General features: G+C 44.9%; 4 protein-coding genes across 7 annotated transcripts; 2 read left to right on the top strand and 2 right to left on the bottom strand.

Annotated features, from left to right (window-relative positions):
- Window positions 1–54,099: 54,099 nt before the first annotated feature.
- On the top strand, window positions 54,100–58,303 carry LOC124666402 (beta-glucosidase 5-like). The gene is made up of 13 exons (XM_047203736.1): window positions 54,100–54,234; window positions 54,387–54,450; window positions 54,774–54,832; window positions 54,912–54,987; window positions 55,309–55,380; window positions 55,524–55,611; window positions 55,716–55,974; window positions 56,381–56,496; window positions 56,752–56,966; window positions 57,392–57,420; window positions 57,675–57,777; window positions 57,845–57,932; window positions 58,066–58,303. The coding sequence occupies exons 1-13, from the start codon at window positions 54,100–54,102 to the stop codon at window positions 58,301–58,303; spliced, it is 1,542 nt and encodes a 513-aa protein (XP_047059692.1).
- A 3,770-nt stretch (window positions 58,304–62,073) lies between these two features.
- On the top strand, window positions 62,074–65,397 carry LOC124666401 (vacuolar protein sorting-associated protein 36-like). Its single transcript, XM_047203734.1, has 8 exons — window positions 62,074–62,736; window positions 62,896–63,087; window positions 63,891–63,984; window positions 64,072–64,129; window positions 64,304–64,373; window positions 64,678–64,813; window positions 64,896–64,980; window positions 65,097–65,397. Exons 1-8 carry the CDS (start codon window positions 62,101–62,103, stop codon window positions 65,152–65,154), a joined length of 1,329 nt encoding a protein of 442 aa, XP_047059690.1. The 5' UTR covers window positions 62,074–62,100; the 3' UTR covers window positions 65,155–65,397.
- A 441-nt stretch (window positions 65,398–65,838) lies between these two features.
- LOC124666403 (ADP-ribosylation factor 1-like) lies at window positions 65,839–68,733 on the bottom strand. Of its 2 annotated transcripts, XM_047203738.1 has the most exons (7): window positions 68,607–68,733; window positions 68,006–68,161; window positions 67,572–67,642; window positions 67,271–67,390; window positions 66,926–67,044; window positions 66,445–66,526; window positions 65,839–66,132 (listed from the first exon to the last, which is right to left on the bottom strand). In XM_047203738.1, exons 2-7 carry the CDS (start codon window positions 68,151–68,153, stop codon window positions 66,127–66,129), a joined length of 546 nt encoding a protein of 181 aa, XP_047059694.1. In that variant the 5' UTR covers window positions 68,154–68,161; window positions 68,607–68,733; the 3' UTR covers window positions 65,839–66,126. The 2 variants fall into 2 exon arrangements, with proteins under 2 accessions (XP_047059694.1, XP_047059693.1); XM_047203737.1 differs by lacking the exon at window positions 65,839–66,132 and having other exon boundaries at window positions 66,436–66,526.
- LOC124666404 (ADP-ribosylation factor 1-like) lies at window positions 65,839–108,963 on the bottom strand. 3 transcript variants are annotated; one of them, XM_047203741.1, is made up of 7 exons: window positions 108,912–108,963; window positions 108,291–108,446; window positions 107,913–107,983; window positions 107,611–107,730; window positions 107,344–107,462; window positions 106,931–107,012; window positions 65,839–66,132 (listed from the first exon to the last, which is right to left on the bottom strand). In XM_047203741.1, the coding sequence occupies exons 2-7, from the start codon at window positions 108,436–108,438 to the stop codon at window positions 66,127–66,129; spliced, it is 546 nt and encodes a 181-aa protein (XP_047059697.1). In that variant the 5' UTR covers window positions 108,439–108,446; window positions 108,912–108,963; the 3' UTR covers window positions 65,839–66,126. The 3 variants fall into 3 exon arrangements, with proteins under 3 accessions (XP_047059697.1, XP_047059696.1, XP_047059695.1); XM_047203740.1 differs by lacking the exon at window positions 65,839–66,132 and adding an exon at window positions 106,122–106,521; XM_047203739.1 differs by lacking the exon at window positions 65,839–66,132 and having other exon boundaries at window positions 106,922–107,012.
- Window positions 108,964–144,179: the final 35,216 nt, after the last annotated feature.

The following is a 144,179-nucleotide window of genomic DNA, read 5'->3' as shown; positions in this document are numbered from 1 at the left end:
CATATGGATCTCAATCATGTAAGACAGCTCATGAGATCATTGTATTGAAGCACATGGGAGAGAGTACCATCTAGCTACAGCCAAGAACCCATAGTCCCTGCGGGAACTACTCACAGACCATCATGGAGTCGAAGTGGAGGCGGTGGAGTCGATGGCGATGGCTCCGGGGGCACTTCCCCGTCCCGGCAGGGTACCGGAACAGAGACTTCTATCCCCGGAAACTTGGTTTCGGCGATGACGGCGGCTACGGAACTTTTCGTGGACAGAGGGTGATATGTAGCGGAGTTTTTAGGTCAGAGGGGTCTTATAGGCGAAGAGGCGACGCGAGGGGGTGCACGAGGCCACCATACCACCCCCAGGCGTGGGCCAGGGCTGGCCGCGCCTGGGCCTGGTATGGGCGGCCTGTAGCCCCCCTCCGGCTCTCCTTCTGGTTCCCGGGGTCTTCTAGTATATTAGAACTTCTGTGATTTTTCCAGAATTTTTCGAGCACTTTCATTTTTGGACATTTTCTGCAATAAACAGACATAATAAACAGGAACTGGCACTGTGGCACTTGTTAATAGGTTAGTCCAATAAATGTCATAAAATGATGCAAAGTGTACATAAAACACAGAGAAATTGGTGTAGAACAAGCATGGAGCATCAAAAATTATAGATACTTTTGCAACGTATCAACATCCTCAAGCTTAACTCATGCTCGTCCTCGAGTAGGTAAGTGATAACAAACGAATAATTTTTGAAGTGACATGCACCTTCAAAGTTCAAAGGATGACTAGATACAAATAATTTAAGCTCAAGTAATAACAGATTCATGATTCAATCAATAATAATTTTGTAACCATGCACATAAAACTAAGAATGACAACTATGCTCTCTTAATGGTGCATGAACTTAGAAGATGAAGACTCAACATAAAAGTAAAAGAAAGGCCCTTCGCAGAGGAAAGCAGGGATTACTCATGTGCTAGAGCTTTTTATTTTGAAAGCATGGAAACAATTGTGTCAACGGTAGTAATAATTCATATGTGTTATGTATAAAACTTCCTATAAGTTGCAAGCCTCATGCATCGAATACTAATAGTGCCCGCACCTTGTCCTAATTAGCTCGGATTTCCATGGATTATCATCGCATTACATATGTTTCAACCAAGTGTCACAAAGGAGTACCTCTATGCCACCTGTACAATGGTCCAAGGAGATAAATCGCATTTGATTTCTCGATTTTGATAGATCTCAACTTAAGGACATCCATATCGGGACAACATAGAAAACACATAATGGGCTCCACTTTTTAATGCTTTAAGCATTCAACAATAATAATACTCTCATAAGAGATTTTGAGGATTTGAGTGTCCAAGCTGAAACTTCCACCATGATACATGGCTTTGGTTGGCGGCCAAATGTTCTTCTCTAACAATATGCATACTCAAACCATTTCAACTCATGGTAAATCTCCCTTACTTCAGACAAGACAAACATGCATAGCAACTCACATGATATTCAACAAAGGTGTGATAGGTTGATGGCGTCCCCGGATAACATGGTTACCGCTCAACAAGCAACTTATAAGAACTAAGATACATAAGTGACATATTCCTTACCACAATAGTTTTTAGGCTACTTTCCCATGAGCTATATATTGCAAAAACAAGGAATAAATGTTTGAAAGGTTTAAAGGTAGCACACAAGCAATTTACTTTGGAGTGGCGATAAAATACCACATATATGTAGATATGGTGGACACGATTAGCATTTTGGTTTTTGGGAGTTGGATGCACGAGTAGAGCTCATACTCAGTACAAATGAAGGCTAGCAAAAGAAAGGGGGCGACCGACTAAGGGAGCAATAATGGCCATAATCATGCATAGCGATAAAACTTATTAATCAAAGCATATGGTGATATTAAAAGTCAAAAACTATATGATCATAAAGTCAACTCAATTGAAACATCAAAGGAGATCTTTCATTTGCATCACTATTAATATGAGACTTTTTACTCGTATCCAACACCAATCAACTTATTTGAAACAACTCTCATAGATAATAAACATAAAGACCAGAGAGCTATTCATAAGGAAACTAACAAGCTCTGAACATAATATGAATGAAAAATAGCTTAAACACAATACTCGCAAAAATAGAACGCTCGTTGAACATATGAGTGAAAACTAGAGCGTTCATGCAATTAAAACGGAGCGTATCTCTCTCCAAAACAAATATGATGGGGTCCAACCACTTGTTACAGCAAACAAAACAAAACAACAGAAAACAAAAATAAAGACGCTCCAAGAAAAGCACATAATGCATGAAGCAATAAAAATATAGCGCATTGAAAAATGACCTGGTGCTTTTTACTGATAAAGAGGGGGTGCCTCGGGCATCCCCAAGCTTGAGGTTTTGTCCATTCTGCATCTTATTTTATCATTCTTCTCTCCCTACACTTGAAAACTTCCTTCACACAAAACTCAGCACAATTGATTAGCAACATTAGTGCAAATAAAAATATATCAAACCAGCAAGGCTTCAGTAATGGCACATATCAAACAGTCATTTTAACATATCCTATTGTAGCTACTTCTTCCCAAAGCTCCTTTTCACAAAAGAACTCAAAAAGACGAAGCATAAGACGCAAATGCAAAACATGGCAGAAATCTGTCAAAACAGACGCAAATGTATCTCAGGTACTGCCTTTACCGGAATCGTATGCAATGTGTTTATTTTTTCCGTATACCGGTTTGTTTGTTGGAGATTCTCCTTTCCGGTTTAGTAATGTGTTTAAACCTAAAGGTAAATCTTCGACTTAGCTGTTGTCCGCAACCCGGCTTCATGGAAAGCAAGACAAACCGGAAGGATTTGAGCACATGAAAAACAAGAAAGAAACCGAAAACAAACAATCCGAAAAAAGTTTAACTAACCCCGGCAATACCGGTTTTCTGTGGAAAATTCGAGTTTTTTCTCTAAGTTCGAGAAAGTGCTTGCTTGGCCAAAGAACTTTGGGCCTCATACGTCAAACAGCCAAAAGAGGTAGACAGAGCCAAAGTAAAAGAACCAAGTGTGCATTACATTGAACTCGGGAATAAATCCGGAGTGTTCACCATGCAAGATAAAAAGCAAAACAAACCGAAAGGTTTCGGTTAAACCAAATTTACCGGTTTAGCATAATAAGCTTAAAGGTTCAACCATGCAAACCTATTTAACTACTGCAGTTCAAAACCACCAAAAGTACTTAAACTGTATATTACATCTTACCACCCGGCATACCGGGGGATTTCACGAATTGTTTATCATAAGACAGGAACCAGGGTTTTCACTTGTAAAGCGGAGATGAGCTCTCCGGGGCTTGTTTGGTGGCGACGGGTTCTTTAGGAGCATGTTTGTTGTTACCGGTAGCGGGTTCTTCAGGAGCATTGATCTCAACCTCTTCCTCTTCTTCGCCTTCTTCGGCTTCTTCGTCATCATCAGTGAATTCTTCTTCAAAATCGGCTGGATGAGGAATGAATGTGTTGGTAGAGGCATAGCTGGCAATGCGGTAGGCACGGACGCGGCACGCGGTAGTCTTCGGCAGATCGGTGTCTGTTGGAGCATCGGCACGCATGTTGTGCAAGCTCTCCAGATCCAGAGATTCGTACCAGGAGCACACGAATCGCAGCGCTGTGTCAGCCTCAGCACGTGCAGCATAGTGCCGCCACTCGCTCAACCGCTTGCCGGCATCCAGAAGCCAGATGGAAAGGGCGCTGAGGTTGTCCGGAACCAGCTCCCCAGGCCAGAGACACTTGAAGATCTTGAGCGTGGCCTCCGGCAGCTGGCCAATGTGCCGGTCGACAACCTTCATGTGTGTGATGCGGGAGTAGAGAGCGGCAAGATAGTCCTCTGCGGTCCAGGGGCACTGGCGTGAGGAGCCGAATTCTTAGTCCGGAGCTTGGAAACGGTCGCCTCCGCGCGTACGTGAGAATCCGGAAACAATTCTGAGGAAAAATCAAAAGAAGCTGGTGTGAGAATACACCGGTAAGAAAAGAAATCCTGTAAGAAAAGGGCAAGAACACCTACTCAGGGCTTTATCATCAGTGTCCTTGATCATCTGGCCAAGCGAGACATTCCGCTCCTACTCCAGCTTCAGCAGCTTCCTCTCCTGCTCAAGCTCCTGGCGCAGCTGCTCTTGGGCATCAGCAGACTGTTTCTTGGCCTCCTCAACCTTGGCCTCACCAGCGGCAGTGGCCTCCTTCAGCGCTTGGGCATGCTGGATCCCGACCTAAAGCAGTTGCGCGTTCATGTTGGTGGTTTCGTCTCGCTGAGCCTGCGGGTCTCGCCGGTGCTGGGCGGACAGCTCTTCCTTTTCAGCTGGAAATACGGCATGAATTGGGTTAGTGAGATAAAACAAAAAAGGAAAAAGAAACCGGCGGAAACGGCTTACCTTTGAGGGCAGCAACTTGGCTGGTCAGCTCGTCGAGGGAAGTTTCCGGAAGCGCAGCTGCGCGAAACAAACAGTTTAGTAAAAACATGCAGAAGCAGAACTGGTACAAAAGAAGCCGGTGAGCTCAAACAAACCTTGGCATTGGTTGTGGGTAAGCTGGAGCGCGGCAAAGGCCTGGGTAAGGTCGCGGTGCTCCCACAACAGCTCCTCAAAGAGTTGTTTGCGTGAGTCCAACACGCCCTGCAAAATTAACCGTGAGAGATGCCGGTTTTGCAACAGTTTCGCGCTAAGTACTGCGTGCTTAACCCGAAACTCTGGGACTATGAGGATATATATCTATAAAATCTAAGTTGGAAACAATTCGGTATGAAGAAAAAGTTACCATCACGTTCTTGTCCACATCGTGCCAGGCGTTGTCGAACTCCCGCACAGCATGCTTGAGCCGCGCCAGGTGCTGCACCATATTCCGGGGGCCGCGGGTGTAAACCACCACCTTCTTGTCCTTGTCAACGCCAAGGGTAGCTTCGGTCATGTCGGAATTATTCCATTTATCGACATACCGTTGCAGCGCGCCCGACGTGCAGAGTAAGAGCCTAGGTGATGGTGGGATGGACCACAACAGCTTTAACAGCGCTAGAGAGCTGCTCCGCGGTAACATTGGCAACCTTCCGGGAGAACTTCTTGCTGGAAGGGCCAGAGGGAGGATTGACGGAGGAGGCCGGCGGCGGAGGCCGGTGGCGGAGCAGCAGTGCCTTCGGCTGGAGAGGATGGCTTCTTTTGCGAGGAGGAAGAAGTCTTGGCAGGCGAGGCCGTTGGTGCTTCTGTTCTTTTTTCCAGGGCGGGCGAAAACCAAAGGTTCCAACCGCCCGATTTGATATGAACCGGTGCCCGTGTTGCTGGCACCGGTATCTTCTAATTCTGGAGGGGAAGAAGTTTCCTCCTCCGCGCGGTGATGTTCCTTGTTAGGGTCCGCGTTCCCCGAACTTGTTGTATCTCCCTGAGGGGAGGAAGGAGCTTTGCCGGCACCAGAGTGTGCTGGACTTTTGTGAGGAGGGTCCTGAGGCTTGCTGGTGTCTTGGGGAGCTGCAGGCCTCATGTCGGACGCGCTCCTGGTAAGCTCAAGAGCGGGTCTGAAGAATGAAAGAAGGAAAAGTTAACCACGAGAGCTGCAGAAAGAGAACATGTAAACCAGAAAGGTGCTTTAAGAAAATTTACCCGGAGGAGGTGGGAATGGAGTTCTTTTTATTCTTCGGGGGCTTGGAGCTTAGGACCTTTCGGTGTTTGGGAGGAGATACCCCGCTTGAACCGGCATCGAAGGCGGGAGCTGACATAGGCATCCCCAATGGGCCTGCCGAAGGTGGTACCCGGGGTTTGCTTAAGGCCCACGACTCGATGAATAAGAAGATTCGGAAGCCCAAGTTGTAATCAAGGAAAGCTAGAGCTGTATTAGGAATACTACTTGTAATCTTGCGGGACGGGTTGGAAACCCTCCCGGACTCTGTAAACTTGTATGTTACGAACCCCTTGGCTCCGCCTCCTATATAAGGGGGAGTCGAGGGGCAAAGAAAGGGATCGATTCATTGTTCACGCAACCCTAGTTTTCATAATCGTCGAGTACTTTTCGGCTGAAACCTTCGAGATCTACTTGCCCTCTACTTCCAACTAAACCCTAGTCTACAATACGTAGGCATTGATAAGTTAACCCCTTGTCAATTGGCGCTGTCTGTGAGGATTAGAGGTGTCAAGGATCTGATCTCGATGGCACGTTCAAGATCGTCGACTTCGTCAACTGCAAGCAACGCGATGGACAGAGGTAAACAGATCGAAACTGGTCTAGTTGATTTTGTACCTCACCCGCCCTGCCGTTTGGATGCATATGCGTATCTGGAGGAGCCCATGGAGATGACGTTCGGAAGGTTCCACTTCCGCGTCGAGAAAGAAGGAGCGTATCGTCTCAAAATTCCGATCTCATCGGGATTATCAGCGGTCGATCCCGATTTTTCGAGTTCAGCATCATCAATCGAGTCAGGCGACGAGGAGACTTCGTCGCCACGCTTCATCAGCACCAGGGCAAGTAAAAAACTCACCAAGATCTTTAGCGACATGTCCTTCGAGTCATCTGCGGACTCCGATATAAGCGATGACTCGAGAGGCCGGAGGATCCCCGACCTTAGCATCGAGGGGAGTAACGTGCTCCAGCACCTGGGGGTCCCGATCAGCTGAAACCGGCATAGTAGTGAGCATAAGATAAAGAGAAGCAGATCAAATACCTTAAGTATTACGCAATCGTCATCGCTGCCGGAATCACCGGCCCGAGTTCTTGAAGGGCGAGATGCGGAGGTATTACCCGAACGCGAAGTGTGGGTGGTGCCCATCTCGTTCACGTTTCCGGTGCTGAAAGGATCTGGGTCCTTGTCGTCCTCGTAGGCGTGTCAGGGAGCATATGACTCCGGCTCGTCGGCACTGATGTGGGCAAAGTTCTGCAACACAAGGCACAGACATGTCAGAAAGAAGTTTTCAACATTCCGGAAACAACATTCCGGAGCCCCCGAGATCTTACTCAGGACAGTGCCGGATTTTTACGGCTGTAAGGCTCCAGGCCCCATTTCCATTCGGCCGATATCTTGGTGTTGGAGATTTGTTTGGCCTTGGCGGCCACGTCGGCTCTGCTGAGCCAGATGGTGGTGATCCGGGTGGGATCAAACCGCCCCCTCATCTAGCAGATCTTGTGAGCGCGGCATTGCAGCGGGAGAACCCGCTGCGTGATGAAGGTCCGCACAATATCATCCGCAGAGAGTGCGGTGTCCCTCTTCAGGACCGCAAGATACCGGACGATCCAGTTGGTCTCGGCGTGGTTGTTCCCGGGGTTGAATTACCAATTGGTTCTGTCCGGAGCGCCCGGAACATAAGCCGGAAGGTTGAGGAAGTAAACTAGCCCAAGATTCCAGACGTAGAAAAAAGTCTGCTGCCATTTCCGGCAGGACTCCAAGCCGGAGAGTTTCTAATATGGGCTCCCCTGGCGGGGCGTGATTATGCACACCCCGCACTGCACAACCGGTTTGGGAGTAGGGAGATTTGGGTCCTGGATCGAGTTGATCCGGAGATTGTAGAAGCGGGCGAAGGTTTCGGTCGTAGGCCAGAGGCCGATGAAACCTTCCATAAAAGAAACAAAGGTGGAAAGATAGAAAACGGCATTGGCCGGGAAATGGTGAGGTTGGAGTTTGTAAAACTCGAGGAAGCGTCAGAAGAAGTCCGATGCTGGGTGACAAGGTATCGACTTGTCAATGCCTACAGATTGTAGACTAGGGTTTTCGTAGGAAGTAGAGGGCAAGTAGATCTCGAGGGTTCAGCCGGAAAAGTACTCGACTGCTAGAAAACTAGGGTTGTGTTGACAATGAAATCGATCCTCTCTTTCTCCCTCGACTCCCCCTTATATAGGAGGCGGAAACGAGGGTTTCATGATGTACAAGTTACAAAGTCCGGGAGACTCTTTGAGTTCGTCCCGTAATAGTTACAAGTCATTATTCCTAGTACAACTCTATCTTTCCAAACTATCTCTTAATTGGTCTTCCGGGCTTCATAAACTTCGGGTCGTGGGCCTTCAGTAAACCTCGGGTACCATCTTTGGCAGGCCCATTGGGGATGCCTATGTCATTGGGAGGCCAAAACCGCGCTCAAAATGGGCGGTGAAGACCATGACTTTGCCGGGCTGGGGCGCGGGCTCGAGCTCGTTACCCGGAATCTGGCAGGACACCTCTTCCGGTATCCTCCGACACCGGTATAGCCAGTCGATCTCGGCTTGGCTCACATCTGAGCCCCTCCAAGCGCCGTGCGTGTAGGCCGCAAGGTTTGGACCGGCATCTTGATCCGGTCTGCCGGCCTCTTCTTTCTCTAACCTGTCGAGCTCCTCTTCGAGCCCGTCAGTTTTTTGGTCCAAGGCTTCTTCTCCGCCCGAGGAGATCACAGGCTCTTCGCTAAACTGGGTGCTACCGGAAAGATCCATACCGGACTCTTTGGTAGCCATTTGTCTAAGTGTTGGCGCTACCTAACAACAACTTTCACCGGATCTACTCGCTTGCCAAGATCTAAAGACAAGAGAGAAAAAGAAAGGAAAAGAACTAAATAAATCTACCGTACTGACGAAGAACATGAACAACAGAGAGGAGGGAAAGGCCACATGCCAAGATGCACTAACCTGAGAGTGGCGGTGGAAGGTCCCCGCGGCTGCACTGCACAGGTTCGCCGGACAAGGGAGGTACGACGGCGAGCAGCGGTGCGGAAACCCAAGGTGCAGTTCCCCGCGGAGGTTCGCCGGAGGAATAGGCTTCAGCGACGAGCAGCTGCGCGGCGGTTCGGGAGGCAGAGAGCTTGAATATGGGAAATGGCGAGAGTGCGAGTGGGGAAGATGAGGAGGAACCATCGCCTCTTTTATAAGCAAAGGAGTTAGTGGGCCGGAAACCGCTCGGCCCACGTCTCTTCAGCTGGTGGGCCGCCATGTGGCGCTAGAATACACGCGTTCCTCAAGCGGCCACACGGATCAATTGCGATGCATTAACTGCGCGCGGGAGACGAGGGATTTGACACCTGACACTGCGGCGTCAGTAACAGTGCGCATGTCACTGATAGGCACAGTTTTCGAGATATTCTCGACTTCGCCGAGGAGAACTTAATGACGAAGAAACCGGAAAGGTTTCGAGAAATCCGGTTTCACGGTATGAATCCGGTAGGACACCGGTTAAGTATAAATGGAAACCGGAATGATTAATCCGCTACACTTGGTACAGGAACCTGGCATGGCCCGTCGGATGAAACCGCCAGACCACAACAGCTTCGGGGACTAATGTCAGGGGGATGGCCCCCGGTAGGCCAAGCCTATGGCGAATATGCCATAATGTGTCATTTGTATACCGGATTAAAGGTTGATCCGGATTCTAAAGGTTAAGTTTAAACAACGCTAAGCTGGTACAATCCGGTATCCCAGGAGGGGTATGCCGGAGTACGGGGAGCAAGAGAGTTTTAACCACCAAGGCAAAGATACTGGAGCTCACCGGTAGAGGTACCGGAGATCCGGCATAGGCTCAACTGTAGCAATTCGGCATTCCAGTCAAAGATTCCTCAAGGACCAAAGGACGGGATGAGCAAAGCACATCAGCTTTAATCGAAGCCCTGACGCCAAAGGAGTTGCTGATGTTAAAGATACCGGACAATGTCATTAGTCTCTGATTAAAGACAAAAAGCGGTGTTACTGGGGCCAAAGAAGCTTTATAAAGTAGCTTAGTTCATCAAAGATGCCATTAGGGTTTCTTCCCTTGTAAGCCATCTCTCCCCTATATAAGGAGAGGGAGGGCACCCCTGCGCGGGAGGGACACAGACAGAGATCGATTGAGTAGCGAATAGAAGAAGGTGTTGTACCGTACATCTCCGACATCTGGCCGTAGGCAAGTTCATCAATACAATCCGGAGTTCATCTCTCTCTTTTCTCTTTAACCTAACCCTCACCCGGATCCTCAAGCGTACATTCGGCCCCAACTTAAGCTATCCCATGGCATCTGCCGTTCCACCACGACGACAATCCGTCAACTCTGAAGGCACATACTGAAGAGAAACAACGATCCTACACACCCATGCTAACAGCGAAATATCAACACCATTATGTTTGGTGAGCTCATGTTTCACAGAGTCACGCGCAATACTGATAATACTTGTACTATCTGACGAGAGGGTAGTACGTGTAGTAACATAAACACAAAAATTCTCAAGTAACCATGGTAACTAAGTCATCTCTGATATCAAGAGAGTCATAGCTCACAACTCAGTTGTTGCATTTGAACGGGAAACTAGGTCTATTTCTTTGTCTTAACACCAAGAAAAACACATTAAGCAGCAAGTGAATGGAGATCCGAAATAGTGTTAGCCCATGTAGGCATGTAGCTGTAACGAGATGGAGTAGGCAAAGGAAAAAAAGACGGTGAGAAATCGTGCCACGAAAATATCGTAGAAACACGTAGAAGATGACTATAGTGAAAATGTGTGTTTTCCTGCACACCTCCACAACTCCACGGCTCCGCCTTGGCCTCCCATGAAATCGTTCGCAATGTAGAGATTTTTTAAGCCTCTCGCTTAAAGGGTGGAGTGTTGTTACCAAATGCTATTTGGGGCCTTGCCTAAGAAAAGACTCCAAAGGGACTAGTCAACTTGGATCATGCCCAAGTCCTAGATGGGTGATGCAGTTACCTAGGTTTTGATTACCAAACTACATTTTTTTGGGGTTGTAATTTGTGGTTATGGTTCTTACCAAGAAATCTAGGACGATTTCCGAATAAAGGTAAAAAAATATTTTAAATTCAAATTACTGATTTTTTGTAATTTTTACAGTTCCTCAGCAACTGTCAGGTTGTTGGAACTAATATTGTTATTAGTGCTCAATATAGGGGATTATATCATGTTGTTGTGTGCATGGTGGAATAGGACCAAGTCTGAACAGATGTCATGCATATGTGAATGCTCTGTAGACTTGGGGCGCGTTTGGTTGCCTGGGCCGATTTGCTGCATGGCGCCAGCGAGATGGGGGCATTGCGCGTTGCGAACGTGCCAGGGGCCACTTTCAGCCGGTCGTTTGGTAGCCTGTGAGCCCTTTTGCGCACCGGAGAAGGAACCCATGCCCCATCGTTTGGTTGCCCGTTTTCAGCCCATTCTTCCCAGGTCATGCAGCCCACAGCCTGTTTGGTTGCAGATAGCTCAGTGTTGTGATAACCCCTTTACTTTGAGTGGTGAGGTTACCCATCACTGAATAACATCACACATGAGATTCAGTTAATCAGAAAAGATGCTGGTAATACATAGCAACTACTACTTAGTGGGTGATGCATCACGAATGAAGCAACTACTTCGTGATGCATCACAGGTTCGTCACGAGGGGTTAGTATATACCACCTCGAACAAGTTCATCATTACAAACCGGGGATCGGGTTGTAGCAAGTCCTAGCTAATGGAGGGATACAAGACCACCTCCCAAAATCAGCGGTTCATGACGAAGGAAGCAGAAGCACTAAGCAGGAAACTGGTTGTGGAGTCAGATCCTAAGCCAGATTCTCCTCTCCGGTGGCTGCAGCTTACGGTAGACGGCATACTCGGCTTCATTGTCTGCCATGAAGTCGATAGCCATGACCAACAAGTTAGGCTGGAACAGCTGCGCCTTGCACACGAACCGGGGAGTGAAGACCGTCTTCATCTGAGCGTAGTTGCTGATCGGAGTGCCGATGTACAGACGGTGCTTCGGGTACCGCTGCAATCGACAAGGAACACCTGTAAGCAAGCGTACACGACATTGACATGTATATACTTTGAGATCTATGCAAGAGCTCAATAAGGATTCGTACCAGGATGTACTCGTCCGCCGCCCCTTCATCACCGCCGTAGAAGCACCCAGCTTCGCTCCAGTCCAGAATGCGATCGGATTTCATCTTCGTGATGAGGCTCCACTTCGTCCTCCAGTTTCTGATGTGGTTGTTGCGGTGACCCATCATACCACTGCATGTTGTAGTATACAAGTCGTTGATATGATCTTTGTGAAGGGACTTCTTCACAATTGCCATATCCCTCAGAGTGGTACAACAGAAACATTGCAGGTCATAACACTCCAAATATTATTACAACACATAGTCTTGACAAGTTGGTATTCTCACAGGTCCGAAGAGAACACCCTAAGATACTACTTAAGTACGATTACAACTCATATATATATATATATATATATATATAAGAGAGCTCAGCAACTTATTTAGGTAAGTTCTACGCTGCTTGGCTCTATGATACCACGGTTCATTACTACTCCTCCGCTTCATTCTTGTCGGGTCCGTAGACTATCCCATAGTCTACTCCTTCCACCCCTCCGGTCAGATCAGGTTCCTCGTAGACCAGCTCGTAGTATCCTTCCGGTGCTCCATCGGCGATGGCCTCCACTTCCGTATCACAGTCTAGCAAGGGTGTCGAAAGAAAGTGAGTACAGAGGTACTCAGCAAGTTCAAAAGAGTAAAAGGTGTTTGATGCACTAGCTACGACCATTGATCAGGAAATCTCAGGTCAATGCATGTTTCAAAAACATTTCTTCAAAAGGTTGCTTTTATTATGAAAACTATGCCCATCAGTCTTCACAGGTTGACCAGAACTTCGTGGAGTTCCTTTCCTGCCGCGTTCGCAGTTCCCTTCCCGGAACAAGGAGTGACAGCCACAATTTGATACACTCTGCAGAGGTGCGTTACTTTTCCCATAAAAGATCTCATCCTTTTTGCCATCCGCAGGGACTTGCCCTCGTTCACACTTCCTTTGGTGTGAGGCCAGGAAAGAGGATCCAAGCCCACACCGCCTTCTCCGCGACCCTGCAAACCCACCCTTTTTGTAGGATAACGTTGCATAGAAAACAAAAAAATTCCTACCGCGAACACGCAATCCAAGCCAAGATGCAATCTAGAAGATGGTAGCAACGAGGGGGTATCGAGTCTCACCCTTGAAGAGATTCCAAAGCCTACAAGATGAGGCTCTTGTTGCTGCGGTAGACGTTCACTTGCTGCTTGCAAAAGCGCGTAGAAGATCTTGATCACGATCGGTTCCGGCTCCACGAACGGGCAGCACCTCCGTACTCGGTCACACGTTCGGTTGTTGATGAAGACGACGTCCACCTCCCCGTTCCAGCGGGCAGCGGAAGTAGTAGCTCCCCTTGAATCCGACAGCACGACGGCGTGGTGTCGATGGTGGTGGAGAAATCCGGCGGAGCTTCGCTAAGCGTGCGGGATGTGGTGGAGGAGAGAGATCGCTAGGGTTTGGGGAGAGGGGGCGCCGGCCACTAAGGGGTGCGGCCACCTTGGTGGTTCTTGGGTGGCCGACCCCCTCCACTTGGCCCCTCATTATATAGGTGGAACCCCAAGTGTTGGTCTCCAAGTCTTCGAATAAGACCCGAACCAAAAACCTTCCATATGGTGGGGAAACCTACCCAAGCTAGGACTCCCACTAGAGGTGGGATTTCCACCTCCCATATGGGGGGTGGCCGGCCCCCTGGGGAGTCCACTTGGGACTCCTCCCCCACTAGGGTTGGCCGGCCATGGAGGTGGAGTCCCATGTGGACTCCACCTTCCTTGGTGGTTTCTTCCGGACTTTTCTAGAACCTTCTAGAACCTTCCATAGAACCTTCCGCGACATTTTAATTCACATAAAATGACATCCTATATATGAATCTTATTCTCCGGACCATTCGGAACTCCTCATGATGTCCGGGATCTTATCCGGGACTCCGAACAAATATTCGAACTCCATTCCATATTCAAGTTCTACCATTTCAACATCCAACTTTAAGTGTGTCACCCTACGGTTCGTGAACTATGCGGACATAGTTGAGTACTCACTCCGACCAATAACCAATAGCGGGATCTGGAGATCCATAATGGCTCCCACATATTCAACGATGACTTTAGTGATCGAATGAACCATTCACATACAATACCAATTCCCTTTGTCATGCGATATTTTACTTGTCCGAGGTTTGATCTTCGGTATCACTCTATACCTTGTTCAACCTCGTCTCCTGACAAGTACTCTTTACTCGTACCGTGGTATGTGGTCTCTTATGAACTTATTCATATACTTGCAAGACATTAGACGACATTCCACCGAGAGGGCCCAGAGTATATCTATCCGTCATCGGGATGGACAAATCCCACTCGTTGATCCATATGCCTCAACTCATACTTTCCGGATACTTAATCCCACCTTTATAGCCACCCATTTACGCGAGTGGTGTTTGGTGTAATCAAAGTACCTTTCCGGTATAAGTGATTTACATGATCTCATGGTCATAAGGACTAGGTAACTATGTATCGAAAGCTTATAGCAAATAACTTAATGACGAGATCTTATGCTACGCTTGATTGGGTGTGTCCATTACATCATTAATATAATGATATAACCTTGTTATTAATAACATCCAATGTTCATGATTATGAAACTAATCATCCATTAATCAACAAGCTAGTTAAGAGGCATACTAGGGACTCTTTGTTGTTTACATATCACACATGTATCAATGTTTCGGTTAATACAATTATAGCATGGTATATAAACATTCATCATAAACATAAAGATATATAATAACCACTTTTATTATTGCCTCTTGGGCATATCTCCAACAGATCTCCCACTTGCACTAGAGTCAATAATCTAGATTACATTGTAAGGTACCTAACACCCATGGCACTTTGGTGTTGGTCATGCTTTGCCCTAGGGAGAGCTTTAGTCAACGGATCTGCTACATTCGGATCGGTGTGTACTTTGCAAATCTTTACTTCTCCATCTTCGATGTACTCGCGAATCGAATGAAAACGCAGCTTGATATGCTTCAGACCTCTTGTGTGACCTTGGTTCTTGTGCATTGGCGATGGCACCCATGTTGTCACGAGTAGATGACTAATGGGTCCAATGCACTAGGAACCACACCGAGCTCTACAATGAACCTCTTCATCCATACCGCTTCGATGAAGCCTCCGAAGCCGCTATGTACTCCTATTCCGTTGAAGACTTCGCCACCGTGCACTCGCTTTGAGCTTGCCCGGCTTACTGCAGCACCATTCAATATAAACACGTACCCGGATCGTGACTTAGAGTCATCGGGATCGGTGTTCCAACTTGCATCGGTGTAACTGGTTACAACGAGCTCTTGGTCACCTCCATAACAAAGAAACATATCCTTGGTTCTTTTTAAGTACTTCGAGGATATTCTTGACCGCTGTCCAGGTGTTCCATTCCTGGATCACTTTGATATCTCGCTAGTCAAACCGACGGCATGTGCTATATCCGGTCTAGTACATAGCATGGCATACATGATAGAGCCTATCGCCGAGGCATAGGGGATCCGACTCATCCTTTCTCTTTCTTCGCCGTAGCTGGTCCTTGAGTCTTACTCAAGACCTTGCCCAGTAACATAGGTAAAAATCCTTTCTTACTTTCGTCCATTCTAAACTTCTTTAGAATCTTGTCCAGGTATGTACTTTGTGATAGCCCTATTAGGCGTCTTGATCTATCTCTATAAATCTTGATGCCTAATATATACGATGCTTCACCGAGGTCTTTGATTGAAAAACTATTATTCAAATAACCTTTTACACTGCTTAATAGTTCTATATCATTCCCAATCAATAACATGTCATCTACATATAATATCAGGAATGCTACAGAGCTCCCACTCACTTTCTTGTAAATACAGGCCTCTCCATGACACTCGTATAAACCCGAAGTCTTTGATCACTTTATCAAAGCGTCGGTTCCAACTTCTCGATGCTTGCTTCGAGTCCATAAATTGAACGCTGAAGTTTGCATACTTTGTCGACATTTTTAGGATCGACAAAACCTTTGGGTTGTACCATATACAACTCTTCCTCAATGTCTCCATTAAGGAACGCCGTTTTGACATCCATCCGCCAAATCTCATAATCGAAAAATGCAGCTATTGCTAACAAAATCCTCACAGATTTTAGCTTCGCTACAAGTGAGAAAGTCTCATCGTAGTCAACACCTTGAATTTGTCGGAAACCCTTTGCGACAAGTCGAGCTTTATAGACAGTAATAATATTACCATCAGCATCTGTTTTTCTCTTGAAGATCCATTTATTCTCGACGACCTTTCGGCTATCGGGTAAGTCTACCAAAGTCCATACTTTGTTATCATACATGGATCCCATTTCGGATTTCATGGCTTCTTGCCATTTGTTGGAATCTGGGCTCATCATCGCTTCTTCATACGTCGCGGGGTCCTCATCATTGTTGTCCACAATCATGACATTTAGACAAGGATCATACCAATCGGGAGTGGCACGTTCCCTTGTCGATCTGCGAGGTTCAGTAGCTATCTCGTTTGAAGTTTCATGATCATTATCATTAGCTTCCTCTCGTTGTTGGTGTAGGCGGCATAGGAACATCTTCCGGTACTTGCGCTACTCTGATCAACTAGTGAAGATTCATCAATCTCATCGAGTTCTACTTTTACGCAGTCACTTCTTTAGTGAGAAATTCTTTCTCAAGAAAGGTTCCGTTCTTAGCAACAAAGATTTTGCCTTCGGATTTGTGATAGAAAGTGTACCCTATAGTTTCCTTAGGGTATCCTATGAAGACGCATTTCTCCGCTTTGGGTTCTAGCTTGTCCGGTTGTAACTTCTTTACATAGGCTTCGCAACCCCAAACTTTAAGGAACGACAGCTTAGGTTTCTTGTTAAACCATAATTCATACGGTGTCGTTTCAACGGATTTTGATGGTGCTCTATTTAAAGTGAATGCGGCTGTCTCTAATGCATAACTCCAAAAAGATAACGGCAAATCAGTAAGAGACATCATAGAATGAACCATATCTAAGAGAGTTCGATTACGACGTTCGGACACACCGTTACGTTGTGGTGTTCCCGGCGGTGTCAATTGTGAAAGTATTTCGCATTTCTTTAAATGCATGCCAAACTCATAACTCGGATATTCACCTCCGCGATCAGATCGTAGAAATTTGATCTTCTTGTTACGTTGATTTTCTACTTCACTTTGGAATTCCTTAAACTTCTCGAAAGTTTTGGATTTATGTTTCATGAAATAGATATACCCATATCTACTCAGATCATCTGTGAAGGTTAGAACATAACGATAACCACCGCGCGATGCTACGCTCATTGGTCCGCACACATCGGTATGTATGATTTCCAATAAGTCGGTAGCTCGCTCCATCATACCGAGAAAATGGAGTCTTAGTCATTTTTCCCATCGGACATGCTTCGCATCTATCAAGTGACTCAAAGTCAAGTGATTCAAGTAATCCATCGGCATGGAGTTTCTTCATGCGTTTCACTCCAATATGACCAAGACGACGAGTGCCACATATAAGTAGAATTATCATTCAATTTAATTCGCTTAGCATCAATGTTATGTATATGTGTATCACTACTATCGAGATCTAACAGAAATAAGCCATTCTTTTCAGGTGCTCGACCATAAAAGATATTATTCATAAAAATATAACAACTTTTATTCTCAGACTTGAATGAATAACCGTCTTGCATTAAACAAGATCCAGATATAATGTTCATGCTCAACGCGGGTACAAAATAACAATTATTTAGGCTTAAAACTAATCCCGAAGGTAGATGTAGAGGAAGTGTGCCGACAGCGATCACATCGACTTTGGATCCATTTCCAACGCGCATCGTCACTTCATCTTTCGGTAGTCTTCGTTTATTCTTTAGTTCCTGTTTCGAGTTACAAATATGAGCAACCGAACCAGTATCAAATACCCAGTGTACTAGTACGAGAACCAGTAAGATAAACATCTATAACATGTATATCGGATATACCTTCTTTCTTCTTCTTGACAAGGCCGCTCTTCGGATCCGCCAAATACTTGGAGCAATTACGCTTCCGAGTGTCCCTTCTCCTTGCGGTAATAGCACTCAGCATCGGGTTTAGGGCCGGTCTTAGGTTTCACGGGAGGCGTGGCAGCTTTCTTGCCACCCTTCTTGAATTTGCCTTTAGACTTGCCCTGTTTCTTGAAACTCGGTGGTCTTGTTGACCATCAACACTTGGTGCTCTTTCTTGATCTCAATCTCGAGCAGCTTTAAGCATGGAGAAGAGTTCAGGTAACTCTTTGTTCATGTTCCGCATATTGTAGTTCATCACAAAGTTCTTGTAACTAGGTGGCGGTGATTGAAGGATACGATTAATCCTCGATCCGTTAGGAATAACTATTTCCAAGTCAACGAGTTTCTTCGCATGCCCGGTCATAACGAGCATGTGCTCACTAACGGAGCTACCTTCTTCCATCATGCAAGTCGAAGAAGTGTTTCGATGCTTCATAGCATTCCACGGCCGCATGAGTTTCAAAAATAGTCTTCAACTCTTCTATCAACTCATGTGGATCGTGGTGCTCAAAACGTTTTTGAAGATCGACTTCCAGACTGCATAGGATGGCACACTGAACTTGAGAGTACCGAGTTTTCCGAGTCGCGTAAACATTCTTTACTTCATCGGTTTCTGTTTCTGCAGGAGGGTCACCTAGCGGTGCATCAAGCACATATTGCAGATTTCCGCCAGCGAGGAAAATCCTCACATGACGGAACCGATCGGTGAAGTTGCTACCGTTGCTCTTAAGCTTTTCTTTCTCTAGGAAGCTGGTTAAAATTGATTAGGGACGCCATATCTACAACATATATTTGCAATAGTTTAGACTAAGTTTATGACAAATTGAGTTCAAATTTTAATTCAACTTAATTAAAAACTAGGTGAACTCCCACTCAAAACAATATCTCTCGCATTGTCTTACTGATCACACGAACCAAATCCACCGCACCTAAGTCCGATCATCACGAGACAAGGTGTGATTTCAATGGCGAACATTCAAAGTGTTCATCATATCAACCATATGATTCATTCTCTACCTTTCGGTATCTCGTGTTCCGAGACCATGTACGTACATGCTAGGCTCGTCAAGGCCACCTTAGTATCCGCATGTGCAAAGCTGTCTTGCACCCGTTGTATGCACTTGTTGATTCTATCACACCCGATCATCACGAGATGCTTCGAAACGACAAGTCTTGGCAACGGTGCTACTAAGGATGAACACTTTATTATCTTGAGATTTTAGTGAGGGATCATCTTATAATGCTACCGTCGCGATCTAAGCAAAATAAGATGCATAAAAGGATTAACATCACATGCGAGTTCATATGTGATATGATATAGCCCTTTTGTCTTTGCGCCTTTGATCTTCATCTCCAAAGCATGGACATGATCTCCATCATCTTCGGGCATGATCTCCATCATCGTCGGCGTAGCGTCAAGGTCAATGGCGCCATCTTCATGATTGTTCTCCCATGTAGCAACTATTACAACTTCTTTGAAATACTACTCAACATGAAATTTAAAGACAACCATAAGGCTCTGCCGGTTGCCACAATACAATAATGATCATCTCATACATATTCATCATCACATTATGGCCATATCACATCACCAAACCCTGCAAAAACAAGTTAGACGTCTCTAATTTGGTTTGCATATTTTATGTGGTTTAGGGTTTTCGATATAGATCTAATCTACCTACGAACATGAACCACAATGGTGATACTAGTGTTGTCGATAGAAGAGTAAATTGAATCTTCACTATAGTAGGAGAGACAGACACCCGCAAAGCCACTTATGCAATACAAGTTGCATGTCGAGCGTGGAGCAAATCTCATGAACGCGGTCATGTAAAGTTAGCCCGAGCCGCTTCATCCCACTATACCACAAAGATGCAAAGTACTCAAACTAAAGATAACATAAGCATCAACGCCCACAAACCATTGTGTTCTACTCGTGCAACCATCTATGCATAGACACGACTCTGATACCACTGTAGGATAACGTTGCATAGAAAACAAAAAAATTCCTACCGCGAACACGCAATCCAAGCCAAGATGCAATCTAGAAGATGGTAGCAACGAGGGGGTATCGAGTCTCACCCTTGAAGAGATTCCAAAGCCTACAAGATGAGGCTCTTGTTGCTGCGGTAGACGTTCACTTGCCGCTTGCAAAAGCGCGTAGAAGATCTTGATCACGATCGGTTCCGGCGCCACGAATGGGCAGCACCTCCGTACTCGGTCACACGTTCGGTTGTTGATGAAGACGACGTCCACCTCCCCGTTCCAGCGGGCAGCGGAAGTAGTAGCTCCTCTTGAATCCGACAGCACGACGGCGTGGTGTCGGTGGTGGTGGAGAAATCCGGCGGAACTTCGCTAAGCGTGCGGGATGTGGTGGAGGAGAGAGACCGCTAGGGTTTGGGGAGAGGGGGCGCCGGCCACTAAGGGGTGCGGCCACCTTGGTGGTTCTTGGGTGGCCGGCCCCCTCCACTTGGCCCCTCATTATATAGGTGGAACCCCAAGTGTTGGTCTCCAAGTCTTCGAATAAGACCCGAACCAAAAACCTTACATATGGTGGGGAAACCTACCCAAGCTAGGACTCCCACTAGAGGTGGGATTTCCACTTCCCATATTGGGGGGTGGCCGGCCCCCTAAGGGGGAGTCCACTTGGGACTCCTCCCCCACTAGGGTTGGCCGGCCATGGAGGTGGAGTCCCATGTGGACTCCACCTTCCTTGGTGGTTTCTTCCGGACTTTTCTAGAACCTTCTAGAACCTTCCATAGAACCTTCCGCGACATTTTAATTCACATAAAATGACATCCTATATATGAATCTTATTCTCCGGACCATTCCGGAACTCCTCGTGATGTCCGGGATCTTATCCGGGACTCCGAACAAATATTCGAACTCCATTCCATATTCAAGTTCTACCATTTCAACATCCAACTTTAAGTGTGTCACCCTACGGTTCGTGAACTATGCGGACATGGTTGAGTACTCACTCCGACCAATAACCAATAGCGGGATCTGGAGATCCATAATGGCTCCCACATATTCAACGATGACTTTAGTGATTGAATGAACCATTCACATACAATACCAATTCCCTTTGTCATGCGATATTTTACTTGTCCGAGGTTTGATCTTCGGTATCACTCTATACCTTGTTCAACCTCGTCTCCTGACAAGTACTCTTTACTCGTACTCGTGGTATGTGGTCTCTTATGAACTTATTCATATGCTTGCAAGACATTAGACGACATTCCACCGAGAGGGCCCAGAGTATATCTATCCGTCATCGGGATGGACAAATCCCATTGTTGATCCATATGCCTCAACTCATACTTTCCGGATACTTAATCCCACCTTTATAGCCACCCATTTACGCAGTGGTGTTTGGTGTAATCAAAGTACCTTTCCGGTATAAGTGATTTACATGATCTCATGGTCATAAGGACTAGGTAACTATGTATCGAAAGCTTATAGCAAATAACTTAATGATGAGATCTTATGCTACGCTTAATTGGGTGTGTCCATTACATCACTAGTAGGAAAACCCTTATAGGCGGAGCTTAGTTCTGTGGCGCACCACGAAAAATGCGCCACAAAAACTTTTTTTGTGGCGCACCAGGCAAGGTGCGCCACAAAAATAGCTTAATTTTGTGGCGCACCAAAGAACCGTGCGCCACAAAAAAGTTGGTGGGCCCCACCAGCTGACACCCCCAATCATTGGTTTTACTATTTCTATGGCGCACGTACCACAGTGCGCCACAAAAATAAGATATTCTGTGGCGCGGCCACAGTGCGCCACAAAAATAAGCTATTCGTGGCGCACCGCAACGATGCGCCACAAAAATAAGCTATTCTGTGGCGCAGCTTGGCTCGTGCGCCACAGAAATAAGGTATTCTGTGGCGCATGTTTTCAGGTGCGCCATAGAATTAGCGAACCAGATATACAAAAGTGAGCCAACCTCCCACCTACCACACTACACAAGCCATTCTTCTTCCTCCATCTAGCTCGTCCCCCCTTCTCTCTCATACCATTTTGACTCTACTTTTCACTTGCTTGGGTATTTATTGCACTTACTTTGGTTGATACTTAATTGGAGTTGAGGAGAAGGCTCTCCATACTCTCTCCTCCTCTCGAACTCATCGATCGCGGTCTCGTCTCGGTATCGAGTCTAGAAGGTGAGTAGTTGGAGGAGACATACATATGCTTGGAGGAGACATGCATATGCTTGTAGATCTTGTGTGGCCGTCGTGTGTATCGATGCTTGTTGCAGGTGAAGCGCTTGTGTGTGTGCCGGTGTGGTGCATGGATGTTTGCCGAAATGTTGATTCATTTCCGTTTCGGCAAGTTTTGCACTACCCATATGTCCTACTTTGAGGAGAGGTCATGCCGAATTTTTCCGCTCCATGTAATACCTTGAGGAGAGGTACGGCCCATGCATGTGTGTGCATTTGGTGCGGTTCTAATTTCCTATTCTATGTATACCATTTGCAGGCAAGCATGGTCCTCTCGATGAGTTCCACTCGAATCTCTAGATACAAGATAGACGCGAAGGAGGACATGATTCGGAACAATAGGCGCCAGATAAGATGTCTGTGTCGATCATGCAAACTCGAGCGCTGGATCAACCCTGATTCCGGACAACTGGAGGAGCACCTGCTGAGGCGCGGTTTCATGCAAGACAACCAGGCGCGGCCGGCCCCATCAAATGGTGCGCATGAAGACCATGTCGAGCGAGATGACTATCATCATGCCGACGGGGACTATCATCATGAAGAAGAAGTCGGCGGAGAAGATCATCATGAAGAAGAAGATGCCGGCGGAGAACATCATCATGATGAAGAAGAAGATTCCGGCGCGACCCCACTAATTTTGGCCTTGCGGGACTCTCATGTTCAAGATCTTCTCCTCCAGGAGACGAGCAACGATAGAGTTGCAGCTAGAGAGAGAGCCAAGCTGTCGCAAATGGAGAAAGACGGGATGACTCCGATCTTTCCCGGGTGTCGTCCGCAGGATACGCGCTTGCATGTAACGCTTGATTACCGCGGATGAAGACGCGAGAACAAGTGGACCGATTCCGACTTCGACAAGAACTTAAAATTCGGCACGATCGTCTCCCGGAGGGGAACACATTGCCAAGTAGTACCGAGGAGGCCAAGAAAGTCGTGTGTCCCCTTGACCTACCGCACGAAAAATACCACGCTCGCATTAATGATTGTGTGATTTATAGGTGCGAGTACAAGGACAGAACCACATGTCCGGTGTGTGGCCACGGACGGTACAAGGTTGGGAACAAGAAGGTACCTCGAAAGGTGGTATGGTACTTTCCTATCACTCCCCGTCCGCAGCGGTATTTCGTGGACCCTAAGGAAGCAAAGCTCATGCAATGGCACGCGGAAAGGCGAAGCCCGAAGAAGATCCGGAGATGGGCTATATGCTCGACACACCCTTCGGACGGCGGACGGTGGCAAGCATTGGACATCGCCTTCCCTAGGTTCGGGGGCGACGCAAGGAACATCGAGCTGGGTATGAGCACCGATGGACTCAATCCGTTCGGCAACCGAGTAGCACGCATAGCACCCGGCCTGTGTTTGTATGGCCTTACAACCTACCCCCGTGGCTGTGCACCAAGCAAAGGTACATACACCTGAGTATTCTCATTCAAGGGCCGAAACAACCAGGTGTCGACATGCATTTGTATCTCGGGCTGCTGAAAGAGGAGTTAGACACGTTGTGGAAGATGCCACCCCATACGTGGGACGCCTACACTAGAACTTATTTCGATATGAGAGCCGCGTTGATCACGACGGTCACGGACTATCCTGGTTACGCATATGTATCTGCCCAGGTGGGCCACGGATTCAACGGGCTGTGTGAAGTGCATGGACGATACCCCGCATCTACAACTACCAAGGGATCCCGGGTCCTCGAAAACCGTCTACCCGAGGTGCTCGAAGGTGGCTTCGCTTGGATCACCCGTGGAGAAAACGCGGTGATCCGTTCAATGGTAAAGATGAGCCCGATGGACCCCCACGCCGAGGAGCGGCGCGGAAATCGATGATCTTCGAAAAATTGGAAGGAGTGCCCGGCGCCGGGAAAGAAGCAACCGAAGCCGAGCCGCTGCTCGGTGTATGGAAAGCGAGGTCCGTTTTCCACGACTTGGAGTATCGGAAGGTCCTCCACACGCCCCACAGCCTCGATGTCATGCACATTACGAAGAACGTTACCGAGAGTGCGCTTGGCACTCTTTGCAACTCGGAAAAGTCCAAGGATGGACCGAAAGCAAGATACGATCTTAAACATTTTGGCATCGGGAAAGATCTTCAAGCCCCCGATCATCGACGATGATGATGATGATCGGACGGAAGGGACTCAACGTCTCCGTAAAAGGGCTAAGAAGAACGCGGTGCAGCTTCCCGCTGCCCGCTTCAGCGACTAGTCCGGAGGAGCTCGAGCGATTTTCGGTGCCTCCTAGGAGTGAAAGTTCCTCACGGTTACTCGGGGAATATAAGCGGATATCCGGACGTAGCGAAGAAGAGGTTCACCGGGATGAAGTCTCACGATTGCCACGTGCTAATGACGCGAGATACTTCCCGTTGCGATCCGAGGCATAATGGATGAGCACGTCCGTGATACGCTGTTTGGCCTATGCAACTTTTTTGACGTTATCACCAGGAAGTCGATCGGCGTGAGGCAGCTCAAGATGCTACGAGGATGAGATCGTGGTGATACTATGTGAGCTCGAGATTTACTTCCCGCCTGCATTCTGTGATATATGCGTCCATCTCCTTCTCCATGTCGTTGAAGACATCAAGCAGCCTCGGCCCAACGTTCCTCCACAACATGATGCCTTTCGAAAGGCGGAACGGTGTCATGAAAGGATACGTTCGCAATAGGGCCCGTCCGGACGCAAGCATGGCCAAGGGGTTTCTAACCTACGAGTGCATCTCCTTACGCCGAATTATCTAAGCACCGAGGACGACGAGGATCATGTTGGTCTACCCCCGGGACGCACCTCGGGAGGCTCGGCCGGAGTTGGTCACCGCGAGGGCTACCGCTCGGTCCATGTCGGCATTGAAAATCGACGCGACGACTTTGACAGGGCTCACCGGGTCGCGCTACAACACTTAAAACTGACCGAACCTTTCGTGCAAGAGCACAAAAGCATGGTCGAGCAGAATTACATCGATATGGGCCAGCCGAGGAAGATGGGAGACGTAACCAAAAAGCACAACTCCAGCTTCACGCGTTGGTTCAAGCAAACTCAACTGGTTGAAGCACAGAGAAATACGCCTTCTACCGAAGATGAAAAACTCATATACACCTTATCACGGGGACCCGCGCATAACGTAAGGACCTATCGGGGGTACGACATCAACGGTTACGAGATTCTACACCGAGGAAAAGGACAGAAATAGTGAAAATCAAAACTCGGGAGTAACTATCTTTGTCATACGCCGATGACGAGACTAATGTCAAGGAAAGATTTTTTGGAAGGATCGAGGAGATATGGGAGCTCAATTACTCGTGGAGAGACGGTGCCAATGTTTCGTGTGAGATGGGCCAAGAAGGTCGAAAAAGAAGGCCGATATTTCACAACCATGGTTATACCCGATGCAAAATCGAAGAACGCATCCGCGAAAAATGAGCCATGGGTACTCGGTAGCCAAGTTGACCAATGCTTCTTCATCACCGATCCGTCGAGGCCTAGCCGTGTTGTCGTGAGGAGGGGCAAGAGGAGCATCATAGGAATGCAAGGAGACACCAACGAGGAAGACTTGGACAAGAACGGTGACCCGAAGATGGAGGAGGAATTCGACAAGCACTTCGACATGCCTACTACTAGTAAAGTAAGAAGGAAGACCTCCCTACCCTCTAAAGGTTGTCCGTTCACGCGAAGAAATCTCAAGGTGGCCGGCATAAAGTATTCAACCGCCAACAACCGAAAGGGCAAGAAGATTGCGAAGAGACGTGATACGCGTTCAGCACGCGTCCGTTGGGAACCCCAAGAGGAAGGTGTGATGCGTACAGCGGCAAGTTTCCCTCAGTATGAAACCAAGGTTATCGAACCAGTAGGAGCCAAGAAGCACGTTGAAGGTTGATGGCGGCGGGATGTAGTGCGGCGCAACACCGGAGATTCCGGCGCCAACGTGGAACCCGCACAACACAACCAAAGTACTTTTCCCCAACGAAACAGAGTGAGGTTGTCAATCTCACCGGCTTGCTGTAACAAAGGATTAACCGTATTGTGTGGAAGATGATTGTTTGCAGAAAACAGTAGAACAATATTGCAGGTAGATTGTATTTCAGTAAAGAGAATTGGACCGGGGTCCACAGTTCACTAGAGGTGTCTCTCCCATAAGATAAACGAGCATGTTGGGTGAACAAATTACGAGTTGGGCAATTGACAAATAAAGAGGGCATGACCATGCACATACATATCATGATGAGTATAGTGAGATTTAATTGGGCATTACGACAAAGTACATAGACCGCCATCCAACCGCATCTATGCCTAAAAAGTCCACCTTCGAGGTTATCATCCGAACCCCTCCGATATTAAGTTGCAAAGCAACGGACAATTGCATTAAGTATGGTGCGTAATGTAATCAACAACTACATCCTTAGACATAGCATCAATGTTTTATCCCTAGTGGCAACGAGCACAACACAACCTTAGAACTTTACGTCACTGTCCCGGGTGTCAATGCAGGCATGAACCCACTATCGAGCATAAATACTCCCTCTTGGAGTTACAAGCATCTACTTGGCCGAGCATCTACTAGTAACGGAGAGCATGCAAGATCATAAACAACACATAGATATAACTTTGATAATCAACATAACAAGTATTCTCTATTCATCGGATCCCAACAAACGCAACATATAGAATTACGGATAGATGATCTTGATCATGTTAGGCAGCTCACAAGATCCGACAATGAAGCACAATGGGGAGAAGACAACCATCTAGCTACTGCTATGGACCCATAATCCAGGGGTAGACTACTCACACATCACTCCGGAGGCGACCATGGCGGCGTAGAGTCCTCCGGGAGATGAATCCCCTCTCCGGCAGGGTGCCGGAGGCGATCTCCTGGATCCCCCGAGATGGGATCGGCGGCGGCGGCGTCTCAGTAAGGTTTTCCGTATCGTGGCTCTTGGTACTGGGGGTTTCGCGACGGAGGCTATTTGTAGGCGGAAGGGCAGGTCAAGAGGCGGCACGAGGGCCCCACACCACAGGGCCGCGCGGCCAAGGGGGGGGCGCGCCGCCCTAGGGTGTGGCCCCCTCGTGGCCCCTCTTCGTCTCATCTTCGGACTTCTGGAAGCTTCGTGGCAAAATAGGACCCTGGGCGTTGATTTCGTCCAATTCCGAGAATATTTCGTTACTAGGATTTCTGAAACCAAAAACAGCAGAAAACGAGCAAGCGACACTTCGGCATCTTGTTAATAGGTTAGTTCCAGAAAATGCACGAATATGACATAAAGTGTGCATAAAACATGTAGATAACATCAATAATGTGGCATGGAACATAAGAAATTATCGATACGTCGGAGACGTATCAAGACGCTAGAGCTCGTTGCCAGGACGAAGAAGATCTTTTTTTGGTCTATCACATGTGTGTGAGTGTGTGTGTTAGACAAGTACATGCATGTGTGTGTGAGAGAAACAAGAACATGTTTGTATGAGACAAGTAATTTATAATTCTCTCTACTAATTACTAAATAATGTTGTGTTATTTATTGAAATGTAACTAAAATATGAAAAAAAAGGAAGAAAAATTGTGTGGCAGCCAGGGTTCGAACCTGGCTACTAATGGCCTAACATTGGCCTTAACCACTAGACTAGTACTATGTATCTGTCAGGACACAGCAGTAACCCGTTTTGTTTTGCTAAGTGTCTAAATTCTGTTGCCCCCTTTAGGTGCGCCACAGAATTAAGGAATTCTGTGGCGCATGAAAGAGCTGATGCGCCACAGAATGCTCAGTCCGTGGCGCACTTAGAGGGTGCGCCACGAGTCAAGACACTTGGTGAAATAACTTGAACCTTTCTTCCCCACTCCCCACACTAGCAGTTTCTTCCCCGACAACGAGCCAACCCTAGCGCAACCACCGCCACCGCCAAGCGCCGCCACCAAGCGCCGCTGCCGCCGAGGAGGAGGAAGGGGACCGCCACGCCGCCGCCGAGCAGGACGCCCAACCCCGAGCCGCCGCCGCAGATCAAGGAGGAGGAGGACCGCCACGCCGCCACCGAGGACGTACCCGAGAAGGAGGCCGCCGCACATCGAGGAGGAGGAGGCCGCTGCACCTCGAGGAGGAAGAGGAGAGGCCACCGTCGTCGCTACCGTCACCATCGGTGAGCTTCCCTCTCTCCTTCCCTCCACCTTCCCCCTCCCCTCTTCCCTCCCCTCTCCCCTTCCCTCCACCTTCCCCCCTCCCGGCTAGGGTTCCTGCTAGTTAGGGTTCATTGGAGTTCATAGTCTCTGTTTGCAAATTGAAATGCTTTAGGGTTCCTGCTAGTTAGGGCGAATTCTCATGCTCATGCTCATGCTCACTAGAGATTTTGAAATGCTACTGGTTGCAAATAAAGATTTTGAAATAAAGATTCTGCAATATTGTGGTCAAATGGAACGAAACAAGGGACAAAGCAACATGATTGATCCATCTATCAAATGCCTAATGCAAATGCAAATGAAAATGCCTAATGCTACTTGCAAATGAAGTAGGTACTGGTTGATATAGCAATAAGTAGTATTTTTTAAATGAACAACCATATTGCAATTATCAAGTGCATGATTATGCCAATACTATTTAGTGTGTTACGATAATTAAACCAGTGCATGCTTGCCATAAACTGCTACTCGCTTATTGGTGCTGCTTGTGGGCATGCCGATGCTCATAACAATAATGAAATGAAAAAATGCTTGCTCATGCTCATGCTTGCCATAAATTGCTACTTGGTTCAAATTGCTTGTGATAGCAGCTTTTGTTTTCTTTATTCATTGCTTGTCGTTTGATTTTTGGGTGAGCTGGATGCTGCTTTATGAGTGACTAGTAATAAGTAAATGACTTATGTTGCTCATGTTGCTCTCCGGTTAATAAAATGAAATTGCATCATGCTGCTCTCTGGTTTGAAACTAATATTTTGGTTGAAAATGAATGCAGTAGGAAATGCAAAATGAAATGGTAAGCAATTTATATAATTGGTTTAGTTGGTTTAGATGAAATGCAAAATGCAGTAGCTAGCTAGGTTCATTTAGTTGATTTATGTTGGTTTAGATGAAATGGAAAATGTAGTAGCTTGGTTCATATATAGTTGCTGCTATATTAACTTTACTTCGCTTCCTTTTGGTCAAATGCATGCTACTGATCCAGGGTACATAAAAATAGGAATGCTATTTAATTATATCTGGAATAATAGCATTTTCATTTGAAGTCACATGTTGGCAGTAGCTACTGGTTGGCTTGCTCTATAAGCTTGTATGCTTGTTTATGCTCTATAATGCTACTAGTACATGAAATGCTACTATTTGAATTCATTTATGAAATGATCATGCTCATGCTCATGCTCATTATCTTGTATATGCTTTTGTGCGGTGTTCGCTATATGTTGTACCAATGGTACTGCCCATATATCTTTGTGAAGTGCTAGCTTTAATGTACTCTGGTTTTTGTAGTGCTCCGTGGTTGTGTAGTGCTCCAGATTTGTAGTGCTCCGGTGGTAGTGCTCCGGATTTGTAGTGCTCCGGTGTGGTAGTGCTCCAGGTGGTAGATGCTCCGAGGTTAAGAAAGTCATTGTTGTTGTATCTGCTCCAGCTAGGTTAAAAAATATGCTGAAATAGATGCTCCGAGGTTTATGTTGGCTTTTGTTTGATGTATTGTAGATGGGCAAGTTTGTATGGTCGATATATGGTGGATATTTTTGTAGGGATTTCATTGAGTTGCCCATTTCTCCCGAAGCGTTGATTAACTTCCGTTTCGGTTGAGAAATGGGCACTCCTACGTAGAAAAATTAGCAAAAGTCATGCCGAATTTTCTGGTTGACTTTTGTACTAACTTGTTGCCTCTTTTTAATGAAGTGCAAATAAACATGTCGGGCAACACTTCTAAGCCCAGGAGCCGAACGAAGAAGCGAGAGAGGCCAACAAGGACTTCGGGAGGGCTACGAGCAGCCCCGGAAGGCCGCCGCCGAGTCGCCCGACGATGAGGAAGAGGGCCGGGACGCCGCCTCCGAGGGAGAGGGCCGGGACACCGCCTCCGAGGGAGAGGGCTGGGGGCCGCCGCCGACACCGGCGACGATGACAATACCTGGGACGACGCCGCCTGGACCGGTGAAGAGACGACCGGTGAAGAGAACGCGGCCAACCGCACGGAAGGTGATAGCGGCGGCAACCCTCGGGAGGGTAAGAAGAAGAGGACGGCGAGGAGGCCAAGGAGGGATCGGAGGCCGCAAGTGCTCGCCAACGTCACCGATGCTTTGTCACGGTAGTCTCCGAAAGTGGCCTACCGATGGAGCCTTCGTGGGTTGCCAAAGGGTACGAGCATGCAACTAGGGTGCATCGTCCAGTGAAACCGTGCCGATCCTAACTCGGGACCTCGAAGCAAGGAGAACGAGGCTATCGCCCAATCCCTCCTCCGAAGCTTCACCAACGATACACGTTCCCGGAGCCGTTCAATAAGAAGGTGGACTCTTTAGCTCTCACGAAGATGAGCACCGCCTTGAGCAGGCTGGAAGAACCGAGCTGAAGAGAAAGATCGAGGCCGGTGAAAGCCGGGAGAGGATAAGTAGCAAAGACCCGTCGCTCTCCTTAGAAGACTTTAATGCATTCAAGTCTTACTTAGAGAGTGACGCTGTTAAAAAATGGACCGCCTGGGGGAAGAAAATGCGGGATTTGAACTTAGGGACCCACCATTGCGGAAGAGGCGGTTACCGAGGAAAACAGCCCACTTGGGACAAGGAGGATGCCGAGATGGTACGTACTGGGGAAAGAAAACCCCTGGCACAAAATCCAGGATGAACAGAGCTAGGAACTTTGTCCGGTCCCGCTACTACTTAGACCGGGAGACGGGGAATTTATTACGGATCACGAAGACGTGAAGGGTTTCGAGAAGTACCTGGTAAGGATAGTTCTATATTATTTCGCTCATCTTATTAGGCAATGAAGCCAAATGGGCTAACCTTAAGTTCCTTTGTCTGAAGGATGAAGAGTTGACGAAGGCTGGCCCGTCGTCCCAGGGGTCGACGGAACCGTGGGACACACCTTTTCAACAGGGCGATGAACAAATACAAGGAGAGGGAGCTAGACAAGCCACCGACGTCGGGTGGCCGTGTGTCCGGCTTTGGCACAAGTATGAAGCTATCCGAGTACTACGGATCGGATGCCAAGACGAGAAAGCTGGAGAGGAGGTCATCGGCTAAGGATAAATCCGAGGTTCAGGAGCTGAAGAAGAAGGTGGAGTCACTAGAGAAGCTGGTGGCCGAAAAGCCTCTGGAGAACACGGAGATGATGAACAAGTTATTGGACGAGAAGATCCGGCGATCATCCCCCCTGGGTTGATGGAGGGGTTAGCTGCTTGGAATGCGGGAGGTCAAGTGGGGCCGATACATGTGCCCAGCATTAGCGGCAGCAACTCAAGCTTCCATGTGTCGCCGACGGTGCCGCTCCACCCGACGCCGGCGTCGGGGCTCCACCAGACGCCGCCGCAGCTCCAACTGGTCGCATCGACGCCCCCAACCGCCGCCCTTGTATCGACAGTAGCCGAGATCGACGCCATCAAGGAGGTAAACTCATTAGTTACTCCTTCGCGTCATCTTCTTTAACTATATATGCCTTTCGTGATCGCCATCTCACGATGCCCAACATGGCGCCCCGACTCGAGATGAACAATGCATACTTCGCAAACGGTGGAGCCCGGCGGCAAGTTGGTGGAAGTTGCTAGCGGCTATGTCATGGCTTCCCGCGTTATGCACGGCGCTACATTGGCGGAAGACGTGGCGAAGGTCAAGTTGGTAATGGTAGTGCCGGAGTACCGCTACGCCATCCCCCCCTTTCAACCTCCGGGCACAGACGAAGGCGACGTTTTGCCCCTTGGGGATTGCACCTCATGGCTTATGACATGGCCGAAGAACCGCATTCGTCCGGGGGGTCTTCCGAGTGGTAAGAAAAGCACCGGCGCCACCTCCCCTATCATCCGGCCCAAGATCGCCGGCGCCGACGACACCCTTAAGGAAACGGCGGTCGCTGCCCCCACTACCCTGAAGGAACCGGCGGTCGCCGCCGCCACCCGGAAGGAACCGACGATCGCCGTCACCACCAGACGCCACAAACAGTTGTTGGGAGCGCTACCGCAACGACCATCTACTAGACGCACGGTACGCCAAGCGGCGGCATCGCAACCGCCACCACCTAAGGTCCAGGACATGGCGCCACTTGATGGCAACGATGTAGATGATGATGATGACATCGATGCCTACATCAACACCGGCGCTCGCAGACCAAGATATGTACATGCCTCCTATGGATGAACAAGCCTTCCGCACACACGGCGATCAACTTAGTCGTCCCCCTACAGTCACGAAGCAGCGCCTGGTCTTCACGGGTCTTTCTCAAGACACTCCTCCGGAGGCTGGCAATCCAGCTCAAGTCAAGTGTGCTACCGTTTTCAGCCCTAACACGCTGCGTAAGACGATCATCGGGGAGCCACCCAAATCAACCCCAGCAACCTCAGAAGCACCACCAACACCCGAAGCACCACCATCAGCACCACCAGCACCCCCAGAAGGTCAGGTGAAGAAGGGAAGGAAGAGAGGAGCCAAGAAGGGCACATCTTCGAGCCGACCTGCTCCTAAGAGGATCCGGGCCGACGACATGGTACCACCTACACCGGATGGCTTGCCCGGTGTCATGAAGATGGTAAACCTATACCGCCTCCGGACATGGAACACCTCGCAAGTGGACAAATGCTCCCTTTGCAGCACTCTATTCATTATCAAGAGAGCGTCCTTCTTAAAGAAAAGGATCCAAATTACCCGGTGTTCTCGGTCAAGGTGCCTTCCGACCAGAACTTCGTCAATTAAGACCCCGCGGATATCTTCTTCATAGCGTTCGAGGACGTCTTCAATCTATTTCACTCGAAACGGCTCGACTATAACTTGGTCCGCCTATACGCGATCAATCTTCAGATGAAGATCAACAGAGAGAGACCCCGCCACATCGCGGTAGCGGATCCCTACTACATGCGCGATAGCCAGCTCCGGGACGGCTCAAGGACACGGACCAAGGCGGTGCGGTACCTCCGAACTTCATGCTCATGCACAAAGAGAGCAACACCATTCTTCCGCCTCGTCTTTCCCGAGTAAGTACACATCCGCTCACGGCCGTCGTAACTTATGCTTTCTTATATATTTCTTCCATTGCCGATCATTTCCAACATTCCATTTCAATTGCATGTGTTGAGCAGGGACAAATACGCACACTCATCATCCTAGATCCAAAGTGGTCACTAGCCCAGTATTTCGACTCGTCGAGTACGACGACGAAGAAAGACTACACGAGAATAAGGGGTGTTCTCGATGAGGCTATCCTTGGCTACTCCAAAAGTGGAGGCACCTTCGACAAGAATGGGCAATATATCGAGCCGGACACTAAAAGATCGGGTTCAAGCACGTGATCAACTTCCCTTGTATCAAGCAGCCAGTACGGCGACATTAAGGAGGCCTTCTATGTCCTCCATCACCTTAAAGGGTTTGTCGAGGATGCAGAGATGATGTCTCGCCACCTAGTAAGCGAGACCCCATTAAAATGTCGGGGAAATCAGTGATGATGATCTTAGAGAAGACTTCCATCGCATCCAAGTAAAGCTCTCGAAATTATCTTACAAGATGTATCCAACGGATCGGGGCTCTTACACGCAGCCAGAGCGTTGCCTAAGAGGGATATCGAAGAACGCCTACATAGGCAGGGTGATGGAAGGACGTGGACGACGAAGGACTTGTACAAGCCGTTCCCGAGCCGCTCAAGAAGACGTCTCGTTGACCGAGGCCGGTGTGCCTAGCATTACTTTGAATCGATAGACAATTTGTACCGTGTTGTAAACTAAACTTGCTTAATTTGCTCGAAACGGTGGTCGTCGTTGTTGGACTTCAATTTCTATTGTAGTCGTTATCGTTAAACCATATTACTTATGTGATACCGATGCTATATTTCTTTTAGGTTTATTATTATTTCCTTGCTTTAATTCTTGTGAATATGTATGCATGTGAACCCTCTAACTCTTTCCATTGCGTTATATACTAATATGCCTTGTGTCCATAGAGATGACGTACTACGTCGTGTTCGAGGGGCGGGTTCCGGGAGTGTACGAGGAGTGGGAGGAGTGCAAGAAACAGGTGCACAAGTTCAGCGCAAGCATCGCTACAAAGGGTACCCGACTAGACACGAGGCGGTTGCCAAGTGGAGGGCGCACCAAGCGAACAAGAGCAAGATGAAGACCTTCCTTGTGCTCTCGCTCTTGCTCACCATCGTCGGGGCGGTACTCTATTTCATCCTAGTGTAGGCGGCGGCCGGTGTCACTTCGTTTGTATCTAGAGATGATGAGAACTTTCTTAATTTGCATGGATTATGAGTTGTATGGAGCTATATGTATAACTCGATCGGGCTCTAAGTAATGTGATGATGATGTGATGATTATATATGTCCATATTATATCTATCTATATTATATCAGTATATAACCCGTATACGGTGTATAAAACCGAGTATAAAACCCGTATAATACACCGGGGAGCACAAAATCGAGTATACCCGTAGATAGTTCCGTGGCGCACCAAAAAATAATTCGTGGCGCACCTATTTCTGTGGCGCAGCTATATCACATGCGCCACAGAACTACTTATTTCTGTGGCGCACCGGACAAAGTGCGCCACAAAAACCTTAATTCTGTGGCGCACGGCCAGATGCGCCACAAAAAGCTTATTTTTGTGGCGACGTTTCTGTGGCGCACCTCCCATGCGCCACAGAATCAAATTTTCGTGCGCCACTGATGAGGCTTTTCCTACTAGTGCATCATTCATATAATGATATAACCTTGTTATTAATAACATCCAATGTTCATGATTATGAAACTAATCATCCATTAATCAACAAGCTAGTTAAGAGGCATACTAGGGACTCTTTGTTGTTTACATATCACACATGTATCAATGTTTCGGTTAATACAATTATAGCATGGTATATAAACATTCATCATAAACATAAAGATATATAATAACCACTTTTATTATTGCCTCTTGGGCATATCTCCAACACTTTTGTCCATCCGTACACCCCCGGTAGACATCTCCCGTTCATACGGCTTTACCCACGGTGTACTATGGACAATCTATCATAGACGGTAGAGCCTCTCATCCACATGGATGGGGATTTTAAAGGATTTCCCAACCTACGGCAGTGTTCTCCCAACACCCCGCCAGGCCCTATCAAGTCTGTTGGCGTGCACGAGGGAAAAGATACAGCTGGCTTCCCTAGAGCCATTATAGATCTTATGGTCAACGCGATATGTACGGCGCTAGAATCACTGGACGACATTGGTAATTACTCCTAGGTTAATAAAACCCATGCAATGGAACCTCCACCATATCAACACAACCATGGTTCCATTTCCAGCCACATAGTCATATTCATAATTTGAAAAGTAACATTTCATTTGCAATGCAGGAATGGTAAGTATATAGCTTTGCAGTAAAGTGATAGAAAATACTCAAGTTGATATGAGCAAGGGTCAACTTGCCTATGGACTACGAGGTAATGCAGTTCAATGCAGTGGATGGAACCTAGACCTCGGGTTCTGTAAAGAAGCATCATTGTCCGGTAAGGACAATGTTATAAAATCCAAATAATGCAGTCATGAATGTATTATTTTATGTGGAATCCCTTACCCCAATTATTTATTAAAATTTAGGGTTGAATTAAGATTTATGCCTTTGGCAGTAATTTGCAATTGCTTTTAATTGTAAAAACACTTTCATCTCATAAAGAAAAATGGTTCATAGTAATACCACTTTACTTTTGTGAACAATATTTATTTCAAAATAATTTGAAATAATAGAGTTGCCTCTATATTTTTGGAATAAGAAGAATAGGGTATTTTCCTTTGGAAAATATCTTTCTTTAACAGAAATGACTTGGAATAATAGAATTTCATTTTGAAACATTTGAAAACAAATATTTGAACTCATTTGAGATTTTTCCTTGATTTTTAAATACAAGGAAATAATAAGTTAAAATTCCAAGTCTTACTTTTACATTTCAAAATTCCAAATTTGAATTTGTGTTTTAAACTTCATTTCTTATTTTATTCTTGTTAAGAATAATTTATGATTCATAAATCTTATTTTTCTTGATTTTTTAGATTTTTCCAATAATTTATTTTAAATTTGGTAAAATACTGGGTTATTTCAAATGTGAAATTACTAGAATAGCCCTGGCCCAACTAAACTAACTAAATGGGCCCAATTGGGTCGGCCCATTTGGCTGAGCCAAATCCCCCTGGTGGCCACCGACCACGTCGGCCCACCCACTCGTCTCTCACTCTCTCTCTCTCGTGCCCTAACCCTAACGCTCTGGCGACTGCGAGGCGATGGCGTCGCCGCCATGGCCGCCGCCACGCTCCGGCCAACTCCGGCCTCCCCTAACCTTGCCGCCAACACCACCTGAACCTCCACACGACGATCTATCGATCTGTCCGTGTAGTTCCATCAATCTCTTCCTCCTATGGCAGATCGCCACCCTTCTGGATCTCGCGGAGAATCGCCTCCGGCGATTGGCGATCTCCAGCGAGCTGGTGTTCTCGTCGTCGATGTTTGCGCGTGCCTGGGACCGACCTGGCGCGGGTGCTGTGCTTGCAGCGCATGTGCCGTCACTCCCCAGGTATTGTGCTGCTCGTGTGCTCGTCGGCGTAACACCGACGTCTTCCCTGGACTTGCAGCTGCTATGGCCGCGCGGGCACTGCCTCGCCATGCCGTGGCTTCTGCTCCCAGGCGCTGGTAAGCTTCACCTGCTTCCCCTCCTTCTCATCACCATGACTGTGCGCCTCCCATGCTACTGTGCTTCTTCCTCCTCTGTCTTCTAGGTATTCTGCTGATCCTATGATCATACAGGGCCTTGCTATTGTTGCCTACGCATCCTATGCCTCTTCTATGCAAACCCTGGCCAATCCACCAAGCTCTGGTTACTGGCTAGTGTGTACTTCTTGATGTTCCTAGCCATTGTTGCTTGCTTACTGCTTCTATCATGCCATGCCTTGCTATGCCATGCTATACATGATTATGGGACTGCTTATGCTTACTGGCATTCTATCCTTGCTTGTCTAGGTGTATAACTGTGCCTGTGCTTGTTACTGATGCTTACAGTCATGCTGTGTTGTGTCCTTGACACTTGTGACGCCTGTGAAATATTTTTGTGCCTTCTGTAAGATCCAATGATCTATTGGATAAGTAATTCCTGGTGGCTATACTTTCTGTGTTGCTTGACTTGATTTAATTGATCCATTTGATCAATTAAATGTCAGTGGCTGGTTACTGATGGTTTCTGTTGATGAATGGATGGTTTGCTTACTGATACTGCTCCTCAAGCATGCTTATGCTACTGTGAGTGTGTGTTCTTTCCATCCATATCTCTCTGGACTTGATCCAGTAGCTAGGATGCAATGATACAAGCTTCTGTTGCCTTTCAATGGTGCTACTATATACTTGTGGATGGATTGATTATCTATTCATGCATGTATGAATTACTTATTGATGAACTGCTTATGCAGTGTTGATTACATGACTTGCTATGCATGATTTAGTTTTCCATGCTTAATCGGAAAGCAAATGGAGTCTGAATCCATTACTGGATAGTGATGATTCAATTGTTGGGCTCTACTTTGGATGGTTTTGTGTTTGTTGTGACCTCAGTAGCCTTGCTACTGACTGGTTGCTCACACAATTGTCTTGATTTGTTGGCTACTCATCTTTGCTTGCATATTTGGGAATCATAATTGATATGAATGCCAATATGTTTGCCTGTGAAGAAATCTAGGGTTCTCCTGATGGTTACTTGCTTAGGGTTTTACTGTGTAGTCCTTGATAACTCCTATTTCTGGTATACCATCTACTGGTGCGATTTGTGCATGTGTTCTTGCTGGTGTGCATATCTGTGCATGTGCTCTAGTCTATATGCACAAGATTGTATCTGGGTGGTTCTAGTTTTAGTGGTTCCTCTTCTGCCAGTGATCCTTGGTGAAAACCAAGTGATGATTTACCCCTTGAGCATCTGCTCAAACCCATGACATATGTCATGCAGGAATTATGGATTGAATCCACTGGATCCACTCCAGGAACTAGGTATACCTTGTTCCAGCTCCTAGAATGAAATGTTTTGTTGATGCATACTTCTGTTTGATCTATGTGCACAACCCTTCACCTCCAGTGCTTGGTTTGATCTCTTCCTTAAGTCACCATGATGCTATGATGGCTGACTTGTTGGTTTTTGGATGAATTGTTGGGTTATGTGATAGATGGTGCTGTTCTTGAGCAAGAACAAGATGAACTCTACCAATTCCCTTTTCTGCTTACCTTGTGAATCCTTATCTGGTCGACTATGCACTGTTTCTAGGGTTTGTGCTGATTTATACCCTGTCTACTTCTCTTCTGGCCATGCCACACAAGTCTGGCTTGGCTTGATGACTAGGCCCTTGCATGGCCTTGCTGTTGCTTGCACAGCACACATGAGCAGTGTGCTCATATGCTGAAACTTGAGCCCCCTGGTGTGCTCAGTTTTGGTCTGCTGCTGTGCTTATCCTTGTACTGTCCAAGTCTTTGGACAAACACAAGTGTCAATGACACTTGTTTACTGACCAAACTGAATATGTGTTGCCTTCCTAACCCCTGGCTAGTGTTATTGTGTTGTTTTGCAGGTTTTGAAGGTGAATATGACCACAGAAGAATTCTTCCAAGTCTTTAGTCTAGGTTTTTTTTAGTTTAGGATCAAATAATGTAATCTTCTTTTTATTTCTGTTTATTCTCCATTAATTCTTGTATCAAGAATATTGTAAAGATAATGTATGTTGTGTTGTTATATCAATAAAGCTCAAGTTTTGCTTATGAGCCTTAATTGGATTTGTAATAATTCTATTTCTAAATAATTGTTGTATTTATAATTCAATTTGAAATTCAAAGTCATTTGAATTTATAAGTTGTATTTAAATTATGAGTTCCTTTCTCATATACATTATTACTTATTGTTTATTATTCATTATTACTTGTCAAATGAAATCAACTCCCAATTCAACAAGATACAAAAGAGATCATGTCGAAATTCACTAACTCACATTGCCTAACCCTAATTGCAAAATGAGAGAGAACCTCGATCCCTCTTAGGTTTAGTTGCAACAAAGCGCGAAAATTTCCCTCGTTTTGCGATGAAATGCACATCCCATTTCTAAATATACCCTTCGTTGATCCTATGTTCTGGGTTATTATAGTTGTACAGCTGAAGAGTGGTGACATGTACCCCGGCGAATGCAAGAACATCCGCGGATACCTTCTTCATCTGCTCCTCCTTGAATCCCATGTTGAAGCAGATGCCGCTACGGACGAGCTGAACCAACCGGTTCAACACAAACTCTGATAGCTCAGGTTTCCAAACCATGGCTGGTTTGCTTGCTATCAGAGATGGCTGAGCATTCACACTTGCCGCAGACAGATCAGGGGAGCCCAAAGGTATGATCGCCTACGTGATAAACACTACCAGATCAATGAACTACCAAATAGAAATCCGTAAGCACTACCAGATCAATGAACTACCAAATGGAAATCCTTAAGCACTAGCAGATCTATGAACTACCAGTACCACATCAAAGAACATCGAGGTAGGTAAGATCGGCCTTACAGTCAAAGGAGACACACGCAGCACCGAGGTAGGGGAAGCAGGGGACCCTGGCGGAGATGCAGCCATCACCACCGTCCTAGTGGAAGATGCAGGCAACACCGCCGTCCCCGTCGTAGAGTCAGATGGAACCTGGAAAACCTCCACAACCTCCATCGGCGATGAAGGAATGTCCTACAATGGATTCGTTCAGACCCCGGTTGTGTACCCATAAGATCTAGATCTAAGGCTAGGGTTTACAGAAGCTTACCACAACCGAAGTCATCGACGCACACGTAGAAGACGACCATCCTCCGCGGCCACTAGCCGCCGCCACAACCGCCGTCGCCGCCGCAAGCCTCGCCGACCGTGCGGGTGAGGTAGAGCCGGCCATGTCGCTAGATCGGGGATGCTGGATGAGCTCGAAATGGGGGAAATGGGGGATTTGGATTTGCCGGTGAGAGAGCGGCCCCTATATACGGTGGCAAAAATTCAAGCGCGGTGACCGAATTCATGGCGTCGAGATTTCGCCATCCTGCGCGAGCTCCCGCCATCTCCCACGGTGGCTCTGCGAGGACGTCGCGTTCTCCACTTCTGCGGAAGCGGGGGTGGCTCGCTAGAAACGGCCGAACCGGGCGTTCCTCCAGGGCCTGGCCCGAGGGTGCTTTGAGAACCGGTTCCTGCAAGAACGCGGCGTCGACCAGAAAACCAAACGGGACGAAAAAAGCTGGGCCGATGCGAGCCAAGGGGCATGCAGCCTACCAAACACGCCCTTAGTAGCGCTGAACGTGTGCATGTGTGTATCTAGTGCTGAGTGAAAAGTGGCGATTTGCACAAAAATAACCCAAAAGTTAAAGAAAAGCACAGACTGACCCTCCGGCGAAACTATTTCACCAATCTAACCCTTTTGTGTGGCGCCCCTCTCATCGGCGCCACACATGCCAGTGTGGCGTACCTCCTGCCGGCGCCACTCTCCCAGCCGACGTGGCGCCCTCGACGCTGAGCTGGTCTGCCGATCCGACGTGGCAGCATGTGTGGCGCCCCTCCCAACGACGCCACACATGCACTTGTAATTGCCCAAAACATACTGTGAGACAATTCGTCTGGGACTTAGCCGTTTTGCGAGGCTCTATGTGTGGCGCCGATGCCACGGGCGCCACACTAGCATGTGTGGCGCCGATGCCACGGGCGCCACACAAAGAGGCTCGCGAAAACGGCTAAGGACTTATCGTCCGGAGCCCCTGGATGTTTTCGACCCAGTGCTTGATATAAGTTGGCATGTGTGGCGCCGATGCCATGGGCGCCACACAGTGCAATGTGGCGCCAGTGTGGAGGGCGCCACACATTGACTTGTGTTAAACCCATGGAAAATCCTACCAAACTCCAACAGTTTTCAAACAACAACAACAAGTAGCAATCTCAGAACATACACAACAAGTAGCAATCTCAGAAGATGTAGTCTACATCGTAGCAAGTAAATTCAAACAACAAGTACCATTACAGACATTGTTCGAAATGACATAGGGTTCACAACTCGATACTTATGAAGAGTTCACAACAACACGTAGCACATCCTAGTGTCGTCCTCGACGTGCCGTCCTCGCGGGCTGCTTCCGGATGGCCATCCTCTTCGTCCGCTGTCGTGGCTCTTGCTCCTGCTGCTCCTCCTGCTCCTCCTCCTCTGAAGAGAACGGCTCGTCGTTCCTCATCCTCGACAAAGATGATCTCCGCGGCGGCCCCTCATCCTCCTCAGTGACAACCTTCTTTCCTCGGTTGACATAATCTTCCGGAGTGTACCGGTTAGGAGCCTTGCCCCTTGGCTTCAACTGGTAAGCTGACCGTGGGGCTTGCTTGGAGGTATGCTTTGGAGGTATGCTTTGACTCAGAATTAGCTCGTCGTCAGGAATCTTCACAAACATGAACACATGAGATTACAAAAGTTGAAATTAGTAAGAACATGTTTGACAGCAACAAAATAGTCCATACCTCCCGCTCTTCTGAAGAGGAAGATGCAGCGATTTCGCCTTCGCGGTAACCTAGCAAGCTGGCTAACCGCCGCATCTTTCGTGCAGTGTTCTGCGTCATGGAACTCATGGTTACAAAGCCACCACAACATAATAGCGTACATTCAAAGTTGGTGATCATACCTTAATGAAATGCCGCGACGGTCCGACCGGATTTTCATCTCTCCCGCTCTGCTCCCACATAATCTCGCACTCGTGAGCTATTTTTTGGATCTCCTCCCGCTGTGACAAACATAGCATACACAATTGAAGCGAGCACATGGAAATCTAGATGATGTACTAGTTAGTGAGAGAATCCATTACCACGAAGTTCAGCTCGGAAGCAATAGAAGTCGATCTCCCTCTCGCGAGCAAAGGTGTCGTGGCCGGCTTTGCGCAACCTCATCAAACTAGATGGGGTCGTCCAAGATGTCCTCAGCATACGCGTGCTTCACTAACTCGATACGCGTGTTCTCATGGAACCACTCGAGGTAGTTGTTGAAAGCGGCCAAGTCGTGAGGCACAATCTCCTCGTGGCCAGCATTCCGTGCCGCTTCCAAACGATGTTGGAACGCCGCAACGTGGCCGCTATGATGGACCGGCCAATTTGTGATCTTCCTCTCGTCGCCGCCTATCAAGCCCGCAAGAATCAAGAAGTTAGTTTGTACCTCTTCTATCAAGAATCTTCCATCGCATGATTCCGAAGTTTACCTATGAAGCGCCTTGTCCGTGTCTTGCCACACTCGGTGGGCACTCCTGATACAGCCCAAACTGTCTCATCACTCTTTGCGGCTGGTGGTGTTCAACAAGCCACATGCATATGAGTGGGCAGCGCATACGCCAGAACCGCGCCTCCTCCGTGCACTTGTGGTTGAGGTCAGTCATCCCGGCGCCAATATGGTAGTAGCTACCATATGGCTCTCATTCCACCTGCAACATACAAATATTTCAGAATTTAGAACATGCCAGTAGAATCAATGAAAACTAGGATTGCAAAAGAGTGATCGGTTACCTGCTCAGCGGTAAGAGTGTCCAACTCCGCGAGTGTACCGCCTCGTACATGACCATTGGATCGCTCGTCATCTCCGAAACATTGTCCCAAAGGTATGCCCAAGTGGGCTCCCGATCAAGGTTCTCATGGTGATGAGGCCATGGCCTCTCGGTGAGTGTCCTAGGCCGCCCAATTGATAGACGGTCCCGGCTCCATACGGAAAGTAGGAGCATGCATCCACCAATACCGCCGCTCCCAGTCCTACTCCCAGTCCAGCGACAAGCTTCGTCCAACTGCGCACATAAGACATTTGGTTAGTACTTTGTCTAGCACACTACTATAGGAAAATAGTACATAGAACAAATCATCACCTGCCGGTAGAGGTAGGCAAGTGCCGCTGTTCCCCAACTCCACCGGTGCTCCAACACCGTAAGAGCCTTCAGCCAACACCAATGGGCCAGCTTCCCTCCACTGTCAGGAAAGAGAGTCCTCGAAATCATGTACCATAAGTACACGCGGGTGTACGTCCTGATAGTGTCCTCGTTGGCCCCTTCAGGGCATTCTCCAAAGTTAGTCCTGATCCAAGAGAAAGACGCACCGGCGGGAGCCCTCACCTTTGGTTCTGCTGGCGGCGGAGGAGCCCTGCCAATAAGCGCCTCCATCTGCTGGCGCCACCCATCAGAAGCTGTGTTCATACACACTGGCTCGCCCTGAATAGGTAGTCCAAGGATCATGGAAACATCCTGGAGAGTAGGGGCCATCTCGTCGGCCCTCAAGTGGAAGGTGTGCGTCTCCGGCCTCCACCGGTCGACAAGAGCGGTGAGTGCCGCGGCGTTCATGTTCGGCCCCCCACGGCTTACAAGGGATATGAACGGGAGAAGACCGGTAGGCTCGATGTGCTCCGTGTACCTCTCGTCATACGGTATATCCATCGTGCCATGGTAACGAATCTTCAAAGGGTGAAGATCCGTTGTCCTCTCGCGTCATATGAACAGCCCGGTGCTCCCCGTCGTACTCTTCATCCAGGAGCCACACCATCCTACATGTTTACACAAATACACCATATTATGAGCAACACATACATGAGAATATATCCAAATAAGCCATCACAAATACATCAAATACATACATATACATTCATATCTAGGGTTCCTCCACATACACATATGAGTTATTCCTACACATACACATTCAACAAATTTGATGCCTATGGTTCCTCCACAAATCTAGGTCCTCCACACACATACACCCATTTCAACACATACATAGCCATTTCAAACATCTTTGGTTCAAACACAACCAACATTTCAACACATACATACATAGGATTTCAACACATACATGTCAAATTTCATATCTAGGGTTCCAACAAATCTTTGGTTCGAACACATATACTACAATGTAGATTCCACCAACATTAATTTCCATATCAATGGTTCATATCCAAATCCACCAACATAAATTTCCATGTCTAGGGTTCATATCCAAATCTACCAAATCCACCAACACTAGTGGATGAATCGGAGGGAATCGAAGGGGGATACCTTGAGGAATGGAGGAGGAAGGAGTTGGCCTGATAGATCTAACGAATCCTTGGTCGATTTGGTGGGGGGGCGAAGGGGAGGCGGGCGGCGGCGGTTGGGGAGGAGAAACAGAGAGGAAGAAAGAGAAGTGGCTGGGTCGGGCTGGGGGCGGGCGCGGGCGCCACACTTAAGTGGATGTGTGGCGCCCGTGGCATCGGCGCCACACATGCTAGTGTGGCGCCCGTGGCATCGGCGCCACACGTAGAGGCTCGCCAAAACGGCTAAGTCCCAGACGTCCGGAGCCCCTGGATGTTTTCGACCCAAAAGTTGATATAAGTTGGCATGTGTGGCGCCGTCGGGAGGGGCGCCACACATGCTGCTACGTCGGATCGGCGGACCAGCTCAGCGTCGAGGGCACCACGTCGGCTGGGAGAGTGGCGCCGGCAGGAGGGGCGCCACACTGGCATGTGTGGCGCCGATGAGAGGGACGCCACACAAAAGGGTTAGATTGGTGAAATAGTTTCGCCGGAAGGTCAGTCTGTGCTTTTCTTTAACTTTTGGGTTATTTTTGTGCAAATCGACGTGAAAAGTGGATCAACTAGCTGTGGCCTATAAAGCCATGTAACCAGTTTGTGTTTTGAGAAGTGTGGAATACAGAAAACAACACAAATGTGTATGCTGCAACTCTATCGTGTGTGCTATGTATCTTCTCCAATATGTATATGTACGTGTTGATCTTGTGCAAATCCAATAATGGGTATCAGAGCCTCGTTGGTCGAGTCCCAGTCTCCATTGTTAGCGAGCTGCGTCGAAGGAGAAAAGTATGTTGCATGGTAAGTTGCGCCACCGGAAGCAATGAGGTGATGGCCAAGGTGAGGAGGCCATTGCCACGAGGAGTTCAACGATGATCATGTCCGAGTCGTTGACAAGATCGACATCGACGAGAGCATGAAGGAAAGTCACCGACGAGTCGCGTCACCGGTGGCGAATATGGAGGTGAGTCATCGGCAAGTTGCGGCACCGGCGAAGAACATGCGGAAGCGAGCGTGTCACGGCGACGTGCTCGTGGTGAAAGCGTAGGAGGTGCGTCTCTCGGTTAGGGCAGCAGTGATGAAGAAAATTGGCACGACAAGATGGCATTGGGGTCCGTTCTCTGTGTTGCACCAACGACATCAACGTCCATGTACATCACGAAAGAAAGAAATAATAATAAGATTATAGTTGTGATTGTTGGAACTAATTGTATTATTAGTGCTCAATATAGGAGATTCGATCATGTTTATTTTCGCTTTGTTTTTATCAGCTACATCTCATTCTAATAGTGAGAAGTGATATGTCTGCATGATGTTGTAATTGGCAGAGAGCTTAGCAAGTAAGCCGATTTGTAACCATTAATTAGGTATATGCTTACACATGATAGAATTAATCTAGAGCTTTTGTAGATTAAGCTGTTGTATGCACGCTGGAGTACCAGGGATCAAGTCAGAGCTTATTTGATTCATAGGAATTGTGTAGGATTTCCATCATTTGAGAAAATCTTCTATACATGTTGTTTAATTTAGAGGAACATATTTTGTAAGAACTAACCTTATATGAATCTTCTAGTGTAAATCCTATAGAAAAAACATTAGGCTATACCTCATAGAATTTTTCTTTGTTATAATTAAACATATTTCATCTTCCATAAAATTTAAGTAGATATGACACCCAATCATATGATTTTTTCTATTCCTATATTTATTCTATCTTATGAATCAAAAGAGCTCTTAGTGAGCAGATGGCCATGCATGTGTGTTGGCGTTGTGGACAAGCTCCTGATGAATGATATGTGTGTGTAGCTAGTGTTGAGTGAAGAGTGGATCAAATAGTTGTGGCCTTGACCATGTGTGTGTGCATGTGTTATATTCCCACTGTCAATATTTACCTCGTATTCTAGGTTTGGTTAAAGTCAAACATCATAAAGTTTGACCAATGTCTAGACAAAATTAAAAACATCTAAAACATCAAATATATATAATACGAAAATAGATTTTATAATAATTCAAATAGTATATATTTATATTGTAGATGTTTATATTTTCTCTTACATACTTATTAATAGTTTAGAAAATTTGACTTTGATTACATCTAGAATGCAGGATAATTTCGAACAAAGGAGTAGTAAAAATGTAGAACACTTTTTCTTGATTTTTTTTGAGTACTAGCTTTCAGGAACGGATGGAGTACTACTTATAATACGTTTATTATCTCTACTACTTAAAAAGACTAAACATATTCCTTACTCTGCCCAATACGTCAAATTTTTGGTCGTACTTTTCGTCCGTTTCGTCATCCCGCCCGGGACTAACTGGGCCAAAGCCCAACTAACAGAGGCGAGAATCTGCGTTAGGGTTTGCCGCCGCCGCCCTTCTCGTCGTCCTTCCGTCGATCCCTAGATCGTTGCCAACTCCCAGACCACGGCGACGGCTCTGGCCGAGGCCAAGCGTGGTCGGAGAAGGAAGCATCGATGGTGTTGTACTAGGACAGTGGAGGTGTCTCGTGGTGATGCTTTCTATGAATCTAGGCCACCATGGCCCCCCTCCAACCTCTCCCGCCTATGTCCTCCTTGTTGTCAGAAACTTTGAATTAGTAGGATAATTTTTTTTGCAGGGCAGAGTCAACAGATCTTGGTGTCATTGCTTTTGTTGTTTTGCACTAGAATCCTAGACCTACAATTTCGTTGTTCATACTTGTTTGTTGATTTTATAGGAGCCTGTTCCAATTATTCATGTTTGCTTGTTGCTCTTACTAGGTAATCATGAGAAGGAAAATGGTGGCATGAGTAAGGCGAAAAAACGTGTTCACATGCCCCTGGAGTTATTGATGCCCTCAGGGATGAGGGGGAGTTAACATCCACTAGGACTGTTACCATATCTAATGCTGCACTTCATATATTTGGAATTGAGCAGAAAATACAGGTAAATTGTATCTCATCCTAAGAAATCTATTCAAATTCTGCATATGCAAATGCTTCATTTTCTAAGTTGATCTTTAACATTATCACATGCTAACCCCATAAATGCTTGCATGCGATGCTGCATTTGATCATCGCCGTTGGCTTGCACTGAGACAACTCCCGATCCACCCATGTATTTTCTGGATTTTAAACAAGTCGTAGTCAGGTATAAGTTCCATCAGTTTCTCCAGCTTCTTCTAGGATTTTACCAGACCAACTTACTGAATATGAAAATAGTTTGGACAATTCTTCTTTGGACAAAGCCAACCTTTTATCAGATGCGACATTAAAAGGGCCTAAAGTATGTTTCTCTTCATTTTCCTTTGATGCATGTGATTTACTCACGATAGCCTGGATAGATTATCAGTCATATTTTGATATATTGGTATTACCACTGGTTCCCACTTTTTGTTCCATTTCCAGAATCGCCATGGACCAGTATATTTGACCACCTATCTATATATAAGAATATGTCACAGTTTACTGGTCTTTTGCCATGCATGTTCTAGGTGATATTGTGGAAAGTACAGTGGGTGCCATTCTCTTAGGGTGTGTTTGGTAGGTCGGTCCACTCGAGAATGTCTTTCCCAGCCCAGACATGCTCACCTTATACAAGCTAGGCTCAGATTTGACCATCTGTTTGGTGGGTCGGGTGTGTTCAGCCAAGTTGAATCAAGATGTTGTTTGGTGCTCAGCCATGTGTTAGGACATGCTGGACACAGATTCAGAAATATAAAATTACAAGGAGGTCCAATTTTTACACAAAACACCCTGAAGGAAAAAAAGGAAAAGCAATCGGGTCCTCAGATCCCGACCACCATCGAGGAGGCGCTGTGGGTGGCCGCCGGCCGGCGTGACGAGGCGCCCTTGATGACGTCCGTGGTGTCGTGAGGAGGGGCGGTGGCTGGCGACCTTGGCGGTGGAGTTTCGAGCAGTGGCGTGAGGCACTGCAGGTCGTCCGTGGCGGCGCATGCGGTCGTCCATGGCGGCGCGGGCGGTCGTCCATGGCGGCGCAGGCGGTCGTCCGTGGCGGCGCTGGAGGTCCTCTGTGGCGGGGACGGGCAGACGAGGCCCGCTAGAGCGCCGACGGACAGAGCTCGAGCACGGGGGCGGGGTAGACGAGGCCTGCCATGTTGCCGCCGAACGGAGCTCGGGCGCGGGGACGAGGCCTGCCAGGGCGGCGCCGGACGGAGCTCGGGCGCGGGGATGAGGCCTGCCAGGGCGGCGCCGGACGGAGCTCGGGCGCGGGGACGAGGCCTGCCAGGGCGGCGCCAAACGGAGCTCGGGCGGGATGAGGGGAAATGAGGAGAGGGGTGGGGGTCTGGGGGTAGAGGCGCGCGTGGGGATGTGCTACAGTGTTCTGCGGGGCGAACTCAGCCTGGCTGACCTGAGAAGCTCGATTTGAGCTTCTCAACCCGGCCTGGCTGAGAGCCCTTATTTGCACGAGGTCAGCACTGCCCAGTTGAGCCGACCCGATCTACCAAACAAGTAAAACTGAAAAAATCTGTGTTGGGATGAGAATTTCTGTGTCCACCCGACCTACCAAACACACCCTTAGATGCCCAATATCATTTGGATGTAGTCTGGGATGTTTCCAAGACTCTTATTTCTGTCATTTTCCTACTGTGGTTTCTGATCCTCCTAGTGTTGGGCTAAGAGAGTGGTTCAATCTTCCGAACTCATTCCTCACGAACTCCAAGATTAATCTTGATTGATGAGTGAACTGTATGTTTGAGATGAGTCTGGATTAGATTCTATGGATCCATATTTGCATCAAATGTGTCTGGATGTTTAAGTTGGTTCAATTATTTTGAAACACTCAGTTTCTTTTTGAGCAATTAGATTTTTAAATGGGTAGTGTTTTTTGGCACTGAGTTTGAATTTGATCTCTTATTGGAAGGTTTCTATCTCTTATGATTTTTTTTATCATGTTTCACTATTAATAAACGCTTTCAAGCTATGACCTGTTTATTAACTGTGTGGAAGCTTGTGCAGTTGAGTACTCGCCATTTTTCGGGATTAAGGGGTTGTTCTGCAGGAGGTGCGGGTGTTATCTCGAAATGCTCGAGTCAAAATTCCTCTTATGTATATTCTCGAAAATTTTGTCTTATCTCTATATGTCTGTGTCCTTTAATTCTTCAATTCATGAATTGCATAGCAGGGGAATAACGAATGAGCTTTTAGGGGAGCACCATGATGAGGAGGCTGCACTGCTGCAGTACTCGTTGTCTGCAGCGATGGACAGGTACGCAATGCAGACGCTGATTCCTATTACCTATTTTATTGTCCAGTCCTGTTCTATGCACTAGCACTATGGTTACATCCGGCACCTCTGTTGTGACATGGTGCCACCCCATCGACATTGGCCACTGTATTTTTCACTTTTTACTACCTCAATGTTCCCTTGTGCATGGGTCACCTCTACCAATTCTGCAATCTTTGTTGCCCCATTTGCAACGTAGGAGCACCCAATCTGCTTCCTGACTCTATTTGGTATGTCCATGCTATATTTTATTATACTTCATCGATACCTCTTAATACGTTTGTATAAATATCTTATCTCCGGCCATATACTGATCCTTCACATAAAGGTAATAAATGACTGTGCATTTGGGTTTCTTTCGGCTTTGTTCATATTGTGATCCAAATTCATTTATTGGATTCCGAGTTATTCTTATAGAGAGAATTCCTTATTTGACACTACTTAAAGTTTCAGTTTCTTATTTGGACCTGGAAAACCTTTTCTTCCCTATTTGACATCTAAACTTTGTTTTCTTCCCTATATGACACTGCCGTCAATTTTGTTAACTACATCCGTTACCATTGTTTTTCTTGGACCATTATACCCTTGCCTCAGTTGACATAAACGAAACTAGGAAAAAAAGAAAAACGCTTGCGGTAGGCCGTGACCAATTCGGTGCAGAAATTGTCGTCCCGCGTGGCTAAACTAGCTACTTAATCTCCGCATGCGTAGCTAGTTTAGATTATGCTTTTTTCAAGCTAGCTCCGATCTACTTTCTCTTGCTTTTTTTTTTTTGCTTCATGCACATGCACACGCCCAGCTCTGTAGTTGCATACTTGCATACACGCGCAGCTAGCTATTAGCAGCATTCTTTCTGTTTTAGTTCACACGTTATGCATTTTTTTCTGTTTTTAATTGCTCTAGAATTACTGTTCCCATATATACATGCACAAGTGCAGATTAAGAACATGCTTCAATCAACTTGAGCCAACTTCTATCGAGAGTTCTCTGCCCATATCCTGCTATTTTGGCATGTAAAAAATCGGTCACATACTGAACTAGGGGCAGAAACGTCATTTTACGTTTCAAGCTAACACCGTTAGTGCTCAGAATGCACTACAGTGTCATATAGGGAAGAAAATGAAGTTTACATGTCAAATAGGGAAGAAAAACTTTTCCAGGGTTAAATAAGGAATTGAGACTTTAGGTAGTGTCAAATAAGGAATTCTCTCATTCTTACAGGACTCAAGGTGCAGTGTTTGTTATTCTCCATTCATTGTTTTGGCCAGCCTATCTTACCACCCACCCAGGTTATGCTGGGGCAGAGTACTGAAAGCATTGTGCCTAGATTGCAGATATGTATTATGGTACAAGCTTAGGTTTCACTGACATTATTCTGTGTTGTAAAGTAATGAAAGATTGTCCGTTGATATCCACGAGTTCCTTTTTCACCTTGTTCCATTCAGTGTGCTTGGTTTGATGTTGCGTGGCCATCCAGTTATTCCTCTGAGACACAATCGATGCCGAACCAGTTCATAGAGTAGGGTGATGTGTTCCTTCAAAGCTTTGTGGAGCAACGATGATGCTGTATATATGCAGCAACAGCAGAGAGGCATACATTTTCTTTTTTTGCATTCGAACATGCATGCATCAAAATAGTGTCAAGGTGGGAGGTTATTATGATTCCACCTCTGGGAGAAAAGGCAGGTGTGGCATCGTCGCAATGCGTAGCTAGTTTAGATTATGCTTTTTTCAAGCTAGCTCCGATCTACTTTCTCTTGCTTTTTTTTTTTTTTTGCTTCATGCACATGCACGCGCCCAGCTCTGTAGTTGCATACTTGCATACACGCGCAGCTAGCTATTAGCAGCATTCTTTCTGTTTTAGTTCACCCGTTATGCATTTTTTTCTGTTTTTAATTGCTCTAGAATTACTGTTCCCATATATACATGCACAAGTGCAGATTAAGAACATGCTTCAATCAACTTGAGCCAACTTCTATCGAGAGTTCTCTGCCCATATCCTGCTATTTTGGCATGTAAAAAATTGGTCACATACTGAACTAGGGGCAGAAACGTCATTTTACGTTTCAAGCTAACACCGTTAGTGCTCAGAATGCACTACAGTGTCATATAGGGAAGAAAATGAAGTTTACATGTCAAATAGGGAAGAAAAACTTTTCCAGGATTAAATAAGGAATTGAGACTTTAGGTAGTGTCAAATAAGGAATTCTCTCATTCTTATAGGACTCAAGGTGCAGTGTTTGTTATTCTCCATTCATTGTTTTGGCCAGCCTATCCTACCACCCACCCAGGTTATGCTGGGGCAGAGTACTGAAAGCATTGTCCCTAGATTGCAGATGTGTATTATGGTACAAGCTTAGGTTTCACTGACATGATTCTTTGTTGTAAAGTAATGAAAGATTGTCCGTTGATATCCACGAGTTCCTTTTTCACCTTGTTCCATTCAGTGTGCTTGGTTTGATGTTGCGTGGACATCCAGTTATTCCTCTGAGACACAATCGATGCCGAACCAGTTCATAGAGTAGGGTGATGTGTTCCTTCAGAGCTTTGTGGAGCAACGATGATGCTGTATATATGCAGCAACAGCAGAGAGGCATACATTTTCTTTTTTTTGCATTCGAACATGCATGCATCAAAATAGTGTCAAGGTGGGAGGTTATTATGATTCCACCTCTGGGAGAAAAGGCAGGTGTGGCATCGTCGCAATACTTTGCTTCAGATTTTTTGCTTCTGCTGTGTAAATTACTAGAATGATGTTCTTCATATAGTAAATTCATTCCGTCCAAGAACGTGTAGAAACTTGATGGGTCCAGTTATTCTGAGAATCTGAGGCTGTTTTTTCTGTTCCGAAACCACTAACAAATTGGTTGATGTTGTTCGGCTTATTGTTGTTTTTCAGGCAATACAGGAAACATTTGTTTATGTGATATATAAAATATATAATGCCTATGTGCACGCATGTATCTGTTCAGCTCTGGTTGCTTTTTTTTTTAGAAACACAGTATAAATGTAGATGCTCACATACACGCGCATACACTCACCCCTATGATCGTACACACGTACACCCTATCCTTATAGCACCTCTGGAAGACTGAACCGACGGATCAAATCTTGAAATTGATGAAGTCACCACAATTGTGTCGCTAACGATGGGAATGTTGCCTCCTACTGAATGAATATTCCATTTTTATGAGGCACACATATGTTAAACCTAAAGTTTAAATTCTGGTGGGCTAAAGATACAACCATCCTCCTAGACACTCAACCTCAGGTTGGTTCTCTGGTTGCTTTTTTTTTGTAGCTTCGAGTGCTTGCTTTCATGCAATATCTGTATTATTGCTTTGGTTTGATTCAGTAGCTTTGAGTACTTGCTTTGTAAAAGATATTAAAAGCAGAAGTGCACTCCACCATATTTTGGAGCGATTTGTTTCCATGGTGTGGATAAACTGAAGCAAACCAAGAGATGCCTCATGTGATTCCCTAAAAAAAATGCCTCATGTGATTTTGTAAAAAGAAATGGCTATTTTCTCATGGAACCGGATATTCATGCGGAGGCAGATAGAGCAAATTCCTTTTCTTTGCCATCCACCGACTTTCACCAACAGATATGCCGCAACATATAATTGATTTTCAATGACATTTGGATTTTATCGACTTTCGAACTGATTGTTTATTTGATTCAGTGTGTCACTGTAGACCATAGCAACGCACGGACAAATTTACTAGTAACTAATCAAAAGAAGCAGGCTGAACATTTAAGAGCAAGTAGAGTCCAGTCAGCTGACTATAAGATATTAAATAATATATTTTAGATGAGTTGGAGGAGAGAGAAGAGGAGAGAGAAGGGAGATGGGCTACTATGCAATAGCCAGCTCTTGCACGTGCTCTTAGGCACTTTGTGAGAGTGAAAGGTGGGCCATATGTTAATAAAGTGCTTCATTCTTATAGCCAACTATTATACATGTTAGCTATAAGATGACTACAAATGATATATCATCTTGTTATAGCCAGCAGTTGGCTATACTATTGGAATTGCTCTAAGACCTACTATATGCTCTCTCTCTCTCCTAAACTAGGATGCATATTAGTTTTAGTTAAAGTTAAAATTTTATAAATTTTGTTTAAATATATAGAAAATTATAATAACATCTAGAACACTATCTTAATATTATTAAAATAATTATAAAATATATGTTTATATTATATGCGTTTGTTATTGTAAAGTTTATATGTTTTCATTGAACAAACTATATAAAGTTTGACTTTAATTGACATAATATGCATCCTAAATTAGAAAGAAAGAAATATTGTAATAAAAAAATTGTAGCATAAATGTTTTCACGGAGTGGAAGAGTCCAGGCTGACCACTCCCAAATATTCTACTCCGAGTTCCGAGTTCCGAGAAGTATCTGCCCATGCCCGCACGAGTTCCGAGTTCCGAGGTCATTTAACGAGTCCTGACTACAGGTTTTTTAATTTGGTCGCTTCTCACGAGGTTGAGGCTTTTACATCCACGGGGTTGTGCCAAGCGAAGGAATCGGCCGAGCAACTGAAAGTCTGAAACGCAAGCACTGCTGCACAGATGGGTGGTGCTACTGCCTTCTTCTTCCTCTTGCTGCCCCTCTGGGTTCAGGATGCAACTGCGGCTGATCTTGTCTTAACAAGAAGTGATTTCCCACGGGACTTTGTCTTTGGAGCTGGAACCTCAGCATATCAAGTAAGTAATCCTTTTTTAAGGAATCAAGTAAGTAATCTATTTTGTTTGTGCAGACAGTTCTGGCGTGTATACTGTTTAGTTCATCAAGTGACGTCGTTAATGTAATACAGTTTCCTCGCCCTACTGGATTTTGATGTTTCTTTTGCACGCAGTATGAGGGTGCTGTTGATGAGGATGGCAGGAGCCCAAGCATTTGGGACACTTTCACTCACGCTGGTTAGTTTCTGCCTGCTTTTCCTGCGCTGCAATGTCGGATACCATTTTGTGTTAGCATGGGAGTATGCATATTTTTGTGGATACTTGCATCTTTATATCTCAAATGCCTACGAATCAGAACTTTGAGCAATCTGTGAGCAGTTTTCCTGTTGCATTTTGTTCGTATTTGAGATTAGTTTCCTCTCGGCACAACAATTCCACACTCCGTTGCTGAAGCATAACTACATTTGGCCAAGAGCAGAACTGCATGTGGTTGGCCAAGAATTCGTTCGCTGTGGTTAGGTTCAAGTCGGTAATTTTGATGATTCGACTTGCGCTTGCAGGCAAAATCGCAGACAAAAGCACAGGAGATGTTGCTGCAGATGGGTACCACAAATACATGGTAAATAATATGGGGCCTTGCAAAATCTTCAGTACCTTTTAGTAGTTCTCAAAGGAATTTGTCTTATCTGATTTTGCAGGAGGATGTCATGCTCATGTACGAGACAGGCCTAGAGGCCTACAGGTTCTCCATCTCCTGGTCAAGGCTTATTCCAAGTATACAAATTCTGCACAACCTTTCATCCACAAAACCACTATACTTACTCTGTCCACAAATAAGTGTACTTCAAGCTTTTGTCCTAAGTAACTTATTAAAACTTGGCCAACTTTATAGGGCAAATTGTAGCAGCATTTATGAAATTAAATTAGTATAATTAGGTCTGTTTGACGTCATATATGTTGTTACTCTTTTTCATAAAATTGGACAAATTTTGAAAAGATTTAACTTAGGACAAAAGATAGAAATAAACTTATTCGTGGACAGGGGGAACAGTTTTCTAATTTATCTCATCGTTTTTGGAAATTTCTGCTTTACAGATGGACGTGGGGCTGTCAATCCTAAAGGTCTAAAGTTCTACAATAACCTTATTAATGAGCTAGTGAATCATGGTATTTTTTTTTCGTAGCTTTGAGCGTTTAAGTAGTTAACTGCAATCAATTGCTAGGTTCATGCAGTAGACAAAAACTATTTCCTTTCAATAAGTCTACAGTAAAAGGTTGAAGGCATATTGATATTTGTGATATTTATACAGGAATTCAAATACACATCACACTTCACCAACTAGATCTGCCTCAAATTCTTGAAGACGAGTATGGTGGATGGCTGAGCCCTAGAATTGTGTAAGTTGATATGCAGTTTCAGTACTTGCAGTGGCAACTTTACATAACATTGACATACAACATAATGTTTGCCATATTCACCTATTCACATCTACTAAATGCAGCGAAGATTTCACAGCGTATGCAAATGTTTGCTTCCGCGAGTTTGGAGATAGGGTTGCATTCTGGACGACTGTGGATGAGCCAAACATCGCTATATATTCCTCTTATGATACTGCTCTGTTCCCCCCTGCCCGTTGCTCGGATCCATTTGGAATAACAAAGTGCACCGTTGGGGACTCTAGTGTCGAACCATACATAGCAGCTCATAATACCCTTATGGCGCATGCATCAGTTTTCAGTCTATACAGAGAAAAGTATCAAGTGAGTGAATTATCTTGTACTCAGTGTAGTTTTGGTGCCGCTTAGTTTATTAATAAACTGCGATACTCTAAGCCATCTTATTTTTTTAAGAATGCATGGAGGCACCGTTTGCATTCATATATTACACAGTAGCCACATTCTAGTTCCGGTTTTTAATAGGCATTGACAGTAGTACTTCCTGGGGAATAGTCGGCTTATTTTGCTGGCCTTGATCCCTTCAAAGCAGGGATGCACATCAACATATTTTAAGCGAATGTACATAGTAAACTCTTAGTCCGCTAGTTGATTGGGCAGTGCTCCTGCATTTTCCCTAGATAAATTATTCCGTTCTCATTGTTTCCCTGTTATGGAGCATTTTTTTAAGGTATATGCTCATAAAAACTAAAAATGAACCTTTTGTATGCAGCCCATGCAAAAAGGAGCTGTCGGCATAAATATCTTCTCCTTCTGGACTTATCCACTAACAAATTCCACGGTGGATTTAGAAGCAACTCAGAGGTGTAAACATTTCTTGTTTGGCTGGTATGATATTTTACCTCCATTTTGAGAACTGAGTGCTAGCTCAGTGGCTGGAGTTCAAGGTGCTGAACCCGCCCATCCTGAGTTCGAATCCTGCGCAAAGCGCGGACTCATTAGGGGTGCTATTCGTGCTGAAAAAGCACGGAGAGGTCGCATATTCTATCTAAGAACGTATAGCCAAGGGAGGGATCATTCCCCCGTTGATAACGTATTTTTTATATTTTTGCATTTTTTACATCTTAACTGCGGTACTGGCAGGATATTAGAGCCATTGGTGTTTGGGGACTACCCAGAAGTAATGAGGAAGAATGTTGGCTCTCGCCTTCCACCCTTCACAAAAGATCAGTCTGAACTTATCAGGGGCTCTTTAGATTTTATTGGAATAAATTACTACTATTCTCTCTATGTGAATGATCGCCCTCTAGGGACAGGTGTTCGAGACTACAATGCAGACATGTCTATTTATTACAGAGGTAAGTATCCTTTTCTGGATACTGATACGGAGTACTAGAATTGTCATTGCTCGTAGTTTTGTGGCATGTGGATTTGGAATTTGACACATTTTTTTGTTTGTCTCGGCGCATTGGGCTCACAAGCAAATAATGCAACTAAGATATGCAAAAATAGGCCGGAGTCACAAATGTTGCGCATTTCTCTGATTGAAGTGTTCAGCCATCCCTAAACATGTTCAATGTCTAGTATTATTTATCTTCAGAGCCTTGTTTTTTTAGGTCACCTAGTTACGTTTTCTGCCATAGTACTGCATCTAGGAACTGTAACTTTCTTTTAACCATTTTAATCTCAAAGTATGCTATCTGTTCACCACTTTACTAGACATATGTAACTGAAAAGTGTCGCAGTAGTGCTTTCTAACAAGTGATTTCTTTCTACGGCGCAGGTTCTCCGACAGACCCGCCAGTTGGTAAGGTAAAAGGATGTGCCAGCAATGTGTTTTGGAATAACTCCAGTTCTTGTGGCCAAGCAATGCACATGTGTTGGATTATATGTTGGATTATATGTTCTCAAGTCTCAACTGAATCAAGAGATATGACCAAAAAAATACGCAGTTAAAACTGTTATTTTAAACAGAATCAAGAGATTAGAAAAGAAAGATGGCTTAAAAGTTAAAACTGATATTGCAAGGTTGACAATAACTATCCAGATCATCTCTTGGTCTGCAGGGTGCCCCAAAAAATGTTCCAAGTGATCCCAAAGGGTTGCAACATGTACTGGAGTACCTGAAAGAAGCCTATGGGAACCTTCCCATCTATGTGCAAGAGAATGGTAATTCTGATTTCCCGCCAGAAGTAAGCCTGTGCTAATGAATATAATTGATTCATACATCCGCCAGGTATGGGCTTTGCCGACGACAATCTATATGACACCGATAGGATCGGTTACTTGAGCAGCCACATGGAAAGCACGCTAAACGCAGTTAGGTGCGTCAAGACCAAACAAATCTAGTTGCTTCAGCATTTTACTTCCAAAACAGTGCAAGAGAGCAGCTCTGCCCGTTAACCCATTCGTTTCAGAAGAAGTAAGAGGAAGCTTGCTCGGTCTCTTGTTCTGCAGGAACGGAGCTGACGTGAGAGGCTATTTCGCCTGGTCATTCATGGATGTGTTCGAGTTCTTGAGTGGGTACCAGTCCAAGTACGGCATGTACCACGTCGACTTCGCTGACGAGAGGCGGCCACGGCGAGCCAGGCTCTCGGCTCGCTGGTACTCTGCCTTCCTGAAGAAAAAGGCTGGAACCTCTACGGTTTTGTCAAGAATGCAGCATCAGAACTCGGAGTTGGACGCCATGTCCTGATTCCTGACTCTCGTCCCGAGTACGGTGTGTGCGCGCCTAGTGGCCGCCGGTGGTTGGGAGTCGGAGATGAGGCGCGCGCCTCCGTGTATATATGCACTTGTGCTCGCCCGTGAGCAATCGAAAAAGGGAAACACTTGAATTTTAGTACTCCTTCCAATTCATATTACCTATCGATAATATATTAGCGACAATAATATGTAGGATGTCAAGGTGGGATCCCGATGGGGTCTCACTTTTAGTGTATTTTGTCTTTTCTAGTTCAAAATTTTGTGTCAAAATTTACACTAGAAAAAATAAAATGTACTGCAGGTGGTGCTTCGGTGGGATCCCGAGAATATTATGAATTGGAGGGAGTATCAAGTTTTTTTATTTACAAAATTCCCACTTGCAGTATAATAATATGGATTGGAGGGAGTACAAGTTTTTTATTTACAAAACTCAGCTTAACGAAGTAGAGCAATTTTTTGAAGCCGAGAATATTTTCTAAAAACTCATAAATATAAAAAAACAGTGAATATTCTTTGAAGCCATGAATGTATTTTCTTTGAAGGATGTGAACATTTTTTTCAAAACTCCTGATATGTTTTTGAGCCCACAAATAGGTTTTTTAAGCCTTGAATAATTTTTGAAACATGGTCTCTTTTTTCAAAAACTTGGATTTCTTAATGAAAACGTTTTCAAACAAAAATAAAAAAGGAAGGAAAACAGAAAACACAAGAGAAAAGGAAACATAAAAAACGCAAAAGAAACTCTTAGAAAACATGCCTTATTGGGCTCAGACCATGAGCCAAACCCTTGAAGGAGAACAGCAATAGCGCCCGCGTTGAGCGGAGAATAGAATTTCGATGTAAAGTGACGACAAACAAGGAAATGGCCACCATATATATTACTGGTTGAGCATCCATATATTTTCGCGGGTCCTCAAGTTTTTGTCTTGTCGCACATATTTAATGTGAAAATTATCAGTGTTGTGGAAGATATGCCCGTGAAAATATTTTTTAAATGAATAGTTCAATGGCTACACCATGCAACTAGAGGAAAGAGATATTCTTCAAGAGTGCAAGCCGAATGATGCACTTCTATTTCACATTGCCTTCAATGTTTGCTGCCCGTTCCTACATGAACTAACAATTGGTATAAGTAACAATAATGAAAACAACAACATACTATAGCTTTGTCAACCAAAGGTTGACATCATTCCTTGTTATGACCTACTCAAAGCAACAATTTGTTTTTCTTGCAACAGAGAATGCTGCGCCAGGTAACACCTTGAAGATTCTAAAGTGGCCTTGTATTCAAAATCAGAGAGGGTACTATTAGTTGAGAACTAAAAAATCATACTTAAAACTACTATGAGAATAAGAAAAAACTAGCAAAATACATCACTTTCAGATGAATGTTAGTCAGACGGGATTTTCTTTAAACACGATGAGTCAAACCATTACCACTTGAACCTACAAAGTAGACAACCGCACAAACTAATTGAGGTACGAGGTTGCAATAATTGGAGCAGATAAACCCATATGTAGTTGGCACTAAACTATACTGTACATTCAAACTCAATACTTGACACAAAAAACCATCAAAATAAATTAGTTACCCTGACTCATCAACAATACAAAATAAGATGGAAAAATAGCTACAACACACTAGCAACGTGGAATTTTTTCATAATCATACTTCAACTTTGTATGACCTCACAAATCTACGGACACATCATTGTTGCTTCAATCTCACAAATCCAAACTGGGCTAGAGGCTGTACAACGGTCGATAATGCCGTCTTTTCTTATTTCACTTCATCTAAAAGACGAAAAACACAGTGTACAACGGATATTGTTTGGATGGTTTTAAAATTGTGGGGTTGTTTAAATTAAACAAGAATACGGATGGGTAACTGTGAGTTAGAGAAGACCTCTTGTAATGGAGAAAATGTTTTGTCCTTTTCTTCTAGAGAATGTCAGCCGACAAGCTTTTTGATTTGAAAACAATAGTTGCACCTTTTACAAGAACATTCAAAGTAAAACTTGGGGCTCATCGATCCAAATACACGAAGGTTCTAAAATAATAGCTAGCTCATGTACGTGCTATTTTATTGGCTTCCTTATTACAATATTCAACTTGCGCTCTTTTTTCGATAAAGAGAATATAGTAATATCGAGAGATACCAATTACACTCAGCTTCTGCAACAACGCAATACCCTAATGGTAATACGGATGCACACAACAAACAGTAAAAAAACTATGAAATAAAAAGTCCCACTACGGTATTCTAGCCGTAGCAGCAACACTACATTTACCACCAAGACAACACCTGAATTCCAGGCTCTCAAAAGCGTCGCATCCAAGAAGGAAACAGTGCACAAGCGTCATGTCGTCCGATCAAAAGACGTTAGATTTTCACCCCAAAGATAATCCCCGCTCTCAAAATAATGCCTTCAAAAAAACCATTGTCAGGCACAACCAATTAAAGCCACACCTTGAAATTTCACCCTGAAAGGTAAGACTCTAAACTTCACCTGTGCTGCCGCCTCCACTTGCATACTGCTGGTGCGAACCCAGAATACCAAACAAGTCCCTTAACATCGCAGAGACTCGAACCTCCATTGCTAGTCCTCCAATCTAGCCTTCATGATATTCTCCGCATCTGATTTCACCATGGACCAGAATGTCATCTAGTGGCAACATATAGCAGAGCTTCACGCCGCTCCCTCTAGAACCAAATGGTCGGAATAAAAGCATGGGTGCGTACGACCAAATACCACCCGATCCAGCAAACTCCAGGCATAACATGCACTGTTACATTCGCTGACGGAGCCTTCCGGAACTCAACACCCTAGCCCAAATTCAATAGGACATGCAACAAACAAGTCTTCGTCTTGGCGCCATAGAAACCCTAGGACCGCCGCCTTTATTCAGGCCGAGCCCCCACGCAATCGACCATTCCCGCCACCTGCCACACCGAAAAGCCGGCAGAACGAACGACCCTGAAATGCGGGAGCCAGCAGGCTACACAGCAGCCCCCGACAGCCATGAAACCGTAGCCCGCCAAGCCCATCTAGGCCCAGATCAGGCCCAGGCCACACCGCCGCCGGTAGTAACTCGAGGCCGCCGGCGGCATTAACCACCAAGGTCCGCCGCTGCCGTAGCGCCGCCTCCGCATCCCTCCACCAGCCAAACCACCCCACGCCCCACCGTGCCGCCAGAGGATGGCGGGCATAGGTGGGGGACCTAGACCCACGGTGTGCCATCACCGTCCGACGAGACAACCGCCGTCAGGCTGGGAACGCTGCCCCGACCTCTGCCCACGACCATGCTGTCGACACCGCACCAACGGACATTCAACTTGAACTCTACCAAAATCACAACATAAGATAGAACAGTCATCACAAATTGTTGCCGCTGACATCAAGAAAAGCCCCTTGCGTCATTATCTCTGCCATCTGAATACTGAATACAATCAGTTTGGACTATAATGTTACAAGTTTACATTTTCTCTCTCTCTCTCTCTCTCTCTTTCACTCATTAAATATACTAAGTGGCATTGCTAAAGATATCACAACTGTACATTCCTTTAGCCAGGTCACCAAATTTTGCCAAACAAAACAGATCGTGCTTGGATTTTTTCCCTTTTTTCAGAACAGCATCAGGTAACACTAGAACTGTAGAGGATCCGAACCCCAGCATCAGTGCTTTGGATGATTGTACGTCGCGCGAGTTAGCGAGGTCCAAATAAAACCAACTTCGCTAAAACACACGGCGACGGGAAAACCTCCAAAGTCCAAACACTCCAGAGTCATGTCCGTCGCCGCAGCCGACTGGCTCCCGTCGGCGACCGTCACGGCGTCTGGCCGTCCGGTGCTGTCCGCCGGCGAGATCGAGCGGCATCTCCTCCCGCTCGCCGATCTCGAGCCGGAGGAGAACCCCCGCCTCGCGCCCCTCCGCGGCTGCCTCCTCGCGCTCACCTCCCACCGGCTCATCTTCCTCCACGAGCCCTCCCTCTCGGCGCGCGCCCTCCCGCTCGCGTCCATCGTCCACCCGTACCCTCCCCACCGCAAGAACAGCCACAACCCCCTCCGCTCCATCTTCTCCTCGTCCTCCTCCTCGTCGCATCACCCGCGCATCCGCCTCCAGATCTCCCTGCCCCCGTCGCGATCGGAGGTCGTCGCCGTCGTCGTCACCTGCAAGGCCGACGTGGATGTGTTCTACGGGAGGCTGGTCGAGGCCATCCGCGCGAGGGCCTGGGAGGCGGCCGCCGCGGCTGTTCCCGCGAGCGGCGGCGCCTCGGTGGCGGAGGGAGCCCCGGCGCGGGAGGATCTTGCGATCAGGATGCCAGTGGTTGGGGTGTCGGGGATACTGCGGAAAGAGCAGGAGACGTGGGAGAGTGCGGGGCAGAACTTGCAGGACGCCTTCCAGGATCTCAACGCCCTCATGGTTCGTTCTTCTTTCATGCTTCCTGCTTAAGATGATGCCGTCATCATTCAGTAGTGTTTGTAACGGACAGCAAACATCTGAGATTGGATTTGGATCACCTCGCTCTAAATGGCAATGAATTTGGTCCTAATTTCGTGAACATCCTTCCTTCCTATACAGAGCAAAGCCAAGGAAATGATGGAGTTAGCAGAGAAAATGAGGCAGAAGCTATTGACGAACCAATCAAATTCCGGTGATGAAGAGATGGGTTCTAAGCAAGACATGCAGGATTTATTGTTGAGCGTCGGCATCGTGTCTCCCGTGACAAAAGAAACTGCTGGCGCTTTGTACCATCAGCAGCTTTCACGACAGGTAATTTGTGCTCGCTCATGGTTTTTGAGCACTTCTGGTTGAAACTCTCACTTAGTGTGTAGGTGAATTGCGATGAGAATAATAATGCGTAATTTATAAAATCACATGCCAATTACCAAATGTTTAGCAAGGTACCAAATAATGTAAGCACAGCAGTAATTTCTAGTATAAATTGCCTGTGCTTGACGGAAGCAGTCGTTTTCATTTCCCTTCCATCCAATGGGAACCTCTACCCATACTGAATAGTACTTGATGGTCATTTGTATGTTCTGTGTTTTCATGCTGCTTATACACAAAGCTTATCAAATTTGGAACCCTGTAAGGCCTTGTTTACCTAGTTGGGTAATACCTTTCAGTTAGTTTAGGCCATAGGATGTTGCAATACTAGAGATGCAAATGGGATCCCGCTAAAATCTCACTTATGGTTCATTTTGGTATTGCTAGTGCAAATTTTGGGTCTGAAATTCGCACTAGAAATACCAAATTGAACTTTAAGTGGGGTTTTGATGGGATCCCACTTGACACCTATGCAACACCTTTCACTTCCCATTGAGCTAGTGTAAATATCCCACTGAGAAAAATAAACCTGCCCTGTGTTTGAGGGGGTCAGGGGCTACTTCCCACCATTCAAGATACAAGAAAGACCTCTCACACTCTTTCTTGCATGTTCAGTTGGCAGGAATGAGGAATCGTTCCCTCTACTCTGAAAACACTTTATTTTCTTGTTCCGATTTGGTTCAATTACGCTACATAATACTAAGAATTGCACTTACTGACGCTTCTTTCATCCGGTTCCTGATCAGCTGGCTGACTTTGTAAGAGTGCCTGTTGAGAGAGCAGGTGGTATGATGGCACTAGTCGATGTCTACTGTCTCTTCAACCGTGCTAGGGGAACAGGTATGTGCTTTTGCTGATGAATATATCTAGAAGAAATTCCCTTGTGAATCGTGTTCTGAAATTGCTTTTTTTGTTTGTTTGTTCTAGAGTTGATCTCACCAGAGGATCTTTTGCAAGCTTGCTCCCTTTGGGATAAATTTGATGTGTATGTATATCGTTTTCTTGATAATTGCTGAAGCCTTTTATTATCAGAATATACAAATCCAAGATGACGTAAAAATAAGAGTAACGTTATGCCTTTTATTTTCAGCTGGTTCATCGCCAGCCATTAATTATGGTTTTGATGTTTTGCTTATAGATGTTGATTTGTAATAAGCAGCCCAGTAATGCTCCGGAAATTTGATAGTGGAGTGAAGGTGATCCAGACCAAGACGCATAGTGATGAGGAGGTAACCCTTGGCAATAATAAGTCCAGATTTCATTTTGTATCCATATCGAGTAGCGCTGCACGACATAGCAGGAGTGTGCTAGCAGCCACACAAAAAATTGACTTAATTTTGTCTCGATCTGGCAAATCTGATTCCTAGTGAGATTATAGTTTTAATCAAAAGTATGAAATAAATGACTATTTCTGGTTCATTCCTTTTTGTTAGTGGGGGGTATCCACATGTTTCGATGCTTTAATCAACAACTGCCTTGTGCTACCATCTTTAGTGATAGCACAGTCATACTGATGACCCACCATAAACACAGGTATTTGCAAGAATCTCATCGCTCGCCCAAAAGCCGGATGCTCTTCAGAAGGGAATAAGCCCGACCGACGCTGCATTTACACTGGGGATTGCACCAGCTTTAGCGAAGGAGCATCTTCTTAATGCAGAAAACAAAGGTCTTCTGTGATTACTCCTTTCAAGTAAGACATGTATTTAGTCCCAGACTGAAAAAACTAACTAATATCATTTGTTTCTCAGGTCTCCTCTGCAGGGACGTCAGTTCAGATGGATTCCGCTTCTACATCAATTTGTTTAATGAGATCGATCCCCAGAATATTTATTTGTGAGTACATCTCTCCCATGTCTCCCTCGAGTTTCAAGGAATTTATATGTTTGATTTTGCCATGATATTACTTTTCTTCGGAGCATATGTTAAAATATTGACTGTATTCTTTTCAGGACAAAAACTCATGGAGTTTACCATACTTGGATCTCAGTGGCAACGGCAGCACATTGACACCATTTTTGATTGATGAATGAATGTGTCGTATCTTTTCATCATTCGGTTGATAAATGAATGTGTTGTATATGAGAGACAAGTTGAGGATTTTAGACTAATTTGGCAAGTTTTTATTCAGCCAAACAAGATTTTCAACACAGGATGTAATGGAGGCAATGTTTTTCTTTGAACCATCATTATGTACTGCCAATCGAGTTAATATATCCTGATATACCAGCTAATGTGCAGACTGATTTTCTATTTTGGCTGGTATCATTGGATTCTGATTGTGCAAATGCTTTTACGGTTTTACCTAAAAATTATGACAAAGATACTTCACCTATGCTACGGAATAAAAAAAGGTGGAACATAGTTTACTCAAGTTATATGCAGGATTAATCCCCAATGGTGGTTTCATTGGTTATGAACTATGTATAGCAGGAGACTGGGAGTTGGGACGTGACAGGAGGCACCTGAATAGGTGGATTCGGGACAGGAATCTTGGATCAAAGTAGCAAAGATGATCAGTCCAAATGCTTTACCCATTAGTGATTACTTGAGTGGATTTCCAGAAATATACAATCAGCTGGAACAAAAGCATAGAAGAAACCAGATCCAAAGTAGCACGAGATCATATACAGAACTAGTGAAAATAGCGCTCACATCATATGCTAACAATTTGCTCCATCCACAGTAATGAACTAATCGAATATTTGGCACCACGCCTCAATTTTACTATATCTCAAAAACATAGGTGTACATACACATGGTTGACACAGTAAACCTTGTAAAACTGAACAGAAACGCTGATAATACCCACACGAAGAAACAACCTGATACTAGCCCACTCAGAGGAGAGCTTCTGTCAAATAAGCATACATACTATCTGTTGTAGAGTGTATATATTTATATATCACAATATGAAAAATGGTAGCAGTGAGTTCTTCAGACAGCCAGAGCCTTTGTTCCTGGAAGCGTTGTGGAGACACTTCAAGCCTGTGCAAACAAATGAAAAGAAGATGCCATCAGTCGCTTATCATACTGGCGTGTGATGCTAAAGAATCTTGTCAAGGTAGCATAGAACAAGAGTAGTTCTGTGATATTGTTGAACTTCGTTCTGTGCCTAATGCCCCAATTTAATCACTGAGGCCCCAAAATTGCATTCGGCAGATGTAATGAATAACAGGTGAAGTGTGTCGTGTGTTAGTTGGTTCTGTTTATTCAACGGCTAAGGCCCATATCATTTTAGCATTCAGCAGAGCACAAAATATATGTTGAATGAAAAGTGACCACTTGAGGTTAACGTACCTTGTTGGCGATGTTGTTGGAGAGCCAGTCAAGTCCCTCATACAATCCTTCGCCAGATGTAGCACAAGTGCTCTGAATGTACCTGCACCCCAGGAAATAATTTATATTAGGCACCAGCATATCTGCACCCCAGGAAATAATTTATATTAGGCACCAGCATGTCAGACCTTACTAATCCAAAAGGAAGACAGTGACACTAACAATTATCTTAGAGAGGATAAGTAGTGTAGCACCCAGAGGGGTTTGAAAATTCAGCTCAAGACACATTTGATAATTAAACAATAATAAAGTGTCAACTATACTTATGCAACATTCATTATCCCCAGCCTATACGATTCCTGAAATAAGGATCCTTCCTAACTATGACATTAAAGGTCAGTGTAGAAAATCCTGCAATATTGCAGAACACCAGGGGGGGTGCACCTTTGAAAAAGCTATTAGAAGGTAAAGAGCTTCTGAAATAACGTGTTAATTTCCTTACCAGTGCCGCTGGCGAAGGGAGTGCAGACCAAGCTTGTCAGTGATTTCAGCAGCATTCATGGCATTAGGAAGATCTTGTTTGTTTGCAAATACAAGCAACACAGCATCACGCAGCTCATCCTATATTACAGAAAGTTATCCCAAATATTAGATATTAGTTAACAGATACTGGAAACAAAAAGCTAAATGTTCTATCAGCAGGTTCTTCATAAATAAAGACTAGCTGAATAGAAGACATCTAATGCTGCATAACACTTGAGCTATCAACGCGACTTTATGATTTATTGAATGAAAACTTCATTGCAGTGCTGGAAGGTGGAAAACTGCAACAACGTGACAGCATTACCTCATTGAGCATCCTGTGGAGCTCGTCTCTGGCCTCAACAACACGCTCCCTGTCATTGCTGTCAACGACAAAGATGAGTCCCTGCGTATTCTGGAAGTAGTGCCTCCACAGGGGCCTGATCTGTTTTGATATAGCAAACAATGCAAGAATAAGTTCAACGCACAAGTTTTATGTTCATGACTACAGAAGTAATATGGTTCTTTAAAACATCAATGGCAGGAGGAAAAGCAACATGTTAACAAAGGGGTCACATGTTTTCTCCATCTGACATAACAAGTAAATCATGAATACACTATCTTACCTTGTCTTGGCCCCCCACATCCCAAACAGTGAAGCTGATGTTCTTGTATTCGACAGTCTCAACGTTAAATCCTGCAAATTTTCAAAATAAAGTTATTTACATATGGAAGGTGAAACGCAGCTGTTCTTGAAACGCAGTTTTCTCTAAAAAAAAAGGTGAAACGCAGCTGGCTGTGTAACTGACTGACTTCTATTTGCTTTACTTTTAAGTTCTAACAGAAGTGAGATCCAAATCCTACATCACTCACCGCAGGTACAGGAAACAAGTTAACTTCAACTATAACATTACAGTAGCAGTGCTCTATTCGAATGATATGATTTTATTTTACATTTGTGCAAACAAATGTGCTCTGTAGCACCTTCCTACAGTTCAGACTTGCTACAATTTAGGACAGCGTTGCAAACCAGGAGCAGGGGAATGCAGAGAGCACTTACCGATGGTCGGGATGGTGGTGACGATCTCTCCGAGCTTGAGCTTGTAGAGGATGGTGGTCTTACCAGCGGCATCGAGACCAACCATGAGAATCCTCATCTCCTTCTTGGCGAAGAGGCGGCTGAACAGCTTGCCGAACGAGAGCCCCATCTCTCCTCCTGCTCCATAAACAAAAGAGCAAAAATGAGAAGGCTTAGCCAGGCAGCCCCAGAGATCTGCGCAGGCCTACTTTGATCCGCACGCGTCTCTCCACAAACAACTGGGGCACGGCACGCGCAATTCAGAGGGAATGGGGCGAGATCCGCGAAATCTCAGCCGCGCGCCTCGCGGATCTACCTACATGCTACATAGCGGAATCGAATCGGATTCGCGAGGCAGAAAGCGAAAGGCGCGGACAGATTCCCCAGTGCTGGCGTGGAAGCGACGCTGTACAGCGCGGTGGCGAAGACGATCACGAGCAGGATCGCGTGATCCACCCAAAAAAAAAAAGCACGCCGCCGGATCGATCGAATCGGCGGGGGCCGATCAGATCCGCGGGGTGCGCGGTGGAACTGGAGACCGACGAGGGCAGTTAGGGGAGAAGCTAGAGGCAGTGGTGCTCACCGAGATGGCGACGCCGGCCTCGAGCTCGCTCCGCTCCGATGCGGGCTCCTCTTCTGATCTCGGCGGAGACGGTGGGTGTCGGAGCTTGGAACCGCACGGATGGCCGTCGTGCAGTGCGGTGCAGAACCAGGCGGCCCCCTAGACGGCTATATAGATGGGCGCGAGGCCCATTCCCTCTCACGTGGCCTTTACACCGCGCCCAGTCGGCCCGACGCCGAACATGGACACTGGGGCCTGTTTGGTTGCCAACAAGCGTGGAGAGGAAAAAGTGTGTTTGGTATTTGGTTGGTTGTCCACGAAAGAAATACTGTATTTCCTTTATCTGTGTGGAGCAACGCTCGATTTGACCGTTTCCAGCATGCAGAATCATTTCACGATCGCTAGAGCCAAACTATGTTGCGGTGATGCGAGGGAGAGATGGCAGGAGCCCGCACACCGGAAAAAATACGCACCTCCCGCCGATACTCCCCCTATTTACACCGCTCCGCCTCCTCGCCCAAAGGTGCGCCACCATTTTCGCCCTTTCGAGATCCCCGTCCAAAGCTATTCGTCGGCGACCACCTTAAGGGATGTTGGACCTCCGATGCATCTGCTCTTCCTCTGCAGCGGCTGCTCTTCCTCCGCCGCCTGGCTGACATGTCGTTGTCTTCCTCCGTTGGGTCCGACTGCCAGATCTGTGTGAGTACCTTCCAACCCTGGCTTAGATCTACACCGAAGCTGTTGCTGTTTAGGGATAGAGAGTTCTTGGTTCGATCTACCTATTTTGCTTACTTGGTGCTTCGATATGTAAGACCTAAAGTAGTTTACCTTTGTTTCTTGCTTTGATCTGCACTTTTTGTGTACTTTTGCTACAATTATGCTTTGATCTGTAAGGGCTTGCTATGATATGTAAGAGAGTAGCTTTGCACTTGCTTCGATCTCTAACCGTAGAGTAGTTCTTCTTAGTTCTTGCTTCGATCTGTAAGCGTCTAGTGCCCGTTATTTCGTCGAACACATGTGTATGCGTTCTTATAATCCAAGTCGTCCATGTATAAGTGTGATAGTTGGTATTGTGTTATGGTCAATCTATGTGCGCACAACGTGTTTGGAACTTCACTTTGCTACCATGTTTGCTTGCTTCCCATTGTTGCTTAACGTTCTCCTGAGAGCTTCTATGTGTGAAAGATCTAGCTTGCTTACCATTGTCCTTGCACTTTGACCCCCGTTGATTTCTCGCCCATGTCCGTGATGCATGTTGTGCCACTCCGGTACATCCCGGTGCCTGATAACTAATAAGTATTGCCCAATTAGGAAGAGGCCCAACATGATATAGCATATCGCTCTGTCCACCTTCGTGTTGAACAGGGTATGGAGTTGGTCACGGAAGAGAAGGCCAGAGTATCGTTGTTCAGAAACCATGACCTAAAAGCGATTGTTGCGGGTATTCTGAAGTACACTAGCCACGAGGTTTGTGTCGCTCAGGTCTACAACCATCTAAGGCACTCGAGAGAAAGGAGGGTTCATGTATGCAAGCTGAAGAAGATGGAGGGGGTGCGTTGGGTGGAGAAGACGCGAGCTGTCATGATGGATGATGATGCAACTTTGCCTACACCAAGGTTAGCGCACTTTCTCTTGCACTTCATTCAGTAAGTCAAATATGATGCATATTGTTAGCTTGCATATGAGGAAGAACTAAGTAACTTGATCATCGTAGAATCGCCCTAGGGACGCGAAGATCCTCAAAAAGACCATAGAGAGCTATGCTTAGATGAAGAGGATCTACACCGGCCCTGTTCCACCCGCTCCGCTCACTCCAGCCGCAGTTCATAGTGCTCTGAGCCACCTCATGGATCATAAGGCACATGCGACCAAGTATCTGGCGATGACCCCTGATGTTAGGATGGCCTGGTTCAACGCCTTCCTTACGAAGTATTACCTGTGAGGAGCCGGAGCATTGGATGCTTGTTGTTCTTGTCTTCTGTTGCTGATGATGAACACTGTATCCATGATGTACATTTTGGGAGTATCTAGGGTTGATATGCACTAATGGCACTTCTATATATTTTGCGAGGTGGTATTTGCATAACCCCTCTATTGATGAAATTAAGTTGCATCATGAGCTACCGCTCGTCCCCTCGTGGTGCAACTCCACTGCTAGAACTAATATTCGTATGCTAGCCTTGCTGATTATGTGATCTATGTGATCTATGGTTGTTGTCCTGTTATTTCCTATTTCGTCGAACACCTTGTGGGCATCTTCGGTGAACTGGGTAAGCTCACCAAGAAGTGTAGGAGGAGATCGTATTCCGCAAGCTGGATGTAACCAAACAGACGTGCATTTGCTCAAACACGATTTGTGGACAACCAAACGCTAGATACTTTGCTTCACAACTGATGCGGAGTAGGAATTGTTGACAACCAAACAACTTGCACAACGTGTATTAGAGGTTGCATTTACCCCGACGCCATCCACGGAGCCATGTTCTATAGATGCGAGCAAAAGTTGTGAGCAACCAATCAGGCCCTAGCAGCATGTTTGGTTCGTGGGACTTAGAGGAAGGGAATGGGAGTTTATGGTATGGTCACTTTTAATCCCTTGATTGATTGGATCAAATGGGAATTAATGAGGGAAGTGGAAAGGGGATTCACGTGTTAAACTCCCACAAATCTCTTACTTGGGGGACCGGATAATTGAGACGAGGATAGGGAATAGGAGTTAAACTCTGAATCCCCTTATCTGCTCTTTCCAACACGCTGTAGGGAGTAGGACTGTAGGGATGGCAAAGAAATAGGTTTGGTGAATTTTGATCCCCGTTATCTAAAATAATGATGAGGATTAAAAGATCTTCCCATTCCCGTTTCCCGCTATCCTCTATTATACTTTTATACATATAAATTGACATATTTTTATATGAAATATGTTGTAATAGTGTAGTATATTTCAATAGACTTTAGTGTATATGATGCTATTTTTTTATTTTATCGCTTATGTATTATAAAGTTTCTTATTTATATATGTAAAACATGTAAGATTACTAAAATTATGAGATGATAATTTGAATCTAGAACCCGATGAAAATGGGGATGAGAAAAAAGTTTCCCAGATTATTAAATGGGGATGGGATAAGAAGGCACTCCTTGGTTGGGAGCAGACCCATTGCCATCCCTATTGGATAGCTTCCTTCATCGTGTGCTTCCATTGTACGCGGGGGCTCATCGGTTCGATTCCACTCATACGACTCGATATTTGTTTACAGCAACATATAGGGTTTGATTTTTTTCTCTGAAACTCATACGATTTCATCTAAAATAGTTATATCGCTTCTATTTTTTTATTAGAACCATGATTAAATATGCATTCATATTGCATGCACTTCATATTTGTTTCTCGGATAATACGGGGTAATTCCCGGCCTTACCCAACAACTACTACCTTTCACTTTAGGTCTTCAAATAAACCTTACCCAACAACTACTACCTTTCACTTTAGATCTTCAAATAAACAAAGGTGTCACTAAAGGATGGTGTGTGAGATAAAGTAGAGATTGGAGTTCTTCTAAAGTACGGGATTTTGGAAGAAAGTCATGGAAATCTCTCTAGCTCCCATGATGATCTTCTAGTCTCCCATGAGAAGCTAAAGTTAGCTAATGAGGCTATCATGTCAAAGGTAACATCGTGTGAGCCTCATGTGGACACTAGCACTATTTCTGAAAATTCAATATTACCATGTGACATAGACATCCCCAATGGGCCTGCCGAAAATGGTACCCAGGGTTTATTGGAAGCCCACGACTCGAAGAATAAAGAGATTCGGAAGCCCAAGTTATTATTAAGGAAAGCTAGAGTTGTATTAGAAATACTACTTGTAATCTTGCGGGACGGGTTGGAAACCCTCCCGGACTCTGTAACTTGTGTATTACGAATCTCTCGGCTCCGCCTCCTATATAAGGGGGAGTCGAGGGACAAAGAGAGGATCGATTCATTGTTTCACGCAACCCTAGTTTTCATAATCGTCGAGTACTTTTCGGCTGAAACCTTCGAGATCTACTTGCCCTCTACTTTCAACTAAACCCTAGTCTACAATACGTAGGCATTGATAAGTTAATCCCTTGTCAATTAGCGCCGTCTGTGGGAATTAGAGGTGTCAAGGATCTGATCTCGATGGCACGTTCAAGTTCGTCGACTTCGTCAACTGCAAGCAACGCGATGGATAGAGGTAAACAGATCGAAACTGGTCTAGTTGATTTTGTACCTCACCCGCCCTCCCGTTTGGATGCATATACGTATCTGGAGGAGCCCATGGAGATGATGTTCGGAAGGTTCCACTTTCGCGTCGAGAAAGAAGGAGCATATCGTCTCGAAATTCCGATCTCGTCGGGATTATCAACGAACGATCCCGATTTTTCAAGCTCAGCATCATCAATCGAGTCAGGCGACGAGGAGACTTCGTAACCACGCTTCATCAGCACCAGGGCAAGTGAAAAACTCGCCAAGATCTTCAGCGACATGTCCTTTGAGTCATCCGCGGACTCTGATATAAGCGATGACTCAAGCAACATCGGCGGCTTCAACTTCATCGATAGATCCACTACTGTTGGAAAGGTCTTCACCAATCTCTTTGATGGTGTCACCAAACCCAGCAAATTTCAAAATCCAAAATATCATCAGATCTATGCCATCGGAGAACCAAGTCGTGATCAGGAGGAGACATCAGAGGCTTTCGACGATTTGGGAAATCCATACGTCGATCCCGCTGATCTTAGGCGCGGTCTAGGCACTAAATATGTTGGGTCTACGCCGCGTTTAAGGGTTCAACTTCCACAAGAAGCGTGGGATAGAGCCGCAAGAGCTATGGATGGTACAGAACCAATGACTACAACTGCTACGTCGGAAGAGTTGCAAGCGTATCAATATAGACTCGCTCGCGTCGGAAGAGAATTGGAAAAACGGACAGCTGCTCTGAACAAAAGGCAGGAGGCGGCTTCTGCGTCAATCAGGCGAAGGGCGGATTTAAGTCGACAATCTGGCACTTCGGGAGATAGTCACAGAGCAGCTTGAAATAGAGCAAGATCTCGGCTGCAAGATATACCTGAGGCAGATAGGGAGAATCTGGTCCAAAACCTCGACATGTCCTTTATGTCGATAGACACGAGGGGAAACATTATCCCTAAGACTCTAGAAGCTGGGTACATGGCGACGCAGGCTTTCATCCTCGCATCCAAGCCACCTCCTGGAGATCCACGAGAAGCATTGTACAATATGGCCATGGCAGGAGCTGGAGTCATGGGGACGGCGTTTTTAAATTCGCATCCCGAAGGATCAGCAAGACAAAATAGCCCACGACCTACTGCAGCAGCACCAGGTCCCGAGAGAACAAGCGGAGCAAGAGACGCAGCAATACAAGCACGAGTGGATAGAACACGACAAAATAGAAGGGAACATCGGCATTCCCCAGAAATAGATGATGAGTACATGTGTGGGTTACCATGCTTTACACAAAGGGTTCGGAAAACTCGAGTTCCTTCAGGGTTCAAGCTACCCGATAATTTAAAAAAAATCGATGGCCTGCAAGATCCCGAGGATTGGTTAATTGACTATCTCGAGACAGTGAAGCTAATAGGCGGAACCAGAGCAACAACTATGCAGAGTATTCAAGTGCACCTGAGCGGAGCCGCAAGATCTTGGATAAAGAAGCTTCCTCCAGGTTCTATCGACAGCTGGGATAGTTTTGAGGATGTGTTCGCCAAAAATTTCCGATCTACCTGCAAAAGCCTGCATCACTAGAAGAGTTGAGATCATGTCGACAAAAGCATGATGAATCAATGAGAAAGTACATCCAGAGGTGGAACATCATTAAAAACTAGGCAGAGAACATATCTGACGAGAGAGTGATGTCTACGAACGCTTCTATTCCTGTAGACAGTGTTGGGCCTCCAAGAGCATAGGTTTGTAGAATAGCAGCAAGTTTCCCCTTAAGTGAATCACCCAAGGTTTATCGAACTCAGGGAGGTAGAGGTCAAAGATATCCCTCTCAAGCAACCCTGCAATCACGATACAAGAAGTCTCTTGTGTCCCCAACACACCTAATACACTTGTCAGATGTATAGGTGCACTAGTTCGGCGAAGAGATAGTGAAATACAAGTAATATGGATGAATATGAGTGGTAATAGCAATCTGAATAAAATATGGCAGCAAGCAAACATGTAGCAGAACAGTAAACAAACGGAGATTCGATATTTGGAAACAAGGCCTAGGGATCCTACTTTCACTAGTGGACACTCTCAACATTGCAATCATAATTGAATATAAATATAAGCACTTCATCATACTACTCTCTTTATTGGATAGAGAACTCAAATTCATTGGGCAAGTGTGCAAAAGCACACCTCAAAGGTGTATTCCCAAGTACTAATAAACACCCCACACCGTCGCCGTGAGAATTCATAGGAGGTACTAACACACCACAATTCATAAGGGAGTTACACACGGTGCACACACTATCATCATTACACCGAGGTCACAGTAACTCCAAAGTTCACATAATTAAGCACTTGAATAGCATATGACATCTAGATTACAAAGCTCATCATATGGATCTCAATCATGTAAGGCAGTTCATGAGATCATTGTATTGAAGTACATGGGAGAGAGAGATTAACCACATAGCTACCGGTAGAGCCCTTAGCCTCGGGGGAGAACTACTCCCTCCTCATTATGGGAGACAGCGATGGCGATGAAGATGGCGGGTGTCGATGGAGATGACTCCGGGGGCAATTCCCCGTCCCGACAGGGTGCCGGAACAGAGACTTCTGTCCCCCGAAACGGAGTTTCGCGATGGCGGCGGCGTCACAGTAACTTTTCTGGAGTTTCGTCAATCGGTATCGAAGTTTTAGGTCACGGAGGCTTAAATAGGCGAAGAGGCGGAGTCGAAAGGGACCTGGGGGGCCCACACACTAGGGGGGCGTGCCCCCCCTCTGGCCGCGCCGCCATGTCGTGTGGGGCCTCCCTGGCTCCCCTCTGGCCCCTCTTCGGTGCTCTGGAAGCTTCCGGGAAAAATAAGATATTGGGTGTTGATTTCGTCGAATTCCGAGAATATCACCCGAACAGCCTTTCTGGAACCAAAAACAACAAAAAACAGGAACTGGTACTTCGGCATCTTGTTAATAGGTCAGTTCCGGAAAACGCATAAAAACATTATAAAGTGTGAGCAAAACATGTAGGTATTGTCATAAAACAAGCATGGAACATCAGAAATTATGGATACGTTGGAGACGTATCAGCATCCCCAAGCTTATTTCCTACTCGCCCTCGAGTAGGTAAACGATAAAAAGAATAATTTCTGTAGTGACATGCTACTTACATAATCTTGATCATACTATTGTGAAGCATATGAGATGAATGAAGTGATTCAAAGCAATGGTAAAGATAATGATTAAACAACTGAACCATATAGCAAAGACTTTTCATGAATAGTACTTTCAAGACAAGCATCAATAAGTCTTGCATAAGAGTTAACTCATAAAGCAATAAATTCTTAGTAGAAAGTTTTGAAGCAACACAAAGGATGATTAAGTTTCAGCAATTGCTTTCAACTTGTAACATGTATATCTCATGGATAGTTGTCATCATAAAGCAATATAACAAGTGCAATAGGTAAACATGTAAGAATCAATGCACACAGTTGACACAAGTGTTTGCTTCTAAGATAGAAAGAAGTAGGTAAACCGACTCAACATAAAAGTAAAAGAATGGCCCTTCGCAGAGGTAGCGAGGGATAAAATCATGTGCTAGAGCTTTTCAAGTTTTGAAATCATAAAGAGAGCATAGAAGTAAAGTTTTGAGAGGTGTTTGTTGTTGTCAACGAATGGTAGTGGGCACTCTAACTCCCTTGCCAAGCAGACTTTCAAAGAGCGGCTCCCACGAAGGACGTTATCTCTACCACCAAGGTAGATCATCCCTCTTCTCTTTTGTTTACACATGTACTTTAGTGTAGTTTATTTTTATTTTTGGGTGACACTCCTTCCAACCTTTGCTTTCACAAGCCATGGCTAACCGAATCCTCGGGTGCCTTCCAACAATCACATACCATGAAGGAGTGTCTATTTATTTTAGTTTTATTTAGGTGACACTCCTCCCCACCTTTGCTTTCTCAAGCCATGGCTAACCGAATCCTCGGGTGCCTTCCAACCTTTCACATACCATGGAGGAGTGTCTATTTGCAAAATTAAGTTGCTTACTGATGAATCAGAGCAAAACATGTGAAGAGAATTATTAATGAAGGTTAATTAATTGGGGCTGGGAACCCCGTTGCGGGCTCTTTTTGCAAAATTATTGGATAAGCGGACGAAGCCACTAGTCCATTGGTGAAAGCTCCCCAACAAGATTGAAAGATAAAACACCACATACTTCCTCATGAGCTATAAAACATTGACACAAATAAGAGATAGTAAATTTTGAATTGTTTAAAGGTAGCACATGAAGTATTTACTTGGAATGGCAGAGAAATACCATGTAGTAGGTAGGTATGGTGGACACGAATGGCATGGTTTTTGGCTCAAGGATTTTGGATGCACGAGAAGTATTCTCTCTCAATACAAGGCTTAGGCTAGCAAGGTTGTTTGAAGCAAACACAAGTATGAACCGGTACAACAAAACTTACATAAGAACATATTGCAAGCATTATAAGACTCTACACTGTCTTCCTTGTTGTTCAAACCCTCACCAGAAAATATCTACACTTTAGAGAGACCAATCATGCAAACCAAATTTCAACAAGCTCTACGGTATTTCTTCATTAATAGGTGCAAAGTACATGATGCAAGAGCTTAAACATGATCTATATGAGCACAACAATTGCCAAGTATCAAATTATTCAAGACATTATACAAATTTACCACATGTAGCATTTTCTATTTCCAACCAAATAACAATGAACGAAGCAGTTTCAACCTTCGCCATGAACATTAAAAGCTAAGAACACCAGTGTTCATATGAACAAGCGGAGTGTGTCTCTCTCCCACATAAGCATGAATTTATTCAGAGAATGAAAATAACAAAACGAAAATAAAAGCACACAGACGCTCCAAGTAAAGCACATAAGATGTGACTGAATAAAAATATAGTTTCAATAGAAGTGACCTGATAATTTGTTGATGAAGAAGGGGATGCCTTGGGCATCCCCAAGCTTAGATGCTTGAGTCTTCTTGAAATATGCAGGGATGAACCACGGGGGCATCCCCAAGCTTAGAGTTTTCACTCTTCTTGATCATATATCATCCTCCTCTCTTGACCCTTGAAAACTTCCTCCACACCAAACTCAAAACAAACTCATTAGAGGGTTAGTGCATAAGCAAAAATTCACATGTTCAGAGGTGACACAATCATTGCTAACACTTCTGGACATTGCACAAAGCTACTGAAAGTTAATGGAACAAAGAAATCCATCAAACATAGCAAAACAGGCAATGCAAAATAAAAGGCAGAATCTGTCAAAACAGAACAGTACGTAAAGATGAATTTTTCTGGGGCACTTAACTTGCTCAGATGAAAATGCTCAAACTTAATGAAAGTTGCGTACATATCTGAGGATCACGTACGTAAATTGGCAGATTTTTCTGAGTTACCTACAGACGGGGATGCTCAATTTCGTGACGGTAAGAAATCTGTTTCTGCGCAGTAATCCAAATCTAGTATCATCTTTACTATCAAAGACTTTACTTGGCACAACAATGCAATAAAATAAAGATAAGAGAGGTTGCTACAGTAGTAACAACTTCCAAAACACAACAAAACAGTAGCAAAATAAAGACATGGGTTATCTCCCAAGAAGTGCTTTCTTTATAGCCATTAAGATGGGCTCAGTAGTTTTAATGATGCACTCGCAAGAAATAAGAGTTGAAGCAAAAGAGAGCATCAAAAAGCAAATTCAAAACAAATTTAAGCCTAACCCACTTCCTATGAAAAGGAATCTTGTAAATAAACAAATTCATGAAGAACAAAGTGACAAGCATAGGAAGGCAACACAAGCGCAACTTCAAGATTCTCAACATAAAGAGGGGAAATTTAATATTATTAAGATGCATATAACCATGTTTCCCTCTCTCATAATAACTTTCAGTAGCATCATTGATGAAATCCACAATATAACCATCACTTAAAACATTCTTATCATGGTTCATATGCATAAAGGTATCATTAATTTTGGCATAAGAAGAATTCTTCTCATTAATAGTAATTGGAGCAGGATCATTATCAAGAATTTTAACATGGTAAACAAGTTGCATACTAAGGGAATTGTTTTTGGCAATCCAATCATAACTATGAAAAGTTTCATAAGGATAGTTATAATCCATATCATAGCATTCTTTATAATAATTATCAAAAATTGGAGGCATAGTGTCATCATAAGAAATAGAATAGTTATCTTTCACAGTATGTTCATCTGTGACCATACCATCATTGTTACTAGAAGGAGATGTATCAAACATATAATCATCAGTAGCAAAAGGATTTTCAAACACCTCATCCCCAAGCTTAGAGCTTTCTATATCATTATGGGAGGAAGCATGGATAGTACTGATACTATGGCAATTATTAACATCTTCATTTTCAGAATTAGTTTCCTAGAGATTTTCAATATCAAAAGTAGTGTGCTCTTTCAAATCATGATCACTAATGTAGGTAAAGGGCATAGGAAGATCATTGTACTCAGCTTCATTATCATAATAATCATCAGGAGCAACATACTTACGGTTACCTATCGTTATCTCATACACGCGGGAATATGCCGTTACCTCTTTCTTTTTATTCCCCATCTTCTTCTTCGTTCCCTTCTTCTTGTTCCCTTTGGGAGGAAGAGGCTTGAAGAGAGGCTCCTCCACATAACCTGATTTATTTTCGGAAACAATAGAAGAAACTTTGGAGGATTCCTCCTTTTCATTAATAAGTTCAAAACACACAACGGTCCTATCATATTTTGGCAAAGTGTTATCTTCTAAAATATTCCGTAGGTAAGTATTTGTATGGCAATTATTAATGCAATAAGAAAAACACCCATGCAGGACATCATAATATCAAGATCACTCACATGTAACAAAGAGATTTTTCTTGATAACTCTTCACACCACAAAAATAAAGTAAGTTCATCATGCTGATTAGGAGTAATTTCATCATCACAATACAAATTTGCAGCACTCATGGGGTTCGAATTATCATTGGAGGAGCATTGAAAATTAAAATTACCCACTCTATGGCAAAGTTCACAAATAAAAGGATAGAGGGCACAAACTTTTTTACCAAGATCATCTAGAGCCCTAGAGCACTTTCTAGTTTTTTCATTCCTATGATGGATACAATATTCGTCTTCGATTTGATTAATTCCACAAGGTCTATGCATTCCACAAAAATTAACATGCTTATAGGAAATAGCATTATTAGGAGTTTGAGCATGTTCATTGCAATCATTATCAACAATTTCATCCTTCATGCAAGCATCTTTAAAAGGTTCATGATACTTATCAAAATTCTTCCTAGGCAATTCAAAATGAGAGGCAAAAGCTTTATAAAGATTTGCAGCAACTTGAGAGTCAAGACCATAAGTAGCACTCATATTTTGAAATTTACCAGTATCCATAAAAGTTTCAATGCATTCATAATCATAATTTATACCTGATTCTTTACCTTTGTCGTTCTCCCAATCTTCAGTATTCTCCCGAATTCTTTCAAGAAGATCCCACCTAGCTTCAACCTCCTTGCTTGTGAAAGATCCCTCAAAACAGGCATCTAGATAGTCCTTGTGATGTCCTGAAAGCCTTGCATAAAAATTATTAATAATGACATTACGGGGGAGCTCATGAATGGGACATTTGAGCATTAGTGACTTCAATCTCCCCCATGCTTGGGAAATACTCTCTCCATCACGTGGATAAAAATTATAAATGTAATTCCTATCAATATGCACTTCATGAGGAGGATAAAATTTAGAATAAAAGAGAGATACAATTTCCTCCCAACCAAGAGAATGACTATTCTTCGACGAATTTATACCAATGCGCCGCTTTACCAGACAGCGAAATAGAAAATAGTTTCTTCCTCACTTCATCCATAGAGATACCTGCACACTTGAATAACCCGCATAATTCATGCAAAAACAGTAAATGATCTCCAGGATGGATAGTTCCATCCCCTTCATACCGGTTATCCATAACACGTTCAATAATTTTCATGGGTATCTTGAAAGCAGCACTTGCAGTAGATGGATTTAAAATATCACAAGCATCATTAGAGTTATCGCATATGGGAGATAAAGTATTATCAGAGCAAATTTTCTCCCCTAAAGATGGGAAGCTAAAAAGATCATAAAAACTAGCTTCCCCAAGCTTAGACTTCTCCATAGCATTAGCGAGTAATTGCGTTCATACTAATAACATTGCTACTAGCATGCAAATAAGGTTCCATAGGTTTTTTAATTTTTGCATCAAACAATTCATGTCTTAACTCAGGAAAAAGATTAAAAAGCTCACTAATTTTGTTGTTGTTTTCCATTATGCCTAACTAGTGAAAAATAAAAACAAGAAACAAAAAGATGCAATTGCAGGATCTAAAGGAAATAGCTTCGAGCACTCACACACCGGCAACAGTGCTAGGAAATAGCTTAGTATTCGGAGGATGTGAATACCTTTTACCTTACCTCCCCGGCAACGGCGCCAGAAATAAGCTTGATGTCTACGCACGCTTCTATTCCTGTAGACAGTGTTGGGCCTCCAAGAGCGAGAGGTTTGTAGAACAGCGAGCAAGTTTCCCTTAAGTGAATCACCCAAGGTTTATCGAACTCGGGGAGGTATAGGTCAAAGATATCCCTCTCAAGCAACCCTGCAATCACGATACAAGAAGTCTCTTGTGTCCCCAACACACCTAATACACTTGTCAGATGTATAGGTGCACTAGTTCGGCGAAGAGATAGTGAAATACAAGTAATATGGATGAATATGAGTGGTAATAGCAATCTGAATAAAATATGGCAGCAAGCAAACATGTAGCAGAACAGTAAACAAACGGAGATTCGATATTTGGAAACAAGGCCTAGGGATCCTACAATCACTAGTGGACACTCTCAACATTGCAATCATAATTGAATATAAATATAAGCACTTCATCATACTACTCTCTTTATTGGATAGAGAAATCAAATTCATTGGGCAAGTGTGCAAAAGCACACCTCAAAGGTGTATTCCCAAGTACTAATAAACACCCCACACCGTCACCGTGAGAATTCATAGGAGGTACTAACACACCACAATTCATAAGGGAGTTACACACGGTGCACACACTATCATCATTACACCGAGGTCACAGTAACTCCAAAGTTCACATAATTAAGCACTTGAATAGCATATGACATCTAGATTGCAAAGCTCATCATATGGATCTCAATCATCTAAGGCAGCTCATGAGATCATTGTATTGAAGTACATGGGAGAGAGAGATTAACCACATAGCTACCGGTAGAGCCCTCGGCCCTCGGGGAGAACTACTCCCTCCTCATTATGGGAGACAGCGATGGCGATGAAGATGGCGGTGGTGTCGATGGAGATGACTCCGGGGGCAATTCCCCGTCCCGGTAGGGTGCCGGAACAGAGACTTCTATCACCCGAAACGGAGTTTCGCGATGGCGGCGGCGTCACAGTAACTCTTCTGGAGTTTCGTCAATCGGTATCGAAGTTTTAGGTCACGGAGGCTTAAATAGGCGAAGAGGCGGAGTCGGAAGGGACCTGGGGGCCCACACACTAGGGGGGCGCGCCCCCCTCTGGCCGCGCCGCCATGTCGTGTGGGGCCTCCCTGGCTCCCCTCTGGCCCCTCTTCGGTGCTCTGGAAGCTTCCGGGAAAAATAAGATATTGGGCGTTGATTTCGTCGAATTCCGAGAATATCGCCCGAACAGCCTTTCTGGAACCAAAAATAGCAGAAAACAGGAACTGGCACTTCGGCATCTTGTTAATAGGTCAGTTCCGGAAAACGCATAAAAACATTATAAAGTGTGAGCAAAACATGTAGGTATTGTCATAAAATAAGCATGGAACATCAGAAATTATGGATACGTTGGAAACGTATCAGAGAGCAATAGATGCGTTCGTGGCAGGAATTCGGCGAGGAGACTTTGTCGAAGACTTGGGGAGAACCAACCCAAGGACAGTTTCAGCACTGATGGAGATAGCAAACAGATGGGAAGATGGAGAAGATGTTGTCCACAACAAACGACACAGGTCAGCGGAGGAGGACCGTAGTCGAAAATTTCAAAATAGACGGCAATTTCCTCGGCAATTCTCGAGTTATGACGCTCCCGGCCAAATATCGGCTGGTTTCAGGGGAAGCGCTGGAGGAAACAACAGAGATGAATATCAAAGGAGTAACGAGCAGCGAGGCGACAATAGAGATGACCCCCGGAATAATAGGCAAAATAGTGGACCAAGGTTTCAAAGACCTTTTGTATCTCCCGAGGATATGATGAACGGGCCATGTCAGATGCATTTCTATGTCGACAATAATGGGAAAAGGCAGTCAGAACATCTACAGAAAGACTGTCGCAATTTTCAAGCAATGTTAAGGTTTGCAGGGCACGCCAATGCTCAAGCAACGAACAGAAACCCCCAGGGACCTAGGAGTGAGATCCACCTGCCACCCCCTCCCGCAATTACGGACGAAAATCGGCACCAGCTCAGAATAGCGGCAGCACCACAACCACCTCCATACGTTGATCCCAATTCCAACGGCGCGGTGTCGATGATTCAGAAGGCTAGGCCGTCCAACAGAGCTCAGAAAGTAATCTCGCGGCAAGTATTCATGGCAGAGAAGATGCCTCCACCGACGATTGAGTATTTAAATTGGTCGGGACAGGACATTGGCTTCACAATTGTGGATCACCCGCAGCAAGTTCCTCGACCAGGGCAGTCAGCACTTATCTTGCCAGCAGTGATCGCAGGATTCGACGTTTCTCGAGTATTCATAGACGGAGGCAGCAGTCTAAACCTTATGTACGCGGATATACTAAGGAAGATGAACATATCCTTAGCAAATCTGAAACCAACTGATACACGTTTTCATGGTATCACACTAGAAAAGCCAAGTTATCCGTTGGGGAAAATCAATCTCGACGTTCAGTTTGGGACCCGAGAAAATTACAGGATAGAAAGGCTGGAGTTTGAAGTCGTGGATTTCCCGTCACAGTATCACGCCCTGTTGGGACGACCAGCATATGCCAGGTTTATGGCGGTACCACATTACACGTACCTGTTATGGAGGCTACCATGACCTAGGGGACCAATCACAGTCAAAGGAAGTTTCGCGTTAGCTGATAAGTGCGACAAGGATTTTCATCAACTGTCAGAAACTTTCGGGATGCAGGCAGAGTATATGGCGTCAAGGCTCACAACTGATTATGATGTGTTGCCCGATGTAGGAAGGCCTCTCAGGGAGCCAACTTTTAACACTACGAAAGATTCCAAGGAGGTGCAGATTCACCCGACAGATCCAAAGAAAACGACATCCATCGCAACAGACATGGACCTCGCATAGGAAAGCGCGCTCGTCGAGTTCCTCCGTGAGCACTGGAAAATCTTCGCATGGTGTCCAGCTGATATGCCAGGAGTGCCCAGGGAACTTGCCGAGCACCACTTAAACTTGGATCCAATTGCGAGACCAATTAAACAACCCTTGCGGTGTTTTTCGGAACCAAACCGCAAAGCTATGCTGTCAGAGATTGATCGACTCACAGAAGCTGGTTTTATCAAAGAGCTACATACGGAAGCCACATGGGTAGCTAACCCAGTGCTGGTCCCGAAGAAAAACACGAAAGTCCTTCGCATGTGTGTCGACTTTACGTGTCTCAATAAACATTGTCCAAAGGATCACTTTCCCCTCCCAAGGATCGATCAAATCATCGACTCCACGCCAGGATGTGAACGTCTTTCCTTCCTGGATGCATATTCTGGTTATAACCAGATCAGATTAAAAGAATAAGATGAAGTAAATACAACGTTCATAACACCTTACGGCGTGTTTTGCTACAGAACAATGCCTTTTGGGTTGAAAACGAGGGAGCAACATATCAGTGGATGATGCAGAAATGCTTGGCAACACAGATTGGGAAAAACGTACAAGTGTACATTGATGATGTCGTCATAACATCAAAAAAGGGGACAACTTTGATCGAGGATCTAAAGGAAACGTTCGATAACCTCGACAAATTCGGCCTCAAACTGAACCCGATGAAGTGTTCTTTCGGCGTCCCTGCAGGAGAACTTCTCGGGTTCCTAGTCTCAGCAAGAGGAATCGAGGCCAATCCAGAAAAAATCCAAGCTATCGTAACAATGAGGAAGCCAACAAAGTTGAAAGAAATACAGCAGTTAACTGGGCGAGTCGCAGCTTTAAGCAGATTCGTCGCCGGGCTGGAAGAAAAGGCGTTACCGTTCTACGCTTTGATCAAACAAGGAGAGAAGTTCCAGTGGAACGAAGATGCATATAGAGCTTTTGAGGATCTCAAGCGCATTATTTCGACACCACCAATCTTGGTGGCGCCTAAAGAGAAAGAACCCCTCCTGTTTTACATTGCAGCCACACCTCAGGTGGTCAGCACGACACTTGTCGTCGAAAGAGAAGAGGAAGGAAAACTCCATGGAGTGCAGAGGCCGGTATACTTCATCAGTGAAGTTTTATCGCCTTCAAAACAGCGGTACCCGCAATATCAGAAGCTAGCATATGGAGTGTTTACAACCGCAAGAAAATTGCGGCACTATTTTCGGCACACCCGATAATATTGGTCAATGAGGCGCCTTTATCCAATATACTAAACAATCCAGAAGCTACACGTCGTGTCTCCCTTTGGGGAATAGAACTTTCCCCTCGGGACATCACGTATGAAAAAATAAAAGCAATAAAGTCGTAAATTCTACCAGATTTCATTGCAGAGTGGATGGAGCTACAAAGTACAGGACCCCCGGACTTATCGAGAACCTGGACTATGAACTTTGATGGGTCCAAGAGATTAGAGGGAGCTGGAGCAGGCGTGATACTAATATCACCTGAAGGAGACAAATTAAAGTATGTCTTACGGATGATGTTTCCAAACGCGTCTAACAATGAGGCAGAATACGAAGCTCTCATACACGGGATGAAGATGGCAAAGGCTTGTGGTGCAACTCGACTAAAAATATTTGGTGACTCTCAATTGGTGGCTCAGCAAGTCATGAACCAATGTGATGCAGTCAATGATAGTATGGTAGCATACAAGGAAGTGTACAATGAGCTCGAGAAGTTGTTTGATGGATGCAAGGTAAATCACATCAGCAGGTTAAGCAACGATGAAGCCGATGTTCTCGCAAACATCGGGTCGCAGTGTCTCGCGATTCCATCAGGCGTATTCTGGAAAGAGATAGCAGAGAGATCTACAAAGCCGAAGAAAGCAAAGAAGAAGGAGAAGGATGACAAACCCTCGGGGGCTACAAAAGAAATACCAGAAGAAGAGGAACACGACTTAAAATTGATGGTGCAAATTCCATGGATGCAGGTGTACATATCATACATCCTAAGAAAAGAAATACCCGACGATCAAATTGAAGCAAGGCAAGTTATTAGGCGGTCTAAAGCCTTTACTGTGGTCAAAGGGGAGTTATACAAGCGAAGTTTTTCGGGAGTCTTACAAAGGTGCGTCACACCCGAAGAAGGAAGGATGATCTTGAAGGATGTGCACGAAGGAATCTGTGGTCATCACGCAAGCAGTCGAGCTATAGCAGCCAAAGTTTTCATAGCAGGATTTTATTGGCTGACAGCAATCGAGGATGCGAAAGAAATAGTCCGTACTTGCGATGCGGCCAGAGATTTGCCGCAAAACCTCACTCTCCGGCAGCAGAACTGATGCCAATACCGTTGTCTTGGCCCTTTGCTCAGTGGGGCCTCGATATGGTAGGAAAACTACACAAAGCTTCGCCAGGAGGATACGAGTATATGCTCGTCGCTGTCGATAAATTCACAAAGTGGATAGAAGCGAAGCCGATAAATTCGCCGGATGGAGCGTCTGTCGTTAAGTTCGTGAAAAGTATCGTCTTCAGGTTTGGAGTACCTCATAGCATTGTCACGGACAACGGTAGTAATTTCACATCCAAGAAATTCAAGGCATATTGTGCAGAGGTAGGCATCAAACTACACTTTGCATCAGTTGCGCACCCGCAAACCAATGGTCAAGTCGACAAAGCCAATGGCATTATCTGCAATGGTATCAAGAAGCGTTTACTAGCACCATTGGAAAAAGCTCGACATACTTGGCCTGAAGAGTTACCCAGTGTATTATGGAGTATTCGAACAACACCAAATACGGCGACACAGGAAACACCGTTTTTCTGGTCCATGGAGCGGAAGCAGTGTTGCCAATAGAAATAGAGCATGATTCTCCAAGAGTTACAGAGTACGACGAAGAGGCCTCAAGAAAAGCACTGGAAGATGATGTCGATGCACTAGATGAAGCTCGAGACGAAGTGTTATCACAAGTCACTAAGTACCAGCAAGACCTGAAAAACTACCATAGTCGACGTCTACGCCCGAGATCTTTTCAGGTCGGCGATCTAGTTCTTCGGCTCACGCAAAAAAGTCACGAGAAACTCGAATCGCCGTGGCTTGGCCCTTACATCGTCACAGAAGTAATCGAAGGAGGAGCATACAGGATAAAGGACAAGAAGACAGGGGTTGCCGAGCAAAACCCCTGGAACGTGGCGCAACTCAGGTGGTTCTACGCCTAGAGTCGAAATATAGTTCCTCCTCTGTAAAAATACAATGTACTAAAACGCCCGCGAGTTTTCAGACGCACTCTTTTCCTTTTCAGGGCACCGAGTGGGGCTGGAAAGGTTTTTAATGAGGCGGGCTCGCGGTGCTGCAATATAGCAAAGATATTGATGACTTACATCCTTTTTTTTCGACACACTCGGGGGCTCACTCCCAGCAATTACAATATAGCTCTTCAAATTACAAAAGGATAGTTTTGCCTTGGTGCAAAGCACCTCGCAAATCAATACAAGATAGTGATCAACAAAAAGCTCGGGGGCTCATAACCCGTGGTAACAAAATATATATACTCTCGCAAAATAGCAAAGTCATCGAGACGCAAAAAATAAGCTTGAGCTCCGGCCAAAGGCTCGGGGGCTTTTACAAGATAGATTATACTTTACAATGTAGACAACTTCATCATCAAGAAGAATTCGGCACAAAAATATATATAACTTCCCGCAATATAGTACAATTCAGTTGATACCTAATATATTATCTATGGATAGACCTTTGTTACTTGCAGCAGTTGTCGTATGTTCAGCATAGCTACCTTTTACAAAGAACTCAGAATCCATCCGAAGAAGTTCGTCCATCATTTCTTCGGCTACAGGAGTTATAATATCATTAATTTTGTCGATGTTCCTCTTTCGCTTCGACTGCTTGGCCAGACATTTGACGATAATCTTCGTCAGATCTAACTTCGGGTAGCAGATTTGTATCATAATCATGGCGAATCTTGCCCCAGCAGACAGTTGAGCTCGCACAAAATTATGGATACGAGGGGCATCCGGAATTTCTCCATCAGAGCGGGAAGAGTGTTCGGTATTTCGTTCCGAGGAAACATAGTACTATAAACTAGAGACAAGGTTCTTGTACAGAAATCAAGGAACTCACGAACTCGACAAGCGCGGTCCTGAAATCTGACAATTTCTCGGGTGCCTTCTGGAGTAGCCCAGAACAGAGAATCATGGTCAAGTGCAAGATTAACAAGGAGATTTTTCCTTGTGTCTACACGTTGGTCCTCAGCAGCAGTGTCCAGAAAGAAACCTATTTGGCGACAGCACAAGAATTTCAACGGAGGAAACATGGAAAAAACAGAGGAAGTTTTGATTTATAAGACATACCTGTCATATCCAAACTTGCTTCAGTCATCAACTCGAGCATAAAATTATCTCGGGTGGTAGCCTTTGCAGCTTCAGAAACGGCGGCTTCTTTGGTAGCTATGGCCTCTTGAGCCTGCTGCAGTGCAACCTTCTCCCTCTCGGATGATTTTCGAGACTGGTCCATTATTATAAGTGTTTGTTTCTTCATATACTGAAGCTGTTGACGACGTTCCTCCAAATCTTGCGCTGAACTTTTACTCGAAGAGTCTTCACCAAATTCATGATCAACAGGTGTTTTCTTCGAGTGGGAGGAAGCAGGAAAAACGTCGGAGGGACGTAGAGTTGAAGTGTAGTTATCAAATATTAACTGAAAATAAGAGTTTCGACATCAATCATCAAGCAAAATAGATTTCCATTAATTCTCCACATATTTACAAGGTATTACACAAGGAGGAAATCCTATCGAACTACTGAGGGAGATGTCGCCAAAGCTATTTTGGCGACAACATCAAAAGAAAAGAGAAAACAAAAGAAAGATAGGGTGGTCTACTTGACCTCCGGCTTCGACGAACTGGGAGCTGGAGTTGGATTGAATCCAAGGAAGGCAAGGATCTTCTTCGAGTTGGGTTTGGCAGCCCTAATCAAAGACTGCCACTTCTTCGTCTCCATCTCCTTAGCATCGCCAACTTTCGCCCAGTCGACGTTCTGTTGGCTGTCAGCAACCAAAGCTATGGTGCCTTCAACACCAATCTTCAGGCCCTCTTGTCGAAGACTGGGTCCAAGATTATCTTTTGATTTGAAGCACTTGGTGAGATCAGTAAAAGTCTTGGGTTCTTCTTTCTTCACGAAATAGAAAGGAAAAAGCCGAGACAGGACTATTTTAGCGTCGGTGAGGCCCTGGCGTGCTTCATCTCCGTGAATTTCAAGAAGGGAGAGCGCGTCAAGAAGGCGATCACGTTCAGGATTTTCGAGATCATAATCTTGTTGTGTTATCCCTAAAGGCAAAAGTATAGTTCGTCAGCAAGGAGGCAAGGAAGAATGTACCGACCCGAGGAAAAAATGGGCGGTTGAGTACTTACTAATAAAACGTCGACTCTGCGACTCCAAGCGAGCGATGATGTCTTCTTCACGAGCAGAATGCTGCGCGATGTTGTTGCTTAGAGAAGTTTCCGCGACTTGGAGTCTTCTTCGAAGATCTTCGACAGAGGCAGCGTCAGCTTCAGCTTTCCTGCGGGCATTTTCGCTTTGCTCCAATTTTCGAGCAAGAGCATCGGCGCGTTTGTTGGCCTCCGCAAGGTTTGCTGGCGAAATAATCGACATTAGCAAATGTCATGACAAAAAGTATGATGGAGAGTATTTGAATCAGAGAAAGCAGCAAAAATAGTACCTTCAAGTTTGTTCACCTGATCGCGGTACCCGACAAATTGGGTACCGAGACGGATAAACTCCTTCATCAAAGGATGAAGAGAAAGGCAAAGAAAGATAACTCAATATAGTGTCCGAAAGTTTGACAACAGTAAGCAAAAAAAGAAGCAAGTCACAAAAGAGACCCGAAAAAATGTCGGAACAAACGAAAACAGAAGAAACGGAAACTTATATCATCCAGTGAAGGAGTCGTGGAACCACCAATTAACTCGGTGGTTTCCTTGGCAGGCTCAACCCTAGCTCTCTTTGGCGAAGGGGCACGGGGGCTTGCAGCTGGAGTGGTGTGCTCGATATTTTGTTGAGGAGGCGAGAATTCATCTCCATCAGGCCGAGCTTCAGAGATAACTAGAGTACGCGACGTACTCGTTCGAGCAGTCGCGTCAATAGGTAGATCTTCACCCTCGTCGCCACTACAAGAAAAAGGCGACAATATAAGAAGCAACATAGACAAAATATCGAGAGCAAACAACAAAGAGTAGCAAGAAAAACTTACGAGCTGACAAGGGCATCTTCGTAAGGATTGAAAATTGTCCTTCCTTCAGAAGGAGCAATTTCTTCGGCATGAGAGGCGCCGGCTTTGGAGGTGCCAGAATCGGCAACTTCATCCCTTTTTCTCTTGTTCCTTGGAGAAACAGCAGAGGGGAGAGAGTGTGTCGACACGGTAGCCTCAGATTCAATTTCTCTTTCAGAAGAAGCCGCAGATTTGTGAGAACCCGCGACTTCACTCTCAGGGCGAGAAGTACCCTGGTTGTCGTCAATGACAACAGCTTGTTCTTCGACTTCTCCACCCTCAGGAAGAGGAGGAAGAGAAGATAGAACTGGATGGTTCTACAAAAACAAGAAAATGTCGACAAGGAAGTTATGAAGGGGTGTCCGCAAAAATAGTAGTCGATAAAAAAGTAAAATATTTAGCAAAACAAGATGCAAGTCGAAGAAAATACCTGGGGGAGAGGATTGGTGGCACTGTATGGATCCACGCGGCAAGAAGATGGAATAGGGTCCTTCTTGCTGAGCGATGAAATTCTTCGGATAAGTTTCTCCAAGTCCTTTACAGTAAGGTCCTTGGAGAGCCTGGTAGCATCATTTTCGCCAGCATACGTCCAAAGGGGATTTTTGCGAGCCTGCAGAGGCTGCACCCTAATCCTAAGGAAGTAAGTTGTGATTTGGATACCCGACAGTTCCTTGCCACGGGTGTTCTGGAGCTCATGAATACGAGTCATCAGCGCTTCTGTCGCCAATTTCTCTTCTTCGGTAGCTTCAGCGTCCCAAGAACGGCGGCAAAGAATCTTGGCGCTACCATCAAAAGGAGCTATGTTTTGCTCCACAGAGTTGGCGCTTTCTTCGTGCACATAGAGCCATCTTTTGCGCCACCCTTGGACGGAGTCGGGGAATTTGACGTCAAAGTACTCGACGTCAGGGCGAACGCAGATAACAACACCGCCTATGTTGTAGGCGATGTTGTGGGAGCCATTACGGCGGAGGCAGAAAATGCGCTTCCACAGAGCCCAGTTAGGAGGGACTCCGAGGAAGCACTCGCAAAGAGTGATGAAAATTGTGACATGAAGGATGGAGTTAGGAGTCAGCTGGTGCAGCTGAACCCCATAGACAAAGAGAAGACCGCGGAGGAAATCATGAATGGGGGTGGAGAGACCGCGGATGAGATGGTCAACGAAACTGACCCGATACTCGATTGGAGGCGAGGGATAACTTTCTTCGCTGGGGAAGCGAATCGCGCCCTCCTTCTTCATGTGCCCGAGCTTCCTCATCAGGTTCATGTCTTGGTTGGAGATTTTGGATCTCTCCCACTCCAGATCTTCCGCAGCCATCTTGGATTCGGGAGTGCTGTGGCGAGTGAGTCGTGTGCGTGGTGGCATCAACAATGGCGAGAGCGCGAAGTGTGAGCGTAGATGAGCTTAAGAGGTCGGTGTTGGGCGCAATGGAGATTTTTGCAGAGGAAAGTAGAGGTGCGGCGCGAGCGAAAGTGCGAACGGAGGAAGACGATGATCTTAAGTAGAGGTGCGGCGAATCGGCGCACCGTTGGATGGAGAAATTGAGAGACCGATGACGTACACGTAGATAAGGGGTAACAAGGTAATTTTGCTAAGAAGGGAAGGCACAGGCTCTACAGTACGTGCGCCAGGAAAAGCGGAGGACGTGTGTCCCCCACTTGCACGACGTGTCAGCTTGATGAGCAATTTGGGCCCGCACGGTAGAGAGAGCGCAGTTCTCGCGTTCTACCGATACAGTAATCGTGGCCATCGTCAGCAGTGATGTCACCTTAACAAGAAAAATTCGGGAATGAAGCTTCATAAGAATGGCGACAGCAGAAGATTGTTGATTATTTCGGGAGCCTTTTGTCAAATACAAGTTTTTGCCCAAATGCTCGGGGGCTACTTGAGAAAAAAGAAAAAAGCTCCAGTATGACAAAATATAAATGGCGAGAGCCTATGATCAAACGCAAGCATTTGTTCATAGCCTCGGGGGCTACTCCCATCGGAAGCGCTAGTCGCGCACCCGATATATATAAAAATCTCGAGAGAGGTTGACAATATAGTGGCATAAGATGTTGAGCCTACAACCAAGCACAAGTCCTTGGCTGTAGCCTCGGGGGCTACTCCCATCGGGAACGCTGTTCGCGTGCCCGATGAAATCATACAAATATATAGTGAGCATATTTCAAGTTATAAAAATAACTCGAAACATACTCCCATCGGGAGCACAATATAAGTCATCCGTTGACTCGATAAAATGTGCTATTCCAACAGCCGGAAAAGCACTCGACAATATATTCTCAGAGCGCCAAATTTGCGAATAAATCTCTGAATGCCGCAAAACTTTGCGAAGGTAAGACCCCAGATCCATTCTGAGCGGCGTGGCGCCGTCTCTGACGTCGGTTTGCTACTTTTTTCCGTATCAACAGATACGAAGAAAAATCCTAACGGATGCGTTAGGTACCCGATAAAATATGACTGGGACTCGACAGAATGGTAAGACCTTAAGCGGCACTTGTCGAAGTTTACACCAGTATCCCGAGATCATGTCCAGGGACGTGATCTTGAAGTAGGTTTTTGCGGATTGCCACTAGAGCAGTTAACTAGTACATGATCCGTCAGATGAACTAGCCACAACTACCATTTTCCCTGTACAATATCGAATTGCGTATCCAAAGATATGCAATAAATTTGGCAGAGTTATTGAATAACTAAAGTTGGAGATTTTCCATGATTCTTCGATTCAAGCAAAATCTCGGGGGCTAATGACATAGACATCCCCAATAGGCCTGCCGAAGATGGTACCCGGGGTTTATTGGAAGCCCACGACTCGAAGAATAAAGAGATTCGGAAGCCCAAGTTATTATTAAGGAAAGGTAGAGTTGTATTAGGAATACTACTTGTAATCTCGCGGGACGGGTTGGAAACCCTCCCGGACTCTGTAACTTGTGTATTACGAATCCATCGGCTCCGCCTCCTATATAAGGGGGAGTCGAGGGACAAAGAGAGGATCGATTCATTGTTTCACGCAACCCTAGTTTTCATAATCGTCGAGTACTTTTTGGCTAAAACCTTCGAGATCTACTTGCCCTCTACTTCCAACTAAACCCTAGTCTACAATACGTAGGCATTGATAAGTTAACCCCTTGTCACCATGTGCTCGTCCTATTAATACATCCACTCACAGTAGTGCAAAATATTGTGATGAATTGTCTTCCTTGCCTTGTTGCTCTAACAATTAAGTCACTACTTCCTCTAGTATTTGTGTTCTTACTAACCGTGTAGAGGTAATGAAAGAGCTCAAGGCTCAAGTCACTTATTTCAAGAAAGACTTGAAAAAGGGGTCATGAAGAGAAAATCAAACTTGACAAGATGTTGAGTGTGCAATAATTCCCCAATGACAAGAGCGGACTTGGATTTATCTCCAACAACAAGAAGAAGTCCAAAAGCTCCCAGAACAAGAAGGGCCAAGTACAAGTCAAAGATTCGGCCAAGATTACTTACTTCAAGTGCAAAATTGAAGGACAACATGTTAGATCTTGACCATTGAAAAAGAAGCCTCTTAGTGAGAAGCAAGAATGGAAGTGGCCTAAAGTTCAAGGCCATGCCCAACCTCGGGTTGAAGAAAGGCGACTTCCCAAGAATAATCAAGCTAATGCTCTCATTGTGAAGAAATCTTGTGAGAATAAGAAGAGAAGAACTTGCTACATATATCGTGAGAAGGGTCACGTCTCCTCCTTTTGCACTATTGGTACCTCATCCAACCCTATCATCATTGATGATGTTTATTCTCTTCGCAAGGATGAGGTTGGCAATGTGTTTGCCAAATATGTTGGTGCTCAAAGTGGTGTCAATAAAAGAACCATTTGGGTGGCCAAGCCTATTGTGACTAACCTCTTAGGACCCAACTTTTTTGGGGACCAACAAGCTAAAACTTGATCAGTATGTGTTGATAGAGGGCATTGGAGACTTGGCTATGCCATGAAGAATTAAGGGATCTTCATCATTTATATTATCTCAAGCCAAGTCTTATCTTGCTTCTATCATATATCCAATGTTTCTCCTTGCGGTAACATGTGTTCAACTCATTTATATTAGAAGTTACTCGCCCCCTTTTGCATGTGTTAGTTTTGTTACTAGCATGTGTTTGTATATGTAGTGCTTCTTACGTGCTTATCTTGAGAAATCAAGTCTATGTATTTTGAGTTGCACACCATGTATTTGTGTTTGTGTTGGACCCTCTTTGCATCTTGTTGTATCTTATATGGCTCTTGTGAGTGATTAATGGACTATCCCATTTTGGAGAAGTGATATGCCTTTCGGAATTTCACAATCCTAACAATGTGTGTACATGAGGAATATTACTTAAAATTGATATTGCAAGATTATCTAGTTTCTATGTGGTATGTCATCCTCATGTGAAATTAAAATTCTAATGCCCATTAATTATATCTAATTGGATCTTATTTGCCTCTTGTGAAAATAAAGTATTTATCACATTATTGGGGAGTAATATACTTTGTGGATATTGATCCTAAAAATGTGAACATTAGAGATTGTGTCACATAGAATTGATAGCTAATTATCTTGTTCCTATGTGGCATATTTTCTCAAACAAGTTCAATTTTTTTAAAATGTCTTCATTGCTAATATCTTTGTGGATCTTGTTTGTGAGAGATTTTATTGGCATGATTTTCCACAATGTGTTTCTCAATATCATTTTTCGGAAATTGTGTACTTCAAGTTATGCTATTCATCACTGTGTATGATGGTGTAATTAATTGAAGCTATCAAAAAACTCTCTTTGCATAACGGTTAACTCTTATCTTTAATCATATGCTTTCTTATGTGTTAAGATGATCTTGGATATACTTGAAAACTACCACCGAAAAATATTTTCTAAATACCTCTTGTCCTAGGATAATTGGCAATCCATTATGAGGTAGATATTTGTTGATCATCTTTACATTGGATCTTGTGTTTTATTGCCTAATTTCTTGCCAAGAAATTGTTTTTGACTCCCATGTGTGTTTCTTGTCTTCTATGGATCTTTATATTATCTTAGTATTATAAAAGATATAGGTAGCGTGATGATCCTAATTTTGTGCATTTTGTATTCAAATGCAAAATATTAAAAAATACACTAATCTTGGGGGAGCTCTCCTATATTTGTTAGAATGCTATTTTTATGATCCTATCACAACATCACTCGATCATTATCAAGTATTTATTTTTGGAAGACAAACATTTTTTTTTGTTACTTCGTGTGTTTCCGAAGGGACGTGGCGTTTCTGCTTTCCTTTCCCACGCGTGCAACCTTCTGGCCGCAACAGACTTGACTCCGAAGAAACTGCTATTCCGGACGTTTCACCAGGGCCTATCCCGGATGCTTTAAAACCCGGTTTCTGCAAGAATACGGCGGCCTGTAGACAACCACGGCCCATTCTAAAACCTAGCTCATGCAAAAAAGGCATCTGCAGGCTACCAAACGTGGCCATGGTTCTATCTCTACTATATAAAAAGGAGGAACTTCCTCCGTTTTCTGCCATCATCTTTCGTCAACCATCGCTAATCCCGAACGGAATTTCGTCAGCCTTTATGGGCCGCGTCGCTACCTGCTGGCAAAACAGGGAAACAACAAATCACGCAAAAATCAATACGTAGCTTCCTAATCACCTCCATAAGTCACGCCGCCAATCAATTCAATGAGCAAACCCACATAATTAGACTGCCATAATTCTGCCCCTTGCCCAATTTCCGCTCTACAGCCAATCACAATCCTTATACAAACCCACATAATATACTTGTCAAATTTTGCCCAATACCCAAATTTCGCAATTGGAGGCATAAAATCTGTCACATAACCATCTTACCATATCCCATTCAATCTGTCATACAATCGGAGGCTAAAATATTTGATGTCTTAATGACGGCACATGACCGCTCGTCATATCCTTCTCCAAGACGGCAGACCATGACGATAGCCCAACACCTGCATTTTTTTTATAAAGGAAGCATATCAATTCAATGAGCAAAATATTCAGTCAACAAATTGTCAAGGAAGCATATCAATTTTTTAATTTTTTTAAGGAATCTCATTAATTGAACCCAAAAAATTTGTTTATAAATTCAATGAGAAAATATTCAGTCAACAAATTGTCAAGGAAGCATATCAAAAGGATCAATAAACATAAATTACTTGCCTTTCTTCAGCATATAGTTAATTATCTCGTGATTTATGTCTGTACCCTCTCTCCAATAGTATAAATCATACCGGGCCATGCCATATCTGTGTTCATGATGACCTGAGGCACCATCTTCTCACCGACCACGTCCCCTTCAAACAAGAACATCGACTTTCTTCACAAGGCAGATTATCATTGGGTCCAGGGAGTTAAGGTATGTAATGACACCTCTAAAAGAATACATGCATCACACGAGTTAACAAGATGGTTTGGTTAGACTTAGTAAATCATATTTTGAGGGGACAGATCTCATTATATCAGATGTGTTAGACTAGGACCGATGGCATAATGTGTTATTCAGTTTGCAAATGTGTTAGGGGCATTCAATAGTATGATAATAGTGGTATTTCAAGGACGTGCAGTCAAAATATCAAATGTATTTCAATGCATCAATTTCAGACTCTTGCTGGCTACCTTGACATAGATGAGCTCAAGTGATGTCCCCATGGAAGCGATGACGGAAACTGATGTACTTTCGACGGAAAGGCATCCTATCTACACTTTTCGTGCTCATGGCCAAATGTACCAGAACATATCAAAGCATCCTATTGAACAGTTTCCTTATCAAACAAGAAAAAAGAGTATTTCAAAGCTGTAGTGTGTTGGAGAGAAGAGTATTTCTGCACCTTATTTTGAACTGTCAAGTTATGTATTTTCTATATTATCAAAGATGTAGTATGTTGGAGAGAAGAGTATTTTGATCTGTCAAGAACGTGTATTCTCTAGGTGATTTTTCACAATAGCCAGTACCGTCAAGTTATGTATCCTGTAGGTAACAAGGATTAAATTATTAGTTCTATCTGATTAATGAAAATGCATAAAGCATTATATTCAGTGATCACCAAGAATGCAGTACATTATCACTAAAGGTTCAAAATCATGAACGAAAATCTATGATTAAATCATTAGTTTTATACAGACATAAAACTATGTAATAAACATAAATCACACTCGCAGATAAAGTACTGATGACACAACAACATAATTACCCCCTCTTCGGTGTATCCATGTCTTGCTATCGTTGTTTTTGTTGATCCTACACCTTCGATAAAATTAAATCAACACACAAAATATGACTTGACCCAGACCTAGGAGACAACACACATGATAGGAATTGACCAAGCTGATGGAATAATCACTTTCATGCCTGAACCCTGCCAATCTGGGCACCTCATGGAAGCGGAGAGTGCTTCCAGTTCCTATCCCTCTGCATGGTTGCTACGAAGTGTGCAACTAGGGAAAGTGGTGACTTATGTACCTTGGAAAAAAATGCAACCAAAAACGTGTTCATCCAAAAGTCTAACAAGCCAGCATTCAACAATTTTGTATCATAACAATTTTATGAGACATCTTATGACTAAAAACAGTAGACGTCTTACATAATGCGTTATGTAAAATTTCAAGAAACTGTCATATGTAGGATTTCAGCATTATCACGAGTTGCATAATTATGTTATAGTAGAAACACTTGTAGCAATAGTGATATAGTTAGAAGGAAAACTTGCCTTTCCATTTGCTTACTATGCTGTTACCTTGCAGATGGAGCTTGCTCCGTGTGTCAACACACTCTAAAGCAGAGATCAGTGCATCAACCTCTTCAGCTTCCTGACCACATGTATAAATTTTTGGTACTGTAATGGAAGCCGATTTTATTCTTAATATTAATATCGTCATGCATACAGTTAACATTTGAGAACAAAAAAATTATAATCATACGAGGTATTAAAACTCAGTTTCATTTTACCTGTAGTTGTATTTATCATTGTCAGTTCCACCTTCGCAATCACCTAAACCACCCTGCTAGCGCTGCTGTGATTTTGCAGGACGATCACAACAAAGCTAGCCACGATGGCCTTCCCTCACAAATATCTAAAACAGCAGTTTCAAACCCCATGAATATTTAAAATAGAAACAGCTTCACGAAATAATTCATGTTTCTCACCTACAAGGTGAGGAACAACTTAATGAAATTTTGCGTGAGCAATCCAGAAACTTATCCTTCCTATGATGGTACTACTAAGACGGAAAAAAGGCAACCATTACCTGTAGCCTGAATGGCTTGACTCCAAGAATAACAAGACGCTCAAAGAGAGATTGTGCTAATCTTGCTCATGCTGCCTTTTTGCACATGATGACTGGACCCCATTGGCAATGATCTCCAACAAGAACAACCTAAATGGATAATGTATGAGTAGAGATAATCAAGTTAACCTAAATGAACTCGTTAATTTTTTTACCTGCTTGACACCAAGAACCAACGGAATAAGACATTTGGGCTCTGTTGCATGTGTAGACTCATCAATAAAAACCTGTAATTAACCATTTAAACCACTTCAGAATATAATAAATAACAAATACGAGCACCGAACTAAATAATGCAAGAAGTAGATAAATCAGTACCTGGCGACAACGGAAGTTCGAGAAACGAGGGTCTCCAGCACCAACACAAATGCAGAAAATCACATCAGCACTTTGAAATATCTCCCTTTCAGTGACTCGTTTTAGTGCCTTGTACGTTTTCTCATCACTGCTCAACAAATCATAGTTAGGAATTGTATAATTTAGAATGTATGATTAACAGTGAATAGGATCACTGCAGGCAGTAGATGAGCAAGATAAGAGATTTCTGTGTGGACAAATACGGAAGACATGATGAGTGATGGGATTTCGACATCTAAGCTTTTCAGATTCTAGCTCTAAACAAGACAAACAGATAAGACTAAGATTTTATCATTAGATTTACTCTACAAAAAGAGATGCAAAGAATTCAACCTCAAGTCTTTCCGCGAGTCTATATCACAAATTATAACATCCTAGAGCCCTATGCTCCAGATAGAATTTATCGAGGGATCAAGATCTATTCTGTGTAAATACAAACAACATTGTGGCACTGATGTGAAATATTTTAACATTCTTTAAAAGGTGGAGTGTGGGGCTACTGTTAGAACTTCAACTGATACTTCAGTGCAACAATCAAAACTTTGTAAAAATAAGCAGCTTGAAAGAAGGAGCACATCACAAGAAAAATAAACAAAGGTTCCTAGAAAACTTAGCAGGTCAAAATTACCTTTTCAAGCTGAGTTCTGATTTCTTCAACAGTTTGCCTCACTTCTTTACGCATCGCATCAAACATCACATTGGAATCATCATCTTCAATTGGCTGCTCCGGTGATAAGATAAAAAATAAATGTACTCGTGGGAATTTGAAGAGTGTAGTGAAATCAACCTTCTCCTGGTCATACACAGCCCGAGCTCCACTGTGAGTTCTTCTATCATATGAGTGAGCATCCCTAGATTCATCGTCAGTTATTGAAGAATGGCTCTGCGAAAATCAACATAGAGATATTCAGTATTGAGCTTTAACCACATAAAAATGCAAATAAATTCAGCCTGTAACACATGGCAGTGTCAAACTTTATTATGCATCAAGCAACAAACAAAACAAATAGAACGATTACACAATTAAAAGGCACGTTGGCGATAACAAAGAAGAATAAACAACTTTTTTTGAACTCATGCGCAGATAACATCAGCATATACTTAAATTCAAGCTATAGATAGCAATGCCGTGCAAAAGACCAAAAAGATTGCCAATATACAGTGATAAAATTTATCGACGTGGAAAGGAGCCAAGGATTAAACAGAGTGAACTCACAGTGACTTCTGGAATACACTTTTAACTGGCAAGACCTGAACACACATGACACAATCACGAATATCAGATCAACACCAAAACATAGTTTGGTTAAACTATTTTAAAACTTCCTCCATATGCATAGCGTCAAGTGAGCTCAGTATGTATTTTGCATAACGTCAAGACAACACATAACCAAAACCCGTGACAGCGTGTTTGGTTGGGGGTAATAGGAATTAGGGAATGGGAATTAAAGTGCAAGAGACTTAAAATCTACCGTTTGGTTGGAGGACATGGGAGTTGATTAGGTATGGGGATAGAGAATTAAGGGAGCTAACTCCCACAAATCTCTTCCCATGGGGGGTGCTTGGGAATTCTGTTGGGGAGAGGGAATTGAGCTAAAACTACATCGTTCGTTTGTTGTGCAGTTCATAAACTGTTGTTATAATTCACCCTACTGAAGCACAATACATCTAGACCTCTAATACAACAAACAGAATTACCAACTAAATAGTTGAATTAGCGCAGAACCAAATTACAAACATTGCATGGTGTGGTTGTTACATAACGTACGGCTGAACAGCTGAGTCAATCAGCATTTTGAGCATTCCAGTTTCACTGTGAACATATCAAGTGTGGTAACAACACAAATTGAAGCTGTATAAACATTCCGAGACCAACAAGGGGGGTCTTTTTCACCTCGATCTGGCGAAGCGCAGAGCACTCGATGCAGGTCTTGATCTCACGGAAGGACTGCATGATGGGCGCCATGGTCTGCTCGAGGCTGTTCTGCTGGTCGTCCCTCAGGTCGAGCTTACACCCCACCACGATCACGGGCGCCTTCAGCTGAAACATTGAAGAGCACAAATCATAAGCACGGGCAACCTACCTAATAACGAATCGTGACTGAACCCAGACCTGTAATGACACAGAACCAAGAAATAGAGCGCAAGAATATTGATTACCTGGATGCGCCTGAGCTCCGGGAGCGAGCAGGTGCTGAGCCTCTCGAGCGTGGAGAGCCTGACGCATGCGTAGGTGAGCACCACGGCGTCCGCCGCCTGGCACTCGGCGATCAGCTTCGGCTTCTTCTCTGGGCTGCGATGCGGACAAGAAGTGAGTCATTCACACACCAGCGCAGGAAGGCGCCCAGATCAAATTTTCCCCGAAGGTCTCTTTGCTGAAGGTAAGGACGTCGAGGCCGAATCGCGCGGCCAGAATCGGAGTTCCCCGAAGTCCACCACGAAGATGTGGATAGAGAGGCGTGCGCGAGCACGAACAGCCAGATCCTTCTGCTGTGCTGCCATCTAATGCCACTCCGCCTCTGTTGGCCGCAAGCGCTCGGTCGCACGGAGAAGAGCGGGTCCGTGTGTGGCAGCCGTGGGAATTACAAGGTCGTCGAGGCCAGTCGTGGGGAGAGAGGGGAGTGGACATGCCGCCGGCGGTGGGCAGAGATGGTCGGCGTCGGCGAGAGTATAGAAGATGGTGGAAGAATGGGGAACAGAGAGAGTGGACGAGTGACCCGCAAAAAAAACTGTGAGGGGTCCCTTCAACTCGCTGCGTCACAGATGGGCTTTAATGGCTGGGCCGTTTGGCCTGTCAGTGTGGCTTGCTTGCACGCTCGTGCGTGGCGAGCTGGGTCGGTCGTTCCCTAATTTTTTTCTTGCTTTGCCTTGGGTTCTTTTATTACTTTCCTTTCTTATGAGATATATTTTTTTTTTGAAAGCTTGAGATATAATAGTTGAAATTGAGATCACGCGATCCCTCGACGCGCCGCAACAATTATTTTGACTCCTTTTATGTAATTATGAACGAAACTTTCTCGATTCCAATGCAACTTATCCTTTTGAACATGGCAAATCGGTATGAGGTTTAAGTGATCACTTTACGGTATTCTTTAATCTTTCTTGGTCACCGGACATAGTGAGAACTAGAAGGCTCAAATCAAAGAGAGAAGGTGTTAGGGACGCAGCAATCTCGAAGGCGATGTGGTGGCTTCCCCTCCATCGTCGGCTCTTCCTTCCGCCATCAACTTTGATCACCCTCGTATGGGCCTTATAGACCTATACTTCCATTCACATTCTTGGATATAGGGTTCTTGATTTTAGTCTCGCTATTCCAGTATGAATCATGAAATCTATAGAAATTCACAGGAGCTATATAAATTCACAGTATGAATCGGTTCAGAGATTTTCTCTCGGCATACCTCCATCTTATGGCTATGTATTAAGTTCTTCTATGATGCATTCGGTCCTCTTTTTTATTGTATACTTTGCTACTCTATGAACCCACCTAGAAATCCAATATTATTCATTTGAATTTTCATATGTGAGTTGTTAATTATATATGTGCATTGAGAAATAAAAAGTGTTTTTTCCCGTGGCAACGCACGGGCATTTGTACTAGTGTATATAAAAAAAGGAGGCATACACAGGCATACACACATGGAAGAATAATTGGTAGGAAACGATCGAGTACGTGTAGCACCCAGTCGCAACTCGCGAAGCAAACATGGTATAGCAGCCTCGACAAGAAGCTACTTCATGCTCAAGCACGCTCGTGCCACTTCTGTTCAAAATGTATACAAATACGAGTCTTCTTATAGGAAAATAGTTTGGATCTTCAGTAGACTTGGCAGGCTCGATGCGCTGGCGATTCACAATGTTTCAAGGAGAGCAACCAACTAAAAATAAACAAATGTTAAGCTATTACATCCGCACGAGCACGGCCAAATTTCTTGCTTGCAACTGAAGGATCTAGCTGTAGTAGGCCGGCCCCTCCTCACGTCTCTTTCATGAAGAATGTGTCGGTCGACAAGCAGCAACTAAAATACGAAATGATCCTCATGTGCATGCATCATGCATGCAAATGTGTGCACCACTGCAGGGCTGCACAGATCGTGAGTTTCTGTTCAAACTTTGCCGAAGCGTTGACACAGACGTACAAACGATTGATCGATCCTTGTAGTTGTTGCCTGAAGTCTGAACCTAACAAATAAATAACAACGATCTGTCTAGCTATTCCTATTGTAAGTTTTAGCAAGCCATATCTTAGGGCGAAGCATGTGACGGCGTTTCAGGACATATACAATACAAGATGTTTAAGGAGGTGCTTACAAAATTAAATTGAGATTCTTATTAAAGCAGGTGCTTTTTCTAAGCATCTTAGGCTAGCCATAGTGCAAAGTATCATATAGTGGTATCATCCATATGATACAAGTCTATGATACTACCCCTATAGTGGTTAATATCATCTAGTAGTATCATAATCTCATGATATTTAATAATTTGTAGAATCTCAATGCAATTGTGTGCATAGGATGTATTTGACATTAAATTTTCTAGTTTCACGTGCTATGATAGAGTATCATATTATGATACCACTAGCATATCTCTCCTCATTAATTATAGCGCCACATCAGATTTTTGCCAAGATGGCATGCATGATACTCTCTTATGATACTAGCACTATGGCTAGCTTTATCTATAAAAATAAGCACGGATGCTTAACAAAATGTTTAAGCATCTATCTAATCACCTTGTATTGTTTATGACTTTATGATTTAGCAGTTAAGCACCGTTACTGTCAAATCGACACAACCAGGTGAGTCAATATATTTATGTTTGCTTCCTCTCCGATCTAAATCTCCACTTTCTTTTTTGCGAAAACCTGAATCTTCACGTGAGTCAATATAATTGTATTTGCGGCGCTCGTACACCTTACACCACATTGTGTTGCATAACCACCGTGATGATCCAGTCATGACTAAAAGTGTAAGAACTCGTCCCTCTCTAGGTATGAAGCGTGGAAATGATATCCTCTTTGGAGGCGTTTCCATCTATTGTGAAGTGTATATGTGGATTGCCTAGCTCTTTTTATCAGTTCGGACTTTTGGTTCAAGTGGCTAGTGCATGAAGCTTAACATGGTATCAGAGCCCCAGGTCTCGAGTTCAAAACCTGGCTTTCACATGGTTTTCGCAATTAAGCCTAAAAATTGCTGTTGCCCCCTCTTTAGCCACCGCTGTTTCGGTGTGCTCTTCTTCTTTCACGTGTTGACTTTCTCTTCTCCCGTCACACGCGAGTGGGGGTGTTGTGAAGTGTATATGTGGATTGCCTAGCCCTTTCCATCAGTTCGGACTTTTGGTTCAAGTGGCTAGTGCATGAAGCTTAACACCATCAACCTCTCTCCCTTCACTACTTTGAGACATAAAAACAACCACGTTTCACCGGTTATGGGTGTGCTTGGGTTGGGTCGATCTCAACGCCGCACCCTTGCAACAAAGGAATGCGCTTCAGCGAGGAGTTTAGGGTGTGTTTGGTAGACCGGGTCACCACAGAAAGACTATCCCACCTGAGAAAATCTGACCTTATACAAGTTAAGCTGAGATTTAAGACGTGTTTGGTAGGTCGGGCGTGCTCAGCCATGGTGAGGTAAGATGTTGTTTGGTGAGCCAAATCTGAGCTCAACCGGTCACACATAAAGCAATTTGCAGAGAGGTCCAGAATTTTACACAAAGAACCTTCAACGCAAAAATAAAAAAGCAATCAGGCCCTCAGCCGGGCCTGGAGCAGATTGCTGGCGATGGCTGGCCGTGGGGCGCCAGCGGTGGTGGGAGGCGGCGGAAGGAGGGCCGTGGGGCGCCGGCGCTGGCTCGTCTGGCCTCTTTCCGGCGCGGGAGGAGCAAGGGCCGACGCGGGGCCTGCTGAGGCGCGTCTGGCGGTGTCCAGGGACGGGCGGCGGCCAGCGACGGCGGGGGGCGTCCAGGGTCGAGCGGTGTCCAGGGACGGGCGGCGGCGCTCCAGGCCGTGGTCGGGCGGCGCTCCAAGGACGGGGTCGGGCGGCGCTCCAGGGACGGGAAGAGAGAGAGGAGGCCGGTTGGGGGAAATGATGCCGCGGGGTGGGGGTCTGGGGGTGGGGCAGGGCACGGCTACAGTGTTTTGCGGGATTGCCTCATCCCGGATGAGTAGGGAAGCTCGATCTGAGCTTCGCTCTCCAACCCGGCTCTGATGCCTTTTCTGTATGCCCTCAGCAGTGTGGAGATGGCCCGAGCCGGGCTAACAAACACCGGATCTCCTCAAAATCTCCGTTGAGAGGAGAATTTCTGAGTAGCCCCGGGCTACCAAACACACCCTTAAGCTCTTTCTCTAGTGGTGCTAGTGTAGTGTAGCTTGCTTTCCTTCTTCGTTATCTTGTAAGCTGGTAACCTCATATCGCTGTTTTTTCTTTCATTTTGTTGGTACTACAGTTGCAATCCTGGCTGACTGATGGCATTGTTAATTTAAAATCAGACTTTTGAGCCTTATGTTTTTAAAAAAAATCTCTATCGTTGAGTAGGTTTGGGGATATCATATGAGATGTTAAAAAATAAGCAAAAAATTATGCCAATCTATCAAAAGCGGTCTAAAGAATCTTAAAAATAATAAAAAATACAAATAGACCATTGGACAACCTAGCAACAAGTACAACCACTAGAGCAAGCCGACAACGCACCGTTGTCATCGTGCCTCCATCACTGTAGTCTGGCATAAGACTCTGACCAGTGCACCAAAGCAGTGCACTTTTGATCGTAGAGGTATAGATGAACCGAGTACATACATATGCAATCTATTGGGCAAATTACAGATGAATTTGAATATGAAAATTTTCAAATATGGATTTCAATTTCTTTAAATGCTTTTGTCCAAACATTAAATTTTGTAATATTATGGTTTGAAATTGGACTTTATATGGTGCTTGTATGATCAAAGATATGAGGGAAAAAAAGTTTCGGGGTGGAGCTTATGGAGTTTTTTTACCCATTAGTGAGTACTTGAGTGGATTTCCAAAAATATACAATCAGCTTGCACAAAAGCATAGATGAAACCAGATCCAAAGTAGCAAAGGATCATAATACAGAACTTGTGAAAAGAGCGCTCACATCATAGGCTAACAATTTGCACCATCCACAGTACTGAACTAATCGAATATTTGGCACCATGCCTCATTTTACTATATCTCAAAAACATACACACGGTTGACACAGTAAACCTTGTAAAACCGAACAGAAACGCTGATAATACCCACCCGAAGAAACAACCTGATACTAGCCCACTCCAAGGAGAGCTTCTGTCACATAAGCATACATACTATCTGTTGTAGAGTGTATATATTTATATATCACAAAAATGGTAGCAGTGAGTTCTTCACACAGCCAGAGGTTCCTGGAAGCGTTGTGGAGACACTTCAAGCCTGTGGAAACAAATGAAAAGAAGACGCCATCAGTCGCTTCTGATACTGGTGTGTGATGTTAAACAATCTTGTCAAGGTACCATAGAACAAGAGTGGTTCTGTGATATTATTCAATTTCGTTCTGTGCCTAATGCCCCAATTTAACCACTGAGGCCCCAAAACTGCATTCGGCAGATGTAATGAATAGCAGGTGGCGTGTGTCGTGTATTAGTTGGTTCTGCTTATTTCAGCAACTAAGGCCAATATCATTTCAGTATTCGGCAGATGTAATGAATAGTGGGTTAGTTGGTTCTGTTTATTTCAGCAGCTAAGGGCCATATCATTTTAGCAAAGGCAGTAGCTTACCGAAGTATTCAGCAGGGCACAATTATAATGTTAAATGAAAAGTGACCACTTGAGGTTAACGTACCTTGTTGGCAATGTTGTTGGAGAGCCAGTCAAGTCCCTCGTACAATCCTTCACCAGATGTAGCACAAGTGCTCTGAATGTACCTGCACCCCAGGAAATAATTTATATTAGGCGCCAGCATATCTCACCTTACGAATCAAAAAAGACAGACAGTGACATTTAGTGTAGCACCAGAGGGGTTCAAAAATTCAGCTCAAGATACATTTGATAATTAAACAATAAAGTGTGAATTATGCTTATGCAACATTCATTATCCCCAGCCTATATGATTCCTGAAATAAGGATCCTTCCTAACTATGACATTAAAGGTTCTTACAATCAGTATAGAAAAGTCTGCAATATTGCAGAACACCAAGGGCACCTTTGATAAAGCTATTGCTAGAAGGTAAAGAGCTTCTGAAATAATGTGTGTACCAGTGCCGCTGGCGAAGGGAGTGCAGACCAAGCTTGTCAGTGATTTCAGCTGCATTCATGGCATTAGGAAGATCTTGTTTGTTTGCAAATACAAGTAACACAGCATCACGCAGCTCGTCCTATATCACAGGAAGATATCCCAAAAATTAGAAATTAGTTAACAGATACTGGAAACAAAAGTTAAATGTTCTATCAGCATCTTTATGATTTAAGCAGTGCTGGAAGGTGGAAAACTTCGGAAGAACTGAAACAACGTGACCGCAATACCTCATTGAGCATCCTGTGGAGCTCATCTCTGGCCTCAACAACACGCTCCCTATCATTGCTGTCAACAACAAAGATGAGTCCCTGCGTATTCTGGAAGTAGTGCCTCCACAGGGGCCTGATCTGTGTTGAAAACAATGCAAGAATAAGTTCAAGGCACATGAATTTATGTTTATGACCATAGAAGTATTATGGATTTTTTTAGCAACATCAATTGCATGAGGGTAAGTAGCATGCTAACAAAGGGATGACATGATTTCTCTGGCCGACATAGCAAGTAAATTATAAATGGTTTTTCTCAGTACCTTGTCTTGACCCCCCACGTCCCAAACAGTGAAGCTGATGTTCTTGTATTCGACAGTCTCAACGTTAAATCCTGCAAATGTCCAAAATAGAGTTATTTCAATAATGAAAGGTGAGCCCCGGCTGGCTGCAACTATCGATTCCTATTTGTTTTACTTGTTAAGTTTCAACCGAAGTGAGATCCAAATCCTACATGAGTTATCGCACGTACAGGTTCCAAGTTGAGAAGAAGTTAGATATCTACATTACAGTAGCAGAACTCACCTGCTACGATTTATGTTTGCATTTCTATAAACAAACGTGCTATGTAGCTAACTCCTATTAGAATGAATTTACGACAGCGGGCAAGGCAGAAGCAGAGGAATGCAGAGAGCACTTACCGATGGTGGGGATGGTGGTGACGATCTCCCCGAGCTTGAGCTTGTAGAGGATGGTGGTCTTACCAGCGGCGTCGAGACCGACCATGAGAATCCTCATCTCCTTCTTGGCGAAGAGGCGGCTGAACAGCTTGCCGAACGAGAGCCCCATCTCTCCTCCTGGTCCCCAACAAAAGAGCAAAAATGAGAAGGTTCAGCCCCAGAGATCTACACAGACCGACTCGCTATGATCCATCCGCGTCCCTCCACAGAAACTAGTTCCCGAGCGTCCGGAGGCAGAATTCAGCGGGAATGGATGGATCATGCATGCATGGAGCGCCCCGCTACGAGATCCGCGAATCTCGGACCCGGGCCTCGCCGATCTACCTACAGGGCTGCAGCGCGCGCGGGGAGCGGCACCGAATCGGATTCGCGAGGCAAAACTGATTCGCCAACATAATAATAGCGTCGAGGCGACGCTGTAACGAAGACAATCACAAGCAGGTTCCGCGTTATCCACCCCGAAAAATATAGACGCTGCCGGATCGACCGAATCGGCAGAGCCGATCAGATCCGCGGGCTACGCGGCGGGATTTGAGGCCGGGAAGGGTGGTTAGCGGAGAAGCTAGAGGCAGTGGCGCTCACCGAGACGGCGACGACGGCTTCGAGCTCCGCTGCGGGCTCGTCCTCCTGCTGATCTCGGCGAAGACGGGGCAGAGTTGGAGCTTGGAACCGTCGTGCAGTGCGGTGCGGTGCAGAGCAGGCGGCCCGAAGGCGGGTATATAGATGGGCGCGAGCGAGGCCCACTCCTTCTCACGTGGCCTTTACACCGCGCCCAGTCAGTCGGCCCGACGCCGAAGCACCATGGACACCTTCCTTCCACTGTTTGTCTCAAAAAAAAAAACCTTCCTTCCACTGTGGTGTGGGGCTCGTAGGCTCGACTCCACTCATAGGATTCGATATTTATTTTCTACAAGTAAATATATAGGATCGTATTTTTTCTCTAAAACTCATACGACTTTATCTAGAAAATAGTCACACTGCTTATATATTTTTTAGAACCATCATGAAGTATGCATTCATATCATGTTTTTTCTCGAACTTGGTTTAACTTTGTCAAGTTTTACTTTTCACTTCATGACTTCAAATTAACAATGGTGGGACCCAAGGATGGTGCGGGAGATAAAGCACATATCGATGATCTTGTAAAAAGAAAGTTAGGGCTTGCTTATAATGGTTATAATCTTGGTGTGGTCACATGTATTTAGGTCTCACGTGAACTAAACATGGGTGGGCACACAAATTTTACGACCAATCCAAGCATCTGAAAAGTTGTGCTCCTTGGGGGTTTGGGTGATGGCAGAAGGTGGCCGAGACTGGTTGTGAAAATAAGAGGTTGCTTGTGAGATGATACTTGATTGATGTGTTCTTAGCAAAATTGAACATCAACTAGCCACGTATAATTTGGGGTTTTAGAGAAAGTGCAACCACAACTTATTGGATAACATGTGTAATCTAGATAACAAACTAGACAGTGCCAGAATCGGATGATAACCTACTAGAAGTAGGACTAGAGCAAAGCGGATATCACACGTTGCATGATGGAAATGAGGAGATACGAGGGATGCCTCAAAGGACAATGAATGAGTGATGGAAGCACCACACATGGGAAATAAGAGGTTTGAAGACAACCCATCTCTCCCTTATGCATTTGGAAACGAATGTTCAGGTTTAATCTAGGGTTCGGACGTTGTTGCCAAAATCGAGATCGTGGACTGAGTTTGAAAAAAATACATCCATGTTATTTGGAACTCTCTGTGTATGGAGCTGAGTTTGTTAAGTGTATTTGAATACCATTGTTAAGGAGACTGTGCCTATATATATATTTGATAAATTACCAAAACTCTGGTTGTCATGTAATGTAGGTTTGGTACAAATGGATGTTCCTAGAACAAGGATGATGTAAACATGGTGGAATGCGGGCGAGATCGATAAAACAAAAGGCTCTACTTTATAAATAGATGGACCGAGGGTTGATTTGGAGGTTATTTCGGGTAATAATAATAACTGGGATGGGTAATGGATGGGAATTTGGCAGCTCAAATTTGGGATCAGAAGAAGGTGGGTCCCAAATTCCAAGCTTTGACCCGTGAATATTTTAAGAAAAAAGATAACTATCAGTTGCTCAAAAAATATACTACCGCTGTTTCGAAATGTAAATCTTTTTAGAAAGCAAAATTACTTTCTAGAAGGTGTAACATTTCGAAACATAGGTAATATGTCATATGCCACAAAAAGTATATCACTAGAAACTTCTATTAATATAAATACATACTTTTTATGATGCTTTTTACCAATATAATGTTGTTTAAGTTTAAGGTCAATGTTTTCCTTAAAACTTCATGCGGACCTTATAAACACATACTCCCTCTATTCTAAAATAAGTGCCGCGACTTTATTTAGATACGGACATAGCTACAACTAAAATGCTTATAGAGACATCTATATGCAGGCAAAATTGTGACATTTATTTAGGAGCAGGATGTAGTAGATGTTAGGTTCCTCGTGTCCCGTACTTCCAATTTGGTGGGAACTATGTGGGTGTACCGTTCGATTAGTTTCAGCCTTCCTGTCACCGTTTGGACGTTCTTCATATTTTGTTGCGATATCCTGCCAATGGCATACACATGATTCCATAAAAAAAAAAACATAATGCGTAGAAAACTATCGAGGACCTGTACATCACCCAGTCGCAACTCGCAAAACAAACATGGTATAGGAGCCTGGGCAAGAAGCTCTACTTCATGCTCAAGCATGCTCTTGCCACTTCTGTTCGACAAATATACAAATAGGAATATATATAGGATGGATCTCACTACAGTTGGCAAGTCGATGCGCTGGCGATTCAGAATGTTTCATGGTAACTTGGGACTTGGGAGAGCAACCAACTAAAATAAACAAGAGTTGAGCACCTGCAACCGCATGCACGACAGAATTTCTTGCTTGCAACTGAAGGCGCTAGCTGTAGCCTGTAGACCGGCCCCTCCTCACGTCTCTTTCATCAAGAATGTGTCGGTCGACGAGCAGCAACGAAAATGCGAAATGATCCTCATGCATGCAATACGTGGACCGATCCTGAGTTCTGTTCAAACTGTGCCGAAGCGTTGACACAGACGTACTGTACAAACGATCGATCGATCCTTCCAGGAGAGTGCGTATGTATATCTATCCCTCACGTAGTTGTTGCCTGAAGTCTGAACCTAACAACAACCATCTGTCTAGGTATCCCTATTGTAGGTTTCATCAAACTAAATCTTAGGGCGAAGCATTTGACGGCGTCTTACAGTATTTTCAGTCGTGTCCTCCAAATTACATTCGATAGAAGCGCCAGATTAGACATTTGAGAGACGCTGCCATTAGTTGTTGCTTTTGGCGCGTCCCCCAAACAAAAAATTTAAAAAATAAAATTAACTGGAAAAATTCATATTCATTCAAATTTGTTATATGTTACAAGGATTTAAATGAAATCTAACCAAATTTAAACATGAAAATAAACTAACAATGTCTACGGCGGTCGGTCGAAGCGGTCATAGTACTGGAAGAAGTTACAGTCATCGTTATCCATGACGTCTTGCTTGCCGTGAGGATCGGCGGACTCGTCGGTAGGCTCGTCCTTCACCCATGCTTCCAGTCTCACGGAAAAGAGAGAACTAGACGCTGAAAGAATATATCTCGTTAAGTGGCTTTGGTGTTAATGACAACGGTTGTGTTTAACTAATTATTTGTATAAGAATTGTAGGATTTTATCAATGATAATAATTAAAAAATTATTGCCAAAAGATTGAAGAGCTTCATGTGTGTCTTGCTATTTCTCTCTATGGATAATTCATGCCTTAGGAGAATTATGCAGATATTCATACTATTTATTCAGGGATTATACAACTGAGATTTATGTTTGCACCAAGTTTGAAAACGGAAAAGGAATAAATAGAAACGAAAAAGAAAAAGAAAGAAGGAGTTAGGCGCCAGGAGGCCGGTAGTACCGCCCGTGGGTGGCCGGTACCACCGCCGGGGCAAGGCCGGTGGTACCACCCCGGGTACCGCCCAAACTACAGGGGAAAGGGAATAGCTCCCAGTAACCATTCGCATGCGGCCGGTACCGTGGCTGAGGGTATGGCCCGGGCATGGCCGGTGGTATCGGTCCCCCTCCCCCTCCTGTGGCAGCTCTCCCCTCGCTTCGCCATGTCGAACAGAGGCCGGTAGTACCGGCCCAACCTTGCCGGTACTACCGGCCATGAGGCTCCAACGGCGGGATTTCCAACGGGGGTATAAAAAGTCCCTTCTTCCCCAATGGAGTCCACCCTTAAAAGCACATCTTATGGAACTCCGTTGCTAGAGCTTAAATCTCCTAGATCTCTCTATTCCCCCACTCAAACTTTACCATATTCGAGGATTTGGTAGAGGGGACCTAGATCTATACTTCCACCAAAGGGATTTGTATTTCATCAACATTGTTAGCGGATCTTTGTGAGCTGACCTCGAAGCTACTCTTCGTGTAAAGCTTCGTGGTTACATCTTGGGAGCCTCCAATTCGGTTGTGGATGTGTGCCCCAAGCTTTGTGTGAAGGTGCCGGTTGCGACCTCAAGGCAACCGCTTAGTGGAGCGTGAGCTAGGCCTTTATGGAGTTGCTCACCGAAGAATAGGGTGAGCCTTCGTGGCGTTGGTTGGCCTTCGTGGCACCACACCTGTCGAGGGTACTCCTCGGCAATGCCCTCCGATTGGGGCTTAGGGTTGATGGAATCCAGTAGGCTGACACGAGACATCGGTTCACAGACAAGCGGGGAGAGCAATTTACCCAGGTTCAGGGCCCTCGATGAGGTAACACCCTTACGTCCTGCCTGTCTGATCTTGATTATGAAAATATCGGGTTACAATGGGGTGCCGAAGGTTTCGGCTGTGATCTCGTCGAGAGGCTAAGTGCTACGGCGACCTAGCCCTAGACTTCTGGTGGCTAAAGTTGCTAAGATTAATTGTGTCCTCCGGCAGCCCCTCTCCTGGCCTTTATATAGGAGGCCGGGTCTCAAGAGATCTGTCCGGGTACGACTAGGTTTACAAAAGACCTAGCTCTAAACTTTCCTTGTTCGGCACCTCTTCGTCTTGTTCTTCAAGGAATCCTCTTCAGCACCGTCCTAGTGGCCCTCCTTGCCATCGAGTATCTTCATGGGCCTCCAGTTGGGCCGCACAGGATGGGGCAATGTCAGTTACCCGAAGGGTAATGCCCACGTCAGTAGTCCCCGAGTGTCTAGCCGAAGATTTTTCGGGTAGAGACTAAAGCATGCCTCCACTGAACGTTCTTCTGCTTCGATTGTTCTTGTCCATCTTGTAACAGCTTCATCTTCTTTTATCGGGTGCGCGTTAGCGCTCCCGATGGGAGTAGCCCCCGAGTCTAGATACGGATGCTTGCAATCTGTGTGTAGACTCAAGTTGTGCCACTCGAATGTCTTCTTCTGCCGAAGTTTCTTGCAAGTCTTCATAGGTCATCCGATAGATGCATGTCAGGGCTTGAACTTTTCAATAAAGTTTGAACGCGCAAAGGATATGGAGTAACGTGCCCAGCTTTGCTGGTTAACTACCGTTGGCAAAACAACGTTACTCTACTCAGAATCAAGTCCCCGGGCATGATCCTGGAATACAAACAAGTTTTATCAGGTGCGCACCCGGCGCTCCCGATGGGAGTAGTCCCCGAGTCTGGGCGCGGGCGCTTGCGACCGGGTGCAGACTTGAGCTGAGGAACCCACCCTTTTTGTTTAAATACTTCTTTATGCCCTTCTTCTTGAAAAATCCTTCGAGTGTTCTTTTATCGGGTGCGCGTCTAGCGCTCCTGATGGGAGTAGCCCCCGAGTCTAGGCGCAGATGCTTGCAATCTGTGCGTAGACTCAAGTTGACTTCTCGACAGTCTCATTCCTTTGATTCCTCAACCAAGATTTTACAACGTCATTGATGACGTAATCACTGCCATGGTTTGACTGACAAGATGCGACCTGATGGGCCCACCCTAGTTCTGCGCGGGCAGTTTTAGGAGATGACTAGTGCATGCGCATTAACCGAGGCGCCTCCTCGATTTCCGCACATCGTGGCAATAATGGGCCGCCGGTTCCGCTCTCTACAGAGTGACACGTGTACGACCAGATCCCATCCACTTCCCGCGATGGCTTTAGGGTTATGGCCACGATCTTCCAGCGGTCTTACGGTATAAATAGGGGGCCTTCATTATTTTTACTTTTTACGCCTTTGTACTGCTCATCTTCTTCCTAGCCTTCCTCTTTCACCTCTATTTCTTTCCTCAAAAGCTCCGAGCGCCATGGGCAAAAGGAAGAGCACTAGCACCTCGGGCGCGGCCAAGGTCAGCCGTGATTGGGGCGCCTCCACCATCACCAACCGCGAAGTGAGCAAGCTCCGCTCCCTCGGCTTCATCTCCTCTTCCGACGATGACATTCGTCTTCCAGGTCCTTCCTCTCGCCCAAATCCTCCAAAGGGCTTTACTGTTATGTTCGTCGCTTTCCTGTTTCGTGGGCTTTCGCTTCCTGCCCACGAGTTTCTCCGTTCTCTCCTGTTTTTCTATGGGATCCAGCTCTGGCAGCTGACCCCAAATTCTATCCTCCACCTTTCTATTTTTATCACTGTCTGTGAAGCCTTCCTTGGCATTGATCCCCACTGGGGTCTTTGGAGGAAGATTTCTATGTCAAACGTCACAACGACAACAATGCCCCCCCCCCCCCCGCCCGTCGTTGGTGGCGTCGGCTTTGTTGTTAGAAAAGAAGTTGATTACCTCAACTTCCCGATGAAAGAATCCGTTCAGGGCTGGCGCCATAAATGGTTCTACCTGCGGGATACTCCGGTACCCGGGCGGCGTTCCAACCTTCCCCCCTTCAAGGATGTCTTGGTGGCCCAGCCGAAGAAATCTTGGCGCAACGCCTTGTCTCCCGAAGAAAGCGCTACAGTCGACGAGCTGTTCGAGCAAGTTGCTGACCTGAAGAATGCAGGAGGGCTGACGATGTGTGGCACTGAGGTAGTTTCAGTGTTCCTGAAACGCCGGGTGCAGCTGCTAATGTCTCGACCTGACCAATTATGAATGTACAACGGGAAGAACGATGCGTCGAGAGTAAGCTCTGCCGATCTGTCGGATGAAGACCTTCATGATGAAGTACGACGTCTTACTTGCTTCAGTATGAAGGACACCATTGTTCTAACTTCTGCCCGCTCTCCATACGACCTCAAACATCTTCCGGCTAAGGTAACCTTTACTGTCTTTGCTTTTGTTATTATCATTGTACTGCTCCTCAATCCCTCATTAATTTTTCTCTTGCCAACAGGCCTCTACCGTGGCTCAGTGTTATCCTCCCACACCCGAAAGTGGCGTGGAACCAGAGGATGATGATGAAGACTCTGATGAGACTGAGGACGCCCAGCACATCCTCGAGGACAGCGATGTCCAAGAGGATGAGGTCCCTGACGATGATGCTCTTACCAGAAGCAAGCGATGCAAAAGGATTAATGAAGATTTGATCACAACGGCTGAATCGAGTCCCAGCGGACAAGATAAGGATGCCGATGAAACTGCATCGCCTCCTCCTGCTGCCAAAAGCTCAACAAGCCTATTTGCCATGGAGGATGACTTAGACCTGTGAGTATTTGTCTTTTCTTTCATAACCAATTCTAGATCATCCCACATAACAGATGTCTTTGCTCTTCACACAGTTCTGACGACGATGATGATGTTCCTCTCGCGAAAAGGACTAGGTTATCTTTCGAGAAAACTGCATCTACCAAGGAGCCGAATCCTTCTCCCGCTAAATCGACGCCGCCCTCACGGACGACTGTGGAAAAGATTCCGGTGTCGAAGGTCCCTTCCGGCAATGTACCCACTTCATCGGCTTCTCGCGACCATGTAAGTGATACATCTGTTTTGGCTTCTGACACATTTTTATATTCGGCTGAGGTTTCTCGACTCCTTGTTTTGCAGCCAATTTATGCCACGGTTGACGCTGTAGCAGAGTTTGCTGAGCAGTTCACCTGCCTGGAATCTGAAAACGCTCATCTTCGGAAGAGCATCAAAACTTCGGCTGACCAGGTGTTGGAGGCTAACAGGCTCGCCACTGACGCTCAGAGGGAAAATACCTTGCTAAAGGAGGAGCTGAAGAAGCTGAAGCAGAAAATGAAGGATGACCAAGATACTAGGCGTAAGGCTGCGATTGCTGCTGATGAAAAGGAAGGAGTCCTCCGTGAATCCATTGCGAGCTTAATGGGTGAGTTTTTCTGCGTATATCTTTTTCCCAATATTTTCCTTCAAGTTGCTTATCTGTCTTCTTTCAGGCGCTGCTGATCTAAGCATCAACCGAGCTCGCAAGCTTCGAGAGGATTCCATGGTCGACGCTCTGTCACTTGCTGTCGAATCCAACATCCAAGTTCTCGGGGCTCTGCAACGGACCAAGGGAGCACTGTCGAGATTATTCTCGATGATATTCCCGAAGATGAAGCAGGACAAGACCCTTGGCGAGATGGCAGATGCCTTCCTCGTTGATCCTTCTGAACCTGTGGAGGTACTTAAGCGTCGTTCCCGTTTATTTGGGGCGGTACTTACTTTCCAGTTGATGATGGGTCATGGGCTGGGCTCAGAATTAGAAAAGTTGTCTAAGGCATTGCCTGTAGATGACAATGATTGTCTAATCAATCTCGAGCCCTTCAAACAGTCAGCAGTAACGTGTGCTAATCGACTCCTCAAGTTGGTCGACGAGGCGAAGGCCAAGACCGCTCCCGAAGCTGCCCCTGGCTCATCATCGGCTGCTCCTTGATTGACAACTCGCTTTATCAGTCTGTAATTAATGCTCGATACAATTTAGTCTAGACTCTTTTTTATATTATTTCTGGCTCCGCAACCAGTACCAGCGATCTTTTGAATGTAATATATACGCTGTTCTGAACTGGGACTTATGCTGCAGATGCCTTCGTCTTCTTCGTCTCGCGACGATCCTTCTTTAAATCTTTCGGCTAATGACGAATCTAATCTTGTTCGTCATTTGCGCGATCAAATATCTCGATTGAATAGAGACATTACCACCCTTCACGCAATGGCAGCGTTGGTGAAAAGAAAAGGTGAGATTGCGACCGCGATTGAACAGCATGCCCTCGATCGTCTCCGTGTTGCCACTGAGAGCTTGAGCTGTAAGTGTCTATCCATCCTTCAGTTTTCACCTGAGTTGAAATGTCTTGTCGTTGACGTTTGTTTCTCCACAGTCGCAGCTCATAATGAAGATGAAGAGAACAAGAGGATCCATGAGAAGGTTGAAGCAATGGCTGATGTTGCTCACCCGAAGCATGAATTACGGTCCAATCGATCAAAAGCTGTTGCTGTGGCCAAATTCGAGCATCGGGCAGAGAAGGTGCACTATTATTTCAACAAGTTCCACGCTCATCTTACGATGGTTTGGAGGACACTTTTTCCTCTGGACGAAGCACCCGAAACTTTGTCTGCTCTGTTCACTCCATTCAAGTCCCCTGAGAGAATTCGGCTGCTGGTGCGGAAAGAGCTCTTGGGTGGTGCAGAACGCGCCCTTGCTTCAGTGTTAGCATGTCACCCGACCTTAGATTTGGAGGCCATTGCGAACACCAACGGGAGCTTAGACGGGTACTATGATATTGCCAGAAATCCTGCGTATACTATCATCTCTAGGATGGAAGCAGGTATTGAAAGGGATCTGAGGGCCCGAGAGGATCACAGAGGCCTATCATGAACATATGTAATAACCTTGTACCTGCAAGGGATAATCTCATATAAATTTAGTGTACTTTTGTACACCATGTACTTTTGGTGAACTTGTTAGTTCGATTAATAATTTTCTGTCGGGAGCGGCTGAGTGATCAAGTCAACCTGCTCACTCGACGACTCCGTTGTACTCGCAAATTTATTGCGGAGTCGATATGTAAGTTCTGTAAGAGCGACACCCGTCGAGTAATCGAGGGATTTAGACGCTTGGCTTCGTCACGCGGTGCACCGGTTTGAGCCTCTTTTTTTATGATATAGTAGGTTCATCGTCTGCAGCGCTCGCGTATTTTCTCGAGGCCTAGATGGTTTGTCGTGTGTCATTAACCTTAGCTCCCGATGGGAGTATTTAATTAATGACACTGTGCGCACATGTTTATGGCCAGAGCTCCCGATGGGAGTAAGAGCCAATAACAGGGGCCCCGAACAATTTGTTCGGATGATGAGGCCTGGAAGAATAAAGGTAGAAAACCTGATTAGAATTTTATTCATAATATAAGACAAGCCTAAAAAGTTGTCGAATAACAAAAGGGGGATGGGGATGGCTATATCCTATGTGTAGAAACGTCGCAAATGTGCAACGTTCCATGGATTTTTAACATCTTTTCCCGAAGTTGGATTCTTGAGCTGATAAGCTCCTCCTGGTATCACTTTAATGATGATGAACGGGCCTTCCCATGGAGATTCGAGTTTCGACGGTCTCTCCTGCTTCAGTCGCAATACCATATCTCCCACATTGAAGCTTCGATTGCGTATTCGTCGACTGTGATAGTTTCGCAGCGCTTGCTGATACACCGCCGTTCTTGCCAAGGCGATATTCCTTGCTTCATCGAGGAGGTCCACAACATCCTGCAGCGCGATATTGGAAGTAGCTTCCGTGTACGCGGTCACCCGAGGGGCTTCGAACCGAACATCGGCTGGCAACACTGCTTCGGCTCCGTGTACCAGGAAGAACGGGGTGTACTGGGTTGATCTGTTGGGTGTGGTACGCAAACTCCAAAGTACAGATGGTAGTTCTTCGACCCATGCTCCAGCTGCACCCGTAAGTCTTTTCTTGAGGCCATCCCCAATGAGGCCGTTGATCCTTTCGACTTGCCCGTTTGTCTGGGGATGGGCTACCGATGCGAATTTTAGCTTGATGCCACCATCGTCGCAAAACTTGCGGAATTTTTTAGAGTCGAAGTTGGTCCCGTTGTCTGTGACGATACTGCGAGGCATGCCAAATCGACAGGTTATTCCTTTGAAGAACTGGACGGCAGTTTCGGCTTCCTGGTTACGAACAGGCACAGCTTCAATCCACTTGGTAAACTTGTCGACTGCGACTAACAGGTATGTATGTCCTCCAGGCGATGACCTCGGCAGTGGTCCAACCTGGTCGAGTCCCCACTGCGCGAAGGGCCACGCAAGTGGTATCGTCATCAAATCTGTTGCGGGCGCGTGAGGTCTTGGAGCAAAACGCTGACAAGGGTCGCATTTCATGACCAGGTCCCGTGCATCCGAGGCTGCCGTTGGCCAATAGAATCCTGCTCTGAAGGCTTTTGCCACGAGGGCCCTGCTACCTGCATGGTGCCCGCAGGTTCCTTCATGTATTTCCCGTAGCAGAGCCTTTCCATCGTCGATGGCGATGCACCTCTGAAATATACCGGAGATACTGCGCTTATAGAGCTCTCCGTTTACCACGATGAAGGCTTTCGACCGCCTCACAATTCTCCTAGCTTCCACCGGATCTTCCGGTAACTGTTGATCTATCAAGTATGCTAAAAAGGGCTTGGTCCACAAAGGTTCGAGTAAGAGGACCTGCTCTGCAGATCGAGGCGGAGATCCTTCGACGTCTTGCTACGAACTTGTCTCTGAATCGTCAGCCAGCGGTTCTGGAGGTGCCGAAGCTTTTTCCTTTATTGATCATTGATTGATGACTTCGTAAAACACCCCGTCTGGAATGGAAGAGCATGTGGATCCGATGTTTGCCAAGGTATCGGCTTCCTCGTTACTGGCTCTGCCGATATGCTTAAGTTCACATCCTTCAAACTTGGCTTCCATATTCTGGTATAGTTGATGATAGGCTATCATGTTATCGCTGACCGCGTCACACAAATTCATCGACTGCTGCACCACCAGGTTTGAGTCTCCATAGATTTCCAAGCGAGTTGCGCCACATGTCTTTGCCATTTTCATCCCATGCAAGAGTGCTTCATATTCTGCTTCATTGTTTGTCGGCAGGGAGAAATTCATACGTAAGATGTACCTCATCTTGTCCCCTTGTGGCGATATCAATATCACCCCTGCACCTGCACCTGTACTCCGCTTAGATCCGTCGAAATACATTGTCCATGAGCCCGACATATCGGGTGTCGCCGGTGTTTGCGACTGGATCCAGTCTGCCACGAAGTCAGGAAGGACTTGGGATTTAATTTTCGTGCGGTTGACATAGGTTATGTCGTGTGGCGCTATCTCGATGGCCCATTGAGACACTCGACCTGTGGCTTCTGGGTTGGTGAGTATATTCTTTAACGGTGCTTCACTGACGACGATAATCGGGTGCTCGGTGAAATAGTGGCGCAGCTTGCGTGTTGTTCTCCATACTGCGTATGCTAGCTTCTGATGGTGGGGATACCTTTGCTTCGCCGGTGTGAGTACTTCGCTGAGGTAATAGACGGGTGATACGTCTCCAACGTATCGATAATTTCTTATGTTCCATGCCACATTATTGATGTTATCTACATGTTTTATGCACACTTTATGTCATATTCGTGCATTTTCTGGAACTAACCTATTAACAAGATGCCGAAGTGCCGGTTCTCGTTTTCTCGCTGTTTTTGGTTTCAGAAATCCTAGTAACGAAATATTCTCGGAATCGGACGAAATCAACGCCCAGGTTCCTATTTTGCCCGGAAGCATCCAGAACACACGAGAACCGCCAGAGAGGGGGCACAGGCCCACCAAACCCTAGGCCGGCGCGGCCAGGGGAGGCCCGCGCCACCCTATGGTGTGGGCACCCCTTCGACCCTCTGGCGCCGCCTCTTCGCCTATTTAAAGCCTCCGTCGCGAAAACCCTGATGCGATCGATGAAACCCACAGAAACCTTCCAGAGCTGCCGCCATCGCGAAGCCAAGATCTGGGGGACAGGAGTCTCTGTTTCGGCACGCTGCCGGGAGGGGAAGTGCCCCCGGAAGGCTTCTCCATCATCACCACCGCCATCTTCATCACCGCTGCTGCTCCCATGAGGAGGGAGTAGTTCTCCATCGAGGCTCGGGGCTGTACCGGTAGCTATGTGGTTCATCTCTCTCCTATGTGCTTCAATACAATAATCTCATGAGCTGCTTTACATGATTGAGATTCATATGATGATGCTTGTAATCTAGATGTCATTATGCTAGTCAAGTGAGTTTTACTTATGTGATCTCCGGAGACTCCTTGTCCCACGTGTGTAAAGGTGACAGTGTGTGCACCGTGTGGGTCTCTTAGGCTATATTTCACAGAATACTTATTCACCGATGAATGGCATAGTGAGGTGCTTATTTATATCTCTTTATGATTGCAATGTATTTGTATCACAATTTATCTATGTGCTACTCTAGCAATGTTATTAAAGTAGTTTTATTCCTCCCGCACGATGTAATGGTGACAGGTGTGTGCATCCGTGTTAGTACTTGGTTTATGCTATGATCATGATCTCTTGTAGATTGCGAAGTTAACTATTGCTATGACAGTATTGATGTGATCTATTCCTCCTACATATGCATGAAGGTGACAGTGTACATGCTATGTTAGTACTTGGTTAGTCGAATTGATCTTTCATGCACTCTAAGGTTACTTAAATATGAACATTGAATTGTGGAGCTTGTTAACTCCGGCATTGAGGGTTCGTGTAATCCTACGCAATGTGTTCATCATCCAACAAGAGTGTAGAGTATGCATTTATCTATTCCGTTATGTGATCAATGTTGAGAGTGTCCACTAGTGAAAGTGTAATCCCTAGGTCTTGTTCCTAAATATCGCTATCGCTGCTTGTTTACTTGTTTTACTCGCGTTACTACTGCTCGCAATACTACCACCATCAACTACACGCCGACAAGCTATTTTCCGGCACCGTTGCTACTGCTCATATATATTCATACCACCTGTATTTCACTATCTCTTCGCTGAACTAGTGCACCTATTAGGTGTGTTGGGGACACAAGAGACTTCTTGTTTTGTGGTTGCAGGGTTGCATGAGAGGGATATCTTTGACCTCTTCCTCCCTGAGTTCGATAAACCTTGGGTGATCCACTTAAGGGAAAACTTGCTCGCTGTTCTACAAACCTCTCGCTCTTGGAGGCCCAACACCGTCTACGGGAAAAGGAGGGGGCGTAGACATCAAGCTATTTTCTGGCGCCGTTGCCGGGGAGGAAAGGTAAAAGGTACTCACACTCCGGATCTCGGCTACTAAGCTATTTCCCAGCGCCGTAAGTACTCGAAGCTATTTCCTTTAGATCCTGCAATTGCATCTTTTTGTTTCTTGTTTACACTAGTTTGGCATAATGGACAAGAATGATCTTCTTATTCTATTTCCTGATTTAAAACATGGATTGTTCGATGCGAAAATTAAAAAACCTATGGAATCTTATTTGCATGCTAGTAGTAATATTAGTATGAACGCTTTGAACACCATTGTTGATAATAATATAGAAAGTTCTAAGCTTGGGGAAGCTGGTTTTCATGATCTTTTTAGTTCCCCAAGCATTGAGGAGAAAATTTTCTTTGATGATACTTTGCCTCCTATTTATGATGCTTATAATGATATTGGTCTTTTGGTGCCACCTACTATGGAGAGTAAATTTTGTTGTGATTATACAATGCTTCCAACACTTGATGAGAATAATAATGATAGCTACTTTGTTGAATTTGCTCCCACTACATCTAATAAAATTGATTATGCTTATGTGGAGAGTAATAATTTTATGCATGAGACTCATGATAAGAATGCTTTATGTGATAGTTATATTGTTGAGTTTGCTCATGACACTACTGAAAGTTATTATGAGAGAGGAAAATATGGTTGTAGAAATTTTCATGTTACTAAAACACCTCTCTATGTGCTGAAATTTTTGAAGCTATACTTGTTTTATCTTCCTATGCTTGTTACTTTGCTTTTTATGAACTTGTTTATTTACAAGATTCCTATGCATAGGAAGCATGTTAGACTTAAATGTGTTTTGAATTTGCCTCTTGATGCTCTCTTTTGCTTCAAATACTATTTCTCGCGAGTGCATCATTAAAACTGCTGAGCCCATCTTGATGGCTATAAAGAAAGAACTTCTTGGGAGATAACCCATGTGTTATTTTGCTACAGTACTTTGTTTTATATTTGTGTCTTGGAAGTTGTTTACTACTGTAGCAACCTCTCCTTATCTTAGTTTTGTGTTTTGTTGTGCCAAGTAAAGTCTTTGATAGAAAAGTAAATACTAGATTTGGATTACTTGCGCGTGAAACTGTTTTCTTGCTTGTAACGAATCGGGCCTAATTCTCTGTAGGTAACTCAGAAAATTATGCCAATTTACGTGAGTGATCCTCAGATATGTACGCAACTTTCATTCAATTTGGGCATTTTCATCTGAGCAAGTCTGGTGCCATTTTAAAATTCGTCTTTACGGACTGTTCTGTTTTGACAGATTCTGCCTTTTATTTCGCATTGCTTCTTGCGCTATGTTGGATGGATTTCTTTGTTCCATTAACTTCCAGTAGCTTTAGGCAATGTCCAGAAGTGTTAAGAATGATTGTGTCACCTCTGAACATGTGAGTTTTTGATTATGCACTAACCCTCTAATGAGTTTGTTTCGAGTTTGGTGTGGAGGAAGTTTTCAAGGATCAAGAGAGGAGGATGATATACTACGATCAAGAAGAGTGAAAGCTCTAAGCTTGGGGATGCCCCGGTGGTTCACCCCTGCATATATCAAGAAGACTCAAGCGTCTAAGCTTGGGGATGCCCAAGGCATCCCCTTCTTCATCGACAACATTATCGGGTTCCTCCCTGAAACTATATTTTTATTCCATCACATCTTATGTGCTTTGCTTGGAGCGTCGGTTTGTTTTTGTTTTTGTTTGTGTTTGAATAAATTGGATTACATCATGCTTGTGTGGGAGAGAGACACGCTCCGCTGGTTCGTATGAACACATGTGTTCTTAGCTCATAGTATTCATGGCGAAGTTTCTTCTTCGTTAAATTGTTATATGGTTGGAATTGGAAAATGATACATGTAGTAAATTGCTATAAATGTCTTGGGTAATGTGATACTTGGCAATTGTTGTGCTCATGTTTAAGCTCTTGCATCATATACTTTGCACCCATTAATGAATAAATACATAGAGCATGCTTAAATTTGGTTTGCATATTTGGTCTCTCTAAGGTCTAGATAATTTCTAGTATTGAGTTTGAACAACAAGGAAGACGGTGTAGAGTCTTATAATGTTTTCAATATGTCTTTTATGTGAGTTTTGCTGCACCGGTTCATCCTTGTGTTTGTTTCAAATAACTTTGCTAGCCTAAACCTTGTATCGAGAGGGAATACTTCTCATACATCCAAAATACTTGAGCCAACCACTATGCCATTTGTGTCCACCATACCTACCTACTACATGGTATTTTCCGCCATTCCAAAGTAAATTGCTTGAGTGCTACCTTTAAAATTCCATCATTCACCTTTACAATATATAGCTCATGGGACAAATAGCTTAAAAACTATTGTGGTATTGAATATGTACTTATGCACTTTATCTCTTATTAAGTTACTTGTTGTGCGATAATCATGTTTCTGGGGACGCCATCAACTATTCTTTGTTGAATATCATGTGAGTTGCTATGCATGTTCGTCTTGTCTGAAGTAAGAGAGATCTACCACCTTATGGTTGGAGCATGCATATTGTTAGAGAAGAACATTGGGCCGCTAACTCGAAGCCATGATCCATGGTGGAAGTTTCAGTTTTGGACAATATCCTCAATCTCATATGAGAAAATTATTAATTGTTGTTACATGCTTATGCATAAAAGAGGAGTCCATTATCTGTTGTCCATGTTGTCCCGGTATGGATGTCTAAGTTGAGAATAATCAAAAGCGAGAAATCCAAAATGCGAGCTTTCTCCTTAGACCTTTGTACGAGCGGCATGGAGGTACCCCTTTGTGACACTTGGTTAAAACATGTGCATTGTGATGATCCGGTAGTCCAAGCTAATTAGGACAAGGTGCGGGCACTATTAGTATACTATGCATGAGGCTTGCAACTTGTAAGATATAATTTACATGATACATATGCTTTATTACTACCGTTGACAAAATTGTTTCATGTTTTCAAAATCAAAGCTCTAGCACAAATATAGCAATCGATGCTTTTCCTCTATGAGGACCATTCTTTTACTTTCATTGTTGAGTCGGTTCACCTATTTCTCTCTACCTCAAGAAGCAAACACTTGTGTGAAGCTGTGCATTGATTCCTACATATTTGCATATTGCACTTGTTATATTACTCTATGTTGACAATTATCCATGAGATATACATGTTACAAGTTGAAAGCAACCGCTGAAACTTAATCTTCTTTTATGTTGCTTCAATACCTTTACTTTGAATTATTGCTTTATGAGTTAACTCTTATGCAAGACTTATTGATGCTTGTCTTGAAGTGCTATTCATGAAAAGTCTTTGCTATATGATTCACTTGTTTACTCATGTCATATACATTGTTTTGATCGCTGCATTCGCTACATATGCTTTACAAATAGTATGATCAAGGTTATGATGGCATGTCACTCCGGAAATTATCTTTGTTATCGTTTTACCGCTTCGGGACGAGCGAGAACTAAGCTTGGGGATGCTGATACGTCTCCAACGTATCGATAATTTCTTATGTTCCATGCCACATTATTGATGTTATCTACATGTTTTATGCACACTTTATGTCATATTCGTGCATTTTCCGGAACTAACCTATTAACAAGATGCCGAAGTGCCGGTTCCTGTTTTCGCTGTTTTTTGTTTCAGAAATCCTAGTAACGAAATATTCTCGGAATCGGACGAAATCAACGCCCGGGTTCCTATTTTGCCCGGAAGCATCCGGAACACACGAGAACCGCCGGAGAGGGGGCACGAGCCCACCAAACCCTAGGCCGGCGCGGCCAGGGGGGCCCGCGCCACCCTATGGTGTGGGCACCCCTTCGACCCTCTGGCGCCGCCTCTTCGCCTATTTAAAGCCTCCGTCGCGAAAACCCTGATGCGATCGACGAAATCCACAGAAACCTTCCAGAGCCGCCGCCATCGCGAAGCCAAGATCCGGGGACGGGAGTCTCTGTTCCGGCACGCCGCCGGGACAGGGAAGTGCCCCGGAAGGCTTCTCCATCATCACCACCGCCATCTTCATCACCGCTGCTGCTCCCATGAGGAGGAGTAGTTCTCCATCGAGGCTCGGGGCCGTACCGGTAGCTATGTGGTTCATCTCTCTCCTATGTGCTTCAATACAATAATCTCATGAGCTGCTTTACATGATTGAGATTCATATGATGATGCTTGTAATCTAGATGTCATTATGCTAGTCAAGTGAGTTTTACTTATGTGATCTCCGGAGACTCCTTGTCCCACGTGTGTAAAGGTGACGAGTGTGTGCACCGTGTGGGTCTCTTAGGCTATATTTCACGGAATACTTATTCACCGATGAATGGCATAGTGAGGTGCTTATTTATATCTCTTTATGATTGCAATGTATTTGTATCACAATTTATCTATGTGCTACTCTAGCAATGTTATTAAAGTAGTTTTATTCCTCCCGCACGATGTAATGGTGACGAGTGTGTGCATCCGTGTTAGTACTTGGTTTATGCTATGATCATGATCTCTTGTAGATTGCGAAGTTAACTATTGCTATGACAAGTATTGATGTGATCTATTCCTCCTACATATGCATGAAGGTGACGAGTGTGCATGCTATGTTAGTACTTGGTTAGTCGAATTGATCTTTCATGCACTCTAAGGTTACTTAAATATGAACATTGAATTGTGGAGCTTGTTAACTCCGGCATTGAGGGTTCGTGTAATCCTACGCAATGTGTTCATCATCCAACAAGAGTGTAGAGTATGCATTTATCTATTACGTTATGTGATCAATGTTGAGAGTGTCCACTAGTGAAAGTGTAATCCCTAGGCCTTGTTCCTAAATATCGCTATCGCTGCTTGTTTACTGTTTTCTTGCGTTACTACTGCTGCAATACTACCACCATCAACTACACGCCCGACAAGCTATTTTTCGGCACCGTTGCTACTGCTCATATATATTCATACCACCTGTATTTCACTATCTCTTCGCTGAACTAGTGCACCTATTAGGTGTGTTGGGGACACAAGAGACTTCTTGTTTTGTGGTTGCAGGGTTGCATGAGAGGGATATCTTTGACCTCTTCCTCCCTGAGTTCGATAAACCTTGGGTGATCCACTTAAGGGAAAACTTGCTGCTGTTCTACAAACCTCTGCTCTTGGAGGCCCAACACTGTCTACAGGAAAAGGAGGGGGCGTAGACATCAACGGGCCTTTGCACACCGTGGACTTTTCCTTCCTCCGCGCGCTCAACGACTAGGTGATACGTCTCCGACGTATCGATAATTTCTTATGTTCCATGCCACATTATTGATGTTATCTACATGTTTTATGCACACTTTATGTCATATTCGTGCATTTTCTGGAACTAACCTATTAACAAGATGCCGAAGTGCCAGTTCCTGTTTTTTGCTGTTTTTGGTTTCAGAAATCCTAGTAACGAAATATTCTCAGAATCGGACGAAATCAACGCCCATGTTCCAATTTTGCCCGGAAGCATCCAGAACACCCGAGAGCCGCCAGAGAGGGGGCACTGGGCCCCCAGACCATAGGTCGGCGCGGCCAGGGGGGCCCGCGCCACCCTATGGTGTGGGCACCCCTTCGACCCTCTGGCGCCGCCTCTTCGCCTATTTAAAGCCTCCGTCGCGAAAACCCTGATACGTTCGACGAAACCCACAGAAACCTTCCAGAGCCGCCGCCATCACGAAGCCAAGATCTGGGGGACAGGAGTCTCTGTTCCGGCACGCTGCCGGAACGGGGAAGTGCCCCCGGAAGGCTTCTCCATCAACACCACCGCCATCTTCATCACCGCTGTCTGCTCCCATGAGGAGGGAGTAGTTCTCCATCGAGGCTCGGGGCTGTACCGGTAGCTATGTGGTTCATCTCTCTCCTATGTACTTCAATACAATAATCTCATGAGCTGCCTTACATGATTGAGATTCATATGATGATGCTTGTAATCTAGATGTCGTTATGCTAGTCAAGTGAATTTTACTTATGTGATCTCCGGAGACTCCTTGTCCCACGTGTGTAAAGGTGACGAGTGTGTGCACCGTGTGGGTCTCTTTGGCTATATTTCACGAATACTTATTCACTCGTTATGAATGGCATAGTGAAGCGCTTATTTATATCTCTTTATGATTGCAATGTATTTTGTATCACAATTTATCTATGTGCTACTCTAGCAATGTTATTAAAGTAGTTTTATTCCTCCTACACGGTGTAATGGTGACGGTGTGTGCATCCGTGTTAGTACTTGGTTTATGCTATGATCATGATCTCTTGTAGATTGCGAAGTTAACTATTGCTATGACAGTATTGATGTGATCTATTCCTCCTACATATGCATGAAGGTGACAAGTGTGCATGCTATGTTAGTACTTGGTTTAGTCGAATTGATCTTTCATGCACTCTAAGGTTACTTAAATATGAACATTGAATTGTGGAGCTTGTTAACTCCGGCATTGAGGGTTCGTGTAATCCTACGCAATGTGTTCATCATCCAACAAGAGTGTAGAGTATGCATTTATCTATTCACGTTATGTGATCAATGTTGAGAGTGTCCACTAGTGAAAGTGTAATCCCTAGGCCTTGTTCCTAAATACTGCTGCGTTACTACGCTTGTTTCTTGTTTCACTCGTGTTACTACTGCTTGCAATACTACCACCATCAACTACACGCCGACAAGCTATTTTTACGGCACCGTTGCTACTTGCTCATATATATTCATACCACCTGTATTTCACTATCTCTTCGCCGAACTAGTGCACCTATTAGGTGTGTTGGGGACACAAGAGACTTCTTGCTTTGTGGTTGCGGGGTTGCATGAGAGGGATATCTTTGACCTCTTCCTCCCTGAGTTCGATAAACCTTGGGTGATCCACTTAAGGGAAAACTTGCTGCTGTTCTACAAACCTCTGCTCTTGGAGGCCCAACACCGTCTACGGGAAAAGGAGGGGCGTAGACATCAAGCTATTTTCTGGCGCCGTTGCCGGGGAGGAAAGGTAAAAGGTACTCACACTCCGGATCTTGGCTACTAAGCTATTTTCCGGCGCCGTAAGTACTCAAAGCTATTTCCTTTAGATCCTGCAATTGCATCTTTTTGTTTCTTGTTTACACTAGTTTGGCATAATGGAGAAGAATGATCTTCTTATTCTATTTCCTGATTTAAAACATGGATTGTTTGATGCGAAAATTAAAAAACCCATGGAACATGTTAGCATGAATACTTTGAACACCATTGTTGCTAATGATATGGAAAATTCTAAGCTTGGGGAAGCTGGTTTTGATGAGCATGATCTTTTTAGTCCCGCAAGCATTGAGGAGAAAATTTACTTTGATGATACTTTACCTCCTATTTATGATGATTATAATGATAGTAGTCTTTTGGTACCACCTGTTATGGAGGATAAATTTGATTATGATTACAATATACCTCCTATATATGATAGCTACTTTGTTGAATTTGCTCCCACTACAACTAATAAAATTGATTATGCTTATGTTGGGAGTAGTAATAATTTTATGCATGAGACTCATAATAAGAATGCTTTATGTGATAGTTATATTGTTGAGTTTGCTCATGATACTACTGAAAGTTATTATGAGAGAGGAAAATATGGTTGTGGAAATTTTCATGTTACTAAAACACCTCTCTATGTGCTGAATTTTTTTAAGCTACACTTGTTCTATCTTCCTATGCTTGTTACTTTGCTCTTCATGAACTTGTTTATTTACAAGATTCCTATGCATAGGAAGCATGTTAGACTTAAATGTGTTTTGAATTTGCCTCTTGATGCTCTCTTTTGCTTCAAATACTATTTCTTGCGAGTGCATCATTAAAACTGCTGAGCCCATCTTGATGACTATAAAGAAAGAACTTCTTGGGAGATAACCCATGTGTTATTTTGCTACAGTACTTTGTTTTATATTTGTGTCTTGGAAGTTGTTTACTACTGTAGCAACCTCTCCTTATCTTAGTTTTGTGTTTTGTTGTGCCAAGTAAAGTCTTTGATAGTAAAGTCAATACTAGATTTGGATTACTGCGCAGAAACTGTTTTCTTGCTGTCACAAATCTGGGCCTAATTCTCTGTAGGTAACTCGGAAAATTATGCCAATTTACGTGAGTGATCCTCGGATATGTACGCAACTTTCATTCAGTTTGGGCATTTTCATTTGAGCAAGTCTGGTGCCATTTTAAAATTCGTCTTTACGGATCTGTTCGTTTTGACAGATTCTGCCTTTTATTTCGCATTGCTTCTTTTGCTATGTGGGATGGATTTCTTTGTTCCATTAACTTCCAGTAGCTTTGGGCAATGTCCAGAAGTATTAAGAATGATTGTGTCACCTCTGAACATGTGAGTTTTTGATTATGCACTAACCCTCTAATGAGTTTGTTTCGAGTTTGGTGTGGAGGAAGTTTTCAAGGGTCAAGAGAGGAGGATGATATACTATGATCAAGAAGAGTGAAGAGTCTAAGCTTGGGGATGCCCCGGTGGTTCATCCCTGCATATTTCAAGAAGACTCAAGCATCTAAGCTTGGGGATGCCCAAGGCATCCCCTTCTTCATCGACAACATTATCAGGTTCCTCCCCTGAAACTATATTTTTATTCAGTCACATCTTATGTACTTTGCTTGGAGCGTCGGTTTGTTTTTGTTTTTGTTTGTGTTTGAATAAATTGGATTACATCATGCTTGTGTGGGAGAGAGACACGCTCCACTGGTTCGTATGAACACATGTGTTCTTAGCTCATAATATTCATGGCGAAGTTTCCTCTTCGTTAAATTGTTATATGGTTGGAATTGGAAAATGCTACATGTAGTAATTGCTATAATGTCTTGGGTAATGTGATACTTGGCAATTGTTGTGCTCATGTTTAAGCTCTTGCATCATATGCTTTGCACCCATTAATGAAGAAATACATAGAGCATGCTAAAATTTGGTTTGCATATTTGGTTTCTCTAAGGTCTAGATAATTTCTAGTATTGAGTTTTGAACAACAAGGAAGACGGTGTAGAGTCTTATAATGTTTACAATGTGTCTTTTATGTGAGTTTTGCTGCACCGGTTCATCCTTGTGTTTGTTTCATATAAGCCTTGCTAGCCTAAACCTTGTATCGAGAGGGAATACTTCTCATGCATCCAAAATACTTGAGCCAACCACTATGCCATTTGTGTCCACCATACCTACCTACTACATGGTATTTCTCCGCCATTCCAAAGTAAATTGCTTGAGTGCTACCTTTAAAATTCCATCATTCGCCTTACAATATATAGCTCATGGGACAAATAGCTTAAAAACTATTGTGGTATTGAATATGTACTTATGCACTTTATCTCTTATTAAGTTGCTTGTTGTGCGATAACCATGTTTACGGGGACGCCATCAACTACTCTTTGTTGAATTTCATGTGAGTTGCTATGCATGTTCGTCTTGTCACGAAGTAAGAGCGATCTACCACCTTATGGTTAAGCATGCATATTGTTAGAGAAGAACATTGGGCCGCTAACTAAAGCCATGATCCATGGTGGAAGTTTCAGTTTTGGACATATATCCTCAATCTCAAATGAGAAAATTATTAATTGTTGTTACATGCTTATGCATAAAAGAGGAGTCCATTATCTGTTGTCAATGTTGTCCCGGTATGGATGTCTAAGTTGAGAATAATCAATAGCGAGAAATCCAATGCGAGCTTTCTCCTTAGACCTTTGTACAAGCGGCATAGAGGTACCCCATTGTGACACTTGGTTAAAACATGTGTATTGCGATGATCCGGTAGTCCAAGCTAATTAGGACAAGGTGCGGGCACTATTAGTATACTATGCATGAGGCTTGCAACTTGTAAGATATAATTTACATAACTCATATGCTTTATTACTACCGTTGACAAAATTGTTTCATGTTTTCAAAATAAAAGCTCTAGCACAAATATAGCAATCGATGCTTTCCTCTTTGAAGGACCATTCTTTTACTTTTATGTTGAGTCAGTTCACCTATTTCTCTCCATCTCAAGAAGCAAACACTTGTGTGAAGCTGTGCATTGATTCCTACATATTTGCATATTGCATTTGTTATATTGCTTTGCATTGACAATTATCCATGAGATATACATGTTACAAGTTGAAAGCAACCGCTGAAACTTCATCTTCCTTTGTGTTGCTTCAATACCTCTACTATGAATTATTGCTTTATGAGTTAACTCTTATGCAAGACTTATTGATGCTTGTCTTGAAAGTACTATTCATGAAAAGTCTTTGCTTTATGATTCATTTGTTTACTCATGTCATTACCATTGTTTTGATCGCTGCATTCGCTACATTTGCTTTACAAATAGTATGATCAAGGTTATGATGGCATGTCACTCCAGAAATTATCTGTGTTATCGTTTTACCTGCTCGGGACGAGCAGAACTAAGCTTGGGGATGCTGATACGTCTCCGACGTATCGATAATTTCTTATGTTCCATGCCACATTATTGATGTTATCTACATGTTTTATGCACACTTTATGTCATATTCGTGCATTTTCCGGAACTAACCTATTAACAAGATGCCGAAGTGCCGGTTCTCGTTTTCTGCTTGTTTTTGGTTTCGAAATCCTAGTAACGAAATATTCTCGGAATCGGACGAAATCAACGCCCATGTTCCTATTTTGCCCGGAAGCATCCGAGACACCCGAGAGCCGCCAGAGAGGGGGCACTGGGCCCCCAGACCATAGGTCGGCGCGGCCAGGGGGGCCCGCGCCACCCTATGGTGTGGGCACCCCTTCGACCCTCTGGCGCCGCCTCTTCGCTTATTTAAAGCCTCCGTCGCGAAAACCCTGATACGTTCGACGAAACCCACAGAAACCTTCCAGAGCCGCCGCCATCGCGAAGCCAAGATCTGGGGGACAGGAGTCTCTGTTCCGGCACGCTGCCGGAACGGGGAAGTGCCCCCGGAAGGCTTCTCCATCAACACCACCGCCATCTTCATCACCGCTGCTGCTCCCATGAGGAGGGAGTAGTTCTCCATCGAGGCTCGGGGCTGTACCGGTAGCTATGTGGTTCATCTCTCTCCTATGTACTTCAATACAATAATCTCATGAGCTGCCTTACATGATTGAGATTCATATGATGATGCTTGTAATCTAGATGTCGTTATGCTAGTCAAGTGAATTTTACTTATGTGATCTCCGGAGACTCCTTGTCCCACGTGTGTAAAGGTGACAGTGTGTGCACCGTGTGGGTCTCTTAGGCTATATTTCACAGAATACTTATTCACTGTTATGAATGGCATAGTGAAGCGCTTATTTATATCTCTTTATGATTGCAATGTATTTTGTATCACAATTTATCTATGTGCTACTCTAGCAATGTTATTAAAGTAGTTTTATTCCTCCTACACGGTGTAATGGTGACAGTGTGTGCATCCGTGTTAGTACTTGGTTTATGCTATGATCATGATCTCTTGTAGATTGCGAAGTTAACTATTGCTATGACAGTATTGATGTGATCTATTCCTCCTACATATGCATGAAGGTGACAGTGTGCACGCTATGTTAGTACTTGGTTTAGTCGAATTGATCTTTCATGCACTCTAAGGTTATTTAAATATGAACATTGAATTGTGGAGCTTGTTAACTCCGGCATTGAGGGTTCGTGTAATCCTACGCAATGTGTTCATCATCCAACAAGAGTGTAGAGTATGCATTTATCTATTCTGTTATGTGATCAATGTTGAGAGTGTCCACTAGTGAAAGTGTAATCCCTAGGCCTTGTTCCTAAATACTGCTGCGTTACTACTGCTTGTTTCTTGTTTCATCGTGTTACTACTGCTGCAATACTACCACCATCAACTACACGCCGGCAAGCTATTTTCCGGCACCGATGCTACTTGCTCATATATATTCATACCACCTGTATTTCACTATCTCTTCGCCGAACTAGTGCACCTATTAGGTGTGTTGGGGACACAAGAGACTTCTTGCTTTGTGGTTGCGGGGTTGCATGAGAGGGATATCTTTGACCTCTTCCTCCCTGAGTTCGATAAACCTTGGGTGATCCACTTAAGGGAAAACTTGCTGCTGTTCTACAAACCTCTGCTCTTGGAGGCCCAACACTGTCTACAGGAAAAGGAGGGGGCGTAGACATCACTAGGACGCTGCTGAAGACTTGTACTGTTGCTGCTATGTACATGAGTAGTTTTTCCTTTTCATGTGGGGTTACGAGTACCGGAGATGTTGACAGGATCTTCTTCAGATTGTCAAAAGATTCATGCGCCTCATCCGTCCATTCGAACTTTTCTGACTTCTTCATCAGGCTGTAAAATGGTAAAACTTTTTCTCCCAACTTGGCAATGAACCTGCTGAGTGCTGCCAACCGTCCTGCCAATTGCTGCACTTGATGCAGATTCTTTGGCGGCTCCATGTCGAGAATTGTTTTGATTTTCAGAGGGTTAGCCTCTATCCCCCTGGCTGAAATGAAGTAACCGAGTACTTGTCCTCCTGGCACCCCGAAGAAGCACTTCTTCGGATTCAGCTTGATTTTATACCTGTCGAGGTTGTCAAAGGTTTCCCACAAATCGTCGATGAGGGTGGTGGCGTGCTTTGTTTTTACCACGATATCATCAATATAGACCTCAATATTCCTTCTAATCTGTTCTCCAAGACAAGCTTGCATACATCGCTGATATGTTGCTCCCGCGTTTTTCAGCCCGAAGGTCATGACGTTGTAGCAAAAAATGCCGTGCGGAGTGATGAACGCGGTCAGCTCTTGATCTTCCTCCTTGAGCTTGATCTGGTTGTAGCCGAAATATGCATCGAGGAAGGAGAGGCGATCGCACCCCGCTGTGGAGTCGACTATCTGATCGATGCGCGGTAGAGGGAAATGATCCTTGGGGCAGTGCTTGTTGAGGCTCGTGTAATCGATACACATGCGAAGAGCGGTCGTGTCTTTCTTCGGTACCATGACTGGATTGGCGACCCACTCGGCTTCCTTGAGCTCCCGAATGAATCCGGCCTTGCGGAGCCGATTAACTTCTTCGCCGATTGCTTTTCTCTTTGGTTCCGAAAACCGGCGCATGGACTGCTGTACTGGTTTAGCCTTTGGGTCAACATTGAGGGCGTGCTCAGCGAGTTCCCTGGGAATACCTGGCATGTCGGATGGTTCCCATGCAAATATTTCCCAGTGCTCACGGAGGAACTCGATGAGCGCACCTTCCTATGCGACAGTGAGGTCTGCCGAAACATTGACCGTCTTCTTCGGGTCAGAGGGATGCACCTGCAGCTTCTTTGCTTCCTTCGCGACATCAAACTCATCGGATCTCTCGTTTCGATTATCAACCGGTGGCTTCGTGTGGTCTGTGATAGCATCGATTGCGTTGAGTTCTTCCTTGGCCCCGAACCGTGAGGCGATCTTCTGGAAATCCCTGCCACAGCTGTCCGAACGGGAGAAGATTCCATGTATGGTTATTGCTGTCCCGTTGTTGCCTGGCATCTTCAGCTTTAAGTACGCGTAGTGGGGGACCGCCATGAATTTTGCGAACGCAGGTCTGTCGAGGATGGCGTGGTACTGAGATTCCCAATCGACCACTTCAAACTCGATTTCTCCTTTCTGAAGTTGTTGGGTGTGCCGAAAACTACGTCTAGCGATATCTTGCCCAGGGAATAAGCAGGTCGAGTCGGTATGATGCCGTGGAATCCTGTATCGGACTCTCTTAGCATGTCGACTGTCAGGCCCATTGCTTTCATCGTGCTGGAAAATAGCAGATTCAGGCCGCTTCCTCCATCCATGAACACTTTGCTCATGTTGTATCCCCCAATCTGTGCCTCAGGGACTAGGGCTGCGTGGCCGGGCCTTGGGACGGCCTTCGGGTGATCTTCCTTGCCAAAATTTATACTTTGATTTGACCAGTCGATATACTCGGGCATGTCGACCATGGCCACTTCTGCGTACTTCACTTCCCGCGAAAACTTCTTAACTTCTCTCTTCGAAAAGCTGGTTTTATGGATCATGCTGACCTGTCCGCGAGATTCCGGAAACACCTCGGCTGGTACGTACTTTTCTCCTCCTGCTGGTGCGTATGGCTCCGGTATATATGGCTCTGGCGGGTAGTTGTACGATGCCGCCCTTCTCTCCATTGTGTGAACTCTTGCCGTGGCCTCTGCCCTAAGATCGTCGCAGAACTGCCGAATCTCCAGGAACTGCCTACAATTTCTAAGCAGGTGACTGGATTTTTCAAGGACATCCTTTGGATCGCTGTACGAGTGTAGATAACATGGTGCTTCAAGTTGTTCTGTGGCCGATAGGCAAGGCGTGCGAAGGCGATTCCTAGTTGATTGTGTGCTGTGACATCCTCGTTCGTACTGCCGGGGTCGAGTTGCGATATGTTCTTCCTCTTTGCGACGTGAGTCCCTTCGTCGTTTCCTTTGCTCCTCTACGGCGCCGAGGCTACCTCGGCTTCCTTCTCCCGAACTTTTGAATAGGACTGTCGAAGTTACTGCTGGCGTGATATCTTCTGGAACCGAAGTTCTTAGGCTTGATGCGTTTGAACTAGGGAGGCGAAGGAACCCTCTGGAATCGATGATGAAGTGAACACCACCAAAAATAGTATCCATGTTGCCGCGTGATTCTGCGGAGATCGGACGCGACGCCTCAGTATGCGGCACGAATTCGAAGAACCCGCGACGAACTGAATCTTTCGGATCCGACGGCGTTGGTGATTCTAACACGAACGCCGCAGATGTGACTGGTACTGCCGATGACCTGCCCTGTGCCGACAGATTTCCCACAGATGGCACCAATTGTCGAGGGTACTCCTCGGCAATGCCCTCCGATTGGGGCTTAGGGTTGACGGAATCCTGTAGGCTGACACGAGACATCGGTTCACAGACAAGCGGGGAGAGCAATTTACCCAGGTTCAGGGACCTCGATGAGGTAACACCCTTACGTTCTTCCTGTCTGATCTTGATTATGAAAATATCGGGTTACAATGGGGTGCTGAAGGTTTCGGTTGTGATCTCGTCGAGAGGCTAATTGCTACGGCGACCTAGCCCTAGACTTCTGGTGGCTAAAGTTGCTAAGATTAATTGTGTCCTCCGGCAGCCCCTCTCCTGGCCTTTATATAGGAGGCCGGGTCTCAAGAGATCTGTCCGGGTACGACTAGGTTTACAAAAGACCTAGCTCTAAACTTTCCTTGTTCGGCACCTCTTCGTCTTGTTCTTCAAGGTATCCTCTTCAGCATCGTCCTAGTGGCCCTCCTTTCCATCGAGTATCTTCATGGGCCTCCAGTTGGGCCGCACAGGATAGGGCAATGTCAGTTACCCGAGGGTAATGCCCACGTCAACACCCCCCCAAACGTAGACGTACTTCCCTTTACAAGGAAGGAACTACGGGAATCATACCCTCGTGTCCCCACGTCGGTTACCTCTATCCTCTTACCGCACTTTACTACATGAATCTTGTATTGTGTATTGTTTCTTGTATCTTGTCAAATTCACATAGTTGCATATCTAGAGAATTTACCTTTGTGTCAAGCTTAAATTGATTTTTTTGAGATATCACCCATTCACCACCCCTCTAGGTGTCATACGATCCTTTCAAACGCCACAAATGCTTAACATTAATCCAAGTAACCTTGTTAAAAATAAGATTATTCCTATTTATTCACACACCTTAGAGGATGGCAGATGGGGCAACATTAAAGTGTGGAAATCTTTTATTACAAGGCCATTTTAAAGCAATCAACTCAAAGTTTGTGACTTCAATGTCAAAAAAATGTCAACAAGTCACCGGATACCAGCTTGGAGATTATGCACTCAAACATAAGATTATGCATGCCCAATGCTACTCAAACATAATATTATGCATGCATAATTCTCTATCCTTTTCAATTTAGAGTTCTTAGCATAAAACTATCACTTTTGTGCTAAAATTTTGAAAAAATATCAATTTTCAAATAAAAATCGCATAAATATGCCACAATACGGCATATTATTTTGCAATGTGCACTAGTCAAACAGTGATCACGAATTGACAATGAATCTGACAAGCGGGGCCAACCTACGGGGATAATGTAGCAAGGTCTGAGCAATTTCCAGAGGTAAAAGTGTCTAAATATCTAAAAGAAATTTAAAAAATCAAAAGTATGTCGTCCCTGCTGGAGGTCCCTTCCGGTTGTCGGCGGCGCTGGCCCCTAACGGAGTTCGCCCCAATGGCCCCAGCGCAGGGACGGTGGCGTCTTGGACGGAGTTTGGCCACGCTAACCTCCTGCGCACCTCCGACCTGTCCCAACCTCCTCGACGCCCGCCTAGCCAACCCAGTCGTCTGCCCGCTTGGCAACCGACGCCTACTCGCGGGCAACCTCCAGCAGGGGCTGACGTCGACGGTGCTCGGTAGGAAAGCGGTGGGGCTCGTCACCGTCGCTACCATGGGGTGGTGGTGCTCTGGCCATGGGAGGCAAGTGACATAGACATCCCCAATGGGCCTGCCGAAGATGGTACCCGGGGTTTACTGAAGGCCCACAAGTCGAAGAATATGAAGTTTCGAAAGCCCAGTTAGTATTAAGGAAAGTTATAGTTGTATTAGGAAATATAGAGACTTGTAATTTTACGGGACGGGTTAGAAACCCTCCCGGACTATGTAACTTGTGTATTACGAATCCCTCGGCTCCGCCTCCTATATAAGGGGGAGTCGAGGGACAAAGAGAGGATCGAATCAATTGTCAACATAACCCTAGTTTCTTAATTGTCGAGTACTTTTCGGCTGAAACCTTCGAGATCTACTTGCCCTCTACTTCCAACGAAACCCTATTCTACAATACGTAGGCATTTATAAGTTAATACCTTGTCAATTGGCGCCGACCGTGGGAATTAGAGGCGACAAGAAGCTGATCTCGATGGCACGTTCAAGATCGTCGACTTCATCAACTGCAAGCAACGCTTTGGATAGAGGTAAACAAATTGAAACTAGTCTAGTTGATTTTGTTCCTCACCCGCCCTCCCGTTTGGATGCATATGCGTATCTGGAGGAGCCTATGGAGATGACGTTTGGCGAGTTCCAATTTCCGCATCGAGAAGGAAGGATCATATCGTCTCGAAATTCCGATCTCGTCGGGATTATCGGCAGTCAATCCCGATTTTTCGGATTCAACATCGTCAACCGAGTCAGGCGAAGAGGAGATTTCGTCGCCACGCTTCATCAACACCGTGGCAAGCGAAAAGTTCGCCAAGATCTTCAGCGACATGTCCTTCGAGTCGTCTGCGGACTCTGATATAAGCAGCGACTCAGACAGCGTCGACAGCTTCAATTTCATCGACAGATCTATGGTTATTGGAAAGGTCTTCACCGATCTATACGATGGTGTCACCAATCTTGACAAAAATCAAAAATCAAAATATCATCAGATCTACGCAATTGAGGAAACAAACCGAGCAGAGCCGGAGACGTCAGAGGCTTTCGGTGATGTGGGAAATCCATATGTCGATCCCGCTGATCTCAGGCGAGGTCTAGGCACTAAATATTTTGGGCCTACACCACGTCTAAGGGTTCAGCTCCCGCAAGAAGCGTGGGACAGAGCCGCACGAGCCATGGACGGCACCGAACCAATGACCACATCTGCTACGGTAGAAGAATTGCAAGCTTATCAATACAGACTCGCTCGTGTTAGCAGAGAGTTAGAAAAACAGACAGCTGCATTAAATAGAAGAAAGGAGGCAGCTTCCGCGTCAAGCAGGCGAAGGGCAGATTTAAGTCGACAATCAGGAAATTCAGGAGATAGTCACAGAGAAGCTCGAAGGAGAGCAAGATCTCAGCTGCTAAATATACCTGAAACAGAGAGGGAGAATTTAGTTCAAAACCTCGACATGTCTTTTATGTCAATTGACACAAGGGGAAATATTATCCCTAAAACACCGGAAGCCGGGTACATGGCAACTCAAGCTTTCATCCTCGCGTCCAGACCACCTCCTGGGGACCCGAGAGAAGCGTTGTATAACATGGCAATGGCAGGAGTTGGAGCCATGGGAACATCGTTCGCAGCTACACCTCCCGAAGGAACTGCAAGGAAAAATAGTCCGCGACCTACCGCAGCAGTGCAGGATCCACCGAGAGCAAGTGGAGCAAGAGATTCAGCGACTCGGGCAAGGGTGGATAGAGCACGACAGGACAGAAGGGAACATCGGCATTCACCAGAAGTTGCTGAGGAAGATATGTGTGGACTTTCGTGTTTCACGAGACGAGTCCGAAAAACTCAAGTCCCATCAGGGTTTAAGTTACCCGAAAATTTCAAAAAAATTGATGGTCTACAGGATCCCGAGGATTGGCTCGTTGACTACCTCGAGACGGTGAAGTTGATAGGCGGAACCAGAGCAACAGCCATGCAGAGCATTCAAGTACACCTGAGTGGAGCCGCAAGATCTTGGATAAAGAAGCTTCCCCCGGGTTCCATCGACAGCTGGGATAGTTTTGAAGATGTGTTTGTCAAGAACTTCCGATCAACCTGCAAAAAACCCGCATCACTAGAAGAGTTGAGATCATGTCGACAAAATCATGATGAATCAATGAGAAAATACATCCAAAGGTGGAACATCATTAAAAACTCGGCAGAGAATGTATCTGACGAGAGAGCAATAGATACGTTTGTGGCAGGAATTCGACGAGGAGATTTTGTCGAAGACTTGGGGAGAATCAACCCAAGGACAGTATCAACATTGATGGAGATAGCAAACAGATGGGCAGATGGAGAAGATGCGGTTCAGAATAAATGACACAGGTCACCGGAGGAGGACCGTAGTCGAAATTTTCAAAATAGACGACGATTTCCTCGACAATTCTCGAGTTATGATGCTCCCGGCCAAATATCGGCAGGGTTTCGGGGAAACACAGGAGGAAACAATAGAGATGAATATCAAAGGAGTAACGAGCTGCGAGGCGACAATAGAGATGACTCTCGGAATAACAGGCAAAATAGTGGACCAAGGTTTCAGCGACCTTTTGTATCTCCCGAGGATATGATGAACGGGCCATGTCAGATGCATTTCTATCTCGACAATAACGGGAAGAGGCGGCGAGACATCTGCGTAAGGACTGTCGCAATTTTCAAGCAATGTTGAGGGTCGCAGGGCTAGCAAATGCTCAAGCAACAAATAGAAACCCCCAAGGGCCCAGGAGTGAGATTCACTTGCCACCTCCTCCCGCAATTACGGACGAAAATCGGCACCAGCTCAGAATAGCGGCAGCGCCACACCCACCTCCATATGTTGATCCTAACTCCAACGGCGCGGTCTCGATGATTCAGAAAGCTAGGCCGTCTAATAGAGCTCAGAAAGTAATCTCGCGATAAGTGTTCATGGCAGAGAAGATGCCTCCACCAACAATCGAGTACCTAAATTGGTCGGGACAGGACATTGGCTTCACAATTGCGGATCACCCGCAGCAAGTTCCTCGACCAGGGCAGTCAGCACTTATCTTACCAAAGAGGTGATCGCAGGATTCGACGTATCTCGAGTATTCATAGATGGAGCCAGCAGTCTAAACCTTATGTATGCAGATACACTAAGAAAGATGAACATATCCCTGGCAAATCTAAAACCAACTGACACACGTTTCCATGGAATCACGCCAGAGAAGCCGAGTTATCCGTTGGGGAAGATCAATCTCGACGTTCAGTTTGGGACCCGAGTAAACTATAGGATAGAAAGGCTGGAGTTTGAAGTGGTGGATTTCCCGTCGCAATATCACGCCTTGTTGGGATGACCAGCATATGCCAGGTTTATGGCGGTACCACACTACACGTACCTGTTGTGGAGATTACCTGGACCTAAGGGACCAATTACAGTCAAAGGAAGTTTCGCGTTAGCCGATAAATGCGATAAGGATTTTCATCGACTATCAGAAACTTTCGGGATGCAAGCAGAATATATGGCGTCAAGGCTCACAACTGATTACGATGTGTTGCCAGATGCAGGAAGGCCACTCAGGGAGCCAACCTTCAACACTACTAAGGATTCCAAGGAGGTGCAGATTCACCCGACAGACCCAAAGAAAACAACGTCCATTGCAACAAACATGGACCACGCATAGGAAAGCGCGCTTGTCGAGTTCCTCCGTGAGCACTGAAAAATCTTCGCATGGTGTCCACCTGACATGCCAGGAGTACCCAGGGAACTTGCCGAGCACCACCTAAACTTGGATCCAATAGCGAGACCAATCAAACAACCTTTGCGGCGTTTTTCGGAACCAAACCGCAAAGCCATGCTCGTCGAGATTGATCGACTCGTAGAAGCTGGTTTTATTAAGGAGTTACATACGGAGGCCACGTGGGTAGCTAACCCGAGTACGGTCCCGAAGAAAAACACGAAAGTCCTTCGCATGTGTGTCGACTTTACGTGTCTCAATAAACACTATCCAAAGGATCACTTTCCCTCCCAAGGATCGATCAAATCATCGACTCCACGGCAGGATGTGAACGTCTTTCCTTCCTGGACGCATATTCTGGTTATAACCAGATTAGATTAAAAGAAGATGATGAAGTCAAGACATCGTTCATAACACCTTATGGCGTGTTTTGCTACAGAACAATGCCCTTTGGTCTGAAAAACGCGGGAGCAACATATCAGCGGATGATGCAGAAGTGCTTGGCAACACAGATTGGGAAAAACGTACAAGTGTACATTGACGATGTCGTCATAACATCAAAAAAGGGGACAACATTGATCGAGGATTTAAAGGAAACTTTCGACAACCTTGACAAGTTTTGCCTCAAACTGAACCCGACGAAGTCTCGGGTTCCTAGTATCAGCAAGAAGGATCGAGGCCAATCCAGAGAAAATCCAAGCCATCGTAACGATGAGGAAGCCAACAAAGTTGAAAGAAATACAACTGCTGACTGGGCGAGTCGCAGCTTTGAGCAGATTCGTCGCTAGGCTAGGAGAGAAGGCATTGCCGTTCTACGCGTTGATCAAACAAGGAGAGAAGTTTCAATGGAACGAAGAAGCGGACATGGCTTTCGAGGATCTCAAGCGCACAATCTCGACACCACCAATCTTGGTGGCGCCTAAGGAGAAGGAACCCCTCTTGCTATACATTGCAGCCACACCTCAGGTAGTCAGCACAGCTCTCGTAGTCGAAAGGGAGGAAGAAGGAAAACTCCATGGAGTACGTGAGGCCGTATATTTCATCGGTGAAGTATTATCGCCTTCAAAATAGCGGTACCCGCAGCATCGTAAGCTAGCATATGGAGTGTTTACAACAGCAAGAAAGTTGCGACACTATTTTTCGGCGCATCCGATAATAGTGGTCAATGAGGCGCCTTTATCCAATATATTAAACAATCCAGAAGCTACGGGCCGTGTCTCCCTTTGGGGAATAGAGCTTTCCCCTCGAGACATCACGTACAAAAAAAGAAAAGCAATAAAGTCACAAATTTTACCAGACTTCATCGCATAGTGGATGGAGCTACAAAATACGGGACCCCCCCCAGATCTATCGAGAACCTGGACTATGAACTTCGACGGGTCCAAGAGATTAGAGGGAGCTGGAGCAGGCGTGATACTAATATCACCTGAAGGCGATAACTTAAAGTATGTCTTACGGATGACGTTTCCAAACGCGTCTAATAATGAGGCAGAATACGAAGCTATCATACACGGGATGAAGATGGCGAAGGCTTGTGGCGCAACCCGACTAAAAATCTTTGGCGACTCACAATTGGTGGCTCAGCAGGTCATGAATCAATGTGATGCAGTCAATGAAAGTATGATAGCATACAAGGAAGTGTATA

This window comes from Lolium rigidum, chromosome 6 (genome assembly GCF_022539505.1).
Source record: "Lolium rigidum isolate FL_2022 chromosome 6, APGP_CSIRO_Lrig_0.1, whole genome shotgun sequence".
Classification (NCBI taxonomy): Eukaryota; Viridiplantae; Streptophyta; class Magnoliopsida; order Poales; family Poaceae; genus Lolium; species Lolium rigidum.
This window is presented reverse-complemented; position numbering and strand designations above follow the sequence as displayed.

Bases quoted from the DNA above. Each gene is read 5' to 3' on its own strand.
- LOC124666401 (XM_047203734.1), top strand. From the start codon at position 62,101: ATGTCCGTCGCCGCAGCCGACTGGCTCCCGTCGGCGACCGTCACGGCG. The intron at 63,985-64,071 runs GTATGTGCTTTT...TGTTTGTTCTAG, and splicing joins CAACCGTGCTAGGGGAACAG to AGTTGATCTCACCAGAGGAT. The intron at 64,981-65,096 runs GTGAGTACATCT...TATTCTTTTCAG, and splicing joins GATCCCCAGAATATTTATTT to GACAAAAACTCATGGAGTTT.
- LOC124666403 (XM_047203737.1), bottom strand. From the start codon at position 68,153: ATGGGGCTCTCGTTCGGCAAGCTGTTCAGCCGCCTCTTCGCCAAGAAG. The intron at 67,643-68,005 runs GTAAGTGCTCTC...GAAAATTTGCAG, and splicing joins CACCACCATCCCGACCATCG to GATTTAACGTTGAGACTGTC. The intron at 66,527-66,925 runs GTAAGGAAATTA...CCTGGGGTGCAG, and splicing joins TCCCTTCGCCAGCGGCACTG to GTACATTCAGAGCACTTGTG.
- LOC124666402 (XM_047203736.1), top strand. From the start codon at position 54,100: ATGGGTGGTGCTACTGCCTTCTTCTTCCTCTTGCTGCCCCTCTGGGTT. The intron at 55,381-55,523 runs GTATTTTTTTTT...ATATTTATACAG, and splicing joins TAATGAGCTAGTGAATCATG to GAATTCAAATACACATCACA. The intron at 57,778-57,844 runs GTAATTCTGATT...TACATCCGCCAG, and splicing joins CATCTATGTGCAAGAGAATG to GTATGGGCTTTGCCGACGAC.
- LOC124666404 (XM_047203739.1), bottom strand. From the start codon at position 108,438: ATGGGGCTCTCGTTCGGCAAGCTGTTCAGCCGCCTCTTCGCCAAGAAG. The intron at 107,731-107,912 runs GTACTGAGAAAA...TTTTCAACACAG, and splicing joins ACGTGGGGGGTCAAGACAAG to ATCAGGCCCCTGTGGAGGCA. The intron at 107,013-107,343 runs GTACACACATTA...CCTGGGGTGCAG, and splicing joins TCCCTTCGCCAGCGGCACTG to GTACATTCAGAGCACTTGTG.